The 123,515-nt window shown below is 37.7% G+C and overlaps 1 protein-coding gene across 1 annotated transcript; it reads right to left on the bottom strand.

The window, feature by feature from the left end:
- Positions 1-27,172: 27,172 nt before the first annotated feature.
- Positions 27,173-97,710, bottom strand: RASSF9 (Ras association domain family member 9). Its single transcript, XM_059081161.2, has 3 exons — positions 97,659-97,710; positions 96,743-97,043; positions 27,173-33,334 (listed from the first exon to the last, which is right to left on the bottom strand). Exons 2-3 carry the CDS (start codon positions 96,787-96,789, stop codon positions 32,074-32,076), a joined length of 1,308 nt encoding a protein of 435 aa, XP_058937144.1. The 5' UTR covers positions 96,790-97,043; positions 97,659-97,710; the 3' UTR covers positions 27,173-32,073.
- Between the last annotated feature and the right edge of the window lie 25,805 nt (positions 97,711-123,515).

The following is a 123,515-nucleotide window of genomic DNA, read 5'->3' on the forward strand; positions in this document are numbered from 1 at the left end:
AAATTATTAACATGAAAAAGTGGGACTGTTTTGTTTATGAAGATATATACTGTTACTGTGTGCCAACACCTTTTTTTTCTCTAGGTCAACATTGGCACATGTCAATTTAAATATTTTAACATCACCCTTCAGCTGATAGATGTTGAGGTACAGGAAGGAGAGGTGAGAAAGGCATGCGGGCTTAGTTGCCAGTAGCATGTGGGATCTTAGTTCCCCAACCAGGATCGCACCCATGTCCCCTGCATTGGAAGGTGGATTCTTAACCACTGGACCACCAGGGAAGTCCCATGGAAACTTGTTAATCATAGGTTAGGGGCAAACAAGAAGACAGGGAACCGGTCAGAATGGCCATCACCAAAAACTCTACAAACAATAAATGCTGGAGAGGGTGCAGAGAAAAGGGAACCCTCTTGCACTGTTGGTGGGAATGTAACTTGAAACAGCCACTATGGAGAACAGTATGGAGGTTCCTTAAAAAACTAAAAATAGAACTACCATACGACCCAGCAATCCCACTACTGGGCATATACCCTGAGAAAACCATAATTCAAAAAGAGTCATGTACCACAATTTTCATTGCATCTCTATTTACAATGGCCAGGACATGGAAGCAACCTAAGTGTCCATTGCCAGATGAATGGATAAAGAAGATGTGACACATATATACAATGGAATATTACTCAGCCATAAAAAGAAACGAAATTGAGATTTGTAGTGGGGTGGATGGACCTGGAGTCTGTCATACAGAGTGAAGTAAGTCAGAAAGAGAAAAACAAATGCCGTATGTTAACACATATATATGGAATCTAAAAAACAAAAACGTTTCTGAAGAACGTAGGGGCAGGACAGGAATAAAGACACAGACATAGAGAATGGACTTGAGGACATGGGGAGGGGGAAGGGTAAGCTGGGACAAAGTGAGAGAGTGGCATGGACATAGATACACTACCAAATGTAAAATAGGTAGTGGGAAGCAGCCGCATAGCACAGGGAGATCAGCTCTGTGCTTTGTGACCACCTAGAGGGGTGGGATAGGGAGGGTGGGAGAGAGGGAGACGCAAGAGGGAGGAGATATGGGGACATATGTATATGTATAACTGATTCACTTTGTTATAAAGCAGAAACTAACACACCACTGTAAAGCAATTATACTCTAATAAAGATGTTAAAAAAAAAAGAAGAGAGGGAGAATCTTGTAAATCATTTAACTTATTCATTCTTTCCACAATTATATGTTTAACATTAGGTACTATGCTACATGCTGATGATACAAAGGTGAAAGAAGACATGGGCCTTGCCTTGGTAGAACTTTACAACATGCATGTTGCATATGTGTAAAATACATTTTTCAGGCTACATGTATTTGTAGAATTTGCAGATGCACTGTGACTAGGTGATTTCCCTGTTTTGGCTACTCAAGGAGAGAAATAGTAGAGTCATCTTTCCTCTGTGCCTAGAGATTAGAATTTTGATCATCATAGCCTTAGAGTACACTAAGAATTTCAAGAACACTTAGAAACAGTGAAGAGGTATTAAATTATTTGATTAAGCTCACACATTTATTTGCAGTGAAATTATCCAATTTTACTTATCATCCAAGACTAGTATAGTTTCCTATGTCATGGTGTAAAAGAATGGACTTAGCTGATTACATCATCATTTATACATCTTTTATTTTCTTATATGTTTTAAAGGAAAGGAGGAAGAAGCCCTTCTTTGTTATATTTATGCAATCAAGAGTTGATAAGTGATTAGTTTTGGTATAACTTCATATATATTCTTATCTCTCTTCTGCCTTCCATTTGTTGCTTTACCTTAAAAAAACTCAGATTATTTGATATTCTAACAATAAAGAACAACTTGGACACAGTACTGTCACTACAGTTTAAAAATTTAAATAACAATATTTAAGGTATCTTCAACATTATTTATGACATTTAAAACCTACTATACAAATCATTCATAATACAAATTTAATTTCTTTGATTTGATTACAGTCTAACAAATTGTTTTTTCTGAATTACTTTCATTTCTACCTACTCTTTCACTTTTGTATTATTTTCTTAAGTTTAATTTTAAAATTCTCATACTCCAATAAAGGTGTTAAAAATTTTTTTTTTAATTCTCTTGTTATACTCTGTTTTTTTTTTACTTTGTTATTTATGCTTAAATTTACAAGCTATTTCAGACAAAATGAAGCAAATTCTGTGGCCTCTGTTTAATTAGTCCTATTGGTAAAATAAAAATTATATCCTAATATGACCTATGTGCCTCTCACACTTGTTCAAAGAATTGAAGGATGCCTTATACCCTGTTACTTCACTCCACCCTATATTTCTGCTGTCATTACCACCCACTCCTCATTTTATTATTGCCTTGTTTCAACATGTTGCCCAACTACCCCTTTGACATCTGCCTGTGTTCTCTGCCACATTAATTTTAATACCCAGAATGTTATTCTTTTTTCATGTTAACCATTTTATTTTTCAGATCAGATAAATTGTTATTTCTAATGATTTTTGTAGTCCTGTTTCCAAATCGATGGAAATTATTATGAAATTAAAACATCATTTTGTGCCCATATGGAAGAGGACAGTTTTTTGAAAGTACAATGCTTTGTAAAGCTACACTAACATGTATCAGATACTTTGTGTCCTAATTACCATACCCTTAATGAAAAGTGGCTGTTTTGTAAAAAATGAAAAAAAACACATATAGCAGAAATTCATTAAAAATTAAAATTTATGGAAAGTTTTCAGTTAATAGAGTGAATCAAATTGATACCCAACATTTATAGAAAGGAGGCAAAAATAAGCACATAATCCTTTTATCCAAAAAAAAGTAAGTACTCTGTATACCAGAAGTAATAGTACATTATAACTATTTTTATCATGGAAAAAATGTACTAGTTCCTTTGAGGAAGCATACTTTGTCTAGAAAATTTCACTTATGGGCTTCTGAATAGAGCTTTTTAACTTTATTCACAGGTTCATAGTATTAACTCCTCTCCAACGACTCTCTCCTGTTTAAGTATTTTACTCTCCATGTGCCTTTATTGCATAATGCTTAACATTCCTTAAGTATTTTTTATTTCATGTACTGTTTCTCAAAGTAGATTAACTGATTTGACATCATCTTATATTTCTTTTTCATATAAATCTAAGTCCAATATTGATACTTGGTTGAGATCTGCTCTAGCCTCCTGCAGTAACAATATAATCATAAATTTGTATGAAAAAATATATTTTAATGTGATTTTTATATTGATAAGACCCTGGGCCACGAACATGGAATTAGCGATAAGAACAGAAAGATGAGTCAAGCATGACTGTGGTTTCCAGCTTTGGTAATTGAGTCCCTTATGTTTAGAGACCGGGAAGGGGCAAAAGTAGGTGATTTGGGAGAAACATGCATAGGAGGAATAATAGATGTGCACGTGCAAATAATGAGAGTAGATTTGGCTTGATAAGCTTCAGGTGCCTGCATTACTTTCAGGCGGTAATGATTAATAGGTAGTAGGAAATACAAGTGTAGCAACAGGGTGATGAAATAGGTTTGGTAAGACCTAGTTATTTGAAGCTACTTGATTGGATGAAATCCATTGGGAGAATGCTACAAAAGAAGAAAGGAAGAAAGAGAAGGGAAGGAAAGAAGGAAGGGGGAGAGAGAAGAAGGGAGAAAGAGAGAGGGAGGGAGGGAGAGAGAGGGAGGGAGGAAATAAAGGAAAACAATGAACAGCTCAGGAATCTGACTATGAAACTAGTGGTCAGTTATTTTAAGGCCAGATTAGTAGGCATAAGCCTAAAGGAGGGCACAAAATAACACATGTAATCCATGAATAAAAGAAAAAAGGGTATATAAGCATGATTTATAGTTTGTGAACAGAGTCTGAGACTCAAGGTTTCTATCCAGGAATGGAGGAGAAGTGATTCACAGACATTCTAATGGACCACGGGAACCATCAAGTTTATCTTCCACAATTGCTAACTGCCTAGCTATAAACATTTTTGAATTCAGGATTCAGAATTCAGCTAATGAATGGACTTGGGTAGGAGATAGAAAACTCAGTCAAAAATAGGCGTAGGCAATAAGGACTATTAAAATAGTTATCAGAAAAACAGGTTCATGTACAGGGATTAGTTAATAAACTCTAGTGCAAATGCAAAGTAAGAATCCAGCAGGAGTGCCTATAAAACCACTGTACATTCTCAATATTTTCCGTTGTGTCTAGGTTGGGGCTCTTAAAAAATGTCTATGGAAGTGGGAAACCAGGTTTCCCTCTCAAACACAGGCCTCCCCAAAAGGAAAAGAGCAGGCCAGGCAGGCTCACCCAAAGATCAGGTGTAGGGTCTCAGGCTCAGCTCCCTTCAGGTTCTCCAATCAAACTAGTCACTCTTCTTCCACGGAGTAGGATTGAAAGGCAAAGAGTACAACTCCAGGGAAGTCGGTCCACATTGAAACATGAGAATTGAGGATAAAGCAACCTCCCCTAACAGAACACTTAAGGTTTGTAATCTCTCTGCCCCTTCTTCCAGGAGTTACTGCTAAAGATCATGAGAAAGTGCTCATTTCTCTGAGTTCCTTTTTTAAAAGCTTTCTCTCTCCCTCTCCTCCCTCTCCTCTCTGTAATAGAGCAAAGATTCCTCCTTTTCTGGGCCTTGTTCCAGCCACCTTAGGGTGCTTGCCATCTTCCACACTAGGGCTAAGAACAGACCAAGGCAGTTAAGATTTTGATGAGTAAGAGGCTACATCTCGCTACCCTGCCCTAATAATTCACTGGAGTATGCCAAAGAAAAGGTTAGTATTAGTAAGAGAATTGCTCATCTTATAGTTGTTTCATTCTGATAGTAGAATAGGATTTTTCCCTTTTCTTCATTACTTTCCAAGCATAAAATCTGAAAACAACTGATAACCTTTCCTCAACTCAAGAGAGGAGAAAGTGGGATATAAGCAGATAAATGAGGGCCGGCCCCGGAGGGAACTGAGCTGGGGATTTCCTGTCCTTCCAAACTTCAGGGTATAGTTAGGTGGTTTGTATTTACATCTGCCAAATCTCCTCTCACTAGAAAAAAGGCTAAGTCTACTACCTATCCTGTAGTTACGGTTTTTGGTTCTGAATTTTTTTTTTAACATCTTTATTGGAGTATAATTGCTTTACAATGGTGTGTTAGTTTCTGCTTTACAACAAAGTGAATCAGTTATACATATACATATGTTCCCATATCTTCCCTCTTGTGTCTCCTTCCCTCCCACCCTCCCTATCCCACCCCTCTAGGTGGTCAGAATTTTTGATTGAGACCCCCCAGGTAGTGTTTTTGCTGGCACAGATCTCTTCCTACCTACAGCTTTGGGTGGGTCCATCCCACTATGTTGAAGGTATTTATCCTTTTTTTTTTTTTTTTTTTTTTTTTTAGTTCCTTCAGCAGCCCTCTCAGCAGCTCTGCTTGCTTTAAATTGTACCCAGAAAATTAAAGAGAATATCTTTTCAATACAAAAAACATTGTGAAGAGATTTTGAAAAATAAATTTATTGGATTTCAACCCAGTGTTCTACACTGGTTACTTTTTTATATTCTCCATATAGCATTTTATTCAGACGTCTTTAATAAATTAAATTACCTAGGCTGTTAACAATTCAAGAGATTATATCAGAAGCCTGCGACATTTCCTCCTGCCACATTGTGCTACAATTAGTCTTTTATCAGCTTCATCATTTATGACTATTTTTTTCACACAGTCTTAAGTTTTTCCAAAAGTTGGTTTCCCTCTTTGTAAACTTCTCTTTATTTTTAATAATATAATTTGCTTTCTGTGGTTTGGAATGACATCATACCAATGGAAATTATCATATTAGACAAGAAGATTAAAATTACATTTTATTGTAAGTCATTGAAAATGTTCATAGACAAATAGAAATGATCAGACACTTACCATTTTTGCACTATAAAATATAAGTCCTACAAAGGAGATAATGAAAATAAAATAAATAGCGATTAAATTATGAATAATTAAATGAACCCAAAGAGAAATATGTAAAATTAGATTATCTACTCTTATTCCACATACATATGTTGATATAAAATGATGTTCCTTTATTTTTCACCAAACTCAGTGCTTTGCAATGATTACTTCTATTGTTTTGATATTACATTAGTGCTAGTCGCATTTAGGATTTTGTTTGTTTATGTATCAGACCTATCCACAGTGGCTAAAACAAAAAGGAATTTTTTTTTTTTTCAAGTAACAAGAGTCAGGAAATAGGCAATTGAGGTCAGTGCAGCTGCTTAACGAAATCATCAAGGACCAACACTCATCCTGACCTCCTGATCTACCATCCTTAGCATATAATTTTGGACACTGCTTCACTTTCAGGGAATTTGACCTTATTTCAGGCAGGGCAACTCAGTCTGTCCTACGAAGAGACCTCTACTAATAACCTTGGCTGGAACACAGCAACCCCAGACACCTTGCAATTATTTTTAAACATGTGTTTTAACCAAATAAAAGTGGGGCTCTCTTAGGCCTTCCTCAAAAAAACAAGAAAAAATCTCAAACAACCTAAACTAATTAGAAAAAGAAGAATAAACAAAACCTAAAGTCAGTAGAAGGAAGGAAATAATAAAGATCAGAAAGGAAATAAATAATGTAGAGATTTAAGAAAACAATAGAAAAAGTCAATAAAACCAAAAGCTGTTTCTTTGAAAGGATAAACAAGATTGACAAACCTCTGGCCAACCTCACCAAGAAGAAAAGAGAGAGAACACAAACAAAATAAGAAATGAAAAAGGAGACATAACAACTGATATGTGGAGATACAAAAAACCATAAGGGAACACTATGACTAATTATATGCCAACAAATTTGACAATCTAGAAGAAATGGACAAGTTTCTAGAAACCTATAGCCCACCAAAATTGAATCAAGAAGAAATAGATAATTTGAACAGACCTATCACTAGAACTGAAATAGAATCTATAATTTAAAAACTCCCTGGGCTTCCCTGGTGGCACAGTGGTTGAGAGTCTGCCTGCTGATGCAGGGGACACGGGTTCATGCCCCGGTCCGAGAAAATCCCACGTGCCGTGGAGTGGCTGGGCCCGTGCACCGTGTCTCCTGGGCCTGCACGTCTGGAGCCTGTGCTCCGCAGAAGGAGAGGCCACAACAGTGAGAGGCCCGCGTACCGGAAAAAAAAAAAAAAAAAAACACTACCACCACCAACAAAAAACTCCCTACAAACAAAAGTCCAGGACCAGATGACTTCATAGGTGAATTCTACCAAACATACAAAGAAGAATTTACACCAGTCTTTCTCAAACTCTTCCAAAAAATTGAAACTGAGGGAACACTCCCAAGGACATTCAATGAAGCTACCATCACCCTGATACCAAAACCAAAGACACCACCAAAAAAGAAATTACAGACTAAAAGGAGGGCTGTCTTAGTAAGAAAATAATATATTTGCCATTGCATTTCTTTTTGACAGAAATAGGTTACAACACTATAATGACTGCAGAAGTGTTCAAAATTAGAATGCTTAAGATTCAACTAGAATGTTTATCAGAGGTAGATTTCAAGTCCTCAAAAGAAGAGACTCATTCAGTAGGGGAGAGTCATCTCAGCTAATTCTGATACAGATGGTTCACAGACCATTCTTTGAGAAATGCTAGTAAATTCTAGAAAAGTTCATTGAAGATCCTTTTCATTATGATTAGTGGAGTTCAAAGATAATTGGAGTTTTAATTTATTTGAACTTTTTGCTTCATCTTCTTGTAATTTTATTCTTTTACTTCTAATATTTTCCATCTTTTTCTTTATTTCTATATATGAGACTGTTATTGCAAACCTTGTCATTTCTACTAATAATAATGATTAAGTGAACTTAATAATTATTTTTCTATCTTCATTGATTCTTTAAACACATTTATTTATTTATTTTTGGCTGCATTGGGTCTTCATTGCTGTGTGGCGCTTCTCATTGCAGTGGCTTCTCTTGTTGCAGAGCACGGGCTCTAGGCGTGCAGGCTTCAGTAGTTGTGGCACACGGGCTCAGTAGTTGTGGTGTACAGGCTTAGTTTCTCCGCAGCATGTGGGATCTTCCTAGACAAGGGCTCGAACCTGTGTCCCCTGCCAGATTCTTAACCACTTTGCCACCAGGGAAGTCCTGATTCTTGAAACATAACCAGTCTGGAAACTGTTATATGCTTTTGGGAATAAACTCTAGATCCATTACTTAAGGTAAATTTTGAGACATATTTAAAGATGGCAACATATTGAGACTTTTTCAAGTTTGAGAGTATGTAAGCATCAAGTCCTCAGAACTGCTGGTGAACGAAGACTCCTTTTCTGTCTCTTCCCTTAGATTTTGGTACTGATTTTAGCAAATATCTTTCATAGCCTTCCGTTGACTAGAATGGGGTCTACCTTAAAAGAAGCAAAGGAGCTTAGTAGCTGTAAATTACTAAGCAGTTCCACCCTCCTTGCTCATATTCAGTGATGAGCTAGAGCAGGATTGTGCCAGCTAATTAGAGGCAAGTGTCAACACCTATTTCCAACTCCATGATCAATGACGTCAGCTTGGTAGTTTGAAATTGGCCTTCGTGGGTATATTTTACACCATAGAAATTGGCAAATGCTACAAATTAAGTTTTTGCTTTGTTTTTACTAAAACATTACTGCTTATAAATTTACCCGACTTTCCTCAGCTTCAACCCCTCAGAAATTTGAGTTTTGTTTTACATAGCTAAGAGGTAGGGCTGAAGGAAGAAAGAAAAGAAAAAGGAAGGAAGGAAAGTGGGAGAAAGGAAGGAAGGATGGAAGACAGAGACACAGAGAGATTTGGTGAAATCAATCAAAATCTGGGCCTGCCTTGTTCTCAATTTCATTCAAAAATTTTTTAAAAATAGAATTAGAGTCTGAGGATCTGAAATAGAATCCTTCTTAATAAAATTAAATTTAAAACATTTTTTTAAATACCATACTAGTTTCTACTAAAAAATCCTTGGTTACATTATAATTGTTTTACTGATCCATCTCCAGATGAAGAATCTAGGCATTTTTGAAGGACGGGATCAAGAAAGGTGTGGAATAGCTCTAGGACAAAGTCATATAAATGATTTACTGTGTTCTGTAGGATACAGATTATGGGTTGCTGAGATCATCGCAATGGAAGGTACTGATTTGCTTATAAGAAAGTAGAAAGTCAGAACTGAGTCAGCTCTCAACACTACAGAATGATGTCCTATAAAATTCTACCAGGACAAGCTGCATTGTTAGGTGGCCTCCATACAACCTGTTTTTGCAAGATGCCCTTGACTGATGCATAGAGCCAGTTATCCTTAAATCAACACAGTATGATAATAGTGAAGAAATAATTTTGTAATTGCTTTTGTTGTGGCAGTTCTACGGAATCCTCAAGGCAAACTGCATACTTTGAAAAGGGATGAACTACTAAGTTAGTACTCCAAAAACAACAGTCCCACATAGGTCATTGATTAATGACATGCAATACATGCACTCTGGTTAAGTTTGTATTTTGCAAGTCAATCTAAATAAGTCTGGCACACCATGTAATAGACTTGAAAAAAGATCTCAACTAAGGATACGAACTTTGGGAAGACAGATAGACAATGACCAAGAGACAATGACCAAGAGTCATTTTAAAGAATGCAGTCACCATCCCTTCCAAAAGAATCCAACATTACAGTTTAAAATAACAGAAATTCTGAAACAGGTATTTTATGAACAGACAAGGCAGTCATAAGACTCTGTTAGCTGTGTATATATACATATTAAATGATCTTATTTTCCTTCTAATTTTTATTTAAATCTGTCACAGTATCTGTCTGGTTCCATTCACTTTTACCTATATATACTATGAAAGACATTTTTCTAATTGATATTAATATTATCAAATGTTCTTCTCAAGAATTGTATACCAAACTATTGAACTAAAAGTGCTTAAGTCCACCCAGTCTCATGTGTATTAAATATTCACTTGGTAAAAACCTAACTCAAAGTAGAGAAAGTTTTAAAATAGGCCAATTTCACAATAACTGAGGATAGGTGTGGACATGACAGAGGCATAAGGGTGGATCTAGGGCTCACACATTGTCCTTAGAACTCTTTCTACCTACTCACCCTGCTTCTCTCTGAGTTTTGGCCACATTCTCTATTAATACAATCAGGTTTCCTCCATGTGGTGGGGAAAACGGGCAATGCTAGCACTTAATTATGCTTTCTGCACTGTGAATCCAGAAGCAAGAGAGTTACTTTTAAGCCTCCTAACAAAGAAAGAATGTCCCAGTTTAGTCTAAATTATGTGTTTATCTTTGAAACCAGTCACTGTGGAGAGGACAATGAGTTGGTCAAGAGGCCTAAACGAGAAGCTAAGCCATATGCCTTCTCCTAAATCTGTCAACAGTTGAGATTGATATGATTTATTTCCAGTACTTTTTAGCTTCCTCACAAAAGTTAGCAGAATTTTAAGAGGTTTTTTTTTTCCAGTTCACGCAGGAATAGCTGATGAACATATATAACAATTTCCAGCTTACAAACTGTTTCTTCACAGATGTCATCATATTTGCTTCAGGTAGTTTGAGTAGGTTTTTGTCCTTTGTTGCTGAGCAGCCTAATTCAGAAGGCCTAGTGGACTTGGTTTTCCATATTCAATCTAATTCATTATAATTATAATTATTCCAAATGAGAAAACTGAGATTTAGTGATGTTTTTCAAGTACCCAAGGTGAATAAGGTTTCTATTTCAGAATTTCAGACCCCAATTCATGTTACTCTTTTTTTGTTTTTGTTTTTAAATTTTGAATGAAACTGAAAAGAAAGAATGTCCAGCTATTGATGCATTTTATCATCTTTATTTGTTTATCATATAAATATTTATATATTGATTTATTTGTTTATCATATTTATTTGTTTAAATTTCTGTACTATCATTAGCCTGCCTTTTGAGGGCAACTATATCCCAAAGCCAGTAAGAATCCAAGTGTTGCTTTCATCTCAGTGACCATTTATAAATTACTTTTTGGTGAATGAGAAACAGTGACTCCATTTGCACTGCAAGACTTCCTTGTTCTTGATTAAATTGCTAATTTGAACCCATAGGAATAGAAAGTCACCTTGGTTCTTGCAACAACACTGTTAGGTGAACATATTGCTCAACTTTCTGTTCATTTTGTGGAAGAAAATCAGAGCACCATTAGCCTAAGACTTTATTCAAAAATGCTGCGAACAGGAATGTTCACGATGACCATTGTCACAAAGAAGGAAGGAAAATTTTAACTGAGCTTTAGCAAGAGGAGTTCTACAAAATTGAGCTAATTTTGGAAATAGTTGGTCAAAAATCAGTTCTGGGAAGATGGAGAAATTGTTCTGTAGATTAGTAGTTATTTGTTAGTCAATGCGAATTTCTCAAGAAGTATGAGGAGGAAGAGTTAGGGACTAAGGTCATGTGTCAGTAGGGTGGGAGAAACAGCTGTGGGAGATAAGGACCTGCTTCAGTAAAAACTGTGTCTTTCAAGCTCTCTTACAATTCTATTCTAGTCTATGGAGTATAGACTCATCTCCCCTCATTTATGTTTGGGTTACATTGTCTGTCTGGACTGCATATAAATAGAACTCTGTTAATGTGTCTCATTATTTATTTACAAGAAGATCTAGCTTTTTGAATTCCCTTTTAAAATAAGTTATTTGTACTTAATCAAACCCCCAAACTTAACCAAAACAGAACAAACCTAAAAAAACCCCTCTTTCACTCATTGTCACTAAATGTTTCTTAAAATATTCCCCTGATAGCTTTGATCTGCATTCTAGCATCATCTATAATTGGACAGTAAGAAGTAAGTATATACTGAGCATCATCCATCAAGACTTCTTAAATATTTTTTTTCTTTATTAGAAATAAACAGTGAAAGTTGATGTGAATCAGTCTTACAAAATTTTCTCTGAGATAGTCTTCTCACAGAGTACTTAGTGAGAAATGAAATATTTCAGAAATATTTGTGAATGTTTTGAAGTTGAAAAAAATTCCAAATCAGATAAAGAGCATGTGAAATTTAAAAGGGCAAAATTCTTTTTTTTTTCAGTAAAAAATATTATTTCCTTTAAGAAAACTAGTTTAAGCTGTTCATATGAAAATTTCATCAGTAAAATTAGGGATTAATTTTATCTGTTTAATTTAGTATCTGCAAAAAATAAAAAAACACCTACTTTGTTTTACTCATACACCACATCTAATTTTTCAGTAAAACATTCACCACACATCAAAGTATACCCCAGATGTGGTCACCTCTCACCATCTCCACTGCTGTCACCGTCATTCAAGCCACCATTTCCCACCTGAATGGTTTCAGTGGATTTTTACTGTCCTGTATACCCCACCTCCAGTGTTCTCTTCTACATACAATATCCATAGAAATCCTATTAAAACTCTGCCTTGATTTTGTCCCTGCTATGTCTTCCCAGTTTACCCAGAGAAATCGTAACCTTTATGATGGCCTACCAGGCTGAAACAGTCTAGCAGTTTCCTCTCCGATTTCCCATTACTGAATCCTCCTCGCCATGCTTCCAACCATCCTCTCTTCCTTTCTGTTCTGCAGACACATCATGCATGCCCACAATGCACTTTATGCACTTTCTCTTCCCTCTGAAGTGCTCTGCACCCTGTTATTTATACATCTTGCTTATTTCCTTCTTCAAGCATCTGCACAAATTTCAGCTGTTCAGGGAGACCTGGATTGACCATTGTACATAAAATTAGCCACACTTCTGTAACATGCTTTGCTTTCTCATAGCAAGTTACACTAGCTAAATGTTGAATATTTTTTTATCTCCATTAACTACAGTACAAGTTGAATGAGAGCAGGGACATTGTTTGGCTCACTGACATATCCTCAGAAACAAGTAAGGGTTCAAAAATATTTACAGGATGAAATAATAGATAAATAAAGAATGAATGAATGTATGGAATAGCAGCATCTAAAATCTATAGTGAGGGGCTTCCCTGGTGGCACAGTGGTTAGGAATCTGCCTGCCGATGCAGGGGACACAGGTTCAAGCCCTGGTCCAGGAAGATCCCACATGCCGTGGAGCAACTAAGCCCATGCGCCACAACTACTGATCCTATGCTCTAGAGCCCACGAGCCACAATTACTGAAGCCCGTGCACCTAGAGTCCGTGCTCCGCAACAAGAGAAGCCACCGCAATGAGAAGCCCAAGCACCACAGCAAAAGGTAGCCTCCACTTGCTGCAACTAGAGAAAGCCCACGCACAGCAACGAAGACCCAACACAGCCAAAAATAAATAAAATGAAATAAACAATAAATAAATAAGTAAAATCCTTAGTGAGGCATTTAAGAAAGTTTTAATTGTTTCTAACTATTGTCATTACTTCTATCATTTTCATTGCAAAGTTTGTGGTTTTTATTCTAAATAATTTGGACAAATTCTACAGTTGGAGTTAGATTCATGACTTTAAGGTAAATATGACGTATTTCTCCCAGGTTAGTGCTTGAGGACATATCCTTCCTAATTTGAGCCTTCAGATAAGACCATCTTGATTACAGTCTTGTGAGAGCTTTTGAAGGAGAGGACCCAGCTCAGCGGTTCCTAGGAAACTGTGAAATAATAAATTTGTGTTGTTTCTAGGCTGCTAAGCTTTGAGATAATTTGTTATGTACCAATAGATAAATAATCAGATTAGGTAATTTTGCATGAATTTATCCGTGCATAGAACTTGAAATATAAGTTTTTCTGGTGTTTTCTAAAGACATATTTTCTTCTTTTGGCAGTGCAGCAATTTATCATTAGCAAAGCATAGTTTCTTCATCACCCAGGCATCGTCACCCAGATCTAAGAATAATCAAAACTTCTTGAAAACTTTTTCATTTTTTTTTTAGTATAAAGGAGATGTTAGAGAAATTATTCCATCATATATTATATGTAAAGGTTAAATATGCTCTGATTTATTTATTGTCCTCAGTTTGTTTTCCACATATTCTATTCTATTGTTTCTAAGAGAAGTTGCTTATCTGTGGAACTTTCCATTTCCTATCTCTTGTAGAGCCTTTTTGATTGTTTATTCTGTTTTGGTTTGGGCACATCTCTGAGATTATTCTTTGCTCACCTAGTTTTATGACCACTCTTTCTTTGTGAGTCACTACTGTTTTCTTTTGATTTACTGGATTTTTTTCCCCCTCACAGTGATATATTAGCATTTCTTCTTTTGCTTTATGTAATTAAGAACTTGTATTCAAACAAGACAAAGCAAAACCAACTACAACTAAAACAATCAAACAAACAAAAATGCCACAAAGACCACCAAGGCTTTAGGGGATACTGTTATACTTCAACAAAATCACCTCAGCACATTTGTGTTACAACACAGTAGCAGATCATTTGTAAAAACAAGAAACTCAAGAACAGCTTTTTTAAAGGAAAAATAATTGAATGTAGCTAAAGTTAATAGAATTTAGAAGTCACAAAACCGGCATCATTAACCTAGAATTTCTGTCTCTAAACCTTCATGAAAGAAGTAGGTGGTAAATATCTTGACTAGGAAGAGAATCGTGGGATCAAATAAAATATGCTCAGTTTTCAACAGGTGAGGATTGAAAACAGAGAGAATCTTATTAATTTAAGATAGTTTCATCCTAGAAAGAAAGCAATTACTGTGCCCTTTTCTCCTATTGGTGAGTTACACTACATCTGTATATAATTAAATGTTTACTGTAATCTGACCTAAACCCTTCATCTCATTAGATTCCTGAAAGAAAACTACTGTATCCTCCCCATCCCCTGCCCATCACTTAGTAATATGTGTTTCTGGGTGTAACTACACCCTGGAGCTTAATTATGTCTTAAGTATAATGCAAATCAAATTATTAATTATTTGTCCTTGGAAGTCCTTTCCATCAGATATGAGGAAATAAGAAAAGGAAAACAGCAGAATGACTTTTCAGTCCCAAACAACAACAAACATCCTACTTTCTTTTTTCAAGTTATTTTCTGCACAGGAACTAGCCCTCGATTCAGTAGGTGCATTCTGTTGTAAATTATTAGCATCCTGATGACATGCATGTTCAAGTGTTAGTTTGAGCCAAATGAAATTGCAGATTTATTAAGTGAAAAAATGGTTTAATAGCAGTAACTTTATATTGCTTAACCTAGCAGGATACCTGATTTTCAATTATTCTTTTGAGAAATGTTAACCTACGTTTGGGTTATTATTCACTTGAAAGGAGCTATTTGTTTCCCACATTCTTTTTAAAATCCATTGAACACCTTTGCATATGATATTTTATCTTTTCCAAACTCATTTATAGTCATACTTTTCAGCATATTCCAGAGTTGAGACAACACAATATTATATATAACACCAACTAGATTACCTCTTGTCCCAGGTGTGGACCTGTGCTGGTGTAGGTTTACATTTGTGTTTCAGTTGTCTGTAATTTTCTATGAGTACATGAATCAGCCTTTTAAAGCCAGGATTGAATTTCTCTTGTGATCAGTGGAACATTTGGTCAAGCTGATTTTTTCTTTTAATTACAGATATAGAATATGCTCACTGTAAAAATCTTAGTATATATAATTGGACCAAATGGAAAAAATGAAAACCAATTTCTACATAGAATACCTAGGTTACTATTCTGATGTATCCTTTTCTAATTTTTCTTCCCCTATATTATATTTACATAAATCAGCATATGCACTTGTATCATATATTTTGTGTATGTGCATGTGTGTAAATACAATTGCATAGAAAAAAATAAATGGTTGGTGGAACTGTTAACATGTTCTCTTTATGAATTCTTGTTACTGTAGTATCCTCTACTCCTCTGCATCTATGCACATTTTGAGGCAAACACTCACCTATTCTCTCACATTGTTTTAGAAACATGAGTATTTGTAGATTCCTATAACACAAGTACACAAAGGTGTGCTTCGACTCATGTAAAATCAAACATAATAGAAATGAAGCTTTGTCTACTAAGTTAAAGACAAAACAGCAATTAGCTGGCTACTTAATTCAATAAATAAAGTAAAAGTAGAAACAGTAAAAAATTCCCGAATAATTTAATTACTTCTCAATGAAGGTGAAAAAAACAATTGTTAAGACTACAATTTAATTTGGACTAGGCAAGCCAGTGTTTCCCAAAATGCTTCATAAAATGCTACCTTACTGGATCTTTTTTAGGTGTAATCGAAAAAGCGGAGTTCAGAAACCAAATAATTTTGGACATATTCAGTTATCTTAAGTGAAGCAGGTTATTTGTTGTTGTTTGTTATTGTGTATTTTTGTTCTTAACACAGATATTCTCAGATCTTTTAATATGCTAATATACATTGCAAATATCCAATAATAGAAAGTAGGATACAATATTTCCCCAAATTTGGGGCCATGGAACTCCTCCACTTCTTTTATTTAAAAGAACTGACAAGGGTTTCAATGAACAATTCCTGACAAATGCTTGTGTACAAACATCAGAAATGATTTTCCTTGAATGTTTAGCATGTTGTTCCTTTTAATAGCTTCTATTTAGTGGTCTATGTAAACTAGATTAGAAGCCTTGTGCAAATTTTCTAACTTGATAGCCTCACGTGCCTTTAAACACTTTAAATTCAGTGATCTTTACCCTTCTGACTCTTTAGTCCCCAAGGTATTTGGATGTTAATTTCCACAGATTAATCTTAAACTCTGAAATATTTTTCTTTTATCACCTCCTCTATTCTTCTTCTTTCACTTCTTTACTTGACTGAACAAATTCCCAATTACTAGACATCAGTATTTCAATGCACTTCTTCCTTCTTTCTTCCTCTCTGGTTTTATCAATATAAAAACCAAAAGAGTTACAGCTCTTCTTAAAGTCATTATAAGGGATAGCCAAGGCTTAAGGCCACTGCTCTGTGAATTTTCTCTTAGTTATAGAAACTAATTTTTCAATTCTAACAATATCTCAAAATCAGCAAATCAGAACCTTTATTTTTTTATCTTCTCTTGGTTCTACTAAGTCCCAATCAATTTACAATTTTATATATCTTTTGTCTCCTTCCTCAACCTTAACCCAAAGTTTCAAACACTTTCCTACAGTTAATACTGCTAAATATCTCTCCTCTTTCCCTTTGTAATCCCAAGAGCAGCCACCGTTTAGTACCTCATTCGCTCCTAACTGCACTTTTGCAATAGCATCTATTCCGTGTGTCCTTCCAGAATAATAGTCTCAAAAAGGTTTTGATCATCTTATTGCCAATTTATTGACTATATAAATTAAATACAAGCAAATGCAACATTTATATATCACTTTTGCCAAGTCTATTTCCTTTAGCCAGGCTAGACTGGCTCAGATATCTTGCTCATTTTACCTAAAGCTTTCTAAGTTCTTCAGAGTCCAAAATAAGATCTTTGACATCATGCACTTAGTTTCAAATCTGACTATATTATCATGGGAAATTTGCTTATCCTCTTTTAGCCTCAGTTTTGTTTTGTTTTTTTAATCTGTATGGTTGAGGTGATAATATCTATCTCAGCCTTGTGCAGTTGAAATGAGATAATGATTGCAAAATTCCTTGTTAAATATAGATCCTCAAAAATGTTAGGTTCCTTTCCTAACTGACTTTCGCTGCCATATAGGCTTTCTTTAAAATTCTGTCATGTTACTTTTTAATTATAATTATCACTTCCACTCTTTTATGGCTGTATGTCTTGCTTCTTCAGTAAGCTCTTAGAAACTGCACCCATCTTTTTTCGTTTTTTGTTTTATTTTTTATTTTTGCTGTGTTGAGTCTTCGTTGCTGTATGCGGGCTTTTCTCTAGTTGTGGCGAGCAGGGGCTACTTCGTTGTGGTGTGCAGGCTTCTCATTGCGTTGGCTTCTCTTGTTGTGGACCACGGGCTCTAGGCACGCAGGCTTCAGTAGTTGTGGCATGTGGGCTCAGTAGTTGTGGCTCGCGGGCTCTAGAGCACAGGCTCGGTAGTTGTGGCGCATGGGCTTAGTTGCTCTGTGGCATGTGGGGTCTTCCCGGACCAGGCTTGACCGGGTCCACTGCATTGGCAGGCGGCTTCTTAACCACTGCTCCACCAGCGAAGCCCAACTGCACCCATCTTGAATCATACTTCTTTTGTCTCCACCACAGTATATAACATGTATTATATTCATGGTTAGGATCATCAAATATTAGTTGAATGGCTTTTGCTATATGTTATAAAATCTTCTACTGAAGTACAAACTAAAATCTTGAAAATTTAAATTGTGAAGGATTTCATGTGAGCTCCTAATCTGTAGATGACAAAAAAAAGCCATCTAACTTTTGGTATTTTAAAAAGAAAACACAAAAGGGAGGAAGGGAGGAAGGGAGAAAGAGAAGAACAATTGAAATCTGGTTTTTGAAAAACAAAATGTATATACAGTTTAAGATGAAAAACTGATGTGAAAGAGCTAGGAAATGAGTTTTATTCTCTGCCTACAACATTAGCAGTATGGTAATGCTTGGAGGAAAATACTTTGATGTGCCTTAGTTTCAGCAACTCTAAAATGCAGGTAAATTCACCTTTAACTCTCTTCCATGTGAGTTATGGTGGTAGGACAATATCATATGTGGAAATGTTTGGAGACTTTTGGAAAGTTTCAAAGAACTGCTATATATAAAGTGAGATCATCATTGTGTATACTGTAAATATTGTGTAGATGTGTTTCTTACAGATTTATAATATTAATTTATTCTTATAACTTCTTTTATTAGTCATGATTTCTTATTTACATGGCATTCATTATACCTGATATGATGTACTCTTCCTTCCCTGACTCTCTTGATGAATGTGCTCCCTGAAGTTCAGGCGTCTCCAAGTTCAGCTGCTTCACCCATCCCTAAAGCTTGTGTGCATTACGTGTCAGACTAAAGCGCAAGATGTTTTTTTTATAATTAGAGTACAGTAAGCTCTCAATTATCTATGATAGTGGGTTACTGGGAGAGCCTATATAAACAGATTGGTTGGGAGATTTGTCACTTTGAGTAAACTCTCCCAGGGTGTCCCCTGGGAGTGGTAGAAAGGGTAGGGTGAGAGGAACAGGCAGGCTGACTCCTCACAATGACTGGAGCTCCAGAGGGTGGCTCAACAGGTAACTTCTGGAATGTCCCTGTGTCATTCCGCCCTCCAGGATGAGAAGACTGACAAAGCTGAGAGCCTCTAGCAACAAACATTTGTTGAGCAAATGAGTGAGTGAGAGGATTGACTTGGTGTGACTCCAGCAGGGGAGAGGTCTCTGCTTTTACTTCCATCCCAAATTTGGAGTAAATAAGTGCATTCTCTGAAGGTAGACTGTGGTAGTGCAAACTCTTGTCTCAGGGAGCTAGACTTCCACGAGAGACTTTTCTGTCATATGTTCTGTAAAATATATTCACTGCAACAAGGCAACAAATAATAACGAAATATTTTTAAATCAATGCTAAATACGGAATATTACTTCTTTTAAAGATTGCACAACATTTATGACATTCAGAAACAATATTTCTGGGACTTCCCTGGTGGCACGGTGGTTGAGAGTCCGCCTGCTGGTGCAGGGGACATGGGTTCAAGCCCTGGTCTGGGAAGATCCCACATGCCGCAGAGCAACTGAGCCCGAGCACCACAACTGCTGAGCCTGCGCTCTAGAGCCCGCGAGCCACAGCTACTGAGCCTGCATGCCGCGACTACTGAAGTCCGCGTGCCTAGAGCCAATGCTCTGCAGCAAGAGAGGCCACCACAGTGAGAGGCCCAAGCACCTCAGCAAAGAGTGGCCTCCTGCTCGCTGCAACTAGAGAGGGCCTGCACGCAGCAGCGAGGACCCAGCACAGCCAAAACCATAAATAAATAAATACATTTATGAAAAAACAAAACAAAACAATATTTCTTCTGTTCCTTTGGAAACTGCTGCTGATTTTCTGTAGTAGATACACTGAAAGTTGTAAACTGTTTATTGAGACAGGGGAGAAGGTGCACGCCTTCTAATTGTACAACCAGTTGTCGAATGATTGATTCATTTGAATTCAACCAACGTTCATGAAATACTTGTCAGTTCTAGGCATTTTCTAGTTACTAAGGATGAAGAGGTAAACAAGATACTTCACCTGTCCATTTGTTGCTTCTGTGGGTGTGTTGGTATGAGTTGCAGAGGGATTTGATCCCAGGCTCTAACTCTTCCAAGGCTACATGACACTTTTCTATAAGTTCTGTTTTGTTTTGTTTTTTCCAAAGAAGGAAATGACACTGAGATAAATATTCTTAGACTATTATAATTGGGACAGTAAGTGTTACATTAACACAGACTGTGAATAATCCACTTTCCTAAAGGCAACATGTGGAAGGAGAACTCTATCGGGAATTCAAAGGTCTGAATCTCAGTTATAATTCCACCATTAGCTATCTTATAAAACTTCAGCTGTCTGGAACTCTGTAATATGGGATGTTTGGACTACATGGACTCTTAAAGTTGTCTCAGACTCTAACTGCAACAAGACCATAATAAAAGAAAGATGGGATTTTTGAGAACTACATGAATGACAAAAAGCAATGGGACATGGGATATGAGGATTTGGTAGAGTGAAGAGTTTAAGGAGATTCTGAGGATTCCAATTTGGATAACCTATGTCTGGGTAAAAGTTTTAGAGAGGTTAGTGAACTGTTAACTCCTTCAAAATACAGGCGAACAGAGGAGAAAGCAGCAGCCAGGATGATACATATATTTGACAATTGAGCACTGATTGCCTAAGAAAACTATAATCAATCATTTTTTTTTTTTCCTTTCCCTGACTTGTGTGTTCTTGTTCTACCCATCTAGAAAAATTCCACTGGCATATGCATAAAAACTCATTACTCACTTAGTATGGAGTAAGCATATACTCTTCAAGCCTTATTTAATTTGTATCTACAAGGAATGATGAATGTTAAGCGTGGGCTCTAATTATGATTTTAGGATAGTGGAGTAAAGCATAAAATAGTGACCACCCATGATCCCATCTAAGGGTGTTATTAAGTACAATAAGGTAGAGACAGAGACTTACAGAGCCAGTTTCAGCCGAGCTTCCATGGTGACTGAGGCCTACACAGAGTGCTTGTAAAAGTCTATTTGTAATGACACAGCACTGCATCAAGGCTTTGAAGTATTTAACTCGCATCTCATCCTCCAACTGCATTATATATGGAGAGTTGCTTACTTATTTATGTGTGTATATGTGAAAAGCTGAAAGATTTTAGTTCAAAATAAGTAGATCATTTTATCTTTTTATAGTATTTTAGGATTCTTCTTCCTGAATCATTATCACTGATATTTTGGTTATAATGTAATAGCCATCTAATTTTTTTCTTATAGTATTTTTATCACTTGTATCTCCAAAATATTAATTGTTAAAAAAATCTTTTTTAAAACTATAACATCGAGATAGAGGTCAGAGCTGTTCTCTTTCCACTTGTATCATAACCATCATCTAATTCCCCACGTGCCAAAGTTACAAATTGCCTTCTCTCTAGCTCTGCTAAGTGAAGTAAAATTAGAGGAGGATGGTCAGCAATTCCCTGCTTCCTTTGGAAATTGGGATCTTGATTGTGTCTTTCTCGATGTTGTCTGTTATGAAATAATAGTTGTCAGGTAAAATGTACTATACATAGAATAATGCATATTTGCTCAATGATGCTTTTTGAGAAATAAAAGAAACACTTCATGCGATAGCATTTTTAGCCAAAAATTATATCACTTTCTTATTCTGTTATAACAGGAGTGTAGGTCTGTCTTCCTGTTAAGAACTCCTAAATTGTTCTAAGTCACGAAGCATTAGAAATTATGACTCCTTCTTATGTATATAAAATGCCAGTTTTCACAACAAATATTTATGAACTTGATCTCTATCTGGAGAAAAAACAGAATGTAAACATTCTGCACCTCTCTTTTGTAATAACTTGATTCCTTAACTTAATTAAATATTACTGGAAATTAATTTTTCCTGAAAATCAGTCAGATGTTTTTTTGTTTTGTTTTGTTTATTGGGGTTTTTTTTTTTTTGTGGTACGCGGGCCTCTCATTGCTGTGGCCTCTCCCGTTGCGGAGCACAGGCTCCGGACGCGCAGGCTCAGCGGCTGTGGCTCACGGGCCCAGCCGCTCCGCGGCATGTGGGATCTTCCCGGACCAGGGCACGAACCCGTGTCCCCTGCATCGGCAGGCGGACTCTCAACCACTGCGCCACCAGGGAAGCCCCCAGTCAGATGTTTTTGACAGATCGTCATTTGGTGTCTGATAGTCTTCACGACACATAAGTTACTCACACCAACAACTCTTAACTTTGAAAATTCCATGGTCTATTCTAAGATTCTTGGAAACGTTTGCTGCCTTTAACTGTCTGTTCTGTGAATAGACAATCTCTTCATAGTTTGTCTCAATGACCAAATACGGTGCAACTTTATCTTATTAAGTTTTATTAAAATTTTGGTTGTTGCTTCAAATTCAGTATAAACATGTAGTTATTATATTTCATTTCATTGCTCTATTTCTGTCCTTTCTCTTCCACACACAAATTTTTAATTTTAATGCTGGATTGTAGTCAAGTATGTAAAGCGAATTTTTATGATGTAGCACAAACTGTATAAATAAATACATAGCTGAAATGGCAATGGGATGAATAGATAGACACTCTGTAAATAATCCCCCAAAACTCACAGCAAAGACTACAGCATAACCTACTCTTCAACCTGGTGGGCATTTAAATTTTTTTACATAAATAAAATGATGCATACTTCTTTTATTATCCTTAGCATATTAAAAAGTAATAAGATCAAGAATATATTGTTATAATAATACTTGCTATAATAATAAAAGCCTACTTATGCCAAGTGCCATGCTAGGTATTTTTTTAAATTAATTTTTATTGGAGTATGGTGACTTTACAATGCATGCTAGGTATTTTTCATGCTACATCACTTATCCTTAAATTATTACAAAAAGTCAGATACTATTATCTCAGTTTTCTAGTTGAGGAAATTCAGGCATGAAATGCTTGAATAATTTGACTAAAATCATGTAGGAAAAAAGGCTGGAATCCAAATTGAACTGAACAGATCTGGCTTCTTGAATAAAACGTGTCTTAGCTATTTTACAGAAGAAATCATATTTAATTTGAGCCCATAAAACACAATTTTGGATAGTTTTTTATTCTTAATATGCAAGCCTACTTACTGGCCTGTTTGAGGAAAAAAGTATAAGACACATCAAAAATATCTGCAGTACTTATATGGCAACAGTAGTCCACACAATAGTCTAATTTCTTCTATCATTTTTGCCTCAGAATAAGCACTATTTAAAAAATGAGACAATAAAAGTTCTGTCCTTGGGCACCTGCCATCTCTGGAGCTAACTTTTAACAAGTGTCTGTTTTCAGATTTCCTTTGGCTTCTGATCCTAGAACTATTTCTGTCTTTCCCAAGCCAATGACCTCTCTTGGTCATTTTGAGAATTCTTGCACTTCACATCCTTTCATTTTTGCTTGGTAAAGCCTTCAGTTACTCACCAGCTCTGTTAGAATTAATAAACTGCAATTCAATGTCATTGCTTTGGAAACATTCAGGTAGCTATTTAAAAGCACAGAAGTTGCCATCTAGACCTCCTCAGTCAAATTCTCCAGGGTGAAGTTTAGGAATCTCTATTTTTAACAAGCACTCTTTGTGATTCTGTTGTGGAGACAGCTTTGGGAATTACTGCAGAAAGCTTCATGGCTCAGAATGGCCAAAAAAGTTAAATTTCCAACCCAGGGCATGTTCCTCCCTAGTTTGACCTACTTTTGAGTTATAAATCCCGGTTAGCATTACCACCCTTCATCCCAGGGAAATTGCGGTTCCTCTCAATATTTGACATTTGTCATGTTCTAATCCTTTGGAAGATGACCTCAGGAGTGAGTGGTGTGGGTGAATGCTGAAAAGGGGATATATAGCCTTCCTGTCCATCTTTGAGCTCTTTCCCCTTAAGGTAATTTATCTTTTCTGTCAATACTTGAAAAGCAGAAAAATTATTGGTAATCACTGTGTCAAACAGCTGCACTTGCTAGAGGAGTGATTCATGAAACTCATATACATAAAACGTAATGCTAAGAAGCTTTTCAAAATCTTAGTTTCAGTTCTGAAATGGTATAAAACTTTCTCCACTGTCTTGTGTGGGGTATGACGAATGCTACTTAGAGTGAAAAATAAACTTTAAAAATAGGACTCAGAATGGAAAAACCTTACCTTGAATATGCATCTGTATAAGTGCCAGTGTATTTGTGCTGAGTGATACAGTTATGATATAATCTTTCCAAGATACTTAAATTATAAAATGGAAATAATTAATTTATAGAAAGGGAAAGAGGTAGTGTTCACTTTGAATATAGTATGTAAGCATATTTTACTCAAGGATAGAAGTTTCACTTTTTTTCATTACTTACAATAATAGTTAACATTTACAGAACAACTTTTATGTTCAAGGAACTGTGCTAGCCCTTTGAGTTATGAATCTGAATTTACTGACACTTTTTTTTGGTGAATACTAGGTGCTAATCTCTGTTAGACACTAGAGCAATATAAAAATAATTAATACAGGCTCTTTTCCTCTCCATCTCTATTTCCAGCGTAGTTTTTCTGTTCTGGAAACACAAATGATGTTCTTTTTTCCTGGCCATATATTGTTTAGCTAATGTAACCATGACTTTTTTGTCTATCAAGACTGGTACTAACAACCCTACAGCCCTGTCCTAACTAATTTGGAAAGAAATAAGAGTGAAAATGTTGGGAGAGGCAGAGTTTTGAGTTTTAACTCCTCTTTTGTCAGTTAGTGGGCTACTTTAATTTAACCTTGTGTAGACTGCCAGAGATAAAAAAGAGAATAGAGCCAAGAACAATAAATGTATATCTAATATGTGTTGTGCATGTACCTAATCCATTGAATACATTACCTTATGTAATTTAACCTAGCTTAAAAAAAAAAAAACCTTAAGGGGCTTCCCTGGTGGCGCAGTGGTTGAGAGTCCGTCTGCCGATGCAGGGGATACGGGTTCGTGCCCCGGTCGGGGAAGATCCCACATGCCGCGGAGCGGCTGGGCCCGTGAGCTATGGCCGCTGAGCCTGCGCGTTCGGAGCCTGTGCTCCGCAACGGGAGAGGCCACAACAGTGAGAGGCCACGTACCGCAAAAAAAAAAAAAAAACAAAACCTTAAGGATTATCTAATTTATTTTTTAACTTTTTTCTTAAAGCTTTTAATTTGTTATTAGCCCTAAAACTATGATAAATATCATAACTTGTGTGTGTTTTCACAAAACTTTGCACATGTTTTTTCACAAACTTTGGAATATATATATTTTAAAATTATTTTAGGGCTTCCCTGGTGGCGCAGTGGTTGAGAATCCGCCTGCCGATGCAGGAGACACGGGTTCGTGCCCTGGTCCGGGAGGATCCCACATGCCGCGGGGCAGCTAGGCCCGTGAGCCATGGCCGCTGAGCCTGTGCGTCCGGAGCCTGTGCTCCGCAGCGGGAGAGGCCGCAGCAGTGAGAGGCCCGCATACCGCAAAAAAATAAAATAAAATAAAATAAAATAAAATAAAATTATTTTATAGGTAGGTATCTGACATCCTGGGATTCAAATGGTTTGCTTACAGCACTCAGGCTTTCTGTTTCCAGTTGGTTGACCTTGTCATTACTCATCACTCTCTAGCTGTTTGGTGTTCATGAAGGTCTCTGGAAAGCCTCAGCAAAGAAATGAGGAGTCAGAGGGATATTCTATTTTATACAAAAAACATTTTTAATGTGTTTAAATTATAAAGATTATATATATATTATATATAATATATATATGAAGCATATTGTGCCCTAAATTATCACTTTAATATAAAAACTCAGCAAAAATTATGCATCTCCATTTTTATATGATTTGTTTTCTGGTATGCATGGGGTTTTTTTAAACAGAGTTGGTCTACATATATTTTTTTATTTTTAATTATTATTATTTTTTTGCGGTACAAGGGGCTCTCACCGCTGCAGCCCCTCCCGCCGCGGAGCACAGGCTCCGGACGCGCAGGCCCAGCCGCTATGGCTCACGGGACCAGCCGCTCCGCGGCATGTGGAATCATCCCGGACTGGGGCACGAACCCGCGTCCCCTGCATCGGCAGGCGGACTCTCAACCACTGCACCACCAGGGAACCCTATACACATTTTTTTATTCCTTTCTTTTAAACTAGAATTTCACTGTTGTATGGTCTTATAAACATCAGAATTAATATTGATAAATTTCTCCCACAAATAATACCTCAGAATTTACCTAATAATTTGTCTATTATTGGGCTTTTAATTTGCTATTATTCATAAAACTATAAAACCTAAATGCATATGTTTTCATAACTTTTGGAATACTTTCTTGTCATTTATTATGAACAATAGGAGTACTGACTGAAAGCTGTGAATAATTGAGTTGTTGATAGATACCAATATTTGTAAGTTACTTTCCAATGTTAGTTATAGCAATTGCCTTAAGTAAATCTCGGTGACTAGCAGTCCATTTCATTTACAGTTGACCCTTGAACAACACGTGGGTCAGGAGCATGGAGCCCCACAAAAGTTGAAAAATCTGTGTATAACTTCACAGTCTGCTCTCTGCTATCCACAGTTCCATATCCTCAGATTCAACCAACCACAGACCATGTAGTACTGCAGTACATATTTATTGGAAAAAATCTGCATATAAGTGTAGTGGACCTGTGCAGTTCAAACCAGTGTTGGTCAAGAGTCAACTGTATTCTACTTCCAAAGTGAGAAGTTCTTCAGTAATCTGAGTGGTGGGGCCCGTACATGGTAACAGCACAAATTCTAATAAAATACACAGCTAAATCAATGGAATGGTATAGAAAGTCCAGAAATAGACCCCAAATACATACCAGAGATTGGTTCACCAAGAAAGGTGGGACAAATTTATTTGGTAAGTGATGTGGGATAACTGCTAACTATCAAAAATAACTCTTTCTACTTTTGAACATTGTGACAAACTGAATTTCAGATAGTTCAAATGTTTAAAAGTAAAACATAAAACATAATATAAAAGACATGATAAAACTTATTTTTTAAATTACATCCCCCAATGGAAAGGCCTTTATAAGAATAACCAAAAACAAGAAAAAAAAAAAACCCTCATGTGTTATTAATGAGAAAAATCCATAAATTCAAGTTCAAAAAAATTTTTGCATTCAAATAAAGTAAAAAGACAAACAGCACACACCTTGGGAGGGAGGAGTACATTTCCAACTCAGTTGTTAAAGAGTTAATTTCCATAAAGAATAACCAGCAATGTTTATTAAATTAAAAAAAAATCCATTTGTCACTGTGACACATTTCTACATCTAGTAATCTAGCCTCACAGAAATGCATTGATGGGATAATAGTAAATGATTGTTTATAATAGTAAATGATTGGGAGACACAGAAATGCCCATCAAGAGGACTGGTGAAATAAAATTATGATAATTGATATAGTGGAATTCCCTGATGCCATCAAACAGAATAAGGAATCTCTACATGAATAATGTAGGAATATATATGTATAGATCTGTATATGCATAGATTATCTCTAGAACAATAAATAACAGTGATATTTCTGAGAAGGATATCTGGGTAATTAGGCCATGGGATAGAAGGGAGACTTACTTTTCATGGTGCACATTTTTTGAGTTGTTTGAGTTATAGTAATAATAATAATTTGAATATCATATGTCTATTTTACTTGAAAATAAATTCAATGGTATTATACATGCATTATATATACATATGAAATTTAAGGAGAGACTTAGTAGTCTTTTGTAAAAATGTGTCTGATATTTCTATTTAGGAAAAATATAATATTTAAGTTGCTTTTTTTAAAATATGAAGGTAATCATTTAGTTTTTCACTTCCTGATATGGAACTATTAATTATGAAACCTACAAATTGTGATTCTCAATTCCAACAGTTGTTGAAAACACAAATTAATGCTAGATTAACAAAATGACTATTGTATGTTTTCTCTCACTATTGAGATACACTGGCTAAGAAAATAGTGTTAACTTGTTTCTATGCGTCATTACTGAACATTATATACAGTAATTTCATGGTCATTTATAGAAGGAGCAAATGAGTTTCTTTAATTTTCAAATGATTTAGTTATTAAAGACAGTCAAAATTAAAGGCCTATTTTGAGAAATAAGGGTAGTGACAAACTGAATAATAGCAAGTAAGATTTACACTTGAGTATTTTTACATTAAAGTGGATTTCATTCTAGAAAGCAACATACCAGGCCATAAAACCAGCTGTCCAGTGTAAAAGTGAGGATATACTTTCATGACAAATTGAAACAAATATGTATGAAACCTAACAAAAAGTTTTGTTACATCTTTTTTGCTATATATTTTGTCATAAAACAATATCTGATCTTAACTTGTGTGAGTTAACTCAGCCACTATATAATTTCAACTGATACAAAATTTATTTTTAATATAGCCATGTAACACACCCAGAAAAACAAACAATATCACATGAAAGGATACAACCATTCCTTTTATTATTCTGGATCAGTTACACTTGAAGAAATTATTTGTACTTTATATTTGTCATATCAGGTTATTAAACCAATCAGGTAGTATGAAATGAAATAGCCTAATATTTAAAAGAAATCTATGTTAAAAGGTATTCCTTTGTCACTAGAAAAATATTTTAAATAAGACAATAATCCTACTTCGAAAAATTATGAAATGCAGCCACAGAAATATATTTTGTCATGTACAGTAGATGTTTAAATAAATATAAAAATAAAATTTCAATGGATTAGAATAGCTTCTGCATGCTAATGAGAGGCCATTTATGTTTTTAATTAAAAAGAGAAAAATAGATATTTTTAAAAGAGACTTTGAAGCTATTTTGTGTGTCTACCACTTAAAATCTAGTTCTATAAAATATAATTTTTCTTACATGCAAGGGATGCAGAGGGAAATACCATAATTTAACCATTGAGGGGCTTTAAAAAAAGACAATATTTCCATTGTTTTAAATCAGTAACTCTGAATTAAAAGTAAAATAGAAAATTGATACTATATTAAAATTTTTTCATAATAACCCTAAGATTTAGTGCTTTCTCCAAAGAATATATAAGTAGAATTACTGTTAATATTTTAAGTCTGCTAAAATGAATATTTCTGTATAAAATGCACAAGCATCATTTACCATGTATGGAAATAATTTTTTTTAAATGTTACAATCTTCTAAAATTTAGCAATTCAATTCCAAAACTGAGTAGGGGCAAAGAGGTTGTTGTAGGGAATAAGGTCAACAAGACAGAAGACAAAGTAATACAATCAAAAATACATTGGGGGAGGGAAGTTAGATAAGTACATAAATAAACATAAACTAAGCTAGAATATAAATGTTCCTCTATGAAAAATACACTAAAATATTTGTGGGTTCAGAGATAAGATATTACAACAGGTTGAATGGAACAATGTCTGTTTTACAGAAGAGATAACATGTTAAAAACCTGAAATGGGTGGGATTTCAGTGTATAGCAGATGGAGGAAAAAGACATTGCAAGTGTAAGGATGAACAAGGCACAGTCAATGAAAATATATCTTGTTATAGGAAAGATTAGTCAGCTTTGGTTTGCTACTTCTAGCTGCATATAGCAATTTCATAGTTAACCTGTCAGGTTACTCAAGAATTTATAAACTTTTATTTTAAAGCCTCTATAAATAATTAAAACATTAAGGTTTCTATCAAGTTATAAATTTATAATATAAACTCTCACTTAATTTGATAAAGAATAGCTCAGTATCCAGAGATGAGTGCATCATATTTTAGTATTTTTATTTGTATTATTACTCTAAATTAGAGACTCACCGGGGTAACTGATGATTTAATATTGTAATGAATCAAAAGCACAAATACATTTGTATATAACTAAAGAATAGAAATTGTAATGTGAATTTAAAACTTGATGGTCTTGCTTTCTGACAAGTTTTTAATGTTATCTACTCTAAAAATATAGGAGAATTGGCCCTTAGAATGCATCACTGTGCTTAACTGTACAAAGGCAGACAGTAATGCAGTTTCTAAAATGAAATGATCTGTCTAGTCCTGTTTCTTATCAGAACCTCTTTTGAATTCAGATAATTAATCAAATTATATAGCAGATAACAATGTTCTTTTCATTATTTTCTCACTAAGAATAATACAAAGAGATTACTTTCACTTTAGAAAAACATTACAATTGGTTTATCTTTGCTGATGATCTGAGTTTAATCCCCAGTAGTGAACAATAAATATCACCATAGCTTACCATAGTGCTGAATGATTTCATGGGATATTAGGCAAATAAACTTCCCTTTCTCAGATGACTATTCAATTCCCTTCTTATTTCTTTTAAATTAAACCCATGTTAGTGTTATTGCTTACTGTTTATCACCTTAGTTTCCCTAGAATGGAAATTCCTACTTTTCTTACCATCCAACTTCAAATAAGGCCTTCAGCAATATCTTGGCATGAAAAATAATAACATTAGATATTCTCCAAAAGTGAAATATTAAGAAAGTTCTAAATATAGATTAAGAAACTGAGTTAAAACTTACACTACAGTAAACATAAGGATAAAAGGGAAGAAATGAGAAATACTGGGAATCTTAACCAATATCCACATATTAAAACTAAGTAAAATAATATTTCTACTTACATGTGCACTGACATATGGGAAAGGTGTTAGCTAAAGAAAAAATAAACTGCAGCTGTATTCATTGAACAGTACAATAAAACAAACTGTTTTCAATATGATATATGTTCAATAGAAAAATAAAGAAGGGAAAGAAGCAGGAGAGAATAGAGAGAAGGAGAAAGGAACTTCCTAACTAAAAGTGAAGCAAAACCAAGCCTCTTCTGGCACTGTAATGATAGTCAAGATAGGATCTAAATAATCTATTCAATTTGTTGAAGGATCTAAATAATCTATTCAATTTGTTGAATATTTTCTATCACGGCTTGCGGGTGGGGTAGAGAGTAGAGCTAGCACTTTTTTTGTTTCAGTTTGCACCTTAGATGAAGTACTACAAAGACAATCTGAATTATAGTGTAGCAGAATAAAAGATTTTTGCCCATATTAGGTCCTATCTATATGTTCAGAGACAAAATGCTAATATTAATACTTATGGCACATAGAACTCTATTTTACCCACACGAAGGACCCCAAGTTGCATCCCTTCAACTTTTGTAGATAAGATATAATCTAACAGGACTAGGACCCTGTGATTTTTCTCTGTAACCCACGCCATGTCTCATTCAAGGAATGAAACTGCACAGACCATTGGTCTGACCTAAGTTTTGCATATCAGAGAGAAAGCACATACATATCCCTTAATAATTTTAGTCTTCTTTAGAAAAGTTGCTGTTCTCTGCAGCACTTGGCCTTCCTCATCTATACTCCTCTCTGATCCACTGCTGGTATTTGTACATGTCCCAATAGCAACCCTTCCCACTTCCTGTTGTCTAAGCCTAACAGGTAGAGGGGTTCAGGAAGTAACAGATGATACACATTCTAAATATCAATGAAAAGAATCAGGATTTGAATTAATACAGTTACAATATAGTAGCTGTCATGTACTTTACAGATTATAAAATTCCAATAATACATTGTTAAAAAATATATAACAGTACATTTTAATTTTACTTGTTCATGTGTATAGTTTCACTATATTGACTAATATCAAGAATTAGTTTGCAGTTTGAATCATTTCTCACAGAAGCTATGAGATGATAACTCCCATCAAATTATCTCTCTGTTATATACCTGCAAGCTATTTGTGCTGCACTCTTAATAAAGAGTTCATTGTTTGAACTTGCAATAATTAGGTCACATTGGAACTCTGAAATCAAAAACTTACAAAATTCTCTAGTTCTTATTAACTACTGAACACTTTAACATGATTTCCCTTTTTTTGCAGAATGGAATATTTAAAGTTTCCTACTAAATTAAACCAACACGAACAACATTAAAGTAGGTCAGAAAGAAGCCATTCAAATTATGTTGACAACAGCACCATATCTCCTACAGTTGTTTCTGAGTCCTGACTGTGGTTAGAGCTGATACCGGTGTCCGAGTCTGTGTCATTTGAATACATGTTAAATACTCTTTGAGTAAAAGGAGGAACCTCCCCACTGCTGGTAGGGACCTCAGATTCCTTTCCTCTGTTTTCCTTTAGCTGGCATTCATCTTTGTTGCTAACGTGAAGGGAACTGAACTCCTTGGCCAGGAGCTCATATTCTTTAGCTTTCATCTGAAGCAACGAGTCACTGTATTTAATCTCTTTCTGGATGCCACTCAAGTAAGAATGGATTTTCAAACCAGCGTTCATGCTTTTCTCCAAATCACACTTAACACTTTCTAAATTAGAGCCTTCAAGTTCACTTGCAGCTGCCCCTTCCACATCTTCATTTATCTCCGTGCAAATACTTTTTACCTCTTTTTCTATTTCGGCAGAGAGCTTATCAATGAGCTTCCTATAATATGTTAGTCGTTCCTCCAGCTGTACAATTCCATCACTTTCTCTCAGGTCCTCCAGAATCTGGTTTTCATCATACTCCAAGCCTAGTTTTTGCTCAACGTCACTGAAACTGGGCATCAAATATGCATCCTGGACATAATTTTCTCCATCATTTTCTACCCGGTTGAGGTGGAATTTAGCTTCACACTTTTCAATTTCCAGATCCAGCTCTTTCATTCTCTGGACTTGTTGATGAATAGTATGATCCTGGGAAATAATCAGATGAACTAATGTCTCCATACTATCTCGCTCTTGGGAAACTGTGTCCTGCTTAATTTTAGCCAGTTTCCGGAAAGTTTTTCTGACTATTCTCTTTTGCTTATCTGGTGGTAACGTCTTCATGTAATTTGCTGGGCTGAGCTCCCACAGTTTTTCTGTGTTTTGCATTAATTTGGCTTCGGCTGTCCGCCACAAGGGAACTGGAAGAAAAGCATCTGCTTTAACCAAAACAAACTGCATATTAGGCTGCTCATCTCCCCATGCTTTCCAAAGCTTCAGGATTCTTGTTAGTGGGGGAAGAACCCGTTCAGAGCCTCTCCACTTTTCTATGATGCAGTAATCACTGGGCTTCCCCAGAAGAAACCGTTTCTCTCCAAATGTAGTCTCGTGTTCCTCAAGCAAAGCCTGGATGATGTCAGCAGAGGTGGTGCGTTTGGTTAGCCCACAGACAATCTTCTCTTCTTGGCAAACCCAAACCACAATTTCCTTCTCTTCTGAATCCATGTCTTTAGTTGGAGATCTGAAAGAAAAACAAAGTACATTATATTACTGTCATCACCTGTGTAAACTCAGAAAGAGGATTTAACTTTAATACCCTTTCTAGATTTTACCCTTAATGAGAGATGCATTTTGAGGTTGAGACTACATAAGGATCAGAAGTTTCATGGCAAGAAAAAAAAAGTAAAGACCATGAAAGATATCTTAATTTCCTTTTTAATTCCCAGTGGGCTCTGGAAAGAGCAAATTGTCATCAAAGACAACGGAGGCTATTTTATCTTTAGAAGTCAGCCACAATATAACTACAGTTAGAACTGGCAGAGTTAAGACAATAATCAAAGTGGAGATTAATAAGAAGTAGAATAAGACTATTTTGCTGGAGCCTTAGGACTGGGGAATAACCACGGAAGCATAAGTACGATGTTATTAAAGTCATAGAGTTGAAAATAGTCCATTACTGAAATTAGTGATTAATTCTACGAAAATTTACTGTATGCCAACCATGTGCCAGACCTGTCTGAAGATGCTAAACATACAGCAATAAACAAGGGAGACAAGGACACAGACATAATGTGTAACTAATATAATATCAGATAGTGGTAAATGCTAGGAGACAAGGACACAGACATAATGTGTAATTAATATAATATCAGATAGTGGTAAATGCTAGGAAGAAAGTTAAACTGAATGAAGGGATAGAGAATTACTTAAGGAGAGGTCTACTTTATTTAAAGAGCTTAGGAGAGACTTCTCTAAGGAGGTGACATTTGAATAGGAACATAAATTCCCAGTTAGCAGTGACACAAGTGAAGATTCAACCCAAGGAAGAAAGCTGGCTCCAAAGTATACTTCTAACAGATACACTATAAAAACAAGTTTATAAGTTTGATGGTTTAGATGTGTAGATTAAATTGGAAAAAAATCATAAACTACTTCTTAAAGAGGAACTTTATAACATAAATTCACTTTTGATAGCAATGGAACCATAGCACCTCATTAGAGCACCCAACTGGTCAAGGAAGGACTTTTCCCAATGGTCGGCCAGGGAGAAAAGTATGTGGAAATGTGTTACCTTCTGTGCCTTTTTCTTATTAACCTTGTTCCTGCTTCGATGCAGTAATAAAGGATTTTGACTGGCCTGGATGCCTCCCTTAGCTGACAAAACTCTCATATATATAAAAGCCCTACTGCTATCTCCTTAGAGTAATCCCTACGTCCTGTTCCACTTTCTGGCTCGGGAAACATCAGTTCTGGGTCTGTAGCTAAGGATGACACATGAGTTATAAACGCTTCAGCTCTACACTGCAGCTGTGAAGACTGGGAAGCAGGGATCAGGGAATCCTTATGTATACTAGAATAATAACAAGGACATACATGACAATTCCCCAGTACTTCCAGGATCCCTGCTCTAATTGGGATTCTCTTGTTTTGGAAGGAGCAAGTTCTTTTTTTTTTTTTTTTTTTTTCCCCGGTACGCGGGCCTCTCACTGCTGTGGCCTCTCCCGTTGCGGAGCACAGGCTCCGGACGCGCAGGCTCAGCAGCCATGGCTCACGGGCCCAGCCGCTCCGCGGCATGTGGGATCCTCCCGGACCGGGGCACGAACCCATATCCCCTGCATCGGCAGGCGGACTCTCAACCACTGCGCCACCAGGGAAGCCCGAGCAAGTTCTTATATATTACAGCTTCCACTAGAGATCTGCTAGTTTGCAGCTCATGTGGATTATGTAACACTGACAGTCATTATGCACAATCAAGAAAGATATTATTATTTCCATATGACATGTGAGAAAATTAGTGCCTTTATTAATAGCCTCACAGTCCAACTGGTTTCAAACCCCTTTTTTAAAAAAGTCTGCTCTAAACGTCCTTGTATTTTCTTGAGTCAGTTATTTTCTAAATATTTTGAGGAATTTTTACAACCATCATTCAAACCAGATAATTTTCAAAAACTTCTGCCACTTGACTGAGCATGTTTAAAAGTAATGACCATTCTTCATTGAATGTAGGCAATAAATCTTCCATACCTAGTATAAACTTCATCATGTTTAATTCTACTTTGTAGCAGGCTTAGGATTTTGAAAACTGTGTTTATTTTATAGTACGGCTCCAACTGAGTTTCTATTCATTAATTCATTTGACAAATACTTGCCGAGCACCTCCTCTGTGTTTGACACTGTCATGGGATTGTGGATCATAGAAAGACTTGTATGATTTATTAGACAGTATCCCTGGCTTATAGTGGGAAACACTGCTTGGGTTGGGAAGGAAACATTTACGTGTCAGTTCTAGTGCTAACTTTCTTATTACATCAGCAGTTCCCAAATGTTAGACTGATGAGCCCTGATATTATTTCATTAAAAAAATTAGAAATATATAAAAGATGCAAAATTAATATTAAAAATAAACCAATTTAGGAATCTTAATAGAATCACTACTTTTTCAAAATAATTGTTTTCATTTGGTCCCACATCCATGTAAACCTAGTCATCTGATATAAGTAAGGAATTTAATTCTAGAGCTGGGACTAAATAAAATGTTCCCTTCCCAACCTTTGGAAATTTACTATCTAGTATAAGTAATGACATCCCCAAACACATATATAACAAAGGTTAAAAATACAAACATACACTAGATAATTTGGTTTGTTATGTAATATAATGTAACAAACTTCTTCTCTAATGATTCAGATTTAGCAGTTGAGACATATAACCTCCAATTCTAATGCAACAAAATAAAAAACACATCCATTGCATGACTTAGTGTTTGTTTTGTTTTGCTCTGCTTTGCTTCTGTGTATGTTTATTGGAAGGAAGGGATAAAGATTTTTACTGGATCTTAAACTTCCCAGAGAACATACTATAACCACATAAAGACTGAAAAATCATAAAGCTTTAATTCATATAATCACATATTCCAATAATTTACTTCTATTTTCTATTTTTATCCCAGTGTTTTAGTTCCATTTATAAATAACTTTATTGTTGATCTGATTAATTTCTGTTTTCATATTTTACCTTTGCTCACTCAATGTTACTTAATGGTACAAATTAAATTTTTTCTGGATATTGGAATATGTTTGTTAATTACTATTTCCAATCCAACAAAGTTACTTTTATTTTAGAAATTTCTTGGCTTGCAGCATTCTTGATTTTACTTATGTACATGGTAGTTACTAATATCGTCCCCATTTTACAGAAAAGGCAACTGAGATAAAGACAGGGTAAGTAACTTGCCTAAGGTCACCAAGCTAGAAAGTAGAAATGTTCCTTCCAACTCTGGCTTTAGATGTTAACCTACAACTAATCCCTGAAAATAAATTACAATAGCCATTATGACTACCCACTCACAAATATTTCCCAATTTGTGAACTGATTACATTTCAAATGTGATTTTTTTAAATTACTTGAAACTCAGTGCATTTTTCCTATAAAATTAAAATTCCACCTTATATAATCAATGAAATCCCCATTTTGAATGCTTTTAGGTAAAGTATAAATTTGGTTCCTTCAACTTTATCATTCTTTTCTTTGAACATCCAGTATAAAGGCAAGTATTGAGACAGTCCCATGTATCTGATTCTGTAATATTAAAGGAGTAGATCTAAACTGTGACTCCCACCAACACATAACTGTTCTACCCAATCATCTTTAACTACGCTTTCATCATTGGAAACTGAATTAAAAGTAATTTGAAACACTGTTCAACAGGTTTTACTACACATTCTAAATATATATTATACTACATCTATGATTATGTAGTATACATTATGACATTTCTCATGCACATACTTTTTAAAATTGTGTATGTATTTAAACACTTTATTAAATTTGATAATATTAATATATCCTATTAAATTTGATAATATTAATATATCCTAAGATTCTCATGGAAGAATTGTTGTTGCTTAGCATGCTCTGTTTAATTTATTTAAAAATAGTTTATAATCACAAAATGTGTTTGAAAATTATTTACATATATAGAAGAAAATAAAAAACATTCATAATGGTACAGTACCCATTTTAATCTAATGCTTTAAATTCTTTTTTTTTTCCCTCTGAAACATTAACAAGATTTATTTGTGAAGATTTGCAAAATAGATATGGTGGGAACAATCCTTGATATTTTAAAATATTTCATCTTATCTATCACTAACTTAACTATCACTAAGTCATTTTGAATTCTGATAAATCATTTTTTTTCTACTCCCCTGTACCCTTCACTGTAATACTGCAGTATATGTATATCTGACTCATATTTCTCACAAGATTTCTTCAAATATCAGATAAGTGAAAGGAAAAGAGTGCTTTGAAAATTGTGAAAAATGTACTGGCTAAATATAGGTTATTAACTCTAATGGTCAAATTACTGTTATTATTATTAATGCAGAGAAGGGTATAGTGTTTTTAGTATTGTTATTCAGTAACTTTACTGAGCTTGCTACAGTAGTTAACAATATTATTTTATAAATATTTTCCAACCTATCCCACAATATTTTTTCACCTGCTTTGACTAGTCAATATTTTTGCATGTACACTTGCAATATAACACAACTGTTTAGCTAATAAGAGATGTTTAAAAAGATCATTAATATAATCTTTGGATCACAGATGAGCTGAGAATGCTTTTAATCTTTCTCTGATTTATAGCTCTCTGATTTTGACTGAGTGTGTTAATGAAGCATATTACAATTTATCTGATTATTCTTCTATGACTATTTCATTATTGTTTTTGCCTTTTTAAGAGTATGTTCATCAGACAATTAAGAAAATTTATTATGCCAAATGAAGGTCTTCAATACCGTGTGTCAGCCTCACTTACAAGCACTTTTCCATATTTATTCTGAAATAGAGTGAAAATATATGAGAATTTCTGTGAGAATTTTTGCATTTACTCTATTATCAATCAGGAACTTAAAAATATTTCTCCAGTGATAATTAGTTTTAATACCACAAAAACACAGAATTAAGATGAGTTGGCTAGGAATTACAAAAACAACATTCATACAATTAAATATTTCTTTAACAAACTTTCACTGAGTATGGTGCACAAAGCACTAGGGAATAAATCAACTATTTAAATCTGGAAGTCTTAAGATATAGTATTAAATAGGATATTTTGATGTCAAATTGAAGATCCCACAAAATAAGTATTTACAGAAAAAAGATTGTGTGAAGGCAGAGAAAAATAAAGGTAAATGGATAATATTTGGTTACCTTTATTCAGTTGTCCAGAAAGAATAAAAGGCATTGAAGTTGGGGCCCAGGAGAATAACTCAACAACATTTCTTCCTAGTATCACAGACATTAAAGTTTAATTGAAATTTGATGTATAAAACTTATCAGTGGCTTCCCTGGTGGTGCAGTGGTTGAGAGTCTGCCTGCTGATGCAGGGGACACGGGTTCATGCCCTGGTCCGGGAAGATCCCACATGCTGTGGAGCAGCTGGGCCCGTGAGCCATGGCCGCTGAGCCTGCGCGTCCAGAGCCTGTGCTCTGCAACGGGAGAGGCCACAACGGTGAGAGGCCGGCATACCGCGAAAAAAGTTTTTGGTGTTGTTGTGTTTTTTTATCAGGACAAATATTTCATATTGACCCCTACTTTCAAAAAAATAAGAATCATCAAAATAATAAATTATTAATTAAGAATAATTACATTATGATATGCGTCTAAAACACAGTATATGAAAACTAGCAACCTATAGGTATTTATAGAAAATATTTGGATTTCTGAGTGCATCTTTCCATAGAACCTATGTTATAATTCTTTGTTTCCTAAGCCAGCCTGGAAAGTATGATACTAACACAATCTACCTGCCATATATAGGAGTGACTCTGAAATGCTCTTATTGCTTGGCTCTCTGCAGAATCATATTCCATGCTTGAAAATCAAGAGTTACAACTTTTTCAGTTCCAAGCTATTGGTGGCACCTGTGTCTGCAAATAGTGACGCACAACTCTCCAACAGATTAAAGGATAAAGACCTGTGAAGCTTTGGGGGCATATTGGGGGCATATCTGAATGTTGGCCCAATGCCCGAAGACAGTTCTCTGTTTCCTTTTTATTACCATTACTTATTATTTAAACTGAATACTCTCCTTATAAACCAGTTGTTCTCTACTAGGGGTGATTTTGCCCCCCAGGAGACATTTGGCAATGTGGGGGACATTTCTTTTCACACTAGAGTCTGGGGTTGCTACTAGCATGGGCAGAGCAAAGAATGATCTGGACAAAATGTCAACAGTTCTGCTGTTGAGGAATCCGGATCTATATTTACAAAATAATATACTTTCATCACAGCTTTATCTGTAGCCTTTTCTTCTTACATCTTCTGGAGAAACTATGAGTAAAATACATGAAAATACAAATAAGGGAGAACCAGGAAGAAATAGAAAATATGAACAGACCAATCACAAGCACTAAAATTGAAACTGTGATTAAAAATCTTCCAACAAAGAAAAGCCCAGGACCAGATGGCTTCACAGGCGAATTCTATCAAACATTTAGAGAAGAGCTAACACCTATCCTTCTCAGACTCTTCCAAAAGATAGCAAAGGGAGGAACACTCCCAAACTCATTCTATGAGGCCACCATCACCCTGATACCAAAACCAGACAAAGATGTCACAAGGAAAGAAAACTACAGGCCAATATCACTGATGAACATAGATGCAAAAATCCTCAACAAAATACTAGCAAACAGAATCCAACAGCACATTAAAAGGATCATACACCACGATCAAGTGGGGTTTATTCCAGGAATGCAAGGATTCTTCAATATACGCAAATCAATCAACGTGATACACCATATCAACAAACTGAAGGAGAAAAACCATATGATCATCTCAATAGATGCAGAGAAACTTTTGACAAAAGTCAACACCCATTTATGATAAAAACCCTGCAGAAAGTAGGCATAGAGGGAACTTTCCTCAACATAATAAAGGCCATATATGACAAACCCACAGCCAGCATTGTTCTCAATGGTGAAAAACTGAAACCATTTCCACTAAGATGAGGAACAAGACAAGGTGGCCCACTCTCACCACTATTATTCAACATAGTTTTGGAAGTTCTAGCCACAGCTATCAGAGAAAATAAAGAAATAAAAGGAATCCAAATAGGAAAAGAAGAAGTAAAGCTGTCACTGTTTGCCGATGACATGATACTATACATAGAGAATACTAAGGATGCTACCAGAAAACTACTAGAACTAATCAATGAATTTGGTAAAGTAGCAGGATACAAAATTAATGCACAGAAATCTCTGGCATTCTTATACACTAATGATGAAAAACCCGAGAGGGAAATTAAGAAAACACTCCCATTTACCATTGCAACAAAAAGAATAAAATATCTAGGAATAAACCTACCTAAGAAGACAAAAGACTTGTATGCAGAAAACTATAAGACACCGATGAAAGAAATTAAAGATGATACAAATAGGTGGAGAGATATACTATGTTCTTGGATTGGAAGAATCAACATTGTGAAAATGACTCTATTACCCAAAGCAATCTACAGATTCAGTGCTATCCCTAACAAATTACCATTGGCATTTTTTACAGAACTAGAACAAAAAATTTCACAATTTGCATGGAACCACAAAAGACCCCGAATAGCCAAAGCAATCTTGAGAACGAAAAATGGAGCTGGAGGAATCAGGCTCCCTGACTTCAGACTATACTACAAGGCCACAGTCATCAAGACAGTATGGTACTGGCACAAAAACAGAAATATAGATCAATGGAACAGGATAGAAAGCCCAGAGATAAACCCACACACATATGGTCACCTTATCTTTGATAAAGGAGGGAAGGATATACAGTGGAGAAAAGACAGCCTCTTCAATAAGTGGTGCTGGGGCGTCTTTGGGGAAGTGGCGAAGCTGGAGGACCTCAAGAGGGAGTAAGATGAACCTAGACAAGAGCTCAGCAAAGGAGAGCTCATGAACCACTGAGAGGGAAGCCTCCAGGATCCCAGAGCGTACCACCAGGTGCCTGGGGCGGGGTTCCGCGGAAGTCGACCTCTCAGAGCCAGTGTGGGCGTCAGACGACCTGCTGGTTCATCATATCACGGTTTTCCAGTAAGGCTCCCGACATCCCCATACACGCCACCAGACGTGGACCTGCCCACCAGGGAGACGGGATCCAGCCTCATCCACCCGATCAGCGGCACTGGTCCGCCCAACCAGGAAACCTGCTCAACCCACTGAACCAACCTCAGCCACTGGGGACAGCCACCAAAAATAGATAGAATTACAAACCTGCAGCCTGCAAAAGGGAGACCCCAAACACAGTAAGATAAGCAAAATGAGAAGACAGAAAAACACATAGCAGATGAAGGAACAAGATAAAAACACACCAGACCTAACAGAGGAAGAGGTAATAGCCAGTCTACCTGAAAGAGAATTTAGAATAATGATGGTGAAGATGATGCAAAATCTTGGAAATAGAATAGACAAATTGCAAGAAACAGTTAACAAGGACCTAGAAGAAATAAAGAGGAAGCAAGCAACGATGAGTAACACAATAAATGAAATGAAAAATACTCTAGACAGGATCAGTAGCAGAATAACTGAGGCAGAAGGACGGATAAGTGACCTGGAAGATAAAATAGTGGAAATAACTACTGCAGAGCAGAATAAAGAAAAAAGAATGAAAAGAACTGAGGACAGTCTCAGAGACCTCTGGGACAACATTAAATGCACCAACATTCGAATCATAGGGGTCCCAGAAGAAGAAGAGAAAAAGAAAGGGACTGAGAAAATATTTGAAGAGATTATAGTTGAAAACTTCCCTAATATAGGAAAGGAAATAGTCAACCAAGTCCAGGAAGCACAGAGAGTCCCATACAGGATAAACCCAAGGATAAACACGCCAAGACACATAATAATCAAACTGTCAAAAATTAAATACAAAGAAAACATATTAAAAGCAGCAAGGGAAAAACAACAAATAACACACAAGGGAATCCCCATAAGGTTAACATCTGATCTTTCAGCAGAAACAATACAAGCCAGAAGGGAGTGGCAGGACATATTTAAAGTGATGAAGGAAAAAAACCTACAACCAAGATTACTCTACCCAGCAAGGATCTCATTCAGATTTGATGGAGAAATTAAAACCTTTACAGACAAGCAAAAGCTGAGAGAATTCAGCACAACCAACACAGCTTTACAACAAATGCTAAAGGAACTTCTCTAAGCAAGAAACACAAGAGAAGGAAAAGACCTACAATAACAAACCCAAAACAATTAAGAAAATGGTAATAGGAACGCACATATCAATAATTACCTTAAATGTAAATGGATTAAATGCTCCCACCAAAAGACACAGACTGGCTGAATGGATACAAAAACAGGACCCATATATATGCTGTCTACAAGAGACCCACTTCAGGCCTAGGGACACTTACAGACTGAAAGTGAGCAGATGGAAAATGATATTCCATGCAAATGGAAATCAGAAGAAAGCTGGAGTAGCAATTCTCATATCAGACAAAATAGACTTTAAAATAAAAACTATTACAGGAGACAAAGAAGGACACCACATAATGATCAAGGGATCGATCCATGAAGAAGATATAACAATTGTAAATATTTATGCACCCAACATAGGCGCACCTCAATACATAAGGCAAATACTAACAGCCATAAAAGGGGAAATCGACAGTAACACAATCATAGTAGGGGACTTTAACACCCCACTGTCACCAATGGACAGATCATCCAAAATGAAAATAAATAAGGAAACACAAGCTTTAAATGATACATTATACAAGATGGATTTACTTGATATTTATAGGACATTCCATCCAAAAACAACAAAATACACATTATTCTCAAGTGCTCATGGAACATTCTCCAGGATAGATCATATCCTGGGTCACAAATCCAGCCTTGGCAAATTTAAGAAAATTGAAATCGTATCAAGTATCTTTTCTGACCACAACGCTATGAGACTAGATATCAATTACTGGAAAAGATCTGTAAAAAATACAAACACATGGAGGCTAAACAATACACTACTTAATAATGAAGTGATCACTGAAGAAATCAAAGAGGAAATCAAAAAGTACTTAGAAACAAATGACAATGGAAACATGAAGACCCAAAACCTATGGGATACAGCAAAAGCAGTTCTAAGAGGGAAGTTTATAGCAATACAATCATACATTAAGAAACAGGAAGCATCTCGAATAAACAACTTAACTTTGCACCTAAAGCAATTAGAGAAGGAAGAACAAAACCCCCCCAAATTTAGCAGAAGGAAAGAAATCATAAAGATAAGATAAGAAATAAATGAAAAAGAAATGAAGGAAACAATAGCAAAGATCAATAAAAGTAAAAGCTGGTTCTTTGAGAACATAAATAAAATTGATAAACCATTAGCCAGACTCATGAAGAAAAAAGGGGAGAAGACTCAAATCAATAGAATTAGAAATGAAAAAGGAGATGTAACAACTGACTCTGCAGAAATACAAAAGATTATTAGACATTAAAGCAACTCTATGACAATAAAATGGACAACCTGGAAGAAATGGACAAATTCTTAGAAATGCACAACGTGCCAAGACTGAACCAGGAAGAAATAGAAAATATGAACAGACCAATCACAAGCACTGAAATTGAAACTGTGATTAAAAATCTTCCAACACACAAAAGCCCAGGACCACATGGCTTCACAGGCGAATTCTATCAAACATTTAGAGAAGAGCTAACACCTATCCTTCTCAGACTCTTCCAAAAGATAGCAGAGGGAGGAACACTCCCAAACTCATTCTATGAGGCCACCCTGATACCAAAACCAGACAAAGACGTCACAAGGAAAGAAAACTATAGGCCAATATCACTGATGAACATAGATGCAAAAATCCTCAACAAAATACTAGCAAACAGAATCCAACAGCACATTAAAAGGATCATACACCATGATCAAGTGGGGTTTATTCCAGGAATGCAAGGATTCTTCAATATACGCAAATCAATCAACGTGATACACCATATCAACAAACTGAAGGAGAAAAACCATATGATCATCTCAATAGATGCAGAGAAACTTTTGACAAAAGTCAACACCCATTTATGATAAAAACCCTGCAGAAAGTAGGCATAGAGGGAACTTTCCTCAACATAATAAAGGCCATATATGACAAACCCACAGCCAGCATTGTTCTCAATGGTGAAAAACTGAAACCATTTCCACTAAGATGAGGAACAAGACAAGGTGGCCCACTCTCACCACTCTTATTCAACCTAGTTTTGGAAGTTCTAGCCACAGCAATTAGAGAAAATAAAGAAATAAAAGGAATCCAAATAGGAAAAGAAGAAGTAAAGCTGTCACTGTTTGCCGATGACATGATACTATACATAGAGAATAATAAGGATGCTACCAGAAAACTACTAGAACTAATCAATGAATTTGGTAAAGTAGCAGGATACAAAATTAATGCACAGAAATCTCTGGCATTCTTATACACTAATGATGAAAAACCCGAGAGGGAAATTAAGAAAACACTCCCATTTACCATCGCAACAAAAAGAATAAAATATCTAGGAATAAACCTACCTAAGGAGACAAAAGACTTGTATGCAGAAAAGTATAAGATACTGATGAAAGAAATTAAAGATGATACAAATAGGTGGAGAGATATACCATGTTCTTGGATTGGAAGAATCAACATTGTGAAAATGACTCTATTACCCAAAGCAATCTACAGATTCAATGCAATCCCTATCAAATTACCATTGGCATTTTTTACATAACTAGAACAAAGAATTTCACAATTTTTATGGATACACAACAGACCCCGAATAGCCAAAGCAATCTTGAGAACGAAAAATGGAGCTGTAGGAATCAGGCTCCCTGACTTCAGACTATACTACAAGGCCACAGTCATCAAGACAGTATGGTACTGGCACAAAAACAGAAATATAGATCAATGGAACAGGATAGAAAGCCCAGAGATAAACCCACACACATATGGTCACCTTATCTTTGATAAAGGAGGGAAGGATATACAGTGGAGAAAAGACAGCATCTTAAATAAGTGGCGCTGGGAAAACTGGGCAGGTACCTGTAGAAGTATGAAGTTAGAACACTCCCTAACACCTCACACAAAAATAAACTCAAAATGGGTTAAAGACCTACATGTTAGGCCAGACACTATCAAACTCTTAGAGGAAAACATAGGCAGAACACTCTATGACATAAATCACAGCAAGATCCTTTTTGACCCATCTCCTAGAGAAACGGACATAAAAACATAAATAAACAAATGGGACCTATTGAAACTTAAAAGCTTTCGCACAGCAAAGGATACCATAAACAAGACCAAAAGACAACCCTCAGTATGGGAGAAAATAGTTGCAAATGAAGCAACTGACAAAGGATTAATATCCAAAATTTATAAGCAGGTCAATAACAAAAAAAGCAAACAACCCAATCCAAAAATGGGCAGAAGAACTAAATAGACATTTCTGCAAAGAAGATATACAGATCGCCAACAAACACATGAAAGAATGCTCAACATCATTAATCATTAGAGAAATGCAAATCAAAAGCACAATGAGATATCACCTCACACCGGTCAGATTGGCCATCATCAAAAACTCTAGAAACAATAAATGCTGGAGAGGCTGTGGAGACAAGGGAACACTCTTGCACTGCTGGTGGGAATGTAAATTGATACAGCCACTATGGAGAACAGTATGGAGGTTCCTTAAAAAGCTACAAAGAGAACTACCATATGACCCCGCAATCCCACCACTGGGCCTATACCCTGAGAAAACCATAATTCAAAAAGAGTCATGTACCAAAATGTTCATTGCAGCTCTGTTTGCGATAGCCAGGACATGGAAGCAACCTAAGTGCCCATCAACAGATGAATGGATAAGGAAGATGTGGCACATATATACAATGGAATATTACTCAGCCGTAAAAAGAAATGAAACTGAGTTATTTGTAATGAGGTGGATGGACCTGGAGTCTGTCATACAGGGTGAAGTGAGCCAGAAGGATAAAAACAAGTACCGTATGCTAACACATGTATATGAAATCTAAAAAAAAAAAAAAAAAAGTCATGAAGAGATTAGTGGTAGGACGGGAATGAAACGCAGACCTACTAGAGCATGGACTTGAGGATATGGGGAGGGGGAAGGGTAGGCTGTGACGATGTGAGAGAGTGGCAGGGACATATACACACTACCAAATGTAAATTAGATAGCTAGTGGGAAGCTGCAGCATAGCACAGCGAGTTCACCTCGGTGCTTTGTGACCACCTGGAGGGGTGGGAGGGAGGGTTATGCAAGAGGGAAGAGTTATGGGAACATGTGTATCTGTATACCTGTTTCACTTTGTTGTAAAGGAGAAACTAACACACTATTGTAAAACAGTTATACTCAAATAAAGATGTTAAAAAAAAGAAAAATAAGTGGTGCTGGGAAAACTGGACAGCTACCTGTAAAAGTATGAAATTAGAACACTCCCTAACACCTCACACAAAAATAAACTCAAAATGGGTTAAAGACCTACATGTTAGGCCAGACACTATCAAACTCTTAGAGGAAAACATAGGCAGAACACTCTATGACATAAATCACAGCAAGATCCTTTTTGACCCATCTCCTAGAGAAACGGACATAAAAACATAAATAAACAAATGGGACCTAATGAAACTTAAAAGCTTTCGCACAGCAAAGGATACCATAAACAAGACCAAAAGACAACCCTCAGTATGGGAGAAAATAGTTGCAAATGAAGCAACTGACAAAGGATTAATATCCAAAATTTATAAGCAGCTCAGGTAGCTCAATAACAAAAAAAGGAAACAACCCAATCCAAAAATGGGCAGAAGAACTAAATAGACATTTCTGCAAAGAAGATATACAGATCGCCAACAAACACATGAAAGAATGCTCAACATCATTAATCATTAGAGAAATGCAAATCAAAAGCACAATGAGATATCACCTCACACCGGTCAGATTGGCCATCATCAAAAACTCTAGAAACAATAAATGCTGGAGAGGCTGTGGAGACAAGGGAACACTCTTGCACTGCTGGTGGGAATGTAAATTGATACAGCCACTATGGAGAACAGTATGGAGGTTCCTTAAAAAGCTACAAAGAGAACTACCATATGACCCCGCAATCCCACCACTGGGCCTATACCCTGAGAAAACCATAATTCAAAAAGAGTCATGTACCAAAATGTTCATTGCAGCTCTGTTTGCGATAGCCAGGACATGGAAGCAACCTAAGTGCCCATCAACAGATGAATGGATAAGGAAGATGTGGCACATATATACAATGGAATATTACTCAGCCGTAAAAAGAAATGAAACTGAGTTATTTGTAATGAGGTGGATGGACCTGGAGTCTGTCATACACAGTGAAGTGAGTCAGAAGGATAAAAACAAGTACCGTATGCTAACACATGTATATGAAATCTAAAAAAAAAAAAAAAAAGTCATGAAGAGATTAGTGGTAGGACGGGAATGAAACGCAGACCTACTAGAGCATGGACTTGAGGATATGGGGAGGGGGAAGGGTAGGCTGTGACGATGTGAGAGAGTGGCAGGGACATATACACACTACCAAATGTAAATTAGATAGCTAGTGGGAAGCTGCAGCATAGCACAGCGAGTTCACCTCGGTGCTTTGTGACCACCTGGAGGGGTGGGAGGGAGGGTTACGCAAGAGGGAAGAGTTATGGGAACATGTGTATCTGTATACCTGATTCACTTTGTTGTAAAGGAGAAACTAACACACTATTGTAAAACAGTTATACTCAAATAAAGATGTTAAAAAAAAGAAAAAAATAAATGGTGCTGGGAAAACTGGACAGCTACCTGTAAAAGTATGAAATTAGAACACTCCCTAACACCTCACACAAAAATAAACTCAAAATGGGTTAAAGACCTACATGTTAGGCCAGACACTATCAAACTCTTAGAGGAAAACATAGGCAGAACACTCTATGACATAAATCACAGCAAGATCCTTTTTGACCCATCTCCTAGAGAAACGGACATAAAAACATAAATAAACAAATGGGACCTAATGAAACTTAAAAGCTTTCGCACAGCAAAGGATACCATAAACAAGACCAAAAGACAACCCTCAGTATGGGAGAAAATAGTTGCAAATGAAGCAACTGACAAAGGATTAATATCCAAAATTTATAAGCAGCTCAGGCAGCTCAATAACAAAAAAAGCAAACAACCCAATCCAAAAATGGGCAGAAGAACTAAATAGACATTTCTGCAAAGAAGATATACAGATCGCCAACAAACACATGAAAGAATGCTCAACATCATTAATCATTAGAGAAATGCAAATCAAAACTACAATGAGATATCACCTCACACCTGTCAGACTGGCCATCATCAAAAACTCTAGAAACAATAAATGCTGGAGAGGCTGTGGAGACAAGGGAACACTCTTGCACTGCTGGTGGGAATGTAAATTGATACAGCCACTATGGAGAACAGTATGGAGGTTCCTTAAAAAACTACAAAGAGAACTACCATATGACCCCGCAATCCCACTACTGGGCCTATACCCTGAGAAAACCATAATTCAAAAAGAGTCATGTACCAAAATGTTCATTGCAGCTCTGTTTGCGATAGCCAGGACATGGAAGCAACCTAAGTGCCCATCAACAGATGAATGGATAAGGAAGATGTGGCACATATATACAATGGAATATTACTCAGCCGTAAAAAGAAATGAAACTGAGTTATTTGTAATGAGGTGGATGGACCTGGAGTCTGTCATACACAGTGAAGTGAGTCAGAAGGATAAAAACAAGTACCGTATGCTAACACATGTATATGAAATCTAAAAAAAAAAAAAAAAAGTCATGAAGAGATTAGTGGTAGGACGGGAATGAAACGCAGACCTACTAGAGCATGGACTTGAGGATATGGGGAGGGGGAAGGGTAGGCTGTGACGATGTGAGAGAGTGGCAGGGACATATACACACTACCAAATGTAAATTAGATAGCTAGTGGGAAGCTGCAGCATAGCACAGCGAGTTCACCTCGGTGCTTTGTGACCACCTGGAGGGGTGGGAGGGAGGGTTATGCAAGAGGGAAGAGTTATGGGAACATGTGTATCTGTATACCTGTTTCACTTTGTTGTAAAGGAGAAACTAACACACTATTGTAAAACAGTTATACTCAAATAAAGATGTTAAAAAAAAGAAAAATAAGTGGTGCTGGGAAAACTGGACAGCTACCTGTAAAAGTATGAAATTAGAACACTCCCTAACACCTCACACAAAAATAAACTCAAAATGGGTTAAAGACCTACATGTTAGGCCAGACACTATCAAACTCTTAGAGGAAAACATAGGCAGAACACTCTATGACATAAATCACAGCAAGATCCTTTTTGACCCATCTCCTAGAGAAACGGACATAAAATCAAAAATAAACAAATGGGACCTAATGAAACTTAAAAGCTTTCGCACAGCAAAGGATACCATAAACAAGACCAAAAGACAACCCTCAGTATGGGAGAAAATAGTTGCAAATGAAGCAACTGACAAAGGATTAATATCCAAAATTTATAAGCAGGTCAATAACAAAAATAGCAAACAACCCAATCCAAAAATGGGCAGAAGAACTAAATAGACATTTCTGCAAAGAAGATATACAGATCGCCAACAAACACATGAAAGAATGCTCAACATCATTAATCATTAGAGAAATGCAAATCAAAACTACAATGAGATATCACCTCACACCGGTCAGATTGGCCATCATCAAAAACTCTAGAAACAATAAATGCTGGAGAGGCTGTGGAGACAAGGGAACACTCTTGCACTGCTGGTGGGAATGTAAATTGATACAGCCACTATGGAGAACAGTATGGAGGTTCCTTAAAAAGCTACAAAGAGAACTACCATATGACCCCGCAATCCCACTACTGGGCCTATACCCTGAGAAAACCATAATTCAAAAAGAGTCATGTACCAAAATGTTCATTGCAGCTCTGTTTGCGATAGCCAGGACATGGAAGCAACCTAAGTGCCCATCAACAGATGAATGGATAAGGAAGATGTGGCACATATATACAATGGAATATTACTCAGCCGTAAAAAGAAATGAAACTGAGTTATTTGTAATGAGGTGGATGGACCTGGAGTCTGTCATACAGGGTGAAGTGAGCCAGAAGGATAAAAACAAGTACCGTATGCTAACACATGTATATGAAATCTAAAAAAAAAAAAAAAAAGTCATGAAGAGATTAGTGGTAGGACGGGAATGAAACGCAGACCTACTAGAGCATGGACTTGAGGATATGGGGAGGGGGAAGGGTAGGCTGTGACGATGTGAGAGAGTGGCAGGGACATATACACACTACCAAATGTAAATTAGATAGCTAGTGGGAAGCTGCAGCATAGCACAGCGAGTTCACCTCGGTGCTTTGTGACCACCTGGAGGGGTGGGATAGGGAGGGTGGGAGGGAGGGTTACGCAAGAGGGAAGAGTTATGGGAAAATGTGTATCTGTATACCTGATTCACTTTGTTGTAAAGGAGAAACTAACACACTATTGTAAAACAGTTATACTCAAATAAAGATGTTAAAAAAAAGAAAAATATAAGTGGTGCTGGGAAAACTGGACAGCTACCTGTAAAAGTATGAAATTAGAACACTCCCTAACACCTCACACAAAAATAAACTCAAAATGGGTTAAAGACCTACATGTTAGGCCAGACACTATCAAACTCTTAGAGGAAAACATAGGCAGAACACTCTATGACATAAATCACAGCAAGATCCTTTTTGACCCATCTCCTAGAGAAACGGACATAAAAACATAAATAAACAAATGGGACCTAATGAAACTTAAAAGCTTTCGCACAGCAAAGGATACCATAAACAAGACCAAAAGACAACCCTCAGTATGGGAGAAAATAGTTGCAAATGAAGCAACTGACAAAGGATTAATATCCAAAATTTATAAGCAGCTCAGGCAGCTCAATAACAAAAAAAGCAAACAACCCAATCCAAAAATGGGCAGAAGAACTAAATAGACATTTCTGCAAAGAAGATATACAGATCGCCAACAAACACATGAAAGAATGCTCAACATCATTAATCATTAGAGAAATGCAAATCAAAACTACAATGAGATATCACCTCACACCGGTCAGATTGGCCATCATCAAAAACTCTAGAAACAATAAATGCTGGAGAGGCTGTGGAGACAAGGGAACACTCTTGCACTGCTGGTGGGAATGTAAATTGATACAGCCACTATGGAGAACAGTATGGAGGTTCCTTAAAAAACTACAAAGAGAACTACCATATGACCCCGCAATCCCACTACTGGGCCTATACCCTGAGAAAACCATAATTCAAAAAGAGTCATGTACCAAAATGTTCATTGCAGCTCTGTTTGCGATAGCCAGGACATGGAAGCAACCTAAGTGCCCATCAACAGATGAATGGATAAGGAAGATGTGGCACATATATACAATGGAATATTACTCAGCCGTAAAAAGAAATGAAACTGAGTTATTTGTAATGAGGTGGATGGACCTGGAGTCTGTCATACACAGTGAAGTGAGTCAGAAGGATAAAAACAAGTACCGTATGCTAACACATGTATATGAAATCTAAAAAAAAAAAAAAAAAGTCATGAAGAGATTAGTGGTAGGACGGGAATGAAACGCAGACCTACTAGAGCATGGACTTGAGGATATGGGGAGGGGGAAGGGTAGGCTGTGACGATGTGAGAGAGTGGCAGGGACATATACACACTACCAAATGTAAATTAGATAGCTAGTGGGAAGCTGCAGCATAGCACAGCGAGTTCACCTCGGTGCTTTGTGACCACCTGGAGGGGTGGGAGGGAGGGTTACACAAGAGGGAAGAGTTATGGGAACATGTGTATCTGTATACCTGTTTCACTTTGTTGTAAAGGAGAAACTAACACACTATTGTAAAACAGTTATACTCAAATAAAGATGTTAAAAAAAAGAAAAAAATAAATGGTGCTGGGAAAACTGGACAGCTACCTGTAAAAGTATGAAATTAGAACACTCCCTAACACCTCACACAAAAATAAACTCAAAATGGGTTAAAGACCTACATGTTAGGCCAGACACTATCAAACTCTTAGAGGAAAACATAGGCAGAACACTCTATGACATAAATCACAGCAAGATCCTTTTTGACCCATCTCCTAGAGAAACGGACATAAAATCAAAAATAAACAAATGGGACCTAATGAAACTTAAAAGCTTTCGCACAGCAAAGGATACCATAAACAAGACCAAAAGACAACCCTCAGTATGGGAGAAAATAGTTGCAAATGAAGCAACTGACAAAGGATTAATATCCAAAATTTATAAGCAGGTCAATAACAAAAATAGCAAACAACCCAATCCAAAAATGGGCAGAAGAACTAAATAGACATTTCTGCAAAGAAGATATACAGATCGCCAACAAACACATGAAAGAATGCTCAACATCATTAATCATTAGAGAAATGCAAATCAAAACTACAATGAGATATCACCTCACACCGGTCAGACTGGCCATCATCAAAAACTCTAGAAACAATAAATGCTGGAGAGGCTGTGGAGACAAGGGAACACTCTTGCACTGCTGGTGGGAATGTAAATTGATACAGCCACTATGGAGAACAGTATGGAGGTTCCTTAAAAAACTACAAAGAGAACTACCATATGACCCCGCAATCCCACTACTGGGCCTATACCCTGAGAAAACCATAATTCAAAAAGAGTCATGTACCAAAATGTTCATTGCAGCTCTGTTTGCGATAGCCAGGACATGGAAGCAACCTAAGTGCCCATCAACAGATGAATGGATAAGGAAGATGTGGCACATATATACAATGGAATATTACTCAGCCGTAAAAAGAAATGAAACTGAGTTATTTTAATGAGGTGGATGGACCTGGAGTCTGTCATACAGGGTGAAGTGAGCCAGAAGGATAAAAACAAGTACCGTATGCTAACACATGTATATGAAATCTAAAAAAAAAAAAAAAAAAAGTCATGAAGAGATTAGGGGTAGGACGGGAATGAAACGCAGACCTACTAGAGCATGGACTTGAGGATATGGGGAGGGGGAAGGGTAGGCTGTGACGATGTGAGAGAGTGGCAGGGACATATACACACTACCAAATGTAAATTAGATAGCTAGTGGGAAGCTGCAGCATAGCACAGCGAGTTCACCTCGGTGCTTTGTGACCACCTGGAGGGGTGGGAGGGAGGGTTACGCAAGAGGGAAGAGTTATGGGAACATGTGTATCTGTATACCTGATTCACTTTGTTGTAAAGGAGAAACTAACACACTATTGTAAAACAGTTATACTCAAATAAAGATGTTAAAAAAAAGAAAAAAATAAATGGTGCTGGGAAAACTGGACAGCTACCTGTAAAAGTATGAAATTAGAACACTCCCTAACACCTCACACAAAAATAAACTCAAAATGGGTTAAAGACCTACATGTTAGGCCAGACACTATCAAACTCTTAGAGGAAAACATAGGCAGAACACTCTATGACATAAATCACAGCAAGATCCTTTTTGACCCACCTCCTAGAGAAACGGACATAAAAACAAAAATAAACAAATGGGACCTATTGAAACTTAAAAGCTTTCGCACAGCAAAGGATACCATAAACAAGACCAAAAGACAACCCTCAGTATGGGAGAAAATAGTTGCAAATGAAGCAACTGACAAAGGATTAATATCCAAAATTTATAAGCAGGTCAATAACAAAAATAGCAAACAACCCAATCCAAAAATGGGCAGAAGAACTAAATAGACATTTCTGCAAAGAAGATATACAGATCGCCAACAAACACATGAAAGAATGCTCAACATCATTAATCATTAGAGAAATGCAAATCAAAACTACAATGAGATATCACCTCACACCTGTCAGACTGGCCATCATCAAAAACTCTAGAAACAATAAATGCTGGAGAGGCTGTGGAGACAAGGGAACACTCTTGCACTGCTGGTGGGAATGTAAATTGATACAGCCACTATGGAGAACAGTATGGAGGTTCCTTAAAAAACTACAAAGAGAACTACCATATGACCCCGCAATCCCACTACTGGGCCTATACCCTGAGAAAACCATAATTCAAAAAGAGTCATGTACTAAAATGTTCATTGCAGCTCTGTTTGCGATAGCCAGGACATGGAAGCAACCTAAGTGCCCATCAACAGATGAATGGATAAGGAAGATGTGGCACATATATACAATGGAATATTACTCAGCCATAAAAAGAAATGAAACTGAGTTATTTGTAAGGAGGTGGATGGACCTGGAGTCTGTCATACACGGTGAAGTGAGTCAGAAGGATAAAAACAAGTACCGTATGCTAACACATGTATATGAAATCTAAAAAAAAAAAAAAAAAAGTCATGAAGAGATTAGTGGTAGGACGGGAATGAAACGCAGACCTACTAGAGCATGGACTTGAGGATATGGGGAGGGGGAAGGGTAGGCTGTGACGATGTGAGAGAGTGGCAGGGACATATACACACTACCAAATGTAAATTAGATAGCTAGTGGGAAGCTGCAGCATAGCACAGCGAGTTCACCTCGGTGCTTTGTGACCACCTGGAGGGGTGGGAGGGAGGGTTATGCAAGAGGGAAGAGTTATGGGAACATGTGTATCTGTATACCTGTTTCACTTGGTTGTAAAGGAGAAACTAACACACTATTGTAAAACAGTTATACTCAAATAAAGATGTTAAAAAAAAGAAAAATATAAGTGGTGCTGGGAAAACTGGACAGCTACCTGTAAAAGTATGAAATTAGAACACTCCCTAACACCTCACACAAAAATAAACTCAAAATGGGTTAAAGACCTACATGTTAGGCCAGACACTATCAAACTCTTAGAGGAAAACATAGGCAGAACACTCTATGACATAAATCACAGCAAGATCCTTTTTGACCCATCTCCTAGAGAAACGGACATAAAAACATAAATAAACAAATGGGACCTAATGAAACTTAAAAGCTTTCGCACAGCAAAGGATACCATAAACAAGACCAAAAGACAACCCTCAGTATGGGAGAAAATAGTTGCAAATGAAGCAACTGACAAAGGATTAATATCCAAAATTTATAAGCAGCTCAGGCAGCTCAATAACAAAAAAAGCAAACAACCCAATCCAAAAATGGGCAGAAGAACTAAATAGACATTTCTGCAAAGAAGATATACAGATCGCCAACAAACACATGAAAGAATGCTCAACATCATTAATCATTAGAGAAATGCAAATCAAAACTACAATGAGATATCACCTCACACCGGTCAGATTGGCCATCATCAAAAACTCTAGAAACAATAAATGCTGGAGAGGCTGTGGAGAAAAGGGAACACTCTTGCACTGCTGGTGGGAATGTAAATTGATACAGCCACTATGGAGAACAGTATGGAGGTTCCTTAAAAAGCTACAAAGAGAACTACCATATGACCCCGCAATCCCACCACTGGGCCTATACCCTGAGAAAACCATAATTCAAAAAGAGTCATGTACCAAAATGTTCATTGCAGCTCTGTTTGCGATAGCCAGGACATGGAAGCAACCTAAGTGCCCATCAACAGATGAATGGATAAGGAAGATGTGGCACATATATACAATGGAATATTACTCAGCCGTAAAAAGAAATGAAACTGAGTTATTTTAATGAGGTGGATGGACCTGGAGTCTGTCATACAGGGTGAAGTGAGCCAGAAGGATAAAAACAAGTACCGTATGCTAACACATGTATATGAAATCTAAAAAAAAAAAAAAAAAAAAGTCATGAAGAGATTAGGGGTAGGACGGGAATGAAACGCAGACCTACTAGAGCATGGACTTGAGGATATGGGGAGGGGGAAGGGTAGGCTGTGACGATGTGAGAGAGTGGCAGGGACATATACACACTACCAAATGTAAATTAGATAGCTAGTGGGAAGCTGCAGCATAGCACAGCGAGTTCACCTCGGTGCTTTGTGACCACCTGGAGGGGTGGGAGGGAGGGTTACGCAAGAGGGAAGAGTTATGGGAACATGTGTATCTGTATACCTGATTCACTTTGTTGTAAAGGAGAAACTAACACACTATTGTAAAACAGTTATACTCAAATAAAGATGTTAAAAAAAAGAAAAAAATAAATGGTGCTGGGAAAACTGGACAGCTACCTGTAAAAGTATGAAATTAGAACACTCCCTAACACCTCACACAAAAATAAACTCAAAATGGGTTAAAGACCTACATGTTAGGCCAGACACTATCAAACTCTTAGAGGAAAACATAGGCAGAACACTCTATGACATAAATCACAGCAAGATCCTTTTTGACCCATCTCCTAGAGAAACGGACATAAAAACATAAATAAACAAATGGGACCTAATGAAACTTAAAAGCTTTCGCACAGCAAAGGATACCATAAACAAGACCAAAAGACAACCCTCAGTATGGGAGAAAATAGTTGCAAATGAAGCAACTGACAAAGGATTAATATCCAAAATTTATAAGCAGCTCAGGCAGCTCAATAACAAAAAAAGCAAACAACCCAATCCAAAAATGGGCAGAAGAACTAAATAGACATTTCTGCAAAGAAGATATACAGATCGCCAACAAACACATGAAAGAATGCTCAACATCATTAATCATTAGAGAAATGCAAATCAAAACTACAATGAGATATCACCTCACACCGGTCAGATTGGCCATCATCAAAAACTCTAGAAACAATAAATGCTGGAGAGGCTGTGGAGACAAGGGAACACTCTTGCACTGCTGGTGGGAATGTAAATTGATACAGCCACTATGGAGAACAGTATGGAGGTTCCTTAAAAAGCTACAAAGAGAACTACCATATGACCCCGCAATCCCACTACTGGGCCTATACCCTGAGAAAACCATAATTCAAAAAGAGTCATGTACCAAAATGTTCATTGCAGCTCTGTTTGCGATAGCCAGGACATGGAAGCAACCTAAGTGCCCATCAACAGATGAATGGATAAGGAAGATGTGGCACATATATACAATGGAATATTACTCAGCCGTAAAAAGAAATGAAACTGAGTTATTTGTAATGAGGTGGATGGACCTGGAGTCTGTCATACAGGGTGAAGTGAGCCAGAAGGATAAAAACAAGTACCGTATGCTAACACATGTATATGAAATCTAAAAAAAAAAAAAAAAAAGTCATGAAGAGATTAGTGGTAGGACGGGAATGAAACGCAGACCTACTAGAGCATGGACTTGAGGATATGGGGAGGGGGAAGGGTAGGCTGTGACGATGTGAGAGAGTGGCAGGGACATATACACACTACCAAATGTAAATTAGATAGCTAGTGGGAAGCTGCAGCATAGCACAGCGAGTTCACCTCGGTGCTTTGTGACCACCTGGAGGGGTGGGAGGGAGGGTTATGCAAGAGGGAAGAGTTATGGGAACATGTGTATCTGTATACCTGTTTCACTTGGTTGTAAAGGAGAAACTAACACACTATTGTAAAACAGTTATACTCAAATAAAGATGTTAAAAAAAAGAAAAAAATAAGTGGTGCTGGGAAAACTGGACAGCTACCTGTAAAAGTATGAAATTAGAACACTCCCTAACACCTCACACAAAAATAAACTCAAAATGGGTTAAAGACCTACATGTTAGGCCAGACACTATCAAACTCTTAGAGGAAAACATAGGCAGAACACTCTATGACATAAATCACAGCAAGATCCTTTTTGACCCATCTCCTAGAGAAACGGACATAAAATCAAAAATAAACAAATGGGACCTAATGAAACTTAAAAGCTTTCGCACAGCAAAGGATACCATAAACAAGACCAAAAGACAACCCTCAGTATGGGAGAAAATAGTTGCAAATGAAGCAACTGACAAAGGATTAATATCCAAAATTTATAAGCAGGTCAATAACAAAAATAGCAAACAACCCAATCCAAAAATGGGCAGAAGAACTAAATAGACATTTCTGCAAAGAAGATATACAGATCGCCAACAAACACATGAAAGAATGCTCAACATCATTAATCATTAGAGAAATGCAAATCAAAACTACAATGAGATATCACCTCACACCGGTCAGACTGGCCATCATCAAAAACTCTAGAAACAATAAATGCTGGAGAGGCTGTGGAGACAAGGGAACACTCTTGCACTGCTGGTGGGAATGTAAATTGATACAGCCACTATGGAGAACAGTATGGAGGTTCCTTAAAAAACTACAAAGAGAACTACCATATGACCCCGCAATCCCACTACTGGGCCTATACCCTGAGAAAACCATAATTCAAAAAGAGTCATGTACTAAAATGTTCATTGCAGCTCTGTTTGCGATAGCCAGGACATGGAAGCAACCTAAGTGCCCATCAACAGATGAATGGATAAGGAAGATGTGGCACATATATACAATGGAATATTACTCAGCCGTAAAAAGAAATGAAACTGAGTTATTTGTAAGGAGGTGGATGGACCTGGAGTCTGTCATACACGGTGAAGTGAGTCAGAAGGATAAAAACAAGTACCGTATGCTAACACATGTATATGAAATCTAAAAAAAAAAAAAAAAAAGTCATGAAGAGATTAGGGGTAGGACGGGAATGAAACGCAGACCTACTAGAGCATGGACTTGAGGATATGGGGAGGGGGAAGGGTAGGCTGTGACGATGTGAGAGAGTGGCAGGGACATATACACACTACCAAATGTAAATTAGATAGCTAGTGGGAAGCTGCAGCATAGCACAGCGAGTTCACCTCGGTGCTTTGTGACCACCTGGAGGGGTGGGAGGGAGGGTTATGCAAGAGGGAAGAGTTATGGGAACATGTGTATCTGTATACCTGTTTCACTTGGTTGTAAAGGAGAAACTAACACACTATTGTAAAACAGTTATACTCAAATAAAGATGTTAAAAAAAAGAAAAAAATAAGTGGTGCTGGGAAAACTGGACAGCTACCTGTAAAAGTATGAAATTAGAACACTCCCTAACACCTCACACAAAAATAAACTCAAAATGGGTTAAAGACCTACATGTTAGGCCAGACACTATCAAACTCTTAGAGGAAAACATAGGCAGAACACTCTATGACATAAATCACAGCAAGATCCTTTTTGACCCATCTCCTAGAGAAACGGACATAAAAACATAAATAAACAAATGGGACCTAATGAAACTTAAAAGCTTTCGCACAGCAAAGGATACCATAAACAAGACCAAAAGACAACCCTCAGTATGGGAGAAAATAGTTGCAAATGAAGCAACTGACAAAGGATTAATATCCAAAATTTATAAGCAGCTCAGGCAGCTCAATAACAAAAAAAGCAAACAACCCAATCCAAAAATGGGCAGAAGAACTAAATAGACATTTCTGCAAAGAAGATATACAGATCGCCAACAAACACATGAAAGAATGCTCAACATCATTAATCATTAGAGAAATGCAAATCAAAACTACAATGAGATATCACCTCACACCGGTCAGATTGGCCATCATCAAAAACTCTAGAAACAATAAATGCTGGAGAGGCTGTGGAGACAAGGGAACACTCTTGCACTGCTGGTGGGAATGTAAATTGATACAGCCACTATGGAGAACAGTATGGAGGTTCCTTAAAAAGCTACAAAGAGAACTACCATATGACCCCGCAATCCCACCACTGGGCCTATACCCTGAGAAAACCATAATTCAAAAAGAGTCATGTACCAAAATGTTCATTGCAGCTCTGTTTGCGATAGCCAGGACATGGAAGCAACCTAAGTGCCCATCAACAGATGAATGGATAAGGAAGATGTGGCACATATATACAATGGAATATTACTCAGCCGTAAAAAGAAATGAAACTGAGTTATTTTAATGAGGTGGATGGACCTGGAGTCTGTCATACAGGGTGAAGTGAGCCAGAAGGATAAAAACAAGTACCGTATGCTAACACATGTATATGAAATCTAAAAAAAAAAAAAAAAAAAGTCATGAAGAGATTAGGGGTAGGACGGGAATGAAACGCAGACCTACTAGAGCATGGACTTGAGGATATGGGGAGGGGGAAGGGTAGGCTGTGACGATGTGAGAGAGTGGCAGGGACATATACACACTACCAAATGTAAATTAGATAGCTAGTGGGAAGCTGCAGCATAGCACAGCGAGTTCACCTCGGTGCTTTGTGACCACCTGGAGGGGTGGGAGGGAGGGTTACGCAAGAGGGAAGAGTTATGGGAACATGTGTATCTGTATACCTGATTCACTTTGTTGTAAAGGAGAAACTAACACACTATTGTAAAACAGTTATACTCAAATAAAGATGTTAAAAAAAAGAAAAAAATAAATGGTGCTGGGAAAACTGGACAGCTACCTGTAAAAGTATGAAATTAGAACACTCCCTAACACCTCACACAAAAATAAACTCAAAATGGGTTAAAGACCTACATGTTAGGCCAGACACTATCAAACTCTTAGAGGAAAACATAGGCAGAACACTCTATGACATAAATCACAGCAAGATCCTTTTTGACCCATCTCCTAGAGAAACGGACATAAAAACATAAATAAACAAATGGGACCTAATGAAACTTAAAAGCTTTCGCACAGCAAAGGATACCATAAACAAGACCAAAAGACAACCCTCAGTATGGGAGAAAATAGTTGCAAATGAAGCAACTGACAAAGGATTAATATCCAAAATTTATAAGCAGCTCAGGCAGCTCAATAACAAAAAAAGCAAACAACCCAATCCAAAAATGGGCAGAAGAACTAAATAGACATTTCTGCAAAGAAGATATACAGATCGCCAACAAACACATGAAAGAATGCTCAACATCATTAATCATTAGAGAAATGCAAATCAAAACTACAATGAGATATCACCTCACACCGGTCAGATTGGCCATCATCAAAAACTCTAGAAACAATAAATGCTGGAGAGGCTGTGGAGACAAGGGAACACTCTTGCACTGCTGGTGGGAATGTAAATTGATACAGCCACTATGGAGAACAGTATGGAGGTTCCTTAAAAAGCTACAAAGAGAACTACCATATGACCCCGCAATCCCACTACTGGGCCTATACCCTGAGAAAACCATAATTCAAAAAGAGTCATGTACCAAAATGTTCATTGCAGCTCTGTTTGCGATAGCCAGGACATGGAAGCAACCTAAGTGCCCATCAACAGATGAATGGATAAGGAAGATGTGGCACATATATACAATGGAATATTACTCAGCCGTAAAAAGAAATGAAACTGAGTTATTTTAATGAGGTGGATGGACCTGGAGTCTGTCATACAGGGTGAAGTGAGCCAGAAGGATAAAAACAAGTACCGTATGCTAACACATGTATATGAAATCTAAAAAAAAAAAAAAAAAAAGTCATGAAGAGATTAGGGGTAGGACGGGAATGAAACGCAGACCTACTAGAGCATGGACTTGAGGATATGGGGAGGGGGAAGGGTAGGCTGTGACGATGTGAGAGAGTGGCAGGGACATATACACACTACCAAATGTAAATTAGATAGCTAGTGGGAAGCTGCAGCATAGCACAGCGAGTTCACCTCGGTGCTTTGTGACCACCTGGAGGGGTGGGAGGGAGGGTTACGCAAGAGGGAAGAGTTATGGGAACATGTGTATCTGTATACCTGATTCACTTTGTTGTAAAGGAGAAACTAACACACTATTGTAAAACAGTTATACTCAAATAAAGATGTTAAAAAAAAGAAAAAAATAAATGGTGCTGGGAAAACTGGACAGCTACCTGTAAAAGTATGAAATTAGAACACTCCCTAACACCTCACACAAAAATAAACTCAAAATGGGTTAAAGACCTACATGTTAGGCCAGACACTATCAAACTCTTAGAGGAAAACATAGGCAGAACACTCTATGACATAAATCACAGCAAGATCCTTTTTGACCCATCTCCTAGAGAAACGGACATAAAAACATAAATAAACAAATGGGACCTAATGAAACTTAAAAGCTTTCGCACAGCAAAGGATACCATAAACAAGACCAAAAGACAACCCTCAGTATGGGAGAAAATAGTTGCAAATGAAGCAACTGACAAAGGATTAATATCCAAAATTTATAAGCAGGTCAATAACAAAAATAGCAAACAACCCAATCCAAAAATGGGCAGAAGAACTAAATAGACATTTCTGCAAAGAAGATATACAGATCGCCAACAAACACATGAAAGAATGCTCAACATCATTAATCATTAGAGAAATGCAAATCAAAACTACAATGAGATATCACCTCACACCTGTCAGACTGGCCATCATCAAAAACTCTAGAAACAATAAATGCTGGAGAGGCTGTGGAGACAAGGGAACACTCTTGCACTGCTGGTGGGAATGTAAATTGATACAGCCACTATGGAGAACAGTATGGAGGTTCCTTAAAAAACTACAAAGAGAACTACCATATGACCCCGCAATCCCACTACTGGGCCTATACCCTGAGAAAACCATAATTCAAAAAGAGTCATGTACTAAAATGTTCATTGCAGCTCTGTTTGCGATAGCCAGGACATGGAAGCAACCTAAGTGCCCATCAACAGATGAATGGATAAGGAAGATGTGGCACATATATACAATGGAATATTACTCAGCCATAAAAAGAAATGAAACTGAGTTATTTGTAAGGAGGTGGATGGACCTGGAGTCTGTCATACACGGTGAAGTGAGTCAGAAGGATAAAAACAAGTACCGTATGCTAACACATGTATATGAAATCTAAAAAAAAAAAAAAAAAAAAGTCATGAAGAGATTAGTGGTAGGACGGGAATGAAACGCAGACCTACTAGAGCATGGACTTGAGGATATGGGGAGGGGGAAGGGTAGGCTGTGACGATGTGAGAGAGTGGCAGGGACATATACACACTACCAAATGTAAATTAGATAGCTAGTGGGAAGCTGCAGCATAGCACAGCGAGTTCACCTCGGTGCTTTGTGACCACCTGGAGGGGTGGGAGGGAGGGTTATGCAAGAGGGAAGAGTTATGGGAACATGTGTATCTGTATACCTGTTTCACTTGGTTGTAAAGGAGAAACTAACACACTATTGTAAAACAGTTATACTCAAATAAAGATGTTAAAAAAAAGAAAAAAATAAGTGGTGCTGGGAAAACTGGACAGCTACCTGTAAAAGTATGAAATTAGAACACTCCCTAACACCTCACACAAAAATAAACTCAAAATGGGTTAAAGACCTACATGTTAGGCCAGACACTATCAAACTCTTAGAGGAAAACATAGGCAGAACACTCTATGACATAAATCACAGCAAGATCCTTTTTGACCCATCTCCTAGAGAAACGGACATAAAATCAAAAATAAACAAATGGGACCTAATGAAACTTAAAAGCTTTCGCACAGCAAAGGATACCATAAACAAGACCAAAAGACAACCCTCAGTATGGGAGAAAATAGTTGCAAATGAAGCAACTGACAAAGGATTAATATCCAAAATTTATAAGCAGCTCAGGCAGCTCAATAACAAAAAAAGCAAACAACCCAATCCAAAAATGGGCAGAAGAACTAAATAGACATTTCTGCAAAGAAGATATACAGATCGCCAACAAACACATGAAAGAATGCTCAACATCATTAATCATTAGAGAAATGCAAATCAAAACTACAATGAGATATCACCTCACACCGGTCAGATTGGCCATCATCAAAAACTCTAGAAACAATAAATGCTGGAGAGGGTGTGGAGACAAGGGAACACTCTTGCACTGCTGGTGGGAATGTAAATTGATACAGCCACTATGGAGAACAGTATGGAGGTTCCTTAAAAAGCTACAAAGAGAACTACCATATGACCCCGCAATCCCACCACTGGGCCTATACCCTGAGAAAACCATAATTCAAAAAGAGTCATGTACCAAAATGTTCATTGCAGCTCTGTTTGCGATAGCCAGGACATGGAAGCAACCTAAGTGCCCATCAACAGATGAATGGATAAGGAAGATGTGGCACATATATACAATGGAATATTACTCAGCCGTAAAAAGAAATGAAACTGAGTTATTTTAATGAGGTGGATGGACCTGGAGTCTGTCATACAGGGTGAAGTGAGCCAGAAGGATAAAAACAAGTACCGTATGCTAACACATGTATATGAAATCTAAAAAAAAAAAAAAAAAAAAGTCATGAAGAGATTAGGGGTAGGACGGGAATGAAACGCAGACCTACTAGAGCATGGACTTGAGGATATGGGGAGGGGGAAGGGTAGGCTGTGACGATGTGAGAGAGTGGCAGGGACATATACACACTACCAAATGTAAATTAGATAGCTAGTGGGAAGCTGCAGCATAGCACAGCGAGTTCACCTCGGTGCTTTGTGACCACCTGGAGGGGTGGGAGGGAGGGTTACGCAAGAGGGAAGAGTTATGGGAACATGTGTATCTGTATACCTGATTCACTTTGTTGTAAAGGAGAAACTAACACACTATTGTAAAACAGTTATACTCAAATAAAGATGTTAAAAAAAAGAAAAAAATAAATGGTGCTGGGAAAACTGGACAGCTACCTGTAAAAGTATGAAATTAGAACACTCCCTAACACCTCACACAAAAATAAACTCAAAATGGGTTAAAGACCTACATGTTAGGCCAGACACTATCAAACTCTTAGAGGAAAACATAGGCAGAACACTCTATGACATAAATCACAGCAAGATCCTTTTTGACCCATCTCCTAGAGAAACGGACATAAAAACATAAATAAACAAATGGGACCTAATGAAACTTAAAAGCTTTCGCACAGCAAAGGATACCATAAACAAGACCAAAAGACAACCCTCAGTATGGGAGAAAATAGTTGCAAATGAAGCAACTGACAAAGGATTAATATCCAAAATTTATAAGCAGCTCAGGCAGCTCAATAACAAAAAAAGCAAACAACCCAATCCAAAAATGGGCAGAAGAACTAAATAGACATTTCTGCAAAGAAGATATACAGATCGCCAACAAACACATGAAAGAATGCTCAACATCATTAATCATTAGAGAAATGCAAATCAAAACTACAATGAGATATCACCTCACACCGGTCAGATTGGCCATCATCAAAAACTCTAGAAACAATAAATGCTGGAGAGGCTGTGGAGACAAGGGAACACTCTTGCACTGCTGGTGGGAATGTAAATTGATACAGCCACTATGGAGAACAGTATGGAGGTTCCTTAAAAAGCTACAAAGAGAACTACCATATGACCCCGCAATCCCACTACTGGGCCTATACCCTGAGAAAACCATAATTCAAAAAGAGTCATGTACCAAAATGTTCATTGCAGCTCTGTTTGCGATAGCCAGGACATGGAAGCAACCTAAGTGCCCATCAACAGATGAATGGATAAGGAAGATGTGGCACATATATACAATGGAATATTACTCAGCCGTAAAAAGAAATGAAACTGAGTTATTTGTAATGAGGTGGATGGACCTGGAGTCTGTCATACAGGGTGAAGTGAGCCAGAAGGATAAAAACAAGTACCGTATGCTAACACATGTATATGAAATCTAAAAAAAAAAAAAAAAAGTCATGAAGAGATTAGTGGTAGGACGGGAATGAAACGCAGACCTACTAGAGCATGGACTTGAGGATATGGGGAGGGGGAAGGGTAGGCTGTGACGATGTGAGAGAGTGGCAGGGACATATACACACTACCAAATGTAAATTAGATAGCTAGTGGGAAGCTGCAGCATAGCACAGCGAGTTCACCTCGGTGCTTTGTGACCACCTGGAGGGGTGGGAGAGGGAGGGTGGGAGGGAGGGTTACGCAAGAGGGAAGAGTTATGGGAACATGTGTATCTGTATACCTGATTCACTTTGTTGTAAAGGAGAAACTAACACACTATTGTAAAACAGTTATACTCAAATAAAGATGTTAAAAAAAAGAAAAATATAAGTGGTGCTGGGAAAACTGGACAGCTACCTGTAAAAGTATGAAATTAGAACACTCCCTAACACCTCACACAAAAATAAACTCAAAATGGGTTAAAGACCTACATGTTAGGCCAGACACTATCAAACTCTTAGAGGAAAACATAGGCAGAACACTCTATGACATAAATCACAGCAAGATCCTTTTTGACCCATCTCCTAGAGAAACGGACATAAAAACATAAATAAACAAATGGGACCTAATGAAACTTAAAAGCTTTCGCACAGCAAAGGATACCATAAACAAGACCAAAAGACAACCCTCAGTATGGGAGAAAATAGTTGCAAATGAAGCAACTGACAAAGGATTAATATCCAAAATTTATAAGCAGCTCAGGCAGCTCAATAACAAAAAAAGCAAACAACCCAATCCAAAAATGGGCAGAAGAACTAAATAGACATTTCTGCAAAGAAGATATACAGATCGCCAACAAACACATGAAAGAATGCTCAACATCATTAATCATTAGAGAAATGCAAATCAAAACTACAATGAGATATCACCTCACACCGGTCAGATTGGCCATCATCAAAAACTCTAGAAACAATAAATGCTGGAGAGGGTGTGGAGACAAGGGAACACTCTTGCACTGCTGGTGGGAATGTAAATTGATACAGCCACTATGGAGAACAGTATGGAGGTTCCTTAAAAAGCTACAAAGAGAACTACAATATGACCCCGCAATCCCACTACTGGGCCTATACCCTGAGAAAACCATAATTCAAAAAGAGTCATGTACCAAAATGTTCATTGCAGCTCTGTTTGCGATAGCCAGGACATGGAAGCAACCTAAGTGCCCATCAACAGATGAATGGATAAGGAAGATGTGGCACATATATACAATGGAATATTACTCAGCCGTAAAAAGAAATGAAACTGAGTTATTTGTAATGAGGTGGATGGACCTGGAGTCTGTCATACAGGGTGAAGTGAGCCAGAAGGATAAAAACAAGTACCGTATGCTAACACATGTATATGAAATCTAAAAAAAAAAAAAAAAAGTCATGAAGAGATTAGTGGTAGGACGGGAATGAAACGCAGACCTACTAGAGCATGGACTTGAGGATATGGGGAGGGGGAAGGGTAGGCTGTGACGATGTGAGAGAGTGGCAGGGACATATACACACTACCAAATGTAAATTAGATAGCTAGTGGGAAGCTGCAGCATAGCACAGCGAGTTCACCTCGGTGCTTTGTGACCACCTGGAGGGGTGGGAGGGAGGGTTACGCAAGAGGGAAGAGTTATGGGAACATGTGTATCTGTATACCTGTTTCACTTTGTTGTAAAGGAGAAACTAACACACTATTGTAAAACAGTTATACTCAAATAAAGATGTTAAAAAAAAGAAAAAAATAAATGGTGCTGGGAAAACTGGACAGCTACCTGTAAAAGTATGAAATTAGAACACTCCCTAACACCTCACACAAAAATAAACTCAAAATGGGTTAAAGACCTACATGTTAGGCCAGACACTATCAAACTCTTAGAGGAAAACATAGGCAGAACACTCTATGACATAAATCACAGCAAGATCCTTTTTGACCCATCTCCTAGAGAAACGGACATAAAATCAAAAATAAACAAATGGGACCTAATGAAACTTAAAAGCTTTCGCACAGCAAAGGATACCATAAACAAGACCAAAAGACAACCCTCAGTATGGGAGAAAATAGTTGCAAATGAAGCAACTGACAAAGGATTAATATCCAAAATTTATAAGCAGGTCAATAACAAAAAAAGCAAACAACCCAATCCAAAAATGGGCAGAAGAACTAAATAGACATTTCTGCAAAGAAGATATACAGATCGCCAACAAACACATGAAAGAATGCTCAACATCATTAATCATTAGAGAAATGCAAATCAAAACTACAATGAGATATCACCTCACACCGGTCAGATTGGCCATCATCAAAAACTCTAGAAACAATAAATGCTGGAGAGGCTGTGGAGACAAGGGAACACTCTTGCACTGCTGGTGGGAATGTACATTGATACAGCCACTATGGAGAACAGTATGGAGGTTCCTTAAAAAACTACAAAGAGAACTACCATATGACCCCGCAATCCCACTACTGGGCCTATACCCTGAGAAAACCATAATTCAAAAAGAGTCATGTACCAAAATGTTCATTGCAGCTCTGTTTGCGATAGTCAGGACATGGAAGCAACCTAAGTGCCCATCAACAGATGAATGGATAAGGAAGATGTGGCACATATATACAATGGAATATTACTCAGCCGTAAAAAGAAATGAAACTGAGTTATTTGTAATGAGGTGGATGGACCTGGAGTCTGTCATACAGGGTGAAGTGAGCCAGAAGGATAAAAACAAGTACCGTATGCTAACACATGTATATGAAATCTAAAAAAAAAAAAAAAAGTCATGAAGAGATTAGTGGTAGGACGGGAATGAAACGCAGACCTACTAGAGCATGGACTTGAGGATATGGGGAGGGGGAAGGGTAGGCTGTGACGATGTGAGAGAGTGGCAGGGACATATACACACTACCAAATGTAAATTAGATAGCTAGTGGGAAGCTGCAGCATAGCACAGCGAGTTCACCTCGGTGCTTTGTGACCACCTGGAGGGGTGGCATAGGAAGGGTGGGAGGGAGGGTGATGCAAGTGGGAAGAGTTATGGGAACATGTGTATCTGTATACCTGATTCACTTTGTTGTAAAGGAGAAACTAACACACTATTGTAAAACAGTTATACTCAAATAAAGATGTTAAAAAAAAGAAAAATATAAGTGGTGCTGGGAAAACTGGACAGCTACCTGTAAAAGTATGAAATTAGAACACTCCCTAACACCTCACACAAAAATAAACTCAAAATGGGTTAAAGACCTACATGTTAGACCAGACACTCTTAGAGGAAAACATAGGCAGAACACTCTATGACATAAATCACAGCAAGATCCTTTTTGACCCATCTCCTAGAGAAACGGACATAAAAACAAAAATAAACAAATGGGACCTAATGAAACTTAAAAGCTTTCGCACAGCAAAGGATACCATAAACAAGACCAAAAGACAACCCTCAGTATGGGAGAAAATAGTTGCAAATGAAGCAACTGACAAAGGATTAATATCCAAAATTTATAAGCAGCTCAGGCAGCTCAATAACAAAAAAAGGAAACAACCCAATCCAAAAATGGGCAGAAGAACTAAATAGACATTTCTGCAAAGAAGATATACAGATCGCCAACAAACACATGAAAGAATGCTCAACATCATTAATCATTAGAGAAATGCAAATCAAAAGCACAATGAGATATCACCTCACACCGGTCAGATTGGCCATCATCAAAAACTCTAGAAACAATAAATGCTGGAGAGGGTGTGGAGACAAGGGAACACCCTTGCACTGCTGGTGGGAATGTAAATTGATACAGCCACTATGGAGAGCAGTATGGAGGTTCCTTAAAAAACCACAAATAGAACTACCATATGACCCCGCAATCCCACTACTAGGCATATACCCTGAGAAAACCATAATTCAAAAAGAGTCATGTACCAAAATGTTCATTGCAGCTCTGTTTGCGATAGCCAGGACATGGAAGCAACCTAAGTGCCCATCAACAGATGAATGGATAAGGAAGATGTGGCACATATATACAATGGAATATTACTCAGCCATAAAAAGAAATGAAACTGAGTTATTTGTAATGAGGTGGATGGACCTGGAGTCTGTCATACAGGGTGAAGTGAGCCAGAAGGATAAAAACAAGTACCGTATGCTAACACATGTATATGAAATCTAAAAAAAAAAAAAAAAAGTCATGAAGAGATTAGTGGTAGGACGGGAATGAAACGCAGACCTACTAGAGCATGGACTTGAGGATATGGGGAGGGGGAAGGGTAGGCTGTGACGATGTGAGAGAGTGGCAGGGACATATACACACTACCAAATGTAAATTAGATAGCTAGTGGGAAGCTGCAGCATAGCACAGCGAGTTCACCTCGGTGCTTTGTGACCACCTGGAGGGGTGGGAGGGAGGGTTACGCAAGAGGGAAGAGTTATGGGAACATGTGTATCTGTATACCTGTTTCACTTTGTTGTAAAGGAGAAACTAACACACTATTGTAAAACAGTTATACTCAAATAAAGATGTTAAAAAAAAGAAAAAAATAAATGGTGCTGGGAAAACTGGACAGCTACCTGTAAAAGTATGAAATTAGAACACTCCCTAACACCTCACACAAAAATAAACTCAAAATGGGTTAAAGACCTACATGTTAGGCCAGACACTATCAAACTCTTAGAGGAAAACATAGGCAGAACACTCTATGACATAAATCACAGCAAGATCCTTTTTGACCCATCTCCTAGAGAAACGGACATAAAATCAAAAATAAACAAATGGGACCTAATGAAACTTAAAAGCTTTCGCACAGCAAAGGATACCATAAACAAGACCAAAAGACAACCCTCAGTATGGGAGAAAATAGTTGCAAATGAAGCAACTGACAAAGGATTAATATCCAAAATTTATAAGCAGGTCAATAACAAAAATAGCAAACAACCCAATCCAAAAATGGGCAGAAGAACTAAATAGACATTTCTGCAAAGAAGATATACAGATCGCCAACAAACACATGAAAGAATGCTCAACATCATTAATCATTAGAGAAATGCAAATCAAAACTACAATGAGATATCACCTCACACCGGTCAGATTGGCCATCATCAAAAACTCTAGAAACAATAAATGCTGGAGAGGGTGTGGAGACAAGGGAACACTCTTGCACTGCTGGTGGGAATGTAAATTGATACAGCCACTATGGAGAACAGTATGGAGGTTCCTTAAAAAGCTACAAAGAGAACTACCATATGACCCCGCAATCCCACCACTGGGCCTATACCCTGAGAAAACCATAATTCAAAAAGAGTCATGTACCAAAATGTTCATTGCAGCTCTGTTTGCGATAGCCAGGACATGGAAGCAACCTAAGTGCCCATCAACAGATGAATGGATAAGGAAGATGTGGCACATATATACAATGGAATATTACTCAGCCGTAAAAAGAAATGAAACTGAGTTATTTTAATGAGGTGGATGGACCTGGAGTCTGTCATACAGGGTGAAGTGAGCCAGAAGGATAAAAACAAGTACCGTATGCTAACACATGTATATGAAATCTAAAAAAAAAAAAAAAAAAGTCATGAAGAGATTAGGGGTAGGACGGGAATGAAACGCAGACCTACTAGAGCATGGACTTGAGGATATGGGGAGGGGGAAGGGTAGGCTGTGACGATGTGAGAGAGTGGCAGGGACATATACACACTACCAAATGTAAATTAGATAGCTAGTGGGAAGCTGCAGCATAGCACAGCGATTTCACCTCGGTGCTCTTTGACCACCTGGAGGGGTAGGAGGGAGGGTTACGCAAGAGGGAAGAGTTATGGGAACATGTGTATCTGTATACCTGATTCACTTTGTTGTAAAGGAGAAACTAACACACTATTGTAAAACAGTTATACTCAAATAAAGATGTTAAAAAAAAGAAAAATATAAGTGGTGCTGGGAAAACTGGACAGCTACCTGTAAAAGTATGAAATTAGAACACTCCCTAACACCTCACACAAAAATAAACTCAAAATGGGTTAAAGACCTACATGTTAGGCCAGACACTATCAAACTCTTAGAGGAAAACATAGGCAGAACACTCTATGACATAAATCACAGCAAGATCCTTTTTGACCCATCTCCTAGAGAAACGGACATAAAATCAAAAATAAACAAATGGGACCTAATGAAACTTAAAAGCTTTCGCACAGCAAAGGATACCATAAACAAGACCAAAAGACAACCCTCAGTATGGGAGAAAATAGTTGCAAATGAAGCAACTGACAAAGGATTAATATCCAAAATTTATAAGCAGGTCAATAACAAAAAAAGCAAACAACCCAATCCAAAAATGGGCAGAAGAACTAAATAGACATTTCTGCAAAGAAGATATACAGATCGCCAACAAACACATGAAAGAATGCTCAACATCATTAATCATTAGAGAAATGCAAATCAAAACTACAATGAGATATCACCTCACACCTGTCAGACTGGCCATCATCAAAAACTCTAGAAACAATAAATGCTGGAGAGGCTGTGGAGACAAGGGAACACTCTTGCACTGCTGGTGGGAATGTACATTGATACAGCCACTATGGAGAACAGTATGGAGGTTCCTTAAAAAACTACAAAGAGAACTACCATATGACCCCGCAATCCCACTACTGGGCCTATACCCTGAGAAAACCATAATTCAAAAAGAGTCATGTACCAAAATGTTCATTGCAGCTCTGTTTGCGATAGTCAGGACATGGAAGCAACCTAAGTGCCCATCAACAGATGAATGGATAAGGAAGATGTGGCACATATATACAATGGAATATTACTCAGCCGTAAAAAGAAATGAAACTGAGTTATTTGTAATGAGGTGGATGGACCTGGAGTCTGTCATACAGGGTGAAGTGAGCCAGAAGGATAAAAACAAGTACCGTATGCTAACACATGTATATGAAATCTAAAAAAAAAAAAAAAAGTCATGAAGAGATTAGTGGTAGGACGGGAATGAAACGCAGACCTACTAGAGCATGGACTTGAGGATATGGGGAGGGGGAAGGGTAGGCTGTGACGATGTGAGAGAGTGGCAGGGACATATACACACTACCAAATGTAAATTAGATAGCTAGTGGGAAGCTGCAGCATAGCACAGCGAGTTCACCTCGGTGCTTTGTGACCACCTGGAGGGGTGGCATAGGAAGGGTGGGAGGGAGGGTGATGCAAGTGGGAAGAGTTATGGGAACATGTGTATCTGTATACCTGATTCACTTTGTTGTAAAGGAGAAACTAACACACTATTGTAAAACAGTTATACTCAAATAAAGATGTTAAAAAAAAGAAAAATATAAGTGGTGCTGGGAAAACTGGACAGCTACCTGTAAAAGTATGAAATTAGAACACTCCCTAACACCTCACACAAAAATAAACTCAAAATGGGTTAAAGACCTACATGTTAGACCAGACACTCTTAGAGGAAAACATAGGCAGAACACTCTATGACATAAATCACAGCAAGATCCTTTTTGACCCATCTCCTAGAGAAACGGACATAAAAACAAAAATAAACAAATGGGACCTAATGAAACTTAAAAGCTTTCGCACAGCAAAGGATACCATAAACAAGACCAAAAGACAACCCTCAGTATGGGAGAAAATAGTTGCAAATGAAGCAACTGACAAAGGATTAATATCCAAAATTTATAAGCAGCTCAGGCAGCTCAATAACAAAAAAAGGAAACAACCCAATCCAAAAATGGGCAGAAGAACTAAATAGACATTTCTGCAAAGAAGATATACAGATCGCCAACAAACACATGAAAGAATGCTCAACATCATTAATCATTAGAGAAATGCAAATCAAAAGCACAATGAGATATCACCTCACACCGGTCAGATTGGCCATCATCAAAAACTCTAGAAACAATAAATGCTGGAGAGGGTGTGGAGACAAGGGAACACCCTTGCACTGCTGGTGGGAATGTAAATTGATACAGCCACTATGGAGAGCAGTATGGAGGTTCCTTAAAAAACCACAAATAGAACTACCATATGACCCCGCAATCCCACTACTAGGCATATACCCTGAGAAAACCATAATTCAAAAAGAGTCATGTACCAAAATGTTTATTGCAGCTCTATTTACGATAGCCAGGACATGGAAGCAACCTAAGTGCCCATCAACAGATGAATGGATAAAGAAGATGTGGCACATATATACAATGGAATATTACTCAGCCGTAAAAAGAAATGAAACTGAGTTATTTGTAAGGAGGTGGATAGACCTGGAGTCTGTCATACAGAGTGAAGTAAGCCAGAAGGAGAAAAACAAATACCGTATGCTAACACATATATATGGAATCTAAGAAAAAAAAATGTCATGAAGAGATTAGTGGTAGGACGGGAATAAAACACAGACCTACCAAAGCATGGACTTGAGTATATGCGGAGGGGGAAGGGTAAGCTGTGACAATGTGAGAGAGTGGCAGGGACATATACACACTACCAAAAGTAAATTAGATAGCTAGTGGGAAGCTGCAGCATAGCACAGCGAGTTCACCTCTGTGCTTTGTGACCACCTAGAGGGGTGGGATAGGGAGGGTGGGATAGGGAGGGTGACGCAAGAGGGAAGAGATATGGGAACATATGTATATGTATAACTGATTCAGTTTGTTGTAAAGTAGAAACTAACACTATTGTAAAACAGTTATACTCAAATAAAGATGTTTAAAAAAAAAAAAAAAGAGAACCCCTAGACATTCCACACCTTCAGGGTAGCTATAATACTGTACATAATCCCCATAAACAGAGAAAATGGAAGGGAATATGTAAAGAATGTGTATTGGGGACCATCGGCGGTTAAGTAAACTAAGCTCATATTTCAGATTCCAGAAATTGATTATACTCAAAATGTAAATATTTAACATGTAGTATTTACTAGATGAAATGCTGAGAAAATATCTAATCTCATTGGAAATTCTAGGGCTAACTTCCAAGTGTTACCTGTGCCTCGCAAATACCTAAAGTTTCCTTATTGATTTATACTTTGTAAAGAAATATTTCGTAATAACAAAGCATATTTATTAAAGGAAAGTTACCTATCCTGAATAGTTAGTTTAATGATAGCTGTAGTTATGTCAACTACTAACGTTAGTTTTTCTTTTGGCAGCTAAGCCCATAATTGGTTTTGCCTTCTTAGTGGAAGCTACTTCCTAATGATCTTGGCTTTCAGCTTGTATATGCCTGCAGCCACCTACTTGTCCCTCTCTAAATGTAGTCTGAAATATGTTGGCAGATTTGAATGACACTAGAAATATGTAAGAATTTGAATTATCCAGTAGGATAGCTGAAAATACAAGATGACCTCCTTTTTCCCTGATTTCCACGTTCTGAACATACTCTATAATAAACAGTAATAAACTGTGACTTCCAGTTGGAAGCTTCATTGAAAATAATCAGCTCTTCACATTAGTCACAAATCAATTACCTAAAGAGCAACGAAAAACTAATAACTTTTAGAAACAAGAATATACCAGGGCCTATCATGCCATTTTGTTAAGGAAAAGGAGCTACTTGGAAAATATCACTGGGCTTCCCTGGTGGCGCAGTGGTTGAGAGTCCGCCTGCCGATGCAGCGGACACGGGTTCGTGCCCCGGTCCGGGAGGATCCCACATGCCGCGGAGCAGTTTGGCCCATGAGCCATGGCTGCTGGGCCTGCGCGTCCGGAGCCTGTGCTCCGCAACGGGAGAGGCCACAACAGTGAGAGGCCCGCATACCGCAAAAAAAAGAAAATATCACTGATAAGAATAAAACACTGGTCATCTACATCAAAAGTATCTTACATCCATTTATTTTCCCAAAGTTTTTAACTCTTTAATATGCTCTGAATTTCACTGCTTTCACCTCCTCTATGACTTTGCTTCATAATTTATCCCTTCTTAAACTCATTTTATCTTCTGCCTTTACTTCTGGGCCTTCCTACTACCAGGTCACATTATAACAACCATCATTTGAGCACATACACACCTCAACTATTTTTCCTTCACAAATTCAAATAACAACCCTCAGTCACTTTCTCTAGTTTACCTCTTTCCAGGAACAACCACCATAAAGTGACTTCCATCCCCCCACACATCCACAACAGAAATATTTCTTCCGAGGTTTATCAGAGATCTAACCTCCAAACCCAAGAACTGATCTGCCTTGACCTCTTTGTAATATTGTGCATTGTGACCCTTTCCTCCCATTCTTGCCGCAGTCCATTCCTTGACTTCTTGATTTCACTCTCGGCGGCACTTCCTTTCCCTTTCTAGCTTCTTCTCAGTTCCGACATGGGACTTGCTTCCTCTGCATATTCAGTAAATGTAGGTGTCATGCAGGGGTGGCCACAAATTCTCTGTAGCTTGTTCCATTGAGAGATGGAGTCTATTTCTTTTTGCTCAACTAGACCTTGGGACTAAGTATGGCCAATAGAATATGGGAAAAACCATGTGTGCGAGTTCTAGAGTCCAGTCTTCAAGCAGTCTTGCAGCTTCTGCCTACTTCCTCCTGTAATGCTGTCCTGAGACTGCTGTTTGATGAAAAAGCTTGAGATGAAGGACCACATCAAGAGAGAGAGAGACCCAGCCATCTCAGTTGTCCCCTCAGAACCTAAGCCTTGACTAACGCACTGCTCGTGAGATAGCCAAAGTAAAACTCAGAAGAACCACCCCAGTTTACTCAGAAAATCATAGCAAATAATACATTGTTGTTTTCAGCCACTAATTTTTATGATGTCTTATTGCCAGTAAGTGATAACTGATACAACAGGCATCCCACAGATTTCTATGACTCATTTCTTGTCTCATTATATACACCTTATGGGTGACTGTAATATCACCCACAACTTTATCAACAAATTGAATGATGATAGCTCCCAAATTTACTTATTTTTTCCCTTGAGCTCTAGACCAATATTCCAAACTTCGTTTTGACATGTTTATTTGATCATTATGTTACTCACAGCCACCTCAGATTTGGCCCATCAAAACTAATTCACCATCCTCTCCTCTCATATCTCAAACTATTCCACCTCTTGATTTCCCATCCTACTTGAATGTAATCACTATCTCCCCACCCTTTCTCTCAAGTTTGAAAACTGGAAGTCTTCCTAGATCCTTTTGTCTATCTCATTCCCCTTTAACAACCAGTCCCCATGTCTGTTTTACTCTTTCTCCCAAATGTCTCAAATATGCGCCCTCCTATCTATCACCACTACTACGATTCAGACAACTTCCAGTTTTACAATAAGTTACTGTAGTAAGTTAGGACATATTATATTATGATAAACTCCTGCCCACTTCACATTTGTGCTCCGTAATAGTGTCAGGCTTCCCTTTTTAAACTGCAAATCTAGCTGTGTACCTTCCTTGTTTAAAATCTTTAAATGGTTTCCAAGTCCTGCATTTTCAATTTGTTTACCTTTCTTCCTCTCCCTCATCACCCCTCCCCTCTCTGTCTCTGTCTGTCTCTTACTCTCTCTTCTGTTCTGTTTCTCTCCTGCCTGTTCCTAGAATTCCTTCCATGATCTGATTCCTCCAACTTATAGCCAAGCACTCTGTAACCGACACCCTGAGCTAGCTATTCCTAACATCTTGCTGATCTCTGACAGATCTAATGTGAGGGCAACTGGCTGTCACTGTAACATCTATCACCCTATGAATTGCTAGACTGGATTGAACTGTATCTGCCATGCTTTTATTTTTCACTCTGGGCTTTTCCATAACCTATTTCCTTGGCTTGAAACACCATTTTTCCCCTTTCTTCATCTAACTCTTACTCTGTTTCAAATGTTGCTTCCTCTAAGAAAATTCCCTTATCATTTCTGAATAACCCCATTCCCACCACTCCAGATGGAAATGGATGCCCATTCTTGATGCTTCTACAGAACCCATTGTACAATGAGTGGTAGCATTTTCTACCTTGTTTTTTGCTAGTTTGCCAGTCAGGTCCTGGACTGTCTCTTTCATCTTTGAAGCCTAAGAGCCTAAGACAATAAATGTTAAATGTTCTTTTATTTTTTGGAGCATGAGAGGAGGCAGGGGGTTGCGGGGGAGGTATATAAAGGGAATTTTTCAGTCAACTAGGGCCTGGTGGTTACAACTATCCCACCACATATTTTGGTAAATAAAATTTTGTTTAAGTACAGTCATGCTCATTTAATTATGTACTGCCTGTGTCTGTTTTCACACCACACTGACAGAGCTGAGTGGTTGATACAGTGACATTACGGCTGGAATAACCTAAATATTTATTATGAGTCCTTTTACACAAAAAGTTTGCCAACTCCTGACCTAGATGATTTCCCTGCACCAAAAATCTAGATTTTGTTTATTTAAATACTGAAATATTATTTGAACTCTAATATCTATACAACAGTTCTGTGTTTTATTCTTTAGGGGACAAGAAAGTAAAAATAATGTGGTCTTTAAACAGAAGAATGTATGATCTCATGGAAGTCACGGCCTTGTTTGGAAGGAATTTCAACCAAAGGCAATGACTGAAGGCTCACTAAGAGGATGGCTGTGAAACGCTTCATGGAGAATGAGTGGGTTAAACATAGGATTAGTCAGCGTGAAGGCCTTGGCTGGGAAACCAGTGTGTTTTGCCTTTAAAGTCCCATTCCAGGTGCAGTGTGTTCCATATTAATCACTCCCATATGGATGTCAGGAAGGATGGCAGTAGGTTGGATGAAAGGCTGCTTTCACAGCACAGAGTGTCCAAACACCACGTGTTTGGAGGTGGAATATTTGGCAACATTCAAGTGACACCTTGAATTTTTTTATTCTTCACCCTGATTTTCTTCCCTCCTCCGAGTTACCCTTGCCATTTTTTCTGTTCTCTATGATAACGCAACTATATTCCTATTTACTCAGACCCCAAATTGTAGTTATCACTGAATCTTTTTTTCCATCCTGATACTTTCTATTGTCCCCATACACTCAGTTTTGAATTCCTATAAATTCTGCCTCTATAGTGACTCTTATAACTGTAATCTCTATCTGAAATTTCTTGTTCATTTATTGTTTGCTTACTGTCTGCCTGTCCACCACTGCACTATAAGCTCAATGAGAACAGAGACCTTGACTGCCTTTCTCACTGTTGTATCCCCAGCACCTAGAATAACATGTAGCACACATTATAAGGTAAATAAATATTTTTGGTTGAACACATGGACTTTATTATGATACTTTAAAATGCCTGCCTTGGGCTTCCCTGGTGGCGCAGTGGTTGAGAGTCTGCCTGCCGATGCAGGGGACGCGGGTTCGTGCCCCTGTCCAGGAAGATCCCACATGCCGCGGAGCGGCTGGGCCCGTGAGCCATGGCCGCTGAGCCTGTGCATCCGGAGCCTGTGCTCTGCGACGGGAGAGGCCACAACAGTGAGAGGCCCGCGTACCGCAAAAAAAAAAAAAAAAAAAAAAAAAAAAAAAAAAAAAAAAAAAAAAAAAAAATAAAATGCCTGCCTTGGGAGCTTCCCTGGTGGCGCAGTGGTTGAGAGTCCGCCTGCCGATGCAGGGGACACGGGTTTGTGCCCTGGTCCGGGAAGATCCCACATGCCGCGGAGCGGCTGGGCCCGTGAGCCACGGCCGCTGGGCCTGCGCGTCGGGAGCCACAACAGTGAGAGCCCTGCGTACTGCTAAAAATAAATAAATAAATAAATAAATGCCTGCCTTGTATTTTAATTATTTATATATGTCTGTGTGTCTACTAATCAACAAGTTCCTTAAAGTATGGTCCATATCTGATTCACATTTAATCTTAATAATGCCCTCAAAGTATGAGGTTCATTTGATATTTCTGAATTTTTAAAAATCATCAAATAACCATTATCTTGAGTCCCCAAAAGGGAAATATATACAAGTAGATGCCCAACCTGATACAGTGGGATACTTTAGAATGTCCTGTTTTTAGATGCTAAGGTAGATAAGAAAGCAATACTATAATATGCTCAGACTATGCAAAGCATTATATAGCACAAGCTGCCATTTTACTTAATTCTCTAAACTGTGATTACAGCAAGGTCTCCTGACTAAAAGTAGAACCACTAAAAACGATCATTAAAAAAAAATAACTTCGTCTAAGTTTCATGCCGATTATTAATAATTCTAGGAAAAGGTTCTTTGACTTTCACTACTAAAGTAAAAGAACAAGCAGTCAAGAAATTAAAGCTAATACTTTGTGGTCCACTGCTGTAAAGTGCCTAACTTCCTGTGCTCTTAAAAAATATGAAATCTCAAAGGTCCAGTATAGCTTCATAAGTGCTTTTTCTAATTGCGCACAACTTTTTTCTTCATATGCGACTGTAGTTATTATATGTCTACTCCATGAAGACATCCATGGCTTTTCAATAGCACTTCTCATAGGTTATACACAAATGTAATTATAGGCAGAGCTAAAAATAGGTATCTTCAGTTTCTATTATTGAGGACTGTGGTCTCCCCCAAACTGATGTGCTGCTGCTAGATCTTAAAGTACTCTCAGTTAACCATAACTGCAAGGAATTCAGGAAGGACTGACAAATGTCAGAGTAAATGAGGAGCATTAGAGTAACCAAAGATATTGAAGATGGCTGTAAAAATGTCTTGGTCATTGATCGAGAACAAAAAGCACACATCGTGCAGTACATCAATAAACCCCAGGGGGGAGAGAGAAGATGGCGGAAGAGTAAGACGCGGGGATCACCTTCCTCCTCACAAATACATCAGAAATACATCTACACGTGGAACTTCTCCTATAGAACACCCACAGAACGCTGGCAGAAGACCTCAGACCTCCCAAAAGGCAAGAAACTCCCCACGTACCTGTGTAGGGCAAAAGACAAAAGAATAAACAGAGAGAAAGAATAGGGACGGGACGTGCACCAGTGGGAGGGAGCCGAGAAGGAGGAAAGGTTCACACACTAGAAGCCCCTTCGCGGGCGAAGACTGCGGGTGGCGGAGGGGGGAAGCTTCGGAGCCGCGGAGGAGAGCGCAGCAACAGGGTGCGGAGGGCAAAACAGAGGGATTCCGCAGAGGATCGGTGCCGACCAGCACTTACCAGCCCAAGAGGCTCCTCTGCTCACCTGCCAGGGCGGGCGGGGCTGGGAGCTGAGCCTAGGGCTTCAGTCGGATCCCAGGGAAAGATCTGGAGTTGGCAGAGTGAAAACAGCCTGAAGGGGTTAGTGCACCACGGCTAGGCTAGCTGGGAGGGGAGGGAGGGAGTCCAGTTTAAGTCTGGAGCTGCCGAAGAGGCAAGAGACCTTTTCTTCCCTCTTTGCCTCCTGGTGCGCGAGGAGAGGGGTTTAAGCGCGCCACTTAAAGGAGCTCCAGAAACGGGCGCGGAGCTACCGAAGAGACAAGAGACTTTTTCTTGCCTCTTTGCTTCCTGGGGGGCGAGGAGAGGGCATTAAGGGCACCGCGTAAAGGAGCTCCAGAAACGGGCGCGGAGCTACCGAAGAGACAAGAGACTTTTTCTTGCCTCTTTGCTTCCTGGGGGGCGAGGAGAGGGCATTAAGGGCACCGCGTAAAGGAGCTCCAGAAACGGGCGCGAGCCGCGGCTACCAGCGCGGACCCCAGAGACGGGTGTGGGACGCTAGGGTTGCTACTGCCGCCACCAAGAGGCCTGTGTACGAGCACAGGTCACTCTCCACAACGCCCCTCCCGGGAGCCGTGCAGCTCACCACTGCCAGGGCCCCGTGACCTAGGGACAGCTTCCCCGGGAAAACTCACGGTGCGCCTTGGGCCGGTGCAGTGTCACGCCGGCCTCTGACGTCCCAGGCTCGCCCCGCATCCGTGCCCCTCCCTCCCCCGGGGCCTGTGCCAGAGCCCCCGAATCAGCTGCTCCTTTAACCCCGCCCTGTCTGAGCAAAGGGCAGACGCCCTCGGACGACCTACGCACAGAGGCGGGGCCAAGTCCAAAGCTGAACCCCAGGAGCTGTGCGAACAACGAGGAGAGGGGGAGGTATCTCCCAGCAGCCTCAGAAGCAGCCGATTAAAGCTCCACAGTCAACTTGAAGTGCCCTGCATCTGTGGAAAACCTGAATAGACAGCAAAATATCCCAAGTTGAGGTGGTGAACTTTAGGAGCAAGATATACTATTATTTTCCCCTTTTTGCTTTTTGTGAGTGTGTGTGTGTGTGTGTGTGTGTGTGTGTGTGTGTGTGTGTGCGCGCGCTGCTGTGTGAGATTTTGTCTATATAGCTTTCTTTTCACCATTTGCCCTAGGGTTACACCGACCCGGGTTTTTTTGTTTGTTTTTTCTTTAATAGAAGTTTTTCTTCTTAACAATTATTTTTTATTTTAATAACTATATTTTATCCTACTTTATTTTGTCTTCTCCCTTTCTTTCTTCCTTTCTTCCCTCCTTTCTTTCCTACTTCCCTCCTTCCTTCCTTCCTTCCTCCCATTCTTCCTCCCTCCCTCCCTTCCTTCCTTCCCTCCCTCCCTCCTTCCTTCTTTCCTTTCTATTTTATTCTCCCTTTTATTTTGAGCCATGTGGATTAAAGGCTCTTGGCACTCCAGCCAGGTGTCAAGGCTGTGTCTCTGAGGTGGGAGAACCAACCTCAGGACACTGGTCCACAAGAGACCTGTGTAATATCCACGTAATATCAAACGGCGAAAATCTCCCAGATATCTCCATCTCAACACCAAGACCCAGCTTCACTCAAGGACCAGCAACGTACAGTGCTGGACACCCTATGCCCAACAAAGAGCAAGTTGGACTACAGGACTACAGGACTACAGTCCCATCCATTAGCAGAGAGGCTGCCTAAAATCATAATAAGGCTACCAACATCCCAAAACACACCACCAGACGTGGACCTGCCCACCAGAAAGACAAGATCCAGCCTCATCCACCAGAATAGAGGCACTAGTTCCCCCAACCAGGAAACCTACTCAACCCACTGAACCAACCTCAGCCACTGGGGACAGCCACCAAAAACAGAGGGAACTATGAACCTGCAGCCTGCAAAAAGGAGACGCCAAACACAGTAAGATAAGCAAAATGAGAAGACAGAAAAACACATAACAGATGAAGGAGCAAGATAAAAACCCACCAGACCTAACAAATGAAGAGGTAATAGGCAGTCTACCTGAAAAAGAATTCAGAATAATGATAGTAAAGATGATTCAAAATCTTGGAAATAGAATAGACAAATTGCAAGAAACAGTTAACAAGGACCTAGAAGAAATAAAGAGGAAGCAAGTAACAATGAGTAACACAATAAATGAAATGAAAAATACTCTAGATGGGATCAATAGCAGAATAACTGAGGCAGAAGGATGGATAAGTGACCTGGAAGATAAAATAGTGAAAATAACTACTGCAGAGCAGAATAAAGAAAACAGAATGAAAAGAACTGAGGACAGTCTCAGACACCTCTGGGACAACATTAAACGCACCAATATTTGAATTATAGGGGTCCCAGAAGAAGAGAAAAAGTAAGGGACTGAGAAAATATTTGAAGAGATTATAGTTGAAAGCTTCCCTAATATAGGAAAGGAAATAGTCAATCAAGTCCAGGAAGCACAGAGAGTCCCATACAGGATAAACCCAAGGATAAACACGCCAAGACACATAATAATCAAACTGTCAAAAATTAAATACAAAGAAAACATATTAAAAGCAGCAAGGGAAAAACAACAAATAACACACAAGGGAATCACCATAAGGTTAACATCTGATCTTTCAGCAGAAACAATACAAGCCAGAAGGGAGTGGCAGGACATATTTAAAGTGATGAAGGAAAAAAACCTACAACCAAGATTACTCTACCCAGCAAAGATCTCATTCAGATTTGATGGAGAAATTAAAACCTTTACACAAGCAAAAACTGAGAGAATTCAGCACCACCAAACCAGCTTTACAACAAATGCTAAAGGAACTTCTCTAAGCAAGAAACACAAGAGAAGGAAAAGACCTACAAGAACTACCCGAAACAATTAAGTAAATGGTAATAGGAACACACATATCAATAATTACCTTAAATGTAAATGGATTAAATGCTCCCACCAAAAGACACAGACTGGCTGAATGGATACAAAAACAGGACCCATATATATGCTGTCTACAAGAGACCCACTTCAGGCCTAGGGACACTTACAGGCTGAAAGTGAGCGGATGGAAAATGATATTCCATGCAAATGGAAATCAGAAGAAAGCTGGAGTAGCAATTCTCATATCAGACAAAATAGACTTTAAAATAAAAACTATTACAAGAGACAAAGAAGGACACTACATAATGATCAAGGGATCGATCCAAGAAGAAGATATAACAATTGTAAATATTTATGCACCCAACATAGGAGCACCTCAATACATAATGCAAATACTAACAGCCATAAATGGGGAAATCGACAGTAACACAATCATAGTAGGGGACTTTAACACCCCACTGTCACCAATGGACAGATCATCCAAAATGAAAATAAATAAAGAAACACAAGCTTTAAATGATACATTACACAAGATGGATTTACTTGATATTTATAGGACATTCCATCCAAAAACAACAAAATACACATTATTCTCAAGTGCTCATGGAACATTCTCCAGGATAGATCATATATTGGGTCACAAATCCAGCCTTGGCAAATTTAAGAAAATTGAAATCGTATCAAGTATCTTTTCCAACCACAACGCTATGAGACTAGATATCAATTACAGGAAAAGATCTGTAAAAAATACAAACACATGGAGGCTAAACAATACACTACTTAATAACGAACTGATCACTGAAGAAATCAAAGAGGAAATCAAAAAGTACTTAGAAACAAATGACAATGGAAACATGAAGACCCAAAACCTATGGGATACAGCAAAAGCAGTTCTAAGAGGGAAGTTTATAGCAATACAATCCTACCTTAAGAAACAGGAAGCATCTCGAATAAACAACTTAACTTTGCACCTAAAGCAATTAGAGAAAGCAGAACAAAAATCCCCAAATTTAGCAGAACGAAAGAAATCATAAAGATCAGATCAGAAATAAATGAAAAGAAATGAAGGAAACAATAGCAAAGATCAATAAAAGTAAAAGCTGGTTCTTTGAGAAGATAAATAAAATTGATAAACCATTAGCCAGACTCATCAAGAAAAAAAGGGAGAAGACTCAAATCAACAGAATTAGAAATGAAAAAGGAGATGTAACAACTGACACTGCAGAAATACAAAAGATTATGAGAGATTACTACAAGCAACTTTATGCCAATAAAATGGACAACCTGGAAGAAATGGACAAATTCTTAGAAATGCACAACCTGCAGAGACTGAACCAGGAAGAAATAGAAAATATGAACAGACCAGTCAGAAGCACTGAAATTGAAACTGTGATTAAAAATCTTCCAACACACAAAAGCCCAGGACCACATGGCTTCACAGGTGAATTCTATCAAACATTTAGAGAAGAGCTAACACCTATCCTTCTCAAACTCTTCCAAAAGATAGCAGAGGGAGGAACACTCCTAAACTCATTCTATGAGGCCACCATCACCCTGATATCAAAACCAGACAAAGATGTCACAAAGAAAGAAAACTACAGGCCAATATCACTGATGAACATAGATGCAAAAATCCTCAACAAAATGCTAGCAAACAGAATCCAACAGCACATTAAAAGGATCATACACCATGATCAAGTGGGGTTTATTCCAGGAATGCAAGGATTCTTCAATATATGCAAATCAATCAACGTGATACACCATATCAACAAACTGAAGGAGAAAAACCATATGATCATCTCAATAGATGCAGAGAAAGCTTTTGACAAAATTCAACACCCATTTATGATAAAAACCCTCCAGAAAGTAGGCATAGAGGGAACTTTCCTCAACATAATAAAGGCCATATATGACAAACCCACAGCCAGCATTGTTCTCAATGGTGAAAAACTGAAACCATTTCCACTAAGATGAGGAACAAGACAAGGTGGCCCACTCTCACCACTATTATTCAACCTAGTTTTGGAAGTTCTAGCCATAGCAATCACAGAAAATAAAGAAATAAAAGGAATCCAAATAGGAAAAGAAGAAGTAAAGCTGTCACTGTTTGCCGATGACATGATATACTATACATAGAGAATACTAAGGATGCTACCAGAAAACTCCTAGAACTAATCAATGAATTTGGTAAAGTAGCAGGATACAAAATTAATGCACAGAAATCTCTGGCATTCTTATACACTAACGATGAAAAACCCGAGAGGGAAATTAAGAAAACACTCCCATTTACCATTGCAACAAAAAGAATAAAATATCTAGGAATAAACCTACCTAAGGAGACAAAAGACTTGTATGCAGAAAACTATAAGACACTGATGAAAGAAATTAAAGATGATACAAATAGGTGGAGAGATATACCATGTTCTTGGATTGGAAGAATCAACATTGTGAAAATGACTCTATTACCCAAAGCAATCTACAGATTCAATGCTATCCCTATCAAATTACCACTGGCATTTTTTACAGAACTAGAACAAAAAATTTCACAATTTGCATGGAACCACAAAACACCCCGAATAGCCAAAGCAATCTTGAGAACAAAAAATGGAGCTGGAGGAATCAGGCTCCCTGACTTCAGACTATACTACAAGGCCACAGTCATCAAGACAGTATGGTACTGGCACAAAAACAGAAATATAGATCCATGGAACAGGATAGAAAGCCCAGAGATAAACCCACACACATATGGTCACCTTATCTTTGATAAAGGAGGGAAGGATATACAGTGGAGAAAAGACAGCCTCTTCAATAAGTGGTGCTGGGAAAACTGGACCGCTACCTGTAAAAGTATGAAATTAGAACACTCCCTAACACCACACACAAAAATAAACTCAAAATGGGTTAAAGACCTACATGTTAGGCCAGACACTATCAAACTCTTAGAGGAAAACATAGGCAGAACACTCTATGACATAAATCACAGCAAGATCTTTTTTGACCCATCTCTTAGAGAAATGGACATAAAAACAAAAATAAACAAATGGGATCTAATGAAACTTAAAAGCTTTTGCACAGCAAAGGATACCATAAACAAGACCAAAAAAGACAACCCTCAGTATGGGAGAAAATAGTTGCAAATGAAGCAACTGACAAAGGATTAATATCCAAAATTTATAAGCAACTCAGGCAGCTCAATAACAAAAAAACAAACAACCCAATCCAAAAATGGGCAGAAGCTAAATAGACATTTCTCCAAAGAAGATATACAGATCGCCAACAAACGCATGAAAGAATGCTCAACATCATTAATCATTAGGGAAATGCAAATCAAAACTACAATGAGATATCACCTCACACCGGTCAGATTGGCCATCATCAAAAACTCTAGAAACAATAAATGCCGGAGAGGGTGTGGAGAAAAGGGAACACTCTTGCACTGCTGGTGGGAATGTAGATTGATACAGCCACTATGGAGAACAGTATGGAGGTTCCTTAAAAAACTACAAATAGAACTACCATACGACCCAGCAATCCCACTACTGGGCATATACCCTGAGAAACCATAATTCAAAAAGAGTCATGTACCAAAATGTTTATTGCAGCTCCATTTACAATAGCCAGGACATGGAAGTAACCTAAGTGTCCATCAACAGATGAATGGATAAGGAAGATGTGGCACATACATACAATGGAATATTACTCAGCCATAAAAAGAAATGAAACTGAGTTATTTGTAATGAGGTAGATAGACCTGGAGTCTGTCATGCAGAGTGAAATAAGCCAGAAGGAGAAAAACAAATACCGTATGCTAACACATATATATGGAATCTAAGAAAAAAAATGTCATGAAGAGATTAGTGGTAGGACGGGAATAAAACACAGACCTACTAGAGCATGGACTTGAGGATATGGGGAGGGGGAAGGGTAAGCTGTGATGATGTGAGAGAGTGGCCGGGACATATACATACTACCCAAAGTAAATTAGATAGCTAGTGGGAAGCTGCCACATAGCACAGGGAGTTCACCTCTGTGCTCTGTGACCACCTAGAGGGGTGGGATAGGGAGGGTGGGAGGGAGGGTGATGCAAGAGGGAAGAGATATGGGAACATATGTATATGTATAACTGATTCACTTTGTTGTAAAGGAGAAACTAACACACTATTGTAAAACAGTTATACTCAAATAAAGATGTTAAAAAAAGAAAAGAAACCAGACACAAAATTCCTACCGATTATATACCATCATTAGTAAGAATAAAAATTTATTGAAATTGGACCACTATCTGCATTAGTGGAATTACCATTTAAAAGATCCACAAAATAGAATAACTTAATTCTATACGCTGATACACTGACTAGTTTAATATGATTATTAGAACAAATAGCAGTCAATTACAGTTGACTGTAAGTCTATTACTGTTATACAAACACATCTTTAACATTTTTTTCAATTGTAAAATAATGTTTTCACCCACCAAGATTCTGGATTCTCACCAAACTGACCATATTACTGCCTACTTCCTGAATTCTTTTCTTTTGATTATCCTGAATCATTCTTCGCTTTGTGTGCTCAGCCCCTCCTACATCTTTCTGTACACCTTGTTGTGTTCCCTTCTCTTGTCCAAGCCTGTCACCTAACTGTGGAAGTTTCATAAACACTATCTAATGTGAGGATGCTCCATTTATTTTTATCTCCATTCACTTCTCTCTTATATACTTCTATGTGGAGTGAATTAAAAACATTTAGTGAGCACCTACTCTACAGAGGAACAGCCTTCCTAAGAGATTATACTTTCATTTATAAATGTATTATAAAGATAACTTTATTTACCCTGTCAATGATAGTTTCCCATGGAAGAGTGATTTTTTTAAAAAAGTTCATGCATGAGATACTAAACTATAGTGCTCTTTTCTCAATTAGGAGTTTAATCCCTTAGGAATGAGGTGGTATCTTTGCATGTTTGGTATAATACAAAACACAGAGTTTACCAGTCCTAAAGAAATAAAGTAAAAAGATATCTACTCCTAACATTCTTATATTTGTATGACTAAACTTAAAATTGTGCTTAGCAAACACTCAATAATTCTTAGATATTATAATTTATAAACTAATCGTATCTCTTTATAATTGGAAATAAACACATTTGACTTTTACCGTAATGGTACGGTGTGTGGAGGTTATGTGGCAATGCATCATGTTTAGGTAAAATAAAATTACCAAAAAAATCCTTCTTTCAATTCTATTTTTTAAAATTTTCTTGAAAAGAAGCAGGACAAGAGAATTAAATTCTACTCTGCAGAGGGAATTTTAAAACCACAGAAGCTTAGAGATGAAAGGGACCTTAAGTACCAATTCAATCTCTCATATTTTTAGACAAAGATAACACTAAAATATTCAAATTATGTATCCTTTCTTCTTATCAAAAGTCCACAAAGACACATAAGGAACTGTCTCTTAAACTATGCTGTGTACTGCAAAATCATTAATAGTCTCATAATTTTGCTCAGATGCAGTGTGTGGATTAAACATAAAAGCTGTCAGAATTGAAATATTTCATCAAGATCCAAGGACAGTATTGCACAACATTTATAGACTCATTTCTAATTATATTCAGTAATTTATAATGTATCTCTTTGTATCTAGGGAGGAAAAGAGATCAGTGATGATCAGGAAAAGAGAACAGAAGTTCTAGTGAGTCAAGGTTGAGATTTTAAAGCCACAAATATCATGGTTTAGATGTTAAAAACTTAGATATATTTCATAACATATTTAATCCAAGAGGCCTGAACAAGGAGTGAATATTTACTGAGCTTTTATTATGTCCTAGCACCATGCTAAATTTTTATATATAATCAGATTTAATCCAAATTCTTGATGGTTTAGGATTAACTCTATTTTAGAGATGAGAAAACTAAATACTAACTAGGCCATACAGAGTAATGGTTAAGAGCATGGATTCGAATTCTGTCTCTGCCACTTATTAACTGTTGCACTGCTCTGGGTCTTAATGGGCTTACATGTGAAATAGGGGAAATTGTAGTACCTTCTTCACAGTGTAATTTTAAGAATTATGTAAATTACTTAGACCAGTGCACATAGTAAGTGTTATAAGAAGTATTAGCAGAGGTGGATTTACCCTGAAGCTAATGAAGTTGAAGCATAAGGGCTTCCTCATTTGCACAGTCACATTCCACATTCCAAGGCCCCATAACGGCCTTAGTGATATTATTAATCAGAACTTTAAAGAGCAACTTAAAGAGCAACCCCTTCAATTGTCAAACTTAAATTTGCCTTTGCTTGTTGTTATTATTATCGTCGTATTAGAAAGATGAAATATTTGCCCCAGTGCATACAACTAATAATGGCAAATCTGAGATATGACCGAAAGTCTAGGCGACTGAAGAGCTGGAGTTCTTAACTAAGATAATTTTCTGCCTGTTTCTAGCATTTTCCCTTTGTCTTATAACTGTAATTATCTTATAGAAAGCATAAATCCTCCTTTCATGTGAGAAAATAAGTATTTCCCCAATTGTATTTCCCTCTTACCTCCAAAGAAGGAGGAAATGTTCCACATTCAACAGTGAGTGGGGTCTATAGTAGCCAACTACCATCATCCACCAAACCTCAGTCACATACGTACATGGTTGCATTCAAGGAGCATGAAAGGAGGTGAGAGCATCCCTAGAGAAGAATGAGTTACCCTGCACCTTGGTTTGTTCTCTACCAGAAGTCCAGTAAAGTCTCTTACAGCATCTATTTCTCAAAAATGACCTTTAACCATTTGAAAGCAAGGAGTTAAGCCTAGAAGCAGGGATGATGAGAGATCAACCTTGAATTTATGGATTCATTCTTTAACTTACCCATGAATCCATTCACCACAGATGTACTGATTTACTACTCTGACACAAGTGCTTTATGGGGACCAGCTGTATTTGGAGAGTATATGTTGAATTCATTGGTTCAATCAACAAATATTTATTGAGCACCTACTCACTGTTTATCTAGAAAGAAGCAAGATAGATGAGGTCCCTGATCTCACTGAGTGTATACTCAATTTTTTAATAGATATCAAGTCACTTTACTTATAAAAACAGGGCATTCTAGCCTGCAGATATAAACCTTTGAGAATAATTTGCCTTGTTTGTCAGCATATTTAATACCCATTGCTCATTTTTATTCTTGAAATATTTTTCTTATCACTGCCAATTCTAAATGTCTCCCCAAGGCTCTATTCCATTCATATAAGTAATTACTTTGCCGTTGGGCGACCATACACATTACTAATCGCTTTCAATTACTATCAACAGATATGCAAACTTTCTGTAGAAGGTGTAGCCTTACAACAGGCTCCACAATAACTGAATCACAATCTATTTTAAAAAAAACAAATAACTGACTCTTAAGAAATCAGTGCTGTATGTGTTATGTGTGTTTTGCCAAAGGGATGTCTTTTAAAACTCCTAAGCAAGTATACATGAAAGAACATTAGCACACAGAAGTATGCTGAACTTTTTCCTTTCACATGTACTTGGTGCAGATGGCATGTTGCCTTATTTTAGAAAGCCAATATGCTAGGGACAAAGAGATCTCTTGTCAAGGACTAGAATACACATTCACCTGGAAGAGGTAAACTCATACTCCTACTTCAACTTTCTTTCATTTTTAGAACTAAAATCAAAAGAAGAGAGCCATACTTTTGTTAATTACCTAGAGCTGTTATCAGATCTCCCAAACTACATACCAATCAAATAACATCAAAACTTTCTAAGTTATACAGTCCAGCTAATAAAGAGGCTATGTAAATAAAATTGTTAACCAGCTACAAACTTTTAAAAACTTTTTAAAAATCCTTAAGATTTTCACCTTGACATCTTCACGAATTGATACGGTACATAATAAAACGTCTTATGTAGTGGATTTTAAGTTGGGTTATAGTTTTTTTCAGTAACAATTCAAGATCTAACCTAGAGCTCAATTTCACCACTGCCACTGCTCTCAGGATATTTTTGCCAGGGATAGAGCATTCCAATCATTGTTCCTAATGCTCTGTCTGCTGTCAAGTAATAACTACTTAAGTTACCTGGTATTATCAGGGGAAATCTCTTTCAGGAACACCTGGGAACTAAAAAGATGTATGTATTCAAATATCCAGCATTTCTCAAGCCAATTTCAGGGCCCTTTCAAATATTTATTGGAGGTTAGACAAATCAGTACAAGATAATTTCCTGTTCTGCAGAATTCATAAATTACCATACTTCTAATTACAAAGAGAAAACATCCAGCTTGCCAGCAACTTCTACCATGACCGCAAAACTTAATTCTTCCTTCTGATGAAGTAACTGAGGCATGAGGTGCTTAAGAGAGCAATATGAGGCACCTGGTTTTAAAAAACTTGGTTACATATGTTCTAGTTCATTCAAAAGCAAATTTTAATGCAGATTTTATGTGTCAATTATACAACAATAGAGCTGTGTTATTTACTTCTAATAATTTTATTACAAATATATTTTTTGGAGACTTTTGATTTCAAGTTGATATCAGGAGAATGCTTATTATCACCTGTGATATAGGTATAGGAAAAGCCAAAAGAAAGCCAAGAGCTGACTGAACGGTACCTAACAATAATTATAAGGCCTTATCTACTAAATTAGATCCTTTCGTATTCATTGTTATTATCAATGAATCACCTGAAAGAAAAATTCTAATTTTATATATCCAACAAACATATGAAATACTGCTCTTTAGTCTGGCAATTTTTTGCTCTTAGCAAGGTTTGGTACAAAGTCCAACCAATTTTCTGCCCTCAAATTTTATTAATTAAAACACCAAGGAGGGCTTCCCTGGTGGCGCGGTGGTTGAGAGTCCGCCTGCCGATGCAGGGGACACGGGTTCGTGCCCCAGTCCGGGAAGATCCCACATGCCGCGGAGCGGCTGGGCCCGTGAGCCATGGCCGCTGAGCCTGCGCGTCCGGAGCCTGTGCTCCGCAACGGGAGAGGCCACAACAGTGAGAGGCCCGCGTACCACAAAAAAAAACAAAAAAAAAAAACACCAAGGAATCATAACTCACAACCAAGTATCCCCAAAATCTTTAAAGTGGCATTCCACTTTTCTGAACTTATAAAAAAGAAATGTTGCTGATTGCTATTTAGAAGCATTAGCTTTTAAAGCAATCATTGTTTTGAAAACAGAACCTACAGATGGAACTTATGTGAATACTTGAATATGTTAATAACCTAAATTCAACTGTTGAATGACCATATGAATGTCAAGTAAATTCATGCTTCATTACTTCCTTCTTTGGGTTTTCTAAGAGAAACAAAAGCCACCTAGTGACTTTTAGAAAATATTTTCAGAAACTTGAATAGCTTATTGAAAAAATATCTAGACTCTCTAACACTTTTATTCTTCATGCGAACATAAAGTTGCTTAAGAAGGTAGTTATCAATCTTTGGGATTCAGTCACAGAACATTTTATTATTATGGAACCAAAGTAAACAATACATCTCCTGAGACCAAAAGGTTCTGAAAATTGTACTCTTCCTATTAAATTTTATGACAATTAGAAAACTTTAAAAAAATAATTCTGATTGTAAGCATAAAGATTTTAGATTGGCTCCATTTCTTTTATTTGCATGAATGTTAGAGAAGAAAAGCATCAGGGCGGGGGTGGGTGGATGAATTGGGAGATTGGGATTGACATATATACACTAATATGTATAAAATAGATAACTAATAAGAACCCGCTGTATAGCACAGGGAACTCCACTTCGCCATACAGTAGAAACACAACACTGTAAAACAACTATACCTCAACAATAATTTTTAAAAAAAGAAATGAAAAGCATAAAATGTTTGTGTGTCCAAATAAAATCATTTTGTGACCAAGTGTTATTTTCAGATTTCCTGAAGACTGTTTTCCAGATTTTTAAATCGAACGATTCTTAACACTTAGAAAATATTTTCTGGTAGGGTAGGATTAGCTTGGTGTCCAAATCCATATAATTATTTGTCCATCTCCCTGGTTTTTGGATTTTATCAAATATCAACCAATCCTTTATAAAATATTCACTTTTATATAATACCAGCTGATCTCAGATGATGCTAGAGAATAAAATGATTACTGTGTTTTTTATTTGAATACAAATTATAATTTTAGTTTATAAAATTATATAAACAACTGTATTATATATGTCCATCACATACCAGGCACTGTCCTGGGAATTAGAACACAATGGAGACTAGACAGATATGGCCCTGCCCTCTTTAACCTTTACAGTGTGTGTTTTCTAAAAGTTTTTTATGCCTCAGACTTTGAAGTTTCATTTGTTTTCCATCTGTCTCTAAAACTCTCAAATATCCATGTGTTATGAGACTATTTACAGAGCTACCTTAGGAGGTTCGATCTTGGGTGATTAAATATTCTAAGAGTGAACAAAACTGAAAAGACAGAACAGGATGCAGAGAAGTTCAATAAACTTTCTCAAAATTTTATGATCTCAAAATCCTAATATTCTCTCGAAAAATCCTCATTTTTTTTCCTGCTGACAAAGATACAATTATGTTCAAGTTGTTCTTTTAACTGTATAAATGTTATATCACAATGTATACAAATATATTGCTCAAATTTTTCCTTTACATTCTACAAGGAATTTTATACTATTTATTTGAAGAATGCATTGGCTGTTATCAGATAACTGTTTCGTCATCAATCGAAGAATGAATCTATCAAAGGATGAATCACTTGTCATTTAAGGAAAGTTATTTGGTTTCTATATTTTGGAGTGGAATTATTGAAATCATTATGGAGCCCAGGAAATGAAATTGATAAACTTAATCATGTAACTAAGTTTCATCTGTAGTTTCACCTTTGTGAAGGTGAAAAAACAAAACAGACAAAACAAAAATATCTCATCTATATCAAAACTAAACCTTGAAAACAACCAAATATACATTAATTCTATTTCAACACACCATGTGGCTTATTTACTGCTTAGCTTGAAATACCCGTATTTTTATGTCCCTAGCTACCCCTGTGGCTTAAGCATACCTTAAGGATTGGAAAAATACAAATCTTTAAAGGGAGGCACTCAGTTATTACAGCAACTCATGCACAGCCTCACTATTACCACTTTTGCCAAAACAAATGTTCATAAAAAAGCATCACCTTCAGGAAGCACCATTCCATTTTGTCAGAGCAACTTAAAATACTATTAAGTTCCCCATCTTTCATTGTTTCCTTCCACGTTTTCATAATTTTGCATTGAAAAAATATTTTTTTAATGTTTGTATACTCACCTCCCTGAACGAAAGCTACTTTTATGGGTAGAGTAGATTTTGCAGTGGCAAATTAAGGCAACAAAAGTGGACATGTGAGGGAAACTCACAGGGGTGCATGCAGTTTTATTGCGCTGTTATTTGGCGTACCAATGACAGAATTCTTGAATTAACACACAGACACAAATACACAACAACTCTGAACTACAGGGATAGTATTCAGAAAGATCACTATGCCAAAAACGTAACTTGTTTTGTAATACCATGAACTTTCCTGAAGTAATTTTTTTATATATTTTTACAGCATTTAAAGAAACACACTTCAAAAATGATGCTACTAAAAAATCCTTTAAAAAGTAGGAAGGATTTTCTTTTGGTAAGGGGAGCTGTCTGAAATATTTTTTAATGCATCGACACTACGAAAATACAAGCCTATTTTTGATAACTATCACTACCGTATTTTTTAATACTACCCAGACATATTTCTTTATTTTAACATACAGTTTCATTAATTATCATAAATACTATATTTGTGACATATCAGATTATTAGAAAATAAAACAGGTTTAGAAAGTTTGATAGTATTGATTATTGCTGCTTTCGTTTCTTAAGCTAGTCAAGTAAATCATAAAGACATTGGAATGAGGTAATAACAGAATTTTTCAAGTAGACATTCATGCCCAAATTAAAGTCTGGAGATTTACTTTAAAGTTGTACCACTATATTGTCATGCAGACCCTCTAAAATAATTGTATCATTTCCTACCATGTAATTGTATGCTTTTAAATTGACACTAAGTAAATTATGACAAGTACAAACAGGTGTGATTGAGAGAAGAGTTGTGGAAAAGCCCTTATGCCAAAATAAATGTTTAAAAAGTAAATCCTGTGTCTACAATTATCCTCACTTTTTTTAGGCATAAAAATGTAGCACTTGAGTTAATAAAATATTTAATAGGACTGATACACACATACTGACTCAAGAAAAATCTGTGTGTGTGTATGAAATGTTTATTTACACAATAGGCATTGCCTGCTTGAAAACAGCAAATCAAATCAAAGTAAAATAGTAATAATAAGGATTAAGAAGGACAGCTGTTTGAATCCTTTTTTTAGTGCCTAAAATCACCTAAATTTCTCAAAGATTTTCGAAAGAATGAATTCACAAAAAGTTTCTCTACAGAGTATTTTCACTTTGGGAACTTTCCAGGTTTTACGAATTCCCCACTCAAGCATTGTTTCCAGATTGTATCAGCAGCTGTTTCTCTGTTCTAATTAGTGGCTAATAGATTCTAGTTCTATCTTCATCAAAATGTTAACTCTTCCTATAATATACTAAAATTCTGTCTAAAGCAAAATAAAACTTGCCATCCCACTACTCTCAAATAGGCAAGGCAACAAATAAGAAGAGGGTGATGCTAGTGGTGGAAACCAGAAGTGGCCAAAGGGAGAAAAAAAGGAGTCAAAATAATCACCCTTTATTTTCAGAGATCCTTGAAACTGGTCACTGCAATCATTGTTACTGGAACAATATCCTCACCAGTTGAGTGAGCATACTAGCCCTAACTCCCTAGACCTTTGTTCCCCGGGAGCAATTTTCATCAGAATCTAACTGCAACAAAACACATACTTTCACAACAGAATCTCCCGAATACACACACGCCGGACATTACCTGTTTTTATGCCGAGTCTTCAGCAAGTTCCTTCCAAAGGGAGCCATGGTCCGCCAGGCCAGCGAACAGCAAGGACAGTATCTCAAAGTTCTCTGGGGATGGGGGGGGGGGGGATATCTGGATTTCTAGGGTGAAGGGAAGAGACCTGGAAGCTTCCTCTTCACCTCCTTAGATGCTCCTGGCTTTCAGCTCATTAGTATCCGCCTGAAGGGAGCTGCTGGAAGTTATGCAACTGTTGCTTAACTTTGAACTGCGGGATTGCTGTGGCTGCTGCACCTTTGGAGACCTGCCCAGCTTCAGCCTCGAAGAAGGCGTTTGGAGGCAGGAAAAGGAAAAGGAAAAAAAAAAAAGAGAGAGAGAGAGAGCGCGAGAGGAAGGGAGGAGGACTCTATTGTGTTCTATAGTTATTTGCAGACTTGCTAAAAGAGTTACCACCCCACAGGCATGGTAATACCCACGGAATGGAAATTTCACTCGCTTTGGAAACCCCCCTCTTCCGCTCTCCACGCCCAACCACACAGGGTGAAGTGAACACACATAAAAGACTTAAAAGTAAATACCTCCACCTCCCATCCAGCTCCAGTCTGTGAAAAGTAATCTGACGGAGGGAAGCAGGAGTGAGGGCCAAGAAGTCTTTGCCCAGAGATTCGACACAAAAATCACCCTCCCGGGGTGTCAGGGCTGTAACATACATCGAGGAGCGAAGCTGGAGGCTAGATCGAGGGGGACTCCCAGACCCCCGAGGAATCTGAGCCCCCGAGTTTCCCCCAACTCCGTCCCTCCACCCTTCGAGGTCATCTTCCAAAAGTTGGAGGACCTGAAGGACCAAAGGGCTCCAGGGCTGAATGATCACAGCACTGGCACAGGAACCAGCCAGGGTTTGGGGTCCCGACCCCGCCCCATCTTTGGCACTTACTGGCCCTTTTAGACCACTGGAGTTTGAACGAAGAGTCAACTGTTGGCTCTCGCCCCTCGAGTAGTAAGTTGAGAAAGGACGCGCCGCGAGGATTTCAGGGAACTGAAGTGTGCGGTGCAGGTCGAGGGGCTGGCTTACATCACCTAGTCTCACGTGATCTCGAACCCTGGCCTACCGCAGCCCCAGCAGGGTTGGGCGAGCGCACGCAGGTGCGAGCGGTAGTGAGCAGCGCGGGAGGAGTTCCCCTGCACCGCGACGCCGTGGGAAAGCGCTGTCCAGGGGCGAGGCCCTGCACAAACTTCCCAAGACAGTTTTTCTAGGATTCCGTTTCCACCCCTCTCCTCCGACTCCCCTCTCTTCTGCCCCCACCCGCCCGCCCCAGGCCCTGCTGCGCTTCTAATCTTGGGCTTCCGTAGCCGAGGGAGGGAGGGAAAAGAAACTGTGGCTTCACTCTGAATACCACTTCAGGCTAGGGGATCTCTAGACCACTAGAAACACGAAAGGCTCAGACTTTCTTTGGGAGCGCACCCTCCACCCTCAACAAAAGCAAGCAAAAAAAGTGATCTCAAAGGTTTCTATAATTTTTATATGTCCTGATTTATGCAGAATTATACAGAGCTCAAAAAAATCATTTTTCCAAAATTTACTAGCATAATTCTTCTCTAGTCCTCTATACACATATATGTATTTTATATAACATTATCTAAAATTTGTTGTTTATTGTTTGTAATTGTACATAATTATATATAAGCCATATATATATATATATATATATATATATATATCTCCCTAACTGTTATAAATTAGCCAATTTATTACAATAGCCAGTGCTTTAATTCAGTTACCTTTTTTCTACTCCTGGAAGATAGGATAATATTTTTTAAAAATACAGTCATCTTTTAAATGGATCTGTGGTAATGGTACCAGAGAAAACCTTTAAAATACTGAAAGTCGTAAGTAGTAATGACATACTTTGTTTTATATGTTTATATATATATACATATATATATATATATCACACACACACTTTACATGCAGCGTAAATAAAACCATATTGGGTGTATTTCAGTTTCAGTTCTTGACTTTATTTTACAAGCACATCACAAAAAATGATTTAAACTATCATGGAAACTTGCCCAGTTATTCTAAGTTGTTCATAATAGAATCCCCTAAAGCTATACTGCTTGCTTATTAATATGATGGCTGCAGCCAATTTGCAAAGTGTTGCATTTACAAATATCCCTGAATTTCCTGTAGTTTTTGTTCTCCACCCTTATTAACATTATTTGTATATGTAGTTTTCATATAAAACAATTTTTAATAGATGAGTTTAATGGAACAAGGGGAAACATTACTTCTTTACTAGCATAATCTTATGTTGAGTTTCAAGTTAGCACAAATGAACCTCATTTAGGATGTTATTATTCCTCACATAAAATATTCTATTAATACTATTTATGACAAGCTTTTTGATGTGTAAGAATTAAATATCTCTCAGATATTAAAAGCTGAAAGGAATCAAAAACATGGGCACTAATATCTAATTAGAAAAGTAAGCAAATAACAATTTGAAAAGAAAATAACAAAACCATGTTTAAAAAAAAACTAGTAACCAGATATTGTATAGGTAAATTGAAATGAGATTTTATTTTGCATCTACCAAATTGCCTGATTTTTAAAATGATGATTCTCAGCTCTGTCAGTATGATGGTCAGAGTAGTGTTGACACCTAGTATTAGACAAGGAACTGGCTATTTTTCTTTACAGGGTAGAAAGTAGATTAAAAATTATCTCAAAGTGAAAATAAGGCAAACTAATGACTGCATGTCCTTTCAGTGATATAATGGAGCCTTGTCTAATAGTTCTTCCCAAAGATAATCCAGTCCCCTGGCAGAATGCAATTTTTTAAAACTTACTATTTACTACTGATTAGGCCCAGACTCTGTGAAATTAAGGTTTAAGTTGTGTTTTTAAAAAAAGGAAAGATGCAAGTAGAAAGATAACTCAAAAGGTTATAGTTTTATTGTACTGTAGGACATCAACCAATTTTACATCTAACTTAGTTTTATTTCAGCCTTCTGTCTTTAATTCACTAACTATATATAGCAGTCTTCCCTATCCTCTTTTGGGCCAGTTTTACAATTCTGCTGAGTTCCTCATTAATAAGTCAATCTTTGACACTTGCCCACTATATATTTGTATGAGATTCATAACTGCAGTTTTTTGAAAATTATACTTTGAAAAACTCTGAGCATGCATCTGTCCTTTTCTGAACCAATAGGAAATCTTCATAGAAGAAAGATGGTTACTTATCTATACAATCCCTATCTTTCCCTATGTGTAAAATGTGTTTTGATGGCAGAAAATAGAATGTTCTTTCAATCATCTCTAAGTATACAGCTCAGCCAAAATAAATAGAAAAGGTATATTTCCTTACATATTTAAATTAACAAGAAAAATCAACAGGGAAGATGGTACATTATACTTGATAATAAAAGAATGAATGAATATTCTCCTCAATCAAATGAACATTATTTAATCTGTGGTTGAGGTGTTATCAGAAGCTAAACAGTGTTAAAACATGTATTCTGATAGAAAGCCCTGTTTTTGAAGGAGGTATAACAGACAAATGTATCAATTTTTTGTCTAGTTCATTCATAGCCTCTCTTCATATTAGGAAGTTTTTGTTTTTGTTTTTGTTTTTTTATTTTTGCTGCACCACGCAGCATGTGGGATCTTATTTCCCCAACCAGATATCAAACCCATACTCCCTGCAGTGGAAGGACGTGGAGTCCTAACCACTGGACCGCCAGGGAATTCCCTAGGAAATCTTTTTTAAATCGAATTTTTCCAGTGTTATTGAGATATAATTGACATAAATCACTGTATAAGTTTAAGGTGTACAGCATAATGACTTACACATATTGTGAAATGATTGCTGCAATAGGTTTAGCCAGCATCCATCATCTCATAGATGCAATAAAAAGAGAAAGCAAAAGAGAAAAAAAAATTATTTTCTTGTGATGAGAAGTCAGTCTCATCACGTTAAGTCTCTTAACGTTAATATACATTATATACCTGTGTTAACTATAGTCATCATGCTGTTCATTACATCCATAGTACTTATTTATCTTGTAACTGGAAGTCTGTACCGCCTACCTCCAATTCCCCCTCCCCCCAACCCCATCCTGATTTCTAGTGACCACACTCAAGACATTTTATTATGTGAATTTTTCTGACTTTTAGCTTTAGCACATATGACTTCACTAAAAGGGTAGCAGATATAAGTATAGGGGTTAAGAGCATGAGTTTTGTAGCCACAGAGATCTACATCATAGTAAAGATCCTAGCCACTTCCTAGTAAAGATCTTGGATAAATTACTTAATGTGTCTGAGCCTCAGATTTCTGATAATAATAATGCATTCTCATTTTTCATTAGGCATTAGTTTAGGAGGATTTTAACCTTTTTAAAAAAATACTGTCTTGTACAGATGTGTTGTATTCTTATTACTAGAAATTTACTCTTCACATTTTAATGATTAAATTGGCTTACTGGTGTAATTATCATACACATCTGTGCTGGTAAGAGCCAGTTTTCCCCAGGGCCTGCGTGAAAAAAATGGCAAAGCTGAGGTTCTAGATCTTGGATTACACACAGGTACTTGACTCTGAGCCAGTCTGTCACCACTCATATGGTAATCTGTGAGGAAATAACATACTACACAGCTTGTTATAATCAATCAGTTTATCTGATTTACTGAAAACCCCATTTTCAATTAAGGGGAAAGGAGTAAGATACAGAACCTGTTTTGTTTGGACAACAAAGAACTCAGAAATAATTAAAACTGGCCAGAAGAGTGGATCCAAACTTGAATGAGAATCTTTGGACAATCAAGATGAGGCTAAAGGGCACCATGTAGAACAGAGCTGTTTATAGCAAAAGGTAGAAAATCTCAAAAACGTTAGTGGAGGATACGGTTAAACTGAATTCCAGAGCTATTATTATTATTCCAATGAGTGTCTATCTTCTAAAGTTCCTTCCTATATTAAGGTTGCTCATGGAAATAGAAAACATGTCTTAAGAGTGGAACAGATGTATTTTTTTCTCACAGAATCTTTTAAATAATGAATGTAGGTGTCATGGGTTATGAAAGAAACTCTCTAAAAGTTTTGAGCAAGGAAGAGATAACAATTTTGAATGGTTTAGGAAAAGCCCAGAAGCAGAGATCCCATTTCAGCTCTAGGATTCTATTACTGGCAGTACTCTTTTGATTCTCCAAAAAAAAGTTTAGAATGGCTGTCTAAGTTTTTGTAAGATTTACGTAATCATGTCTAATTAGTCATCCAGCTAATAGGTGGCTCCAAGCTTTTAATTAATTACACAGTATTTGAATAGCTGGCTGGTTGGGTGTTGGCCAAATACCTGTGTCCTAAATAAAAGGCCAAATTTCTTCACTTGGTAGCCATGGCTATTATTAACTCTAAGTGAGATAAAGTGACAAATCCATACAAGGAAGGCTGCTACTAGAAATTGCTCAATTTCATGGGACTTCCCTGGTGGCACAGCGCTTAAGAATCCACCTGCCAATGCAGGGGACATGGGTTCGATCCCTGGTCTGGGAAGATCCCACATGCCACAGAGCAACTAAGCCTGTGCGCCACAACTACTGAGCCCGTGTGCTGCAACTACTGAGCCTGTATGCCTAGAGATCGTGCTCTGCAAAAAGAGAAGCCACCACAATGAGAAGCCCGCACACCGCAACAAAGAAAGCCCATGCTCAGCAATGAAACCACAAAGCAGCCAAAAATTAAAAATTAAAAAAAAATCGCTCAACTTCCAAGAAAGTGTTGTGAAACACAGATACTTTAATAAAATAAAATGTGTGCATATGAATATATAAACACCCTCAAATATACATTCACCTACTATATGAAATAATAGAGTTATAATGTGTTTTGGTGCTTTATGCAAAGCATTTTCATGTCTGATATCTCATCTGATTCCACTATGGTCAGCAGAAGAGAAAATATTATTTTAGTTTTATGAATAAGAAAACTGAGATGTAGAGCCATGTGATGATTTAACTATTACTCAAAACAAAGAACAAACTGGAATCAAAGATGACTTTAGTGTAGGTAAGAAGCATAGATGCCCTGTATTTCAATTCTCTCATTATGTAAATAAAGAAGACAAGATTCAGATATAAATGCACTTGCTCAAAAACATGTTAGCATGAAGTAGAACCAAGAACAGACCTTGTTGACTATATTAATAACTCAGATACACCTTTTCAATTAACATTAAAATAGAACAAAATAAAAAATATAGAGCCTAACATGGAGCTTAGAATTCATCCATGCAAGGACTCATTTTACTGCCAAGGACTCTAAGTGCAAAAGAGAATAAATTAATTTCCATACTTCATGTAATATTAGACTTGAAACACTGTTCTCCCAGTTCAGTATTCTTTTAAAATTATATAACTGTATGTGCTTAATCTATTTGCAAGCATTTAAATGACTTGGGTTCAAATCTCACAGGCCTAAACTACATCTATTTAACAGTTTATAAAGAAAGAAAATAGTTTTAATCCAGTGACAAGAATTTTCATGTGCTCATGAAGCACTAGCAGAGTTTTTCTTGAAAAAATAGTCTTATGGAGATATATGTTATGCTTATTACTAGAAATTTACTCTTCAAATTTTAACGTGTCAAAGACAATAATTTTGAAATTTGGAACTCTCTTTTATTAAATATGAAATGGAATGGATAAGAAAAGGTGATACCATATGTTTCCAGTCAGGATATTAAATACCATTTTAGATCGTTCAAGCCAAGCAAGATTTGATTCAGAGAATTGTTTACAAGGGTGTTAAAAAGAATGGAGATACACAAGCAGAATACCAAGAAGCTGCTACCGTGCTTGTGCTGAAACCCATGAGCCAGCAACGGCTTCTCAGCTGTTGGAGAAACTTCTTCAGCCTTCCACTACTATTACAACTATTCCAGGTGAAAACCCTGAACTGTGCGCTCCAACAGCGCTGGGTCAGTATTTGCAAATCTCTCAGCTCCTCCCACTTTCCAAACTTCTGCCCATATTTTTCAATGTGAGAACTTAAGAGAAAGTTGGCACTGAAGCCACTAGCTTGGCAAAGCATCTCAGAAATATAGTGTGTAGGCGTCTAACCCCATCAGCACAGGGGGAAATAGAGAATGATATGAAGTCAAGAACAATTAAATCATACACAGTTTGACATTTGGTAAATAGTTTTTCAGTGTAGAGCCACCTGGAAGATTATGGAAACAAAAGACATGCTTTCTGTGTATGAACTAAATGGGGGAGAAAAATAATTCAGGAACGTGGTATGTATGTCTAAAGGAGAGAGGCTGAGTAAAGTGTCAGACTGTTGGTATGTCCCGTCTTTTGACTGATGTAAACAGAAAACTGTAACAGTGGGTGCTCAAGACTTGGTTCATACTGGTAATAAAAGCTCCCAGCCAATATTCCCTTCCTTTAGGGAAGGATCAAAAGGTCTAAGAGAGAGAACTCTTGTCATGTAATATAATTTGCTAACTAACCTAAATGGATAGAATCCATACCTCATGTGATTATCATGAACATTAATGTAGTAACAGAGATAACGCTCCAAGTCCATTACACATGGTCAATAAAAGTCAGCTCCATCACCCTGCAGGCCCTACCACTTGGGGTATGTATGATTCAGGCTAAAATTATCCTGTTGGATGGCCTGTTCTAGGCAGAATTGGAATCACCTCTTCTTTTCTCACTTCCTCAACTACTCACACATGAAATTGCTAGAATCATTACTTGTGAAAAATTTAAGTTGGTTGTGAGTCTTCAGGTCTGACTAGGTTATAGATATTATCAGTTAATATTTAAAAAGAGTTTACATTTGTATGCTGAATACAGGAAATAATTAGAATATTGTTCAATTCAGAGCATTTTAAAAATGTTACAAAGGGCAATCATTTATTGGTTTAAGACTCTGGGGTTTGCCTCAAATATTACTAATACCCAAAATAAAAGGCTGAAATCTGGTTTCTCCTTTGAAATGCATTATGTGAGTGATTCAAATTAATCTGTGGTAATTTGCAGAGAATATTATGGAATGACAAATGATGATTTTTAACAAAGGTTAAAAATATTTAAATTATTAATGTTAAAAAAAGATACAAACATAATAATACATTTGCTGATCAGTATTTCTTACCATTTATGTTTGGTTCATGTTTAACAAGCACACTGACTTGAGGCTAATTAGTTCTTTGATACAATTAATGTTTATTGGGCACCTAGCGTATGCAAGGCACTGAATTAAAAGTCGACTATTCAAAGATGAGAAAGTGGGGCTTCCCTGGTGGCGCAGTGGTTGAGAGTCCGCCTGCCAATGCAGGGGACACGGGTTCGTGCCCCGGTCCGGGAGGATCCCACGTGCCGCGGAGCGGCCGGGCCCGTGAGCCATGGCCGCGGAGCCTGTGCTCTACAACGGGAGAGGTCACAACAGTGAGAGGCCCGCGTACCGAAAAAAAAAAAAAAAAAAGATGAGAAGGCATAGTTCTGGTTTTCAAAGAGCTTGAGTTGAATGGGAAAAACAATTGTAATATAAAGCATCATTCCTTGAATAGAATTATGCATAAAGCACAGTGGTGATATGGAAGAGAAGCAATTAAATCTAGTAAGGCAAGCTGAGGAAAATCATAATAACTCTGAGAACTAGGTATTATTATTGCCATTTTATGAATGTTAGCAACAATAATGGCTTAGAATTATAATACAATCACTTACATAATCTTTGGAAAAATTTTCCTTAATTGATACTTAATAGACATTTTATTAAGTAGATTTGGGCATGTTTCCTTTTTAAACTTAGTAAAGTCTTTGTGAATGTAATTTAAATTCACCACTATCAGCCATCTTTCTTTATGATGTGGAGAACATATTAGCCTCATATGTATCAAAGTACCAATTGTTATGGACTGAATGGTGTCTTCCCCAAATTAATAAATTGAAGCTCTAACCCCAAATGTGACTGTATTCAAACAGGGCATTTAGGGAATCATCTAAATGAGGTTAAATGAGGTAATAAGAGTAGGGTCCTAATCCCATAGGGCTGGTGTCTTTCTAAGAAGAGGAAGAAACACCAGCGCTCTCTCACTCTGCAGGCACAGAGAGGAAAGGTCACGAGGACACAGAGAGAAGGTAGCTGTTTACGAGTCAGGATGAGCGTCCTCACCAGAAAGAGAATTTACCAACACTTTGATTTTGAACTTCTAGCTTCCAGAACTCTGAGAAAATGAATTTCTGTTCGTTAAGTGGCCCAGTCTATGGTATTTTGTTATGACAGCCCAAGTAGACTCAGACACCAATAATATGAAGCAGATGAACTTGGACTAATTTTCCTTGGGGAAGAACAAACCAGTACCGTTTTTTCCCTTGGAAAAAAAGCCACCTCCTTTAATACTCACCATGTTCTGGTAGTAGAGGTGGGTGAGTTTGCACCGGGATCTGGGAACCTTCTGGGAAGCTCAGGGGTCTCAGTGCACATCTTCCCCTTGAGATTTAATGTGATAGAATGACTGAAAGGATACTCGGGTTGCCAAAGGTGATTCGAGTCCAACTGGGAGGAAGTTTGCAGGTTGCATGTTTCTCACTAGGGTTCTACAGAAAAACCTGTCGCCTCTGAGGGAGGACTTATTCTGGAAAACTTTCAAAACACTGCCACCATAGATTTTCAAATCCTAGCTATGTTTGTTAGTGCAGGTTAGGAAGAAATGTGTGACCTTCAAGTCGCCTTCTCTGCACTTGCTTGTTAGAGCAGTGGGCACAGATCCGACTCTGTGGTTCCAGTTTTTGAGATTGAAACCTTGGGAGAGCAATAGAACAAGGGCAGCTAAAAAACTGGAACTGCAAGTAAGCCGTTCACATTTGCCAAATTTCCTTCCCAGTATTCTCTATAAGCAGGACTGCTTTGTTTTTACAAAGAAGGAAGGAAGTAAAGGAAAGAGGGGGAGGTGGTATTAGATTTCCTGATAAATATAGGCATTTACTCAAGTGATTGATAGGAGAAACATACTTAAAAATGTGACTCGGGCTTCCCTGGTGGCGCAGTGGTTGAGAATCCGCCTGCCGATGCGGGAGACACGGGTTCGTGCCCTGGTCCGGGAGGATCCCACATGCCGCGGAGCGACTGAGCCCGTGAGCCATGGCCGCTGGGCCTGCGCGTCCGGAGCCTGTGCTCCGCAACGGGAGAGGCCACAACAGTGAGAGGCCCGCGTACCGCAAAAAAAAAAAAAAAAAAAAAAAATGTGACTCTACTGCTACTCCGATCTAGTGGCTTAGAGCTTGTAGATTTTTCACATGTAACAGAGCCTTAAAGCTACAATTCAAAAAAAAAAATGTCGTTCCTATAAACAGGCAATTCACAGAAAGATTAAAGAAGCTCAGTGTTGAAGTGTTAAAAATATGTCCACAGATACTTTGATGCTCCTCCTTTCAATAGGTGAAAGCTTAATCCCAGCTCCCCCTTGTGTGTAGACAGGTCTGGTGACACTCTTTTAACGAACAGCAGTAGGTTCAACTTAGTGACTTCCTTCTAACAAATAATGGCAGAAGTGATGGTGTATCATTTGCAACGTTAGGTTATAAAAAGGCTGTATCTTCTGTCTTGCTCTGGGGTAAGTCATGTTGGGAGCAGCCCTCTAGAGAGGCCCACATTATGATAAATTGAAGGCTTCAGCCAGTGGCCACATGGGTGAGCTCAGAAGCAAATGACACCCACCCCCTTCAGAGATTACAGCCCTGGCCAATAGCTTGACTGAAATCTTCTGAGAGATCTTGAGACAGAAGCACCCAGCAAAGCTGCTTTCAGATTGACTCTTAACAACTGTCCGAGTTAATAAAGGTTTTTAGCTTTGGGGTAAATTCTTAAACAGAGTACTTGTCTACTGATTACAGTTCCAACATATGGGGGAGGGGGTGTTGCCCACACACCACCAAGCAATGCTCCAGGCAGATACCAGCTGGGGGGTCCTAACATTTTAACTCAATTCTGACATATCTACCCAGAGATAGCATTGGATTCCACAGGTTAAGGGTTTAGTCCTACGAGACACCACTGACCCCTCACTTCAGCCTCCAGATACAAACCCAAGGTGTCACCTATCCTTTTGATGAACAGCCTGTAAATCAAAGGTTCCCACAATCCCCTCCTTGGGTTTGATTAATTTTTTAGAGTGCTCAGAGAAACAATTTTACTTACTAAATAACTGGTTTATTATAAAAGGATATACCTCAGGATCAGCCAGGTAGAAGAGAGTGTAGGGAAAAGTATAGGGAAAGGGCGCAGTTTCCATGCCCTCTCAGAGTCCTCAACTCTCCTCACATTGCCAAGTGTCCACCAATGCAGATACTCTCTTAACCTCATCCTTTAAAGATTTTCTGGAGGCTTTCTTACATAGGCATGAATGATTCATGGCAATTGAGCTCAATCTCTAGCCCCTCTCCCCTCCCTGGAGGTGGTGGAGGCCAGGAGACTAAAAGGTCCAACCCTTAAAACAAATGGTTGGCTATCCTGGCAACCAGCCCCCCATCCTTCAGTGGGGTCCAAAATTCACCTCGTTTATGTTAAAAAAAGACAGACATATTTACCATTCTCACTTAGTAAATTCAAGGGTTTTAGGACCTCTGAGCCAGAAATGGGGACAAAGACCAAATATATATTTCTTACTATAAATCACACTATTACACAGGGTTAAACAATTATTATAATCAGACTTACTAGATACCGGAGAAATGCTGAATAAAACAACGAAGTCGGGCTTCCCTGGTGGCGCAGTGGTTGAGAGTCCGCCTGCCGATGCAGGGGACACGGGTTCGTGCCCCGGTCCGGGAGGCTCCCACGTGCCGCAGAGCGGCTGGGCCCGTGAGCCATGGCCGCTGAGCCTGCGCCTCCAGAGCCTGTGCTCCGCAACGGGAGAGGCCACAACAGTGAGAGGCCCACCTACTGCAAAAAAAAAAAAAAAAAGTCAAGTACCTTCTTAAACATTAGACTGGCCAAATTTTAAAAATAATAATTCCCAGTATTTTCCAGGGCATACACTTTTTGTGGGTATTTAATCAAAATGCTCTGTTTGGGGAATAATTTTCCAATGTACTATCTATGAAAATTTAAAGCACATGTATCTTTGATTTGGTGGTTCTGCTTCTAAAAATCTAACCTAAAGGAGTAGTTGTAAATGTCCAAAAGGGTGCACTTTCGTATCATGTGTGTAATAGTGAAAAACAAATTGTGTAACAATCACTTATGATATGTTAGCACTTTCCTTAATCCTTTTAAGAGTCTGTGAGATAAGCTCATTTTTTAATCATTATTTTACCGATAAGGGAAACTGGAATGTGCAGAAGTGAAATAAATTCCTTGAGGTCACAAAGCTACTAAGCAGAGGAGAGATTCAAAGCTATGCTCTTATCTGTTACAGTAGACTGCCTCTCATGAAAAGAAATATTTTGGATACATTTTAATAAGAGAATATTTAAATAAATTAGGAGTTTGGGATTAACATATGCACACTACTATATATAAGATAGATAATCAACAAGGACTTACTGTATAGCACAGAAAACTCTACTTAATATTCTGTAATAGGGCTTCCTTGGTGGTGCAGTGGTTAAGAATTGCCTGCCAATTCAGGGGACAAGGGTTTGAGCCCTAGTCTGGGAAGATCCCCCATGCTGCAAGCAACTAAGCCCTTGCACCACAACTACTGAGCCTGTGCTCTAGAGCCCGCGAGGCACAACTACTGAGCCCACACGCCACAACTACTGAAGCCCACACGGCTAGAGCCCGTGCTCTGCAACAAGAGAAGCCACCGCAGTGAGCAGCCCTACAGTGCACTACAACGAAGAGTAGACCTGACTCCCCGCAACTAGAGAAAGGCTGCGTGCAGCAACAGAGACCCAACGCAGCCAAAAATAAATAAATTTATTTTAAAAAAATTATGTAATAACCTCTATGGGAAAAAGAATGAATATATGTATAACTGAATCACTTTGCTATACACCTGAAACTAACACAACATTGTAAATCAACTATACTCCAGTATAAAACAAAAATTAAAAAAAGAAGAAATAGAAATAATCATGCTATTTATAGACAACTCTATTAAAAGTAATTTAGAGCTATATACAATTTGATGAAATGATATCAGAAATTATTTTCCTTCAAATTAAGCTACACATTAAAGATTGCTAAGGAAAATGCCTGAAGTTGTTAACAGGTGGTGCTAATGAATACAGTGGCCTGGGCTGCTCTAGCAGACTGGAACTATGTGAAACGTGGGTCCGTTAATTCTAAATTTTATGAATTTTTTTCAAGAGAATCCATGAAAATTTGATTTTTTAAAACTGTGAAATCTTGCCATATTAAACACATAATAAATTAAATTTTTTAAGATGCTAAAGCCAAATATAATATTTCTGAATGCAGACACCACCCACAGTGTTCCAGATTGAGATCACCCTATAAATGAACAATAATGGATTGAGGAGATCCATAATATTGGATTAAGGAGCTCAAAACCACCTGACAAACTTTGAAACTTGATTGAATTCATTATCATATCTAAAAAAATAATATCTTAGTCAAAGAGACAGTAGCCAGCCACTGAAACATAGAAAAATAGAGAGAAATAAATGTGTCCTCAATACAGGTACTGCCCATCCCAGGAATCAATATATCAGATCTTGATATATTGGACTCTGTATTGCCCTGTAGCAGAGTAGTTGAGGACTTCGGGTCTTGTGCCAGACTCCATGTGTTTGAATCCCAGCTCTACCACTTACTAGGTACTCAATCTTTCTGTGACACAGTATCTCTATTTGTAAAACAGGTATTATAATTGTATGTACCACATTGAAATGCTGTGAGAAAGGAATGGCTGAATAAATATTAGCTATTATTACTGTGGAGGTGAAGTATTAGATTACCAGAGACTGGTGCCAGAAACCATTCTTATCATTTAATCTTTGTGCTGATTTCATTCTCACGAAGCAATTGCTGATTATAATAGACTTGTGTAAAATGAAGGAATGCCTTGGTCTGAGGGTGTAAGAGCAGACACTGGGGTAGTTAGAGACCTTAGTATAAATTAAGAGATTGCTATTCTGATTAAAGTACTTTGCTCTCGGTGAGTTCAGTTATCATGAATTAAGTTGCCTAGGATTTGATTATATCTAGAACTAAGACATGATTATTTTTCTGGATCCTAAACCATGGTGAATTCACGAAGACAGACACCAACAAAAGAGAACTCTTGGCATCTAGGCAGTTGGAATGTTCTTTTTGTCACCGTGAGATTTTTCTTTCAGACTTTCTCTCTTAAAACTGTAATAAAGAAAAATTATGTCTCTCTTACTCATTGTTTAATTCCCAAACTTTAGCACAGTGTTTGACAAAAGTCAATGTTCAATAAATATAAATGATTGAATGAATGAATTTAAAATGAATCAACAATCGAAAAACAGATTTCTTTGTATCAGGTTGTTTGTTGCCATTTACCTTGTTTCAATTGAAATGTTACTTAGAGAATTATTTCTGGTTCATTGATGGTCCCTTTTAGTTGAGTTCCAAGCAGTGAATATTGTACTGTGTCTTTTACAATTGGAGCAGGAATTGGAGAGTGGAAAATGAGAAGTGGAAGAAAGGAAAAGCAACTAGCTATTTGAGAGAACATCTTTCATTCATTTGAGGGTAAGGGATTGTAGGAATGATGTATATACACAGCCAGTTCTGGACACAGCAGAGTAATGAATATCAGGTTTATCTTCCTGACATAAAAATCAACAAAATAGGATAAAATATATGAAACAACTCTTTTCAGGCTTTGGAAAAAACACAGCATATAACTATAATTCCTGAAAGAAGGATGACTCCTGAGCTGAGTCCTGCATTCATTCTGGTTTTCTGCCTGGGAACGTCTCAAACTGCTGCACAGGGATGAAGAGCCTCCAAAGAAGGCAGCAAACCTGCTGGCCAAAGAAAACAGCGATTCTATTTTGTTGCTGCTGAGGCTGCTGTATTCCATGGTACAGAGTAGCAGAGATGAGGGAGTTGCACAGAGGAGCCTCAGAAATCTGCATAGAGGCCCCTCCAGATATCTGACTAAACAAACACATGGCAATGCTGTACAGGCTTGACTCCACACACCAGGCAGAGAATAATTGTTGGGAGAATGAGAGCAGAACAGAGATTCTGGAAGTAGCCAGGTGCTGGAAGAAGTCGGATTTCCAAACTGCTAGAGTGAAGAATCTTCAGAAAGGCCACCCCTTGAGAATAAGAACTGTGCCTGAGAGCAGTGGTCCCTCCAATCTGGTCCTCAGAACAGCAGCATTAGGGTCACCTGGGAACTCGTTGGAAATGCCGATTCTCTGACACCAACCTGATCTACAAAATCAGGAACTCATCAGGTGGGATCCAGCACTCTGTGAATCAAAGAAAAATCCACAAGGAAATTAGAAAATGTTTTTAAATGAATGGTAAGGAAAATACAACTTAATCAGAATTTGTGAAAAACAGCTAAAACCATGATCTGTTAAAATTTATGTATTTAAATATTTATATTTGAAAAAAAGAGGTTTGAAATTAATGTCCTCAGCCTAACCTTAAAAAGAAAGAAAAGGAAGAATAATTTAAACCAAAAGTAGGTAAAAGGAAATGATAATTGTAAGACTGAAAATCAGTAAAATAAAAAACAAATGATGGAAAAAATTAAGGCCAAAAGTTGCTTTTTTGAAAAGTTGAATAAAACTGAAAAATATCTAACAAAATTGATCAAGAAAAAAGGAAGAAGAAAAACACAAATAAGATCAACAGTGAAAAAGAGAATGTTGTTGTAGAACCTCCAAGCAATAAAATGATAATAAACAAATATGATTGATACTAATAAAGGTATATGAATAAGTCTGATAACTTAGATAATTTAGTAAAATTCATTGAAGGGCACTAATAACTAAAACAAGGGAAATTCAGTCGGGTTGCATATACACATTTAACAACAGTGAAATACTGAGGTGGCATCTCAAACTGGTATTGGGATCAAGTTGTCAGAATTAGTAGACAACTTCCTATAATGATCATGATGAAAGACAATTATTGGGAAGTGTTGGTCTTAGCATTTATGTTCATTTAAACTGTTGGTTATCCATGCCTTAAATAATCTGTGATACCCCCTCAGAATCTTGCAGACCCACATCAAAATATTTACAAATAAGCATATCTCATCTTCCATGATTAGTTTAGATAAAATTAGACTGGTGAAAAAAAAATAGAACATATAAATAGAAGTAGATTTGTTTAAAAATAAAAGAATTTCAAAATTTAAATTTCTCACCAGGCCAAAGTGTTTTCTCTGATAGATTCTAACCAAAGTTAAAATAATAGTACCAATCTTATACAAATTTTCAGAAGATATAAGGGAGAAGATCACTCCCCACTTCATTTTATGAGACCAGAATAATCCCAATACCAAAATCAGTCAAGTATACTCCAAGAAAACTACAGAACACTATTTCTCATGAAAAGATATGCAAAACTCCTTAACAAAGTACTAGCAAAACACATACAACAATATATAAAAAGGATAATATGACAAGACATAGCAAGGTTCATCCCAGTAACAAAATGTTGGTTTATTATTTTAAAAAATGAGTATAAATACTCATCACATTAATAGAAAGAAAGAGCAAAATTCATATGATATCTTAATAGATGTGGGAAAGTACTTGACAAAATTGATAAAATTCATGATAAAAACTTACTGCAAATTAGGAACAGCAGACACTCACCAAAAAGTACATAATGTTGATTATCTTTATATGAAGATCAAGAAAAGTGTTTACCTGTGATGTCAGAGAAATTTACTGGGAATGTATATGAGAAAATTTTCTGGTATGAAGGAAACGATCTTCATCTTCATTGGGTTTTGAATAACACAAATTCAAACTTTTGTCAAAACTCATCAACCTTTACACTTAGGATTTATGCCTTTCACTGTATGTAAATTATACGTCAATTAAAAACAAGCCACAGGAGGACAAAAGTTATATATTGGACTACCATTAAAACAAAAGAGGGAAAGAACTGGAATAATTTTTAAAAGATTAAAGTATGTGAATACAAAGTAGAAAGTCAGGGGAAATAAGAATAAATGAAGGGCTTCCCTAGTGGCACAGTGGTTAAGAATCCGCATGCCGACGAAGGGGAGATGGGTTCAAGCCCTGGTCTGGGATGATACCACATGCCACGGAGCAACTAAGCCCATGGGCCACAACTACTGAGCCTGTGCTCTAGAGCCCGTGAGCCGCAAATACTGAGCCCACATGCCACAACTACTGAAGCCTACACTCCTAGAGCCGTGCTCCACAACAAGAGAAGCCACCGCAATGAGAAGCATGCACACCAAAATGGAGAGTAGCCCCCTGCTCGCCACAACTAGAGGAAGCCCACGCCCAGCAACGAAGACCCAATGCAACCAAAAACAATAAATAAATAAAATAAAATAAAATAATTTATTTAAAAAAGAATGGAAAGAGTGTGTAATTTTAAATCAGATGCACAAATTAAGATTTATTGAGTATGTATTACATACACATTTTGTGATATATGCATAGCATCTTTTAGATAGTAATTATTATTTTTATTTTATAGATGATGATAGAGACCAGAGAATTAAAGTCTAAAGCCACAGGTAGAAAGTTATTGGAATAGGATTTATACCAGGGATTAGCAGAATGGTGGATCTTGAGGCTGAGTTCAGTACATAGACATTTCAGTTTGTCTGCTTGGTATTGCAAAAGAGAAAATTGAAGTAAATATTTGCATTTAAAGATTGTGACATTTCCATAAAAATCTGAATTTCTGGAAAATACTGAAAATTGGAAGATTTTTCATGTTGGGCCTATGTTCCCACATGCAGAAAAATCATCTGAAGCTCAGTGTCAAGCAGATGGTCCCCTTAAACAGGACTTAAATAGGACATGTTACCTGCTTGTCTCTGTAAGTGTTTGAGTATGGATACCTAATTTATGACCACGTTTATCTGAATTCAGGTCCAGAGAAGACATAGGAAAAAAGGTGATATTGCACAGTGAAGGGGGGACAAAAGATCATATGAGTAAGGAATCTATGATTTAGGAGCTAAGGGATTTGTGTTTACTAAAAGATAGCAACAAAACCTGATAATGCCCAAAGCAAGATATTATATTAGAGAAAAAGACAAAAAACAGAGACCTGTCCAAAAGGAAAGTCCATTTTATAGTGACTAATACCCGTTGGATGCTTTCCAGCTTGTTGTGGGGATGCTATACTGTAATAGAGAGACTCACAGAAGATAAATTAATTTCTCAAAATTGCTTGACTGATACTGAAGAATAACCTTCCTCTGAGATAAGAAGTGAGGTTAGATTCTGAGCAGTCAGAACCAATGTGATTAATAGTAGGAAGGTGGAGGAAATTTGTGACCCCCTTAGAGTATCTAGGTCTGTGTTCCCTTCTCTGTAAAATTAAAGCATAATATAAGACTGGTTTTTCCATAACAGACCTTTTCGGTTCCGACATTCTTTGGCTTCATGAATTAGGATGACATTGAAATATGGCCCAGTACCCCAACAGTGCTTGTCTGGTATTTTTATTCTATAGATACTAGTGCCTCCACCCAGAGTACAAAGTGGGAAGGGTTCTTCTTTTCAGATCACTCACTACAACTCTCCACGGGTTGCAACCTCAATTAACTTCTTGATTCCTCTTTCATACTTTCTAATTTACTACCCGAGTTAAAACAATTCAATGCATGCAGATCCATTTAGGTTCTACATAGTCCTTATAATAAGAAGGAGGTGTCAGATTTTTTGTAAAGTGTATTTATTTGTTTAATATGTGTAGCACACCTAAACCTGGAAAGGGAGACAAACAAGGATAAGTTGTTGAATTAGAATCAACTTGAAAATAGAATCCAATCTGACTTTTTACTAAATGTACTTTTAGGTTAAAAATATTAGCCTGTCCTTTATTTGGCATAGTATTTTCTACAACATGTTAACACAAGATTTTTTTGACTTGTGCTTGGATCCAGTATTAATATTACAAAGATTAGCTGTTGCTTTAGAAATGAAAGCTGTTCAGTCCTATCTAAGCTCTACTTAATAAGTCCCCTTATCCTTATTTAAACTCTCTATGGCTTTATTATTTTTTTAACCAACACAATGAGAATGATATCATTCTGCAAACTTTGCTTCATAGTATGCTATGTTACATGAAATCAAATTAATCTGGCACATTTCCTGTCATAGAGTAGGGTTTCAATAAATTAATTTCAAGTTTAATCTTTAGATTACTCTGAGGCCTGTGGTATTGGTTACAGTGGATGTTTCTAGACTCAGAATGCTATATTGTTGACTCTAGTCCTCTGCCTCTAACAACTTGCCCCTCCTTATTCTTTCTGTACACACTGGCTCACCACATTGGAAACATCAATACAGTGCCTTTAGGACCACCATACTCCCACACTTCCTTAATGATAACTTACAAAATGTCAATTGCAGCCAAAAATAACATTCAAGACTCTCTTGAAAGGAAGCATTCTCTTATACCATTTGGCTAAAAATCTCTCCAGAAGAGATTTACATCCTGTGTTTCATTGTTCACAGTTTGGAGAATGAAAATGTCTTTGTGAGAGGTGAAGGAGAAATAGCCACCCTAAAACCATCAGGGAAGGGTGCTTAGAATTTCCCTAGTTCATTAATTCATCCAATTAACAATATTTACTGAGTCCTTACTATGGAGAAGCATTATTTTGTGTTCTGAGAATATAAGAAATAAGACCAAAAAAAAAAACATTCCTACTTTTATTCACAAAAGGCAAAAATAAGTGGACAAATAAAGACTATAGAGATTGAATGAAGTAGTAGTGGGATAGGTTTTAAAATAGACAGTTGTATCAGTCAACCATTGCCACAAAAATGCTGCATAACAAACTACCCTAAAACTCAGTTACTTAAAACAAATAATTTAATTCTCTTCATATATCTGTGAGTTAGCCAGGGTGATTCTGCCTTCAGCTCAGGAAGCTCTGCTTCACACTGCAGTTTTGCAAGTTGTCTAGTTCGACTGTGCTTCATGTTTCTTCTCATTTTGGGACCACCCAGGAAAAGTTCTTCTTCTGGCAATGGCAGAAGAGGAAGAGGGCGAGCCAGAAGCTGCAAACTCATATCGAGTCTTTGTTTTCCTTATGTCTGCCAACATCCCGTTATCGAAAGCAAGCCTCATGGCCAAAATCATGATCAAGAGTGGGGAAGTATATTCTACCCACTCTGGGGGGAGGCAGGGGATGTGTATTTGCTGAACAATAATATAATTACAACATTCATTGACGATCTCTGAGGAAAAAGGTTGGCATGTTTAGGATAAAGCCAGAAGACCAGTATGCTTGAAACAGACAGAAGGGGAGAGTGGTGGCATATGACAGCTGAGAGGGAGGCAGAGGCCCACTCAGGGTAATATAGGGCCCAGTCAGGAATTTGTTCTAAGTACAATAGGAAACCTTTAGGGGTTTTAAACAGAGAGTAGTAAGAATTGATTTACATTAAAAAACAAAAAACTTCTCTGTGTGGTGACTACATTGAAAGGGACCGAGTCTCTTGCTAAGTATACTACTCACGTTACTCTTGCTGCAGCTCAGGGCGGTGATGATGGCTCAGACCTGCATGGTGATAGTAGGATGATGGCTTGGACCTGGATGGTGATAATGGAGTAAGGAAAAGTACTTGAACTTGGAATCTATTTTGGTGGCAGACCTGCACCCTAGGAAGTTTCCACCCTTGGAAGTGGTAGGGGGAGAGGGAAAAAAATTGTAAATGGCTGCCAGCTATTTGATCTGTGCAACTCAGTGAATGACGGTGCTAGTAACTGAAATGGGGAACACTAGGGGAGGAGGATATTTTTAGAAAAGTGTTGGAAGGAATCAAAGGTTTTATTTTGGGTGCTTGGGGCCGCACCATGACCACCAGAGGAAACCCTGTCGCTCTGGAAACAGGAGCAAGCTCCGCTGAAGGCCCTTGTTGTGGACCTGGACATGGAGAGGTGGCAGCGCAACCCACCTTCCCGGGCCGGCAGAGGCTCAGGGGCGAGGACGCGTCCTTTGTGAAGGGTGACAACGTCAGCACCTGTGCCTCCCTGATGGTGCTCAGCTACCCTGAGCTTGAGGTCCTTCGGTAAGCCCCCTTCATCCTGCAAAACCAGGAGTCGCTCCCAGCACCCTCTTATTTGTCTTTATCATGCTGGGATGGAACTGACCAGAATATAAGCCCCACAATGGGTGGTAGGGCCCATGCTGTCTTGCCCACTGGTTGTAGCCTCAGCACCTAGCACAATGCGGGACTCACAGAAGACCTTCGAAAAGATACACAAATGAATGAGCAGTGTACCCACGATTCCTTTGGAGTCAACGACTCAGGGAGCATTGGCTAAAGAAGAGCTTGAGAAGGAAAGCTCTGCAGCTTCAGCGGTTCCCCCTCCCTGCTCCTCTGCCTGCTCCCAAAGCTGCCATGCTCCTGCCTCAGTGTCTTTGCACTTTACTCGGAAGACCTTTTAGTCCCAATTCAACAGAAATGTATTGATACCCAGCTTACAGTTTGGTGACGAATAAATGAGATCATGCGGAAAGCAATTTAGCATAACAGGGCTGGCTGGGGTAAGCCCTCAATTAAGCCACTGTTAATTCTGAGGATGACTTCTTGCTTTTCAAGACACAATTCACTTGTTCCCATCGCTCTGTACCTTTCTCTAGCAGCAGAATTAACCACCCCTTCATCTCTGTCCTAGGCCTCTTTCTTAGGTGTGTGCTATTCCAGTACCTCTTACACTGTATTAAAGTTACTGGTTTAGGAGATATTTGCAGATCTTATGACTTATCTATGATTAGAGCAAACTCCCTATTGCAATAGCCCTCCTACCTTCCTTGCAATAATTGTTTTGAATAAAGTCTCTCCTTACCTCAAAAAAAAAAAAGTTTTATTTTGGACAGTAAGGTTACCTAATGATTCTCCAAGTAGAGCCGCTGCGGATTGTGATTGGATATGCAATCTGAGTAGTCAGAGATGAAAATTGAGGGGTTACTAGGGAATAGATAGGATCCACAGCCATAAGATTTAACAAGATCAGCAGGGAAAGAACCTAAATTGAAGAAATAATAAGACCAAGGACCAAGACTAATAATATAAACTGTTTTGTTCCAAGTTCAGCATCTAATATCTTCTTCAGATAAAGAAAAAAACAGTATTTCACTGAATCTGCTTCTGGTAAATGGTAGCTCAAGTACATTTGTTCTCTTTTGTGTATTACATGTGATACAGAAATTTTCTTAGATTTTGTAACAACACAAAAAGAGCAGAAACTTTTCTTTAAAAAAAAACTCATCTCATTTTTTACTCTAAATAATTCACTCTAATTTGTAAAACTAAGAAAAATAAAAGTTGAAAATTGTTAAGAACTTTTCCTGTAATGCTTTCATTTTGGTCTTACTCAAAAAGGAGGCTTATAAGGACCATTACTTGAGCAATACACATAGCGGGGAGTGATTTCATGGACATATCGATATTTTTCTTTGACATGAGAAACAAGATTATAAGTGAGATCAGCAGTACCTACAATACGGAATATCCTTAGTTAAATATGGCAACCCGTTAATGTGAATCCCAGGCAAAGCTTGTGTTATAATTGGAGTTTAAGTTGCAAAATACGCTTTGACTACAGAAATCCATCGTCAATTTTTCCAAATTAATTACCTATACAGATGCAAGATCAGAGACAGGAAGAGCCAAAGGGAAATGAGCTGGGAATTTATAGAGATTATGGGCAAAGCATGAGTACACATAGATTGGGAAATTGGACATTTGGTTTACATTTACCTAACTCTCCAAGGACAGGATTATATGCATTTTGTGTGTAAGACAGTATATGTGGGTGTGGGTCTCTGCATGCATATAACTGTCTGTATGTCTAGAAAATGGACCTTAACTGAACAGAAAACTCAACTGAGTTTACAAAGAGATTGGCATCATTGTTTGTCAGATGAATCACAGTCACAGTTCCAAACCAGAGACTCATTTAGAGGAATGGAGTAAACATGCAATTTATCCTAAGTACTCAACTGGTGAATGCACATGATCCCATATGTTTAATGTTGACTTCCCCAGTCAGGGAGGAAAAGAATGACTAGAGCAAAGTCTCAGAAAACTGACTTAGTTAAAGTCTCGTATCAAATATTAAGATTAGTGATAACAAACGAGTTTTTAGTAATTGAAATTAAAGTAGAGATGTGGCTGAAAGGAATGTTACAAATGGAAACATGGAAAAACGAGTCAGAAATTTAAAATAATCAGCTTTTCAATTCAACCTAGTGACTATGTATTGAGCACTCACAGTCTGTAAGCCTTGGAAGAAGAGGATATACAATGATGTGTGAGCATCCTTTCCTTCTAGAAGTTTACAGATGTAGGGGAGGAAAAATAATTTTCCCTCTGCTCTTCTAGGTTCTTGGTTGAGACCACACCACCATCGCCACCATAGTAACTGTTGAACAGTTAAAAACAGAGTTTAGGGCTTCCCTGGTGGCGCAGTGGTTGAGAGTCCGCCTGCCAATGCAGGGGACATGGGTTTGAGCTCTTGCCTGGGAAGATCCCACATGCCGTGGAGCAACTAAGCCCGTGAGCCACAACTACTGAGCCCGCATGCCACAACTACTGAAGCTCACGCATCTAGAGCCCAAGCTCTGCAACAAGAGAAGCCACCGCAGTCAGAACCCTGTGCACCACGACAAAGAGTAGCCCACACTCGCCGCAACTAGAGAAAGCCCATGTATGGCAAGGAAGACCCAACGCAGCCAAAAATAAAAACAAACAAAAAACAGAAATTTAATACCAGGTACACTTCCTGTATCCTTGGGAGATACCCAGGAAAACTGAGTGGTTCCCCAAAATGGTCCAACCCACCACCTTAAACACCATCTTTAGGTAAAGACAAAAGAAAGGTTTTTGGGGAGGGGCTTGGGGAAGGCCTGTTAATGGGAGATTATCAGGCAAAGCACAGTAAACCAGGGTATGATCTTTACAGAGTCAGAGCCTTCTCCACTGAGGTGAGTTTTCAGAGATTTAGTCATCCTTCTCTTCCAGGTATAATATAGTGAGGGAGATACCCTTTCAAACAGAGATTCCCCTTATTAATGTAAAGCTCCCTTATAAAAGGGTAACTTCTACTCTGTTTTCAGAGCTTCTCTTGCCTTGGCTGTGTCTTAAAAATAACCAGCTCAAGTAATCGATATGCCAAAGAGGCATATTTGGGGGTGGCACCTTCTGCTCCCCTTCAGTTTACCGCAAGTGGCTAGCAGACACTGGGAAGAGTAGAAGTAGATGAAACTTTTAGGATTCAAACTTGGAAAGGTTGACCTTGAATAGGCCTAAAATAGAATCTTTTAAAAATTAAAGATAAGTCAGAAAGTGAGAGACAGAGTGGTCAAAGGGAAGGAGGGCAGATTCCAGACGGTAGAAACACCACAGGGTAAGTTTTTGGTATTACGGTATAAAAAGATTGGCGTGTCCAGGAAGCTGTATATAAATGGGATGATGAAGCCTCCAAAGGTACAGGAAGAAATCATCTGAAACTGAAGACACACTATTTATCAAATAGGTTTTGACCTTTCCATCTCCAAATTAAATATGTTCACAGACCACTCTTTCTAATTGCCAATATTTCAGGCATCTCTGTTGATTTTTTTAAAGTAATTAGCTAGCAAAAGTCTCATTTAAGTCACAGTAGAAGCTCAGAAATCTACCTACAGTAGAAATGTAACCTACAGGTACCCAGATAAACCTATTTAGATAGATAAAAAGATAAAACCTATTCAGAGTTAGCTGCTTCATGGTGACTGCAAGCTAGAAGGCCAACACGTGAAGATCGTCCAAGGGTAATGTTCAAACTCTTCATTAGTATTTTAAGAGCTAAATAAAAATTAGAAGGATTTTAGGCATAAAGCCTTTAGAATAAAGATATTTCACCCATCTCCACAGAAAGGTGCCTGAAATCCTGCATAAAAGGCATCATTGAAGTACTTCCTGAAATACATTTAAAGGCAAATATCCACACATTAGCTTACTGTCTCTTAAAACAAATTGTTTAATTGGCTTTTCTATAGCTCGAAGGCATTGGAGCAGAAAAGCAAAGGTGTAACAGATGTTTTTAAAAATACCATTTAGAGGTCAGATAAAGTTTATCTATATCATAATTTTACCATAAAAGTTACACATCTTCTTTTTCTCCCAAAAGAAAAAATAGTGTATAGCATCTATCTGATTTTCAATCATTTGACATTTGCTAACACATTGCCCCCAATTCTTTCAGGCTTATCATTTCTACATTGACAGCTAATGAAGTGATATATTTAAAACAAAATGAATTCCCACTATTAATTCTCCCCCTTTCTTTCTAATTAATTAAGAATAAATTTTATCAACATTTCCCCGAGCTTCATGTATTAAAGAAATCAGTTGAGAAAAATAGGACTCACACTTTCTTTTTACCATTAGGCTGCTATCACACATTTTAAAAGATTATTCTTTGTATTTGCATGTCAAAAGCTCATAAAACAACTAATTTAAATATCACGCAAAGAATATATAATTTCTTGACTTCTTCATTAAAGTGGCTTTGAAGGATTCTGTCACAAAGATGCTCTGATCATGAGAAGAAAGTAAGCATAAATGCTCAGAATTCTGATGTGATCAGTCAAGTTAAGATAAAAAACCTTTTAAATATCTATTGCGCCCCCTAGTGGCAGAAAGGCAAAAATGGAGAGTACATATTTCAAATTTCTTTGCCGATTAATTACCCTTTACATAGAAAACTTTCCTCAAGTGAGTCGTGTTCAATGCTGTGTGGTATGTAAGTCTGTAAAACAAGCTAAAAGAAGTAAAAAAATATCAGCCCTTGTTAAATTCTTAAACATTAAGTTACATGAATGATTCCTTGCTATTTTAAATTATTATTACATGTTTGGAATTAGCCCCTCTTCTTAGGTGTAGGGTAAAATGGAGAAGTCGGTTCCATAGACATATACCATATGATATAAATCAACTCTCTGTAGAAATCAATCCAGACTTCTTTTCTCGATTGTTACTATCTGGTTGATATGTTTAAGAAGTGAACAAGTCTCAGACACATTTACCTTCGAATATTCAACATTTCTAACAGCACCATCTTTTCCAGTCATGCCATGTATCCTGAAATAGTTAATGCAAGAAGAAAACTTCACTCCAGAAAACATTTTGAGCAATTTTCTTTTGAGAACCCGGGAGAGGGAATGAGTGTCATTGTAACTCATGAAATATGTGAAGATGCGGACTTAAGAATGTGACTGGTGGGGCTTCCCTGGTGGCGCAGTGGTTGAGAGTCCGCCTGCCGATGCAGGGGACACGGGTTCGTGCCCCGGTCTGGGAGGATCCCACATGCCGCGGAACGGCTGGGCCCGTGCGCAATGGTCGCACAAGGGGAAGAAATCTGATGCAATGGCGAAAACCAGTGAAAAGGGGATTATAGACTGAATAGGATGGGGCAGCAAGAATGAATCTAAAGTAGCAGAGCGATGCAGACAGAAAACGAGGAAAGTATCAGAAAACAGCAATCAGTGATACAATAATACATATTTCTGCCTGCTAACACATAAATAAATTATAGTTGGGTTTTGTAAACATGAAATTGTCTTTCTAAGACACTCAACCATAAATCAGAAT

Source organism: Kogia breviceps, chromosome 12 (assembly GCF_026419965.1).
Source record: "Kogia breviceps isolate mKogBre1 chromosome 12, mKogBre1 haplotype 1, whole genome shotgun sequence".
In the NCBI taxonomy this organism is placed as follows: Eukaryota; Metazoa; Chordata; class Mammalia; order Artiodactyla; family Physeteridae; genus Kogia; species Kogia breviceps.

Excerpts from the sequence above, each read along its gene's own strand:
- RASSF9 (XM_059081161.2), bottom strand. The coding sequence starts at position 96,789 with ATGGCTCCCTTTGGAAGGAACTTGCTGAAGACTCGGCATAAAAACAG. Across the intron at positions 33,335-96,742 it reads AAGACTCGGCATAAAAACAG|ATCTCCAACTAAAGACATGG; the intron begins GTAATGTCCGGC and ends TTTTTCTTTCAG.